This window comes from Emys orbicularis, chromosome 1 (genome assembly GCF_028017835.1).
Source record: "Emys orbicularis isolate rEmyOrb1 chromosome 1, rEmyOrb1.hap1, whole genome shotgun sequence".
In the NCBI taxonomy this organism is placed as follows: Eukaryota; Metazoa; Chordata; order Testudines; family Emydidae; genus Emys; species Emys orbicularis.
Genome location: NC_088683.1, coordinates 303,224,206 through 303,368,384, shown reverse-complemented (window position 1 = coordinate 303,368,384; position 144,179 = coordinate 303,224,206).

Genomic DNA, 144,179 nt, shown 5'->3' with positions numbered 1-144,179 from the left:
CAGATGACAGAACAAGGAGCAATGGTCTCAAGTTGCAGTGGGGGAGGTCTAGGTTGGATATTAGGAAACACTATTTCACTAGGAGGGTGGTAAAGCACTGGAATGCGTTACCTAGGGAGGTGGTGGAATCTCCTTCCTTGGAGGTTTTTAAGGCCCGGCTTGACAAAGCCCTGGCTGGGATGATTTAGTTGGGAATTGGTCCTGCTTTGAGCAGGGCGTTGGACTTGATGACCTCTTGAGGTCCCTTCCAACCCTGATATTCTATGATTCTATGATTCAGTTTCCCCTTATTCTTATTTCCTCTCTTCCATCATCTATTTTTGTTTTCATATATCCAAATTTCCAGCCCTCTAATATTCAGGAAGTACAAAGCAGTTGGAAATCTGCCATAAGAGACCTGCTGTCTCACATAGTGGAATACAGAGGTGATGGAAAGCTACTGTTGGCAGCTCTATCCAATTCACTCACATCACCCCCGTCCCCTCACAGCATGGCAGGCATGCCGGGAGTGGGCCAGGAGTTGGACGAGTCTTTGTTAGAAAGATATGCTCTCTGGTGATCCCCAGCTTGCATAACTGTCCTTCAAGGGATAATTCCTACTGATGTAACTTAAAACAGCCATCAAACCCCAGGGTCCATCCTCCAGTTTTGAGAGAGTGGAAAGGTGACTCAAAGGACATTCCTCAAGCCATCCTTGGGGATCTGCACTGATATCAACTCAGTGAGACCCAGGGATCTGGTCAATAACCTCTTAAGAACATAAGACTATAAGAGCAGCCATACTGGGTCAGACCAAAGGTCCATCTAGCCCAGTATCTTGTTTTCCGACAGTGGCCAATGCCAGGTGCCCTAGAGGGAATGAACGGAACAGGAAATCATCAAGTGATCCATCCCGTCACCCATTCCCAGCTTCTGGCAAACAGGTTAGGGACACCATCCCGGCCCATCCTAGCCAATAGCCATTGATGGACCTCCTCCATGAATTTATCTAGTTATTTTTTAAACCGTTTTATAGTCTCGGCCTTCACAACATCCTCTGGCAAAGAGTTCCACAGGTTGTCTGTGCTCTGTGTGGAAAAAAAAACAAAAAACTTATTTTTGTTTGTTTTAAGCCTGCTGCCTATTAATTTCATTTGGTGACCCCTAGTTCTTGTGTTATGAGAAGGAGTAAATAACACTTCCTTATTTACTTTCTCCACACCAGTCATGATTTCTTTTCCTATTTTTTCCTCCTTCTCTCTCACTCTCTGATCTCACAAGTCATCTCATCTGTACTCTTCCTTCATCTCTCTGAGGCTGCTGACATCACTCCTAATCTAGGCCTTCGGTTTATCCCCCAAACTATCCCTAGTGTCCCTTCTTCCCTTCCTCCTCCATTCTCTCTACCCCTGTACCCACAGCCTCTCTCCTCCATCTGAAATGCCCTCGTTTTACTAAAAAAGAAAACAACAGAACATCAGGATATGCATAAAATCAGCCACAGTAACCATATAATTATTTTCACTCTACACTGCTGCTTGTTGCTCTCACTTACTTTGTCATTTTTCATATTAGACTGTAAGCTCCTCGGGGAGGGTGCCATGTAAGTGATTTGTTCTGTGAAGTACCTTCAACACCTTAATAAGTAACAAATAATAATAACCATTAGTGAGGTAGTGGGATCAGTAGAAACTACCGATTATCAGCAATTAAAACTGTAGCCACAATAAGGTTAATTTAGAGAACCCTTTCCTTTAGTTCCTTTCTAATTAACAAGGCAGGACTCTTTATTCAACATAAAATACAGTACAGTAGCCTTTAATATTCCACACCCCTCTTCCCACCCAGAAAGCACTGATTAGAGAGATCTACAGCCCCTCCATCTAAGTGGCCCAGAGCTAACAGACATGGATCTGGATTCTGATCATGCCTAAGGTCAAGGGTGTTTGGATTTGAGATTTTGGATCAGTCCACTGTAGATTGACATAGATGGAAGTAGGAGCCAGAGGGTTGGATTTTCAAAGGAGCCTAAGGGAGTTTAGTCACCTAACTCCTATTGAAATTCAATAGGAGTTAAGTGCCCAACTCCCTTAACCCCCTTTGAGATTCCCAGCCAAGTTTAAAATCCAGATCCAGAATTTCATCTCAGACAATGTTCAGAGGTTTTTGAATGTAGGGTTATGTTTGGGGCTCATCTGTACAATTTAGAAATAGTCTGAAGAAGTTCAGGAAGACTCAGTCACAAATGTGAAGACAGTGGAGTATTTCATAATGGGTATCAAGGTGGCCATCTGGTATTAAGGAGTTATTTTCCCCAGTAATGACTAGGTATATAATGTATTTCCACTCATTATCCATTAACATTTTACTCTATTTACATCCTTATCCAAAGCTATGATATAATTATTCTTTAAAACTTTAATTATAATGAGTATGACACCATAATGTTGATGAAAGGCCTTTAAATTCAGTTTTAAGACATGGAGTTTTCAGAGTTAATAGTAGAAAGATGTTCTATTTATTACAACAAATAAAGTGTCTTAATTGAAAATATTGATAGAGACACGTTAGGCACAGATCATTATATAATTCTAATGCACACATCAATTTAATCTTCGAACACTTCCCATTTCCCTTAGATTTTTTTTTCTCTCCTCCTCCATCCAAACCTTCCTGCATTCTACTATAACATTTGCCTCTAAAGGTTAGTCTTCAGACTTTCCCCCGATGACCTTATATTGTGTCCCATTTATAAAGTGAAGTAAATTATGGGCTCAATCACTTGCATGCCTCTGTGGCATGCACTTGCCCCTTCACCCATTAACCTGCACACTAAGTAGCTAAACTAGGACATTATTTCAAAACAAGCCTGCTTTATTTCAATGGAACAAATGCTGTTTTTAGTTGTTATGCTGTTTGAACATGATGCATTATAGAGTTTCAATAGCATTTGATTTACAGCATTATATCAAGGACATTCCTACACTGTTAACATTAAATTATGCTTGTGCAGCCACACAGGTTGGTTTCACATATGTTGCATTACAACACTGTGTGGTTTTGCTGATAGAGTTTTGTGTTATGCCACCATGTGATCAGACACGTACTGAGCAAGATCACTGAGCCAGATTTTACAACACAAAGTTGATGATCGCATTTACCCATGCTGCACCATTTCCCAGTGTCTCACTCCTTTCAATTCTCCGTCTGCAGCCAGCATGTGGCTCTGATAATTGGCTTTTGTTTGGCATCCTCCCTGAAGTTAATATTGAGTGGGAGTGTAGCGCTGGCTGCTGTTGTGCTTTTATGTTGGGAAGAGGTAGGGTGGCTTCGGCCACAACCCCAGCAGTCAGCTTCTGGGCAAGTCTTAATACTCACGTCTTCCTGTTGTCTTTATACAGGGATTGTGTTCTGTGTTTCTGACTGGCAAGCACTCTCCCAGCAGCTACATAGACATACCATTGCATTGTGTGTTTGCCATGTTTGTTCGCAGTGCTGAGCAGAGAAATGACCACTGGGGTCAAAGTTTTTGGCAGAGGGACCTTGGCAGTTGTCTATTCCCAGGCTGGCTAACTTGTGACTGGAAAAGCATCGCAATGCTGCCAATCCTCTGAAGAAGATGGATTCCCATGAATGGGTGTGACACCCTGTACCCCAGGTTCACCAGTTTTACAGGGTTATGTTATATTTTGTACAAAGTATGCCTTGTGAAATATCATTTGAAAACTCATAATCTGCTGAATATTATTATCCAGTTGAAATGTGTGTAACAACACTGCATGTAAAATTATGAGATTTTGCTTTATGGTTGTTACTGCAACATATTGTAGTTCTAGGTAATGCCCCCAAACCAATTTCTCAGAGACAAAGACACCCTAGCAGATCAGCAGAGTACTAAAGAGCCGTTGCCAGCTTAATTGGAAATTCTTCAGCAGGGGAGAGGAGTTGCAAACAAGAAATTTACAATTCATCTGAAGGACAGTTTAGAGCTCACATACGCAAAGGCACTGCCTGCCCCCATGACCCAGCAAGGATTTTTCCAGCACACCGGATTGGGGTATAAGAAGGGGAGAATGTCCCTAGCTACCCCTCTCCTCCTTTCATCTGTCTGTTCATGACAACAGCGATTATCAAAGCACTGAACAAAGGGTGGGGAGGAGAGTGGTCCCAGGGTGGAAAGGGATGCAGCCTGTGAAATGTATTGCAGCTCATACTGAGCCCAGCCTTTTGCTTTTAAGCCTAACAGCCTTGGTAAAGTTTAGGAATAAGCTTGCATATTTATCCTTTTATTTATTTGTAACCAATCCTTACTTATATGCATCTATACTCGTAATCACTTAAAATCTATCTTTCTCTAGTTAATAAACTTGTTTTATTGTTTCATCTGAACCGATGTGTTTTGATTGAAGTGCTTGGGAATCTCTATTGAGGTCAACAAGCCTGGTGCATAGTCATTACCCATGGTTGGAATGATGGATTATCTATGAGTTTATATTGTCCAGGACGGTTCTGAACAGTGTTAGATGAACATTTCTGGGGAGCAAGGCTGGGGCTGAGGGATATACGGGTGTTGCCCTGTATGTAATTCATGGGTGGCTGGGCATAGCTAGCAATCATGTACTCACCTGCAAGTAATTTTACATGCTAGTGGCTGTGTGTGAGCAGAGCCTGGAGGGGTTGCTGGTGACCAGCAAAGCAGTGTAAAAGGCATCACAGGCTGGATAGCTAAGGGGACACAGCAGTCCAGCAGATCAGATTGCACTCTGGGGAACGTCACACCTCTGACCACATGTTTTTGACTGATTCTGTGTTGCAGTATTGTCTTCAAGGATGGGGCTTTGGCATGGGCCTAAGGAATCCTGACTCATACCAGTGACTCCATCATATCTTGTGCATCAGTGTAATTTGGTGGCACTTGTCCTGCCGTTTGTGCTACCATCATTGTAAGATCCAACTGACTATTTCTGCTGCATGGTTATCTGTGAGTGGCTGTCTCCAATATGCATTTGACAGAGCATATTTGCAGCCAAATGCCCAGCAATTCAGTGTCTCTCAGCAATCTTTAGTGCACACACTGCTATGGTCATGTTGTGTGTGGGGAGGGTTTAGACTGGCTCTCTTTCTCTGCAATTCATACCTACTCCTGAGCAGCATTCCTTCCCTTTCGTCCCTATGCTTGTCTGATATGGCATCCTTCAGAGATAAACTGCTAGGTAAAGCACTGGTTGATGATGGACGTGGGAATGGTGGGTACAACCATGGATAAGTGGCACATCTACACTGACAAAGCTTGGGGTCTTTTGCACCTGTTCCTCTCTATTCTGTCAATTGTCATGAGAGCCTGGCTATAGATTTGTGACATCTTAGTATTGCTATGGTTTATTTGAACTCTCAGCTATTACCAGTTTGATGCTGCACTGCACTCTGTACTGTGTGTTTCATCCTTCTTACTCCTCTTTAGAGAGCCTTTAGCTATCATTAATGCTCACACTGTTGCTTAATGGCCCTACTCTGCTGTTGACCATCACTGTGTATTTTTTCCCACTAATTGTCTGCCAGATTATTGCCATATATTAGCTTGGAAAGTTTTGCTACTGACTTCAGAGTGCTCAGGATCAGGCCCTACCTGAGGTTCTGCTGTAGGATTGGTAGGTTCAACAACACAACATTCCTTCTTTCTCCTGCACTATCATGTGCAATTGGGCTGCAGCATACAGGAAGGGTGCAGACTGCATTTTACCACATACTGGATAAGCCTGTACTTCACTAGGGATGAGATTCTGCACCACTCTTCCAATAGGTGCAGCATAGAACTTGCAGCTCAGGAGGAGCGAGGCTAGGTGGCTTTAAGCCACCTTTACCACCTCCTGATTATGGGCTTTTTCCGGGGCTGAAGTGACCTCTAGCATAAATGCCGACAGCCTGGGTAAAAGCCTGCCCCTCACCGGCAACACTCCCACTGAGTTCAGTTGACCCATAATTGAACAGCATTGGAGAGCTCTCTAAGTTACAGCAGTTTTCGGCTGCCTATGGGCAGAAGCACTTGCCAGCCTCTGCTTCAGCCCTGTCCCAGCCTGCTTCTCCCAGCCCCAGTCTAACCCTTGGCACACCGTCTACACCAAGGCATGTGATGGGGTCCTCCTCAGAGGACAGCCATCCAATTCCTGTGCTGCAGGAACTCTCCCAGACCTTTATGCTGCTCTTGTCCTTTTATCTGACATAAAGGGGCCAGAACATGGGGGAGAATCTTACTCTATGGATTAAATCCTGGCCCTATTAAGATCAGTAGGAGCTTTGCTATTGGTTTCAGTAGGGCCAGAATTTCACCCTATATGTAGACTTCTATCATTCAAAGTACCGATTACTCAAATGCACAGTGTGATGTTTCTATGCAGGATCACACCCTTAATTATCTGTCTTTTGAGCCATGATGATTCTGTCCTGTCTGTATTTACACTAAGTCTTTGTTACTTCTAAATTTTCCTTTTACATATGAGGCTACACTCCCCCTTTCTGTTTTATCCCGATCTTTATTAAACAGCCTACAGTACAATTTCCCCTGTGCTTCAGTCTCCCCCGTATATTTTAAATTGACATTTTTTCCTTGTATTCAAATAAGAGAAGCATAAGAGATCATTCAGGAACTTCCCTTAATTTATTCATAGCGTTTAATTTCTACAGTAATCAATACATTGTTCTGAGATTTGTGTAGACATCTCTCAGCATATATACTCACACAAGGTCGATATAGCTATTAATAGACATATACACACATGCATTTTGTCCCATTACAACTATTTGTAAACACACACAAACACACACCTACCTCTAGACTTTATGTCTATCATTGATTTTTAAAAAGGAATAGTACCATTTATTTATTAATTAGTATTTTTTTAATTCTTTAACTAGGAAAGTTACTTATGAAAATACTGCTTGAGTATACCTCATGAAAACAAATGATATTATAAACATGAAGCATGCCACCAAATGTGTAATACTTCACCCTTCCTAAAAATCCATCAGTCTGATGAAACATCCTGCACTTGTTGATTCAAACATTCATGAGAGCTCAGATACTTTTCACTCTTAATTTAAAATAATATAAACTTCCATGAGATGTGAACTTTTAAAAAAAGTCTAGAGAAGAGTTGTCCTCTTTATATTCTTTTTTGACAAGGGTGCGCAGCCACATCTTGCAATGTTTAAATCATATGTCTGTGCAGTAGTCCAAAACTGCTAGTAATGTGTTTCTACTAAGCCTATCTTTGTAAAGAGATGAAAGACAGTTTCCTTTGCCATCAAGTCTTCTAACTGTATGATTTAATAGTAACCTTGCAAATTACAATATATTAATGTGTTCTACAAAATTACTTCCTTCAACTATATGCCATTAGATAACTTATATACAGTATATTTCTGCACTATATTATTAGCCACCCCTAAATGATAATAGGAATAATCAGAAGGAGTGAATTTGATTCACCAGCGTCTAATGGATTTCTAATTTAAACACTATGTGACTCTTATATAAATTGTCCAACATATTAAGTACTTTTTCCATCATAAAATCAACATGATATTCTAAAATTGCATTTTGCTTTTTCACAGGCCAGGTCACTTTAATGTTTTAGCATTATCTAGCAATCAACTATTTAGTAGTTTAGCTATAAATCAATCATTAAGGATGCTTTACCTTCATTTTCCTTGTGTTTTCACTAACACCCTGTCATCTTCAAACTATTTTTGTAACCTATTAGGTCTGTTGCTGAGGTCTGAGTATATCTATTGTTAGACTCAGATGTACCATCAAGGTAACAACGTAGACAGCTCAAATGAATCACTGATTAAAAATTAGGTGAACAGCAAAGTCCCAAATACTAAGTTAGTTCTCGCCTTTGTCTGTAACTAGGAGTAAGTGGTCAGAGCTTCTTCACTTAACTGAGGCAAAATATTGCTTTGAAGGATAATTGCTAAATCCATCCATAACATTTGTTAGTAAGTAGATCTGGGTAAATACCATTAAACCTTTTCAGCACGTTTTTTCAGCACATTTTCTATGGTTGTATTAGGACCATCTGTTTGTTCTGTGTTTGTACAGCACCTACCACAGTAGGTTCCTGGGTGCTTCCACAATACAAATAATAAAGAAGAAAGAATAATTCTAGTCCATATGTTTACTGGCAGGAGTGTTCACCCAAACAGCACATTTTAAGCACACATTCCAGGGTGCAGGGGCAGGTCACCAGTGCACAACGGCTTAATTTTAGATCTGCTTCTCCCTCACCTGCAGTGGTGCTCAACAGAAAAGATAACCATTGGCTGCATGGCAGAGGGGAAGTAGGGTTCCACACTTGGGGGTCATTTCATCAGATTGAATTCCAAACTGATCACACTTCTATTTCCTTTAAAGCTCATGTGTTGCCTGACCTATTGATTGTGCATTAGTTATATTGACCAATTAAAATGCCAATTAACCTCATGACCAGACCCAGAAGTATGAGTTATTACAATGGCCTTGGTGTGCAAAGGAGAGACAATCACACTTAGGAAAGGCATTCTGTCCTTGCAATATTTTTATTAGCACAATTAGCAAAAGCACAAACACTCCAACCCAGCAAAGGAGGCAGAGATAATACAGAATGATAAAAAAAAAACAGAGTCTGAGCATCTATATACTCACCATCCCTTGTGGAAAAACCCAAAGTGTCACTTACATCCTCACCAGCATCCTCACCACGAGTAGTCATGCTGCCATCTCCCCAGGCACTGATGCCCACTATGCTTAATGCATATTCAGTAGGGAATTTCAGCTGCTTTTCCTTATCTGTATTTCCTCACCATACTAATGTTGGGGTGCCCTTCTCCCATAGGTTACTAGGCCTTTTACTTCAAGCTTATTAGCATATACATCAATTATTTAGTATGGTATATTTGTGGTTGAACATCTGCTGATATTCCTAACTTAAAATATCTAAAGCTGTTATAAACTGGCACCTTGTGGTTACCTGTCAGCAGTTTAGCAACACTTACCTACAACATCAGTCTATCTTGTAACATATTATGATATAGAGTCATTTATGGGTTAGTTACTTACGACAAGTCTTTAGATCTTGGGCTTTAGTTGGTTTGGCTAAGCTATTATCTTAACAGGCTTTAGACCTGTAGGCTTTTGCATTACTGCCTTAATACACACCTGTGTCTTGTCCACCTATACCTATAGGCTACACAAAGTAACTTGTTTTGCTCTCATGTCAAAAACATCCCTTGAGAAAAGCACCTTGGTTACTGCAACTGTTTTTTTTTCTGCTCAGTGTAATTAAGTCAATCAAACAAACAAAAAATGCTCCCTTAAATTCTACCAGAACAACAAGCTTTAGGGTAGCCCTGGAATGTCCATGGAAGTTTTGCTATTGACCAGAATTTCACCCATGGTGTATTACGATATTTGCTTATTACACTATTCATAACTCTCCCCCTGTGACCTGGCTCCCCCTGCCTGTTTGTTGTTCCCTCTTGCTTCTTATCTTACATTTTTGTCTTATGAACCTATGTCCTTGTGAACCCTTTGTCTTACAATGCCTGGCATATTGGGCCCCTATACATATTGTTGCAGTACAAATAAGCTTTTTTTAAATTTTAAAACTCTTTATATGGAGGAGCTAGCCCAGGGGTCGGCAACGTTTGGCACGCGGCTCGCCAGGGTAAGCACCCTGGCGGGCCGGGCCAGTTTATTTTACCTGCTGACGCAGCAGGTTCGGCCGATCACGGCCCCCACTCACCGCGGTTCGCCATCCGGGCCAATGGGGGCGTCAGGAAGCGGCACGGGCGAGGGATGTGCTGGCCGTGGCTTCCCGCCGTCCCCATTGGCCCGGGACGGCAAACCGCAGCCAGTGGGGGCCGTGATCGGCCGAACCTGCCACGTCAGCGGGTAAATAAACTGGCCCGGCCCGCTAGGGTGCTTACCCTGGCGAGCCGCGTGCCAAACGTTGCCGACCCCTGGGCTAGACAGACTTAATCTCCAGTTCAGGCAGAATGGAGGACAGTTATCTCCCAAAAAGAAGCTCTATCTGTGCACGAGTAAGGAACCAAGTACTGCTTCAGAATTTTCATTTTAAAACAACAAAACACCATATATAATTTCTCATGTTTTGTACCCGCCCTGAAAGTTTCTCATAGTGTGTATCGGGGATAGCATGGGGATGGCATATACAGTGAGGGTTGTGGCATAAAGACTGGTCGCAATTTTTAAAAAAGCTTAAAAACTTTCAAAGGGGCTTTTCTAAACAAAAAGTGATCACAAGCATTTTGAGAATTGAAACAAAGAGCTAGATGGTGGTTTTTGAGCCACAGCCCTGCACAGGGAGTGTTACAGAGCTGCACCACGGCAAAGGAAGGGCAGCAAAGGCATAGTCTTCTGATATTGCCCTGTGCGCATGATGGGTGAGAAATCTGTTCCAATCCAGGTTGAAAGGAGCTACCACATTGGTGAGCAAAGAACCAGTGTGGGGGTGGAGACACGGCCCTGCCTCTCTAATCCACCTTTAGAGTTTTGCTCCATGCTGGATGAGCGGGAACAAAAAACTAGAGCTGGGCAAAACAATTCTGACTGAAACATTTTTCAGCAAAAAATGAAGGTTCAGTGACACCGAAACATTATGCAAATTCAGTTTTGCTGAACAGTTTCAATTAAAAAATCCTTAAAAAATCCCCCCCCCCAAAAAAGTATCTCATTGATGTTTTCAAACAAAAATATTTGAATTTTCAAAACGACTTCTTGTTTTGAAACTTACTTTAATTTTATATTTTTTTTAAATGTAAGCATGTTTCAACCAACCTGAAACTATTTGTTTTTAATTTATCTTTGTTTGGAATTACCAGCAAATCAAAAAAATCAATTCTTCACGCAGCTCTAATGAAATGCCCTACACTGGCCAAAGGGTAAGGACTGTTGTTGTGTGAGACCCTTGCACAGCCACACATCCTTCCAGCTCATCCCTCCGCAGCCAAATCTGGGCTACATATAATCTAACCCTAGATTTACAGGGCCAAATCCTGCATTCCTTACTCAGAATTTTGCCTTTGGATCTGACTCAAAGCTTTGAAAATGACAGCATGGATTCCAAAGTGATGTTTGTGAGTTAAGAGCTCATTCTCTAAACAGAGTTCTCAAACTGTGGGTCAGGACCCCAAAGTGGTCACAAACACATTTTAATGGGGTTGCCAAGGCTGGCGTTAGACTTGTTGGGGCCCGGGGCGGAGTGGCTCAGGTTTTGGCTTCAGCCTTTGGCAGTGGGGCTCAGGTTACAGGCCCTCCCGCCCAGAGCTGAAGCCCTTGGTCTTTGACTTTGGCCACCCAACCCTGGGATGGTGGGGCTTTGGCCACCCAGGCCAGGGCGGTGGGACTTTGCCCCCCAGCCTGGAGCGGTGGGGCTCAGGCTTTGCTTTGAGCCCCCCTCCTGAGTTTGTGTAATATTTTTTGTTGTCAGAAGGGGGTCACAGTGAAATGAAGTTTGAAAACCACTGTGAAACAATGCAAAAACATACAGCTTTTGCAATATGTCCACCCCATGTTTAATAGCTATAATATACCAGCTGGATATGCTTTGGTGTTGTAATAGCAAATAGTTCTCTTCCTCATGACTCCTTGTCCCTGCATAATAAGAGACTTGTTTTTCTCATCCTTACGTAATTGTCACTCTTTTTCTTCTCATCTGTTCACTAAATTAAAAAAAAAAAAAAGAGAGAGAGAGGGGATTATTGATAGATTTGCCTACAAGTCTGTAATGGCTCATCTTCCTAATGGTTTGTGCTTTGAACTTCTCTTTCACTGGCTGCACTATTGAACACTCATGAGTGGGACCATTAGCCCTAACCACCGGTTCTCACTTAACAATAAGAAAAATTGACAACCAGGCCTTGTTTTCAGAATTAATTCTTAGTAGTGGGTCTGAGGGTCCCCTCCCACTACAGTATTTTTGTTGTGACTCTTTAATGCTCACATTACAGAGTACAAAAATATCTCATTTATTGGGAAACCAGGTCCATTCACGTACAGTACTATCAAAATAATAGAGAGCTTCCATTGACAATGAAGATTTGAAAATTGCACTGTGCGAAAAGGGAGAAAGAGTTGAAGCAAAATTCCTGAAATTCTAAAGATAGAAAAACCTTTCAAGGATCATGTTGTCATTTATGCAATGCATTTGGAAGTGTCAGGCTGACTGGTTCCATCTCTGTCACCCCATGTCCACTAGGCCATGATGCCTCCAATTCCCATAGGCTTTTTTCTCATTTCCTTTCCCCTACCACAATAGATCACTTGGAGGATTTTTTTCACAAGATCTGTCTATGGAGCATCCCCATGTGCTTGTGGATTTCCTCTTTCTGCATAGAGGGGTGGGGGTAGGGTTTTAATTACCTCTGCTTTACTGCTCCCCAGCCTTAAGCCATGAGGAACATTATGGTGTTGGCTGTTTGGTGTGTACTTTAAAGCTGAAAAGCACCACATCATATTATGCTATATGTCAAATCACCAGGTGGAATGAGCAGAGGCACTGTGGGCTGGAATCATTTGCACCTGTGTAAACTGAGAGCACAGCAGGTTTATAATGCTAATATATATTTTTGTCTGGTATCTATTAAAAAGGGGCTTACACTGGATGTTTCAGAGGAACACGAACCCCACTGCAGCTGCATAACACAATGCAATTAGCTTATTCACGGCTGTGAACTAGTCCCTTTATCTAAAATAATAGTTCAGACAGACATAGGGGTGGAATTTTCAAAAGTGCTTAGCAATGATCTTACTCTGCTCCCGTTGAAGTCAATGGGAACAGAGCTAGGGCAAAGCTGGGTTGCTCCTGAACATCACTGTATCTCTGCATCAGGAGTAAAATGAGTATTTTTATACATGTTTTTTTGCTTATAGATCACCTGTTTCCCTGGCTGTCTTTTATTAGTAGAGATCCAGTAGGCCATTCAGTTGCTTGCAATATTTATTTAAATAAATAAAGATATCCTATCTCTGAGAACTGGAAGGGACCTTGCAAGGTCATTGAGTCCAGCCCCCTGCTTTCACTAGCAGGACCAAGTACTGGTTTTGCCCCAGATCCCTAAGTGGCCCCCTCAAGGATTGAGCTCACAACCCTGGGTTTAGTAGGCCAATGCTCAAACCACTGAGCTATCCCTTCCCCCCATTTATTTCTCTTTCATTTTGTCTTGGTGGCTCTGTTCTGACCCCTCCACACATGTCAGTATGAAAGGGCTCTATAATCCAGTACCATATGATGCAAATTACAGGAAACTTCCACATTTTGGGGAGGAAGGACTTTGGACCGAATGTCCTGCCACCCTCACTTTTCTGGGTGTCTCCTTGTTCAGACCAGCTTTGTCACTGCTCCCCTGCTTCTTCCTGGAACCTTTGTTGTACTACAGCCCAGTATTTGGATACCCATTCTGGCATGCTGTGCCATCCATTTTTTGTTATTATTTCTGTACTGAAATGAGTATACAGGCAGTATATTCTATCATGCATTAGGCTGGGATTCTTTTTCCTTAACCCAGTCATGCACGAGTCACTGACAGAATGATTAACAACGGGCCACGATGTGCGGTTTGATTCTCATTTTACACCCGCATAGAAGTTCAATAGGAGACATCACTGTTGTTATATGTGCCTAGCGTTGTCATTTTGAAGAAACTCAGTGATAAAGGTCTTCCCCAGCTTATTTGCTCTTTTGCAGCAGTCTGTATGTAATTTTTAGGACCCTTCAAATCTTTCAGCTTCCCCATAGGAAGCAAATGGTTTACCAAGACATGCGTATTTTTTAAAATCTTTCACAACAGAACAACCAAATAAATACATAAATAAAATCATTACATGTAAATTGCCATCCATTATCATAAATAATCTGCTATGGATTTCCTTTGTGGCTAATAATGGAAGCCAAATATGTAATAATACTATTTGTAGTCAACCATAATGAGAAACAAGGCTACCATTTACTGTAATAATCAACTACCAGCATGGTATAGAGAGAAACTTTAAAAGGTAATTGAACAGTACTAATAGAAAGATTAGGCTAAAGTTCATAAGCCAGTTGTATTGACTGAAGAAGAAAAACCAGGCCCTTGGCAATGTTGTCATTTAATTGACCACCCCTTGTCATTTTATAATGGATTCAGCTAAGGCGATTTTTTTTTTGATTTTTTTTTTAGGTAACCCATGTACAGGACATTACAGTTTCTGCTGCAGACTCTGCTTTGATGGTTTTCATTATAGTTACTTTCTTAGATTAGGCTTAAATACTGTGATGCTTTGTTCCTAATGCACATTAATATTCCATCGGTACCTCTTTTTCATAGAAAAAATGTGGGACTATTTCATTAGCCTGCTGGATCGGTGATCCTGTTTGGAATGCATATTTCTGTGTCAGCTGTAGAGAATGTATAAGACAGAATGTAGCTGACAAGTGACAGGGCGATAGTAATTAAGTACAGATAATGTGAGCCACCCATTCAGTCTATGCATCTCAAAAGTACCAGCAACTGTATCAAGAGACAAGGGCAAGATAAATGGCACAAAGAACATTTTAAAATAAATATCTCTGAAGGGGTGGGGATAGGTATCATACTCATTTGTAGTTCCCAAATCTTGCCTTTCTTATTTATTTGAATTACAGTAGCACGCCAAAGTCCCAATCAAGGATTAGGGCTCAGGAGTGCTGGGTGTTGTACAAATATATACTGCAAAAGGACAATACATGCCCTAGAGAAGTAAGGGTGAAATCCTGACCCTATTGAAGTCAGCTGGAGGAGTTTTACCATTGACTTCATAGGGCCTAAGATTTCACTCCTAGTGTGTAAGAAGAGGCAACATGTCCATGGAACAGACAAATGAACAGGGGAGAGGAGGCTGAGGGAACATTAAAACGAGCCCATTTTGCATAATACATGGCAATCTCATTTTGCCACAGGCTTAACCATTTTTAGACAGCTCCATACTGCAGGCAGTGCAATTAAGTTAAGTCCCGAGGAGAATATGGTGAGGACTTTACAGATCTTTTTCAGGGCACTTTTTCCCCTACTCAGAGAGAGGTACAGGGAAAAAGGAAATAAAAAAGGTGCTTATGGGTGAAGCGAGCAAGCAAGTATTCAAGCTGGCTCTGCCTAACTTATAAGGGAGTTGAGGGGCTTACAACAGCTGCTTAATGGTATCTGATAGGACCTGTCACAAATGTCATATGAACTACATTCTTCACAGATAACCAAGTGGAAAAATGACACCCACCTGTGTCACAACAGGTGGCTGCTGGGCGACAAAATACATTGGACTACCCAACTATCAGCTGAAAGATGCCACGGAACTTCTGACTATCCATGATGGGAAACAGATATTTGCAAAACGGGAGGGACCATAAAAGCAGACATGAGGGCACATCAGGATTTCTCTTTCAAAAAGAAATTGCTTTCCCTAGGAATGGGCCAACAAAATTGAATCTCCCATAGTTTTCCTAGCAGCTTGGGTTGTGGATGAAATGTCAATGAAAACAGAACTGGCAATAAGCCCAAAACATGCACATTTTGCTTTGAATGCAAATATTTTCCCCAAAGATATCCTGAATGAGCACATAGGTGAAATGTTTTCTATGCTCTGAACAGGATCATTAATTGATTCTACCGTTACTGTCACATTTCAGAGACCCTGAAATCTGCAACTGAAGGGCAAACATCAGATTAATACTTGGTAAACAGTTTTTGGCTTTGCAAATAAAGAAATGAAGCAAAGAACTGCATCACCATGTATAGTATGGACCTCAAGACAGCCTTCAAGCAAATCTTCTCTGGAAAAGGTTATGTCAGACCTCAGGTAATGTCAAATGGAAATCACTTTCTACTTCTGGTTAAGAGTTTTTGGTCATATAAACATTGAAGATCCTATGTTCCACAACAGAGCCAAGAGCATGACTTGCAGCATTACAGAATGACATACAGTTCTTCAGGCTGGTATTTCATTTGAAATAACTTGACTATGAGAAATACTATACAAAAGTAACAAGCAACTGTATTTCAGTTAAGATGAAGATGCAAACAGAGCAGCCTCTATACCTTCTACCATGCCTCTAAAATATTGGGCATTGTAGGAAACACTAGATTATCCCCATCTTTCCTTGTATAAGAATTTAGTACTCATGAAGATGCCAAACTCTTTATTGCAAAGTAAAAGACTCAATTTACCATGGAACACTCTTAATACAGGCAACAACATTGCAAGTTTTGTTGCTAAAATACCTCCATTTTTTGTTTGCTTCTTTTCCTGCAGGGACCATTTCTCTGGGTGAAAAATTTGCTAGAAGAGCTGGATAAAATATTCTGGATATAGTTTCATGAAAATTTTGAATTTAAAAAAGCACCTGAGAAAGAACTCTCATCTATGTGTCCTGTAGCTGAATAACCCAATGCATTTAAAGGTCAGGATCTCTTGTCCTATGTCTACCACTCAGGACCTTTCATCCTACCTCTACCACTCATTAGCCTGAATAGTACTTTTGCAAATATATTATATTTGATCAACAATGTTTAGCTGTGAAGTAGGGAAATATAATTATTAGAGCTGGGTAGGAAAGGGATTTCCCATCCCGGGAGAATTGTCAAGATTTTGACATCTTTTACAGTCCCAAAATGGGACAAAAATTCGATGTCTCAAAAATGTTTGCAAAATGATAATCCGGGGAAAAAAATGGATCAGGTCAATTGAAAACTTTAATTTAGATCATTTCAAAATTTTTCATGTCAATTTTGACCTTTTTTTATTTTTAGCTTTTTTAAAGCACAAAATAACTAACCTTTAAAAAAAAACAACGTCATTTTGAATCAAAAACATTTGTTTTGAAAATGGTAGAAAAAAGGTATTTTAACCATTTCACACTTTTTCCAAATGCTTTTTTCAAATTGGGAGATTCATCAAAACCATCTTTCCCAGGAATGGTTTCAGTTGCAATGAGTTGACAATTTCTGACCAAATAAACTTTCAGTCACAAAATTCCCCACCAGCTCTAATAATTATGTCTGTGTGACAGATATGGCAGTATAGGTGAGTGAGAATAATTAGACCTCAGGTCTTCTTTATTACTAATATTTATTATTTCTATAGTGTCCTCTGAGTACAAGATCCTAAGTCTACTCTACTGTAGTCCAGTGATTAGGTGAAGGACTGAATAAGGAAGCCTGGTTTCTAACCTGGGCTCTGAAACTGGTTCGCTGAGCAACCTTGGTCAAGTCTCTGAACCTGTGTTTCCCTATATTTGAAATGGGAATAATGATACTTACACCTACTTCCTGCTTCATAACTTAATCATGTTTTTAAAATGAATAGTATGTGCTAAGCAAGATTAAGGCCAGTGAGAGGAAGAAATAGAACCCAGGAGAACCTTGTGCTTCACCTTCTGATTAACTACGAGGTGGTTTAGGTGAAAGAGGCAAGGGGAGGAAAGGCTCTTCTTCCGGCTTCTTTGAAATCCTCTATTGAAAGGATTTTGCATAACTGGTTTTTCTCAGTATTTTCATTCTTCATTACAGTCTTCTGAAATCTCATTGTTAAAAAAATCTAAATTATGGGAGCGTGAAATCATGCAAAATAAGTTGGCACAAAATATTTCATGAATTTCACCCAACCTACCCACAACCTCGTAGGCCAGAGGTAACAACTCATTGGTATGCTTGTATTACAAGGTATTCTACATTTTGGAGCTTTGGCATCAAGGAAATATAGTACAGTGTGTTTTAAGAACATAATTCAGGTTGCAGAGTCCCTAGGATTTTTTTGCCCACTAATGCAATGTAGCAAGTGTCTAATTTGCCCACATTCCTTACATTTTGCTCTTTCTTCAGAATACACCAAAGCCTTTGCTAAGTGGGTAATTGAACTACAATCAAAACATGAATGTGACCTTCCTTTCTGTCTTGCAGCGTGAAAGATCTAAGTAGTAGGGAAGAAAAAAAAAACCCTTATGCTTATGATGTTTGGTTTCTGATTTCTGAATCTATCTTATGAGAGCCACTTCAATGGGCAGGGTATATCCCTCACCAAGCATCTCTGCATTATTAATAGCTGCCACACTCTGGCATGCTTGAAAAATTGCTTTTTGCAATGAAAAAATAGGTTCATGTAACAATCTTTCATGAATTTGTATATGTCTTCCACTAATTAGTCTCTTAAGTAGTTCATCTGTGTCATCACTAAATCTTATACCAAGTAGAAAATGGATAACTGCAGTATACAGGCCTGTAATTCCTTCAGACGTTTCTTCATGCTATTGGAATCTATGACATTCAGAAACTATATTAACCTTTGGAGTAAAGTGAATTTCCAAAGCAGTAATAGCAGAAGCATATGTATCACCTCGATCTGGCCAGGTATGGAAAATACACTCTCCTTCTTTGCCCAAGCAATGATGCAAAACGCTTCAGTTATGTGTATCAGGCCATGCTTGCCCTGCAACATCAATCACAAATAGGTAATTTTTAAGCATTTTCATCCACATTCAAAACAAAATTGATGGATCTCTTGGGCAAGGAAGAAATCTACCAAGTACTAGAACAGCAGCAAAAAGAGATTGTCTCATCACTAACTTGTTGTGTGGGTTAAAGTAATAATGACAGATGGCAATAGATTTACTCCAACATTTACTGCAATGCAGCTATTTCTGCCTTCTTTGCTATTAAACTGGTTGCAACCACGTTGTCTTTCAAAATGGTGTCTTTTCACCTATTTAGCTGGCAAATATGATATTTTACATTAAACGTGCACAGTAGCAAAAAAAAAAAAAAAAAAAACGTTTCTCACAGTGTAAATGGAAAATGCCTTCCTCAACCGGACAGAAAACCATGGATTGGCCTAGGTCATTGTTAAAATATAAGCTCTGATCTTGCAAACACCTATGCATGACTGAATACCCATTGGCTTCAGTGAGGCTACTCACATATCTACAAATAATTTAAGCATTTATGTGTTTGCAGCATCAAGATCGTAAGTGCATTCAGACCATTGGACTACCAATACCCTTCTCACCTTAGATCGTTGGATCCCTTTAAGCAAATAAATTAATTAATTAATAAATAAAATAATATAATAAAAATCTTCTGAGGCAATAATGGACTGGTAACCTGGCATACAATAGAGCAGGGGTGGCCAAAATTACTGGCCCTCTGAGCCACGTACAACAATGTTCAGAAGTTCGAGAGCTGGGGCACATCCACTGGGCACCGGGGCTCGGGGCTTCAGTCCTGCTCCTGCTGAAGCCCCAAGCCTTGGCAGGTGCCCCCCACAGGCCTGAAGCCCCAAGACCCTCCTTCCTGCTGGGCAGGAGCCCCTACCACCCCACCCCACTGCAAGGTAGAGGTCCCGACCCCCCTCCCAGTCTGGTAGTGGAGAATGGGAGGGGGGGGGAACCAGTCTGGTAGTGGAGAATGGGAGGGGGGGGGGAAGGGGCTCCACGAGTTGCACTTTAATGGTAAAAGAGCCGCAAGTGGCTCATGAGCCACAGTTTGGCCACCTCTACAATAGAGGCTTCTTCAATGAATAGTAATGTCTTGCTCTTATACAGCACTTTTCATCAGCAGATCTGAAAGCACTTTACAAAGATGTAAAGAATCATTACCCCCATTTTACACTCTGTGAAACTGAAGCAAAGAGAGGCAAAGTGACTTGCCCAGGATCATCCAACAGGCCAGTGGGGAACCAAGATTATAACTCAGGTTCCCCAGCTCCCATTCTAGTGCTCTATCCACTAGACCACACTGATTCACCTCCAGCACTTCTTCAGAAAAGGGAAGGTGAATAGCTACTCTCTACAGTCTGTTACAGAGCTATATTTGGATTAAATATTTTTCTGTGGCACTGTCTATGTCCAGATGTTTTACTAATTACGATAAGAAAGAAAGAAAGAAAGAAAGAAAGAAAGAAAGAAAGAAAGAAAGAAAGAAAGAAAGAAAGAAAGAAAGAAAGAAAATGTCACCTCAAATTCCTGGCTTTCATCTCTTCTTTTTGAGAATATCTTGACTCCTGGAAAGATGAGTGGGTATTCCATTGAATCTTTTCAGCTGGTAGTTTTAGTTCTACCTGCAACCACAGTAAACTTTCCTTAAACAGCTGGAAAGTATGCTATGCTATGCTAGCACTGAGTGAAGAAAGACAAAATTTATGGAAAAATGCATAGAACTGACTTGATGAATATGTTTGAGATTATTTACTCGGTTCTATAATATGGGTAATGAAAAAGAATGTTTACCAAATAATTCAAAGGAATATTGCAAAGCTGTTCAAATAAATAATTCAATGACAATAATTTGACCACCTCTAGTAATGGGCATTATCAGTTTAGGCTAGATTATGCCATTTAGGACCAGCCCTGCATTGCCACAGGGGAAGCATAAGAAGTTATTCTACTCCCAGAAATGCAGGTGTGATATGCAACATACTCAACATATGTAACCAGTCAGCTCCACTAACCAGTGTGTGCAAGAGGTAGAACCATTGTATTAAACCTCTCCTCATCCTTCCCCACCCCTTTTCATGCATCACATGGATTCAAAAAAGAACTAGAGGGTTAAAAAATAACCAGATAAGTTCATGAAGGATAGGTCCATCAATGGCTATTAACCAGGATGGGCAGGGATTCATAGATTCATAGATTCTAGGACTGGAAGGGACCTCGAGAGGTCATCGAGTCCAGTCCCCTGCCCGCATGGCAGGACCAAATACTGTCTAGACCATCCCTGATAGACATTTATCTAACCTACTCTTAAATATCTCCAGAGATGGAGATTCCACAACCTCCCTAGGCAATTTATTCCAGTGTTTAACCACCCTGACAGTTAGGAACTTTTTCCTAATGTCCAAGCTAGACCTCCCTTGCTGCAGTTTAAGCCCATTGCTTCTTGTTCTATCCTTAGAGGCTAAGGTGAACAAGTTTTCTCCCTCCTCCTTATGACACCCTTTTAGATACCTGAAAACTGCTATCATGTCCCCTCTCAGTCTTCTCTTTTCCAAACTAAACAAACCCAATTCTTTCAGCCTTCCTTCATAGGTCATGTTCTCAAGACCTTTAATCATTCTTGTTGCTCTTCTCTGGACCCTTTCCAATTTCTCCACATCTTTCTTGAAATGCCGTGCCCAGAACTGGACACAATACTCCAGCTGAGGCCTAACCAGAGCAGAGTAGAGCGGATGATGTCCATAGCCTCTGTTTGCCAGAAACTGGCAATGGGAAACAGGATGGATCACTTGATGATTATCTGTTCTGTTCATTCCCTCTGGGGCACCTGGCATTGGTTACTGTCAGAAGACAGGATACTGGGCTAGGTGGACCTTTGGTCTGACCCAGTATGGCCATTCTTATGTTCTTACACATCTCCATGAGAACAGGGGCTGAGCCACATAAGGGAGGGAGCTCCCCTCATTGGGGCAGTGCCTACATGTAAAACAGGGCACTGATTAGTGCTTAGCCTTCTGCTCTGGCCATATGATTTAAAGAGGAAGGGGAACTAAAAGTCCTATAGAACTCTCCAGGACCGATACTTGTCCCCTCCGCCCCAACCCATAGCCCTTCAACTCTGCAAAGGAGCTATAAAGCCAGCTCAGCTGGTTCCTGTGCTGGTGTAGTGTTCCTACAGCATCCACTCATGGTCTGCAGCATATGGGGATTTCCTGGGGAAAAGAGGATGCACATGGGCACAATTTAAAGCAACACTGAGGCTCCTGGCCAACCCCAAGATCAGGAGTCGCAAAGATGACATAAAGCCACCTTTGTCCCTTTCTGTTCAGTCTTGGCCTGAGTGAACTTGGCCAGAGGGCCCTCCAGTTTCAGTCTGGAGTTTTGGTTGGTCTCCCCAAGTGCATCATCCTCATAACTACTTATCAAGTGAACATGCTGTCCAGGAGGAGTGATTTATTGGGCTACAAAATAGAGTCAAAGATCTTAGCATGAACAAAACTGTCAGACTCCATCTGAGCTCTTCCACAGATTCCACTATCTGCTATCTATGCCATTGTTTTACAACTTACTTTTATTTAAGCCTGATTCACACTTCTGTAACTAAAATATCCTTAAGCAATTTTCAGCTATGCACAGACCCATAATGCTAATACTTAATGACATTTGTATTTGATATTATAAGTTCTAAAATTAAGTGCAATGTAGTCCTAAGGACAGTCTAATCACTTATACTTTAACAAGTGAATTGTAGGGCAAAACTTTCACATTTAAAAACTGGTGAGAGGACAGAGGCTTGGGCTTCCTGATAGTGACATGCAAAATTTTTAGGCAGTCTTAAAGGAAAACAAAACAAAACAAAACACAGTATTATACAAAAGGAATTTTTCTCTCATTGAATCCACAGCACAACAGCGATGCAGTCTGCTATTAGTGCAGAAGAGATGGCAACTTAGTGAAGGAGGTAATCACAAAGGGACATTAATTCTAAAAGCCTACTAAAAAAAATTGTGTAGTAGGAACATCTGCACAATTTGCATCTGAAGCAGTTCTAGACCACCAGCAATAGAGAAGGAAGACAGAGAAAGGAGGAAGGGAGGGACATCAGAAGGATGACTCAGGAAGGAATTAGGAAGAAAAGATGTCAAAGGGGGCCAGCACTTCTTATAAGATGTAATACTAGAGGCTCAACATCAAGCTATTCCGACACAGAGGAAAGATAAGAAGAGCCATAGGAGGACAATGTGGCTGCACAGGGAGCTTTTTAGCTATCTAAAACCCAAAAGGGATACATACAGGAAATGGAAGAAGGGGCATGTCACCAAGGATATATACATGGGAATTGCGTGAGCGAGTGGGGACAAAAATCAGGAAAGCCAAGGCAAAGACTGAGTTACAGCCAGTAAGTAATGTTAGAGACAACAAGAAGTGGTTCTTCAAATATGTCAGACAAAAAAGAAAGATCAAGGACAGTGTGAGACTGCTGCTCAATGGAGAAGGTGAACTGGTAACGGAAGGTGATAGGAAGGCAGAGATGCTCAATACCTACTTTACTTCAGTCCTCTCATAAAATAATGTCATGTGAGCAGACAACAAGCAAAGTTGCCATAGACAATAAAGGGGAAGGGCGGCAGATCAGGATAAGTAAAGAACACGTCAAAGATCTTCTGACCAGTTTGAACGAATTCAAATCAGTGGGGCCTGATGCTATTCACCTGAGGGTACTGAAGTAATTAGCTTAAGATATTTCAGGGCCACTGGCAATAATATTTACAAATTCATGGATGACAAGAGAGGTCCTGGAAGGCTGGAGAAGGACTAACATAATGCTCATTCGTTAAAAGAGGTAAAAAAGAAAAGCCAGGGACCTATAGACCAGTCAGCTTGACTTCAGTAGCTGGGAACCTATTAGAGCAATGTATAAAACATTCAATTTGTGAATACCCAGAGGATGAAGGGATAATCACTAGCAGGCAGCATGAATTTACCAAGAACAAATCATGCCAAACCAGCTTGATTTCCTTCTTTGACAGGGTAATTGATTTGGTGGATAGGGGGAATGTGGTGGACATACTATACCTGGACTTTAGCAAGGCTTTTGACACAATCCCACATAACATTCTGATAGATTAGCTGGAGAAATGTGGCAGAACTACCATTAAGTGGATACATAATTGGTTAAACTATCACAAACAAGTTTGTAACTATTAATGGAATGATGTCAGATTGGAGGGATGTCTTAAGTGGGGTTCCATAGGGATCTGTTCTGGGTTTCGTGTTTGTTTAATATCTTTATTAGTGATCAGGGTGTTGGAATAGAGAGCATACTGATCAAATTTGCAGATGACACAAACCTTGTGGGGGGTTGCCAATACTTTGGACGATAGAGCTAAAACTCAGAGGGATCTTGATAAATTGGAGAACTGGGATATAGACAACACAATGAAATTCAACAAAGACAAGTGTAAGGTGCTAAACATAGAGAAGAAAAAACAAATAGTATAGACACGGCAAATTCTGCATCTTGGCAGAGGGTTAGACTAGATGACCCTCACAGTCCCTCCTAGCCCTGTAGTCCTATGATTCTAGGATATGTCTACACTGCACAGTCCTTTTGGCAGCTTGTAAAGTAGATACACTGCACACACTCCCAGCACAGGTAAAAATAGTAGTGTAGATGGTGAGGCACTGCTTAGGCGAGTAAAGACATGTCTACACTACATGATTCTTAGGGGGCGTGGATAACCCCCTAGCATGGATATAAATAGTAGGGTAATTGGTGATCACCAGATCAGCGGTCGGGGTCACCAGTGTTGTTAGACGCTACCGGTGTGGTGCTCTGCTTTCTCCTTTGTTGATATTACTCGGCTGCATGCGTGTGTTCCCTCTATGTGCTGTCCCAGCTCTGCAGATAGCTGACACAGCAAACCCAACGAGAACCCCCAATAACCACAGAGTCTAGTAAGATGCAAAGTCACGTCGACTAGGTTTATTGCGACCTCGGACATGTCTTCCGGGCATACTACTAATAGATGCCTCTTGGCAATGGACCCGGCTCAGTCAGTGGCGGGACTTTCCACTGCCCCCTCGGCCGGACAAAGACACCACCCCAGGGATATATTCTTATACACAGGTACATACAAGTTACACATCACTCCTGACGTATTGAGGTGCAACCCCTCTACGCAACAAGGTACAACCCCGCTACGTAGTAAGGTGCTGCCTCTCACCTTGTACATGTTGATTCGATCAAAACAACTCTATTCATCATTTTACCCTTTTGCCCCTGTCATTGGGATGGGTCGGCCTGTTCCATGTTATCTGTGGAATGTTCCAGTATAGTGTGTTCTGTACTTTAACTTTGCTAAGTGAATATATATTTATGTAAAAAGCAACAGAGGGTCCTGTGGCACCTTTAAGACTAACAGAAGTATTGGGAGCATAAGCTTTCGTGGGTAAGAACCTCACTTCTTCAGATGCAAGTAATGGAAATCTCCAGAGGCAGGTATAAATCAGTGTGGAGATAACGAGGTTAGTTCAATCAGGGAGGGTGAGGTGCTCTGCTAGCAATAGAGGTGTGAACACCAAGGGAGGAGAAACTGCTTCTGTAGTTGGATAGCCATTCACAGTCTTTGTTTAATCCTGATCTGATGGTATCAAATTTGCAAATGAACTGGAGCTCAGCAGTTTCTCTTTGGAGTCTGGTCCTGAAGTTTTTTTGCTGTAAGATGGCTACCTTAACATCTGCTATTGTGTGGCCAGGGAGGTTAAAGTGTTCGCCTACAGGTTTTTGTATATTGCCATTCCTGATATCTGACTTGTGTCCATTTCTCCTCTTGCGTAGTGACTGTCCAGTTTGGCCAATGTACATAGCAGAGGGGCATTGCTGGCACATGATGGCATATATAACATTGGTGGACGTGCAGGTGAATGAGCCGGTGATGTTGTAGCTGATCTGGTTAGGTCCTGTGATAGTGCTGCTGGTGTAGATATGTGGGCAGAGTTGGCATCGAGGTTTGTTGCATGGGTTGGTTCCTAAGTTAGAGTTGTTATGGTGCGGTGCGTGGTTGCTGGTGAGAATATGCTTAAGGTTGGCGGGTTGTCTGTGGGCGAGGACTGGCCTGCCTCCCAAGGTCTGTGAAAGTGAGGGGTCATTGTCCAGGATGGGTTGTAGATCACTGATGATGCGTTGGAGAGGTTTAAGATTACTTGCATCTGAAGAAGTGAGGTTCTTACCCACGAAAGCTTATGCTCCCAATACTTCTGTTAGTCTTAAAGGTGCCACAGGACCCTCTGTTGCTTTTTACAGATTCAGACTAACATGGCTACCCCTCTGATACTTGACACCATGCAAGGCACTGCATTTAGCCGTATGGAATGGAAATCTATCAACCTCATGAAGAAACTTGCACAAATACAGACAGATATCATCTTCCTTTCCAAATGCAAACGGATGGACATCATACCAAATGGACTGAAGGTGAAAAATCCATTGCTATCTACATACTGCACAGACCACAGTGAGAGATTATGCCATACACTATCAAAGAAACTGAGGAACCACCTGATCAGCATCCTATACAGCAAACAGATAAACATCAAGAAAGAGCTCTCCAACCTGGAGACTTTCATAAATAACCAACCCTCCACACAAATGGACTTTACTAAAATAAGACAGGAGATCTACATTACACACTTCACCTCTCTACAAAGGAAAAAGGACCGTAAGCTGTCTAAAATCCTACCTGGCACATGGGGCCACAACAGGGGTACCCCTAACTCACCCAGCAATATCGTCAATTTATCCAGCTACACACTCAACCCAGCAGAAGAGTCTGTCCTATCTCGGGGACTCTCTTTTTGCCCCAGCACCCCCACGAACATGATACAGTTCTGCGGTGATCTGGAAGCCTACTTTCGCCACCTCCGACTCAAAGAATACTTTCAAGGTAACACTGAACAGTGCACTGATACACAGATACCCTCCCACCAACAACACAGGAAGAAGAACTCCACATGGACTCCTCCTGAGGGTCGAAATGACAGTCTGGACCTATACATAGAATGCTTCCGCCGACGTGCACAGGCAGAAATTGTGGAAAAACAACATCGCTTGCCTCATAACCTAAGTCGTGCAGAACGCAATGCCATCCACAGCCTCAGAAACCACCCTGACATTATCATCAAAGAGGCTGATAAAGGAGGTGCTGTTGTCATCATGAACAGGTCTGACTACCAGAAGGAGGCCACCAGACAACTCTCCAATACCAAATTCTACAGGCCACTTTCCTCAGATCCCACTGAGGAATACACTAAGAAACTGCACCATCTACTCAGGACACTCCCTACACTAACACAGGAACAAATCAACATACCCTTAGAGCCCCGACCGGGGTTATTCTATCTACTACCCAAGATCCACAAACCTGGAAATCCTGGACGCCCCATCATCTCGGGCATTGGCACTCTCACTGAAGGACTGTCTGGATATGTGGACTCCCTACTCAGACCCTACACCACCAGCACTCCCAGCTATCTCCGTGACACCACAGATTTCCTGAGAAAACTACAATGCATTGGTGACCTCCCAGAAAACACCATCCTAGCCACCATGGATGTAGAGGCTCTCTACACAAACATCCCACACACAGATGGAATACAAGCTGTCAGGAACAGTATCCCTGATGATGACACAGCACAACTTATTGCTGAGCTCTGTGACTTTATCCTCACGCACAATTATTTCAAATTTGGTGACAATATATACCTCCAGACCAGTGGCACTGCTATGGGCACCCGCATGGCCCCACAATATGCCAACATCTTTATGGCTGACCTGGAACAACGCTTCCTCAGCTCTCGTCCACTTACGCCCCTTCTCTACCTACGCTACATTGATGACATCTTCATCATCTGGACCCATGGGAAGGAGACCCTGGAAGAATTCCACCGTGATTTCAACAGCTTCCACCCCACCATCAACCTCAGCCTGGACCAATCTACACGGGAGGTCCACTTCCTGGACACCACAGTACAAATAAGCAATGGCCACGTTAACACCACCCTATACCGAAAACCCACCGACCACTATGCCTACCTTCATGCCTCCAGCTTCCACCCCGGACACACCACACGATCCATCGTCTACAGCCAAGCACTGAGGTACAACCGCATCTGCTCCAACCCCTCAGACAGAGACCAACACCTACAAGATCTTCACCAAGCATTCTCAAAACTACGATACCCACACAAGGAAATAAAGGAACAAATCAACAGAGCCAGACGTGTACCCAGAAGCCTCCTGCTACAAGACAGGCCCAAAAAAGAAACCAACAGAACTCCACTGGCCATCACCTACAGTCCTCAGCTTAAACCTCTCCAAGGCATCATCAGTGATCTACAACCCATCCTGGACAATGACCCCTCACTTTCACAGACCTTGGGAGGCAGGCCAGTCCTCGCCCACAGACAACCCGCCAACCTTAAGCATATTCTCACCAGCAACCACGCACCGCACCATAACAACTCTAACTCAGGAACCAACCCATGCAACAAACCTCGATGCCAACTCTGCCCACATATCTACACCAGCAGCACTATCACAGGACCTAACCAGATCAGCTACAACATCACCGGCTCATTCACCTGCACGTCCACCAATGTTATATATGCCATCATGTGCCAGCAATGCCCCTCTGCTATGTACATTGGCCAAACTGGACAGTCACTACGCAAGAGGAGAAATGGACACAAGTCAGATATCAGGAATGGCAATATACAAAAACCTGTAGGAGAACACTTTAACCTCCCTGGCCACACAATAGCAGATGTTAAGGTAGCCATCTTACAGCAAAAAAACTTCAGGACCAGACTCCAAAGAGAAACTGCTGAGCTCCAGTTCATTTGCAAATTTGACACCATCAGATCAGGATTAAACAAAGACTGTGAATGGCTATCCAACTACAGAAGCAGTTTCTCCTCCCTTGGTGTTCACACCTCTACTGCTAGCAGAGCACCTCACCCTCCCTGATTGAACTAACTTCTTTATCTCCACACTGATTTATACCTGCCTCTGGAGATTTCCATTACTTGCATCTGAAGAAGTGAGGTTCTTACCCACGAAAGCTTATGCTCCCAATACTTCTGTTAGTCTTAAAGGTGCCACAGGACCCTCTGTTGCTTTTTACAGATTCAGACTAACACGGCTACCCCTCTGATACTATATATTTATGCAACATCAGCCCTTTTCCTGCCAGCTTCTGTGAGCTTCTGTGAGCAGGGCCTGCCTCTGGCTCACAGCTTAACTTTGCTTTATGTTAGCAAAATCTTGATCATTACTTTAGTTCAGGCCTTAGGCCTCATACCAAGCCTTTGATACCAAGGTTTATATCTCAGAGCCTCCTCTTACTACATAAACCAAATGTTTCTTTCTTTCATTGGCTTTAAATTAAATGGCCTTTTTATTTAACTGGATGTTTTTGTTCTTTGATGGTGTAAATTTTTTGCCAGGTAGAAAATTGACAAAAAGGCAACTTTTCCATGAAACAATTTTTTTTACTGAAATAGTAAAAATGTTAAGCTATTAAACAAATTTTACTTTATTAGAACAGCATTGGAAAAGCTGTTTTCCTTATGGCATATAATATATGCTCTGGAAAGGAGCTGAATACAGTTCCCAGACAGGCAATCAGCAGGTCTTCTAAACAAGATCCATCTCCACTCAGAATTATAAGGATGGGTTTTGACAGTGTTTGGGGTTACTTTGCAGAAGGCTACTGTATGTCTGTGAAGTCTCTCTTTTTTGATATGCCAGATAGGTGACTCTACTAGGAGACCGCTGTTTTCTAGTTTCATGTTTAGATTTGAATTTTATTCAGTTTTAAAAACAAATTTGAAGAGGGGAGTTTTCTTCCCCCAAAAGGTGGCAAAATGACATTTTGATGTGAATTCACAAACAAATATAAACCACATCCCTAATGTTTGCTTTCAAGGTTATATTTAAGGGGTTTTTTTTAGAAGAAATCACTGAACTGTGCTTCATCAATAAGTTTGGTACTATTTGAATGGCTGCCTGATTAAATTTTAACTGACTTGTTATTAGGCAAATGATGCTGCAATGTGAAAGTCCATAACCCTGGTGATTTGCAGTTGGCAAGTCTTTCTACAGCCAGAAATAGATGTCTCTTAAAGGTTAGTTGCTTATAGGAGAGCCTTTAGGTAGTGAACCTAGCCATTCATTGGGTTATTTTGTATGGTATTTGCATTCCTGTGTTTCAGTTCTGTAGCAAAATACAGCACCATTTTAATGTCACTGAGCATTATGGAAACTGCCATTCCATGCATTGAAACCATAACCATAAAAATATTTTAACGTGTGTGACAATATTATTTCCTATTACAGTTTTAAAACAAAGTGGTTTACAACTTGCATATTATATGATTCCTATGTGTACATCAATCATTCACAAACATGCGTAATGCATGTTATTTTCATTCTCACTAGCTAATCATTTGGATCAGTAATTCAAACTCATTTCACTTGTGTGTTTAATTAAATGACTGAAATCTCCATGCATGTAGTCATATGACTGAATATGAGGACAGCAGGGGATCAAATGCCTAACATGGATAATTGCACTAAGCAATTAATTAAAAAAAAAAAAACATTTGTGAATTTTTAGGCTGCAACTATAACCATAGCTCTTCCATGCCAGTTAGCACAGGGTTCCCACTATAGGAGCACTACATCTTCTTGTAGGGCTGGCCTCAGTCACTGTGGTTTATATTTATATAGACCAGACAGGAGTGCAAGAAGAACATGGAATATACAGACAACATTATACGGTTATATAGTTCAGGCACGCACGTCTCTGATTGATTTAAATGTTGGAGATCTTTGTTTTGTTTTTATTTGCAGTCACACTTTTTTTTTTAAGGTGATGCTGCAGGAGTGAGTTTTTAAGGAGCAATTTTAATGAGGATTAAAGCTGGTAAAGAACTTGTCAACTGAATGTCTTTTCATTGGAAATGGCCAATTTGTCAAAACTGGATCTATTCACGGAAAAGTATCAGTCTTGACAAAACTTTTATTCGGAAGATTTCTTAGGTCCACAATGGAATTTCTGACCCAAAACCAGAGAGTCGGACCCAGTCATATCATCCCAGATTAACCAATAGCCCAGTGGTTAGGGCACTAACTGGTCTATGGGGGACTCTGCTTTGCCTGATTCAGACCAGGGACTTGAACCTTAATTTCCCCACATAGTAGGTGAGTGCCTGAACCACTGGGCTTTTCTGGGGTAGACGTGGATGTCTCTCACTTTTTTGTGAACAATTTTAAAAGGTCTCATATTTGCTTGAAAGCAAATGAGTAGTATCTTATTCTTTAATCATCCTGAGTAAGGGTATCAGAAGATGATCCATGATGACTAGCAGAGTGTCAAAGACTTAGCTATATTGAACCATTCCAAGACAACTCATAGGCTAGAAATAGATTCATTTAGAAAAATCAAATCTGTTTGCAGATAATCCATTAACAGAAAAAAAAGACTAAATTCATCAAATATATTAATCCCTATTAATATTGTACCCAGCTATGCAATCAGTTTTCCGTCGTTTCTGTGTACATTTTCTATATATAGTTTACACACACACACAATTTTTTTTTCAAAAATGAAAGTCATAACAATGCTCATTACCTGCTTTGAATGTTATTTAATCTAAAATGAGAGCAACAGCTAAATCTCATTGCTTTGTCAGTGCGGTTTACAGATGCTAATGAGTTCTCATTCTGGCATAAATGTGGTTAGAAATGCACCAGGTAAAGGAGATTGATCTCCACAATAGTTAATGAAACTGAAATGAAGAATAGATGAGCTAGTGTTTCAGATCCAGGTTTGGAATCATACTCACTCTTGGCAGAGCACCTTATTAACTGGGGCTCATTATGACTGATACAGCATTGTACACCTCCTTTATCTAGAAATAAAGGTTATCAAAGATCAGAACACAACGAGTCTATGAGGTGTTTTCACAACACTTCAACATGTTTTTATTACAGACTATAATGCAGCAATCTACGCTGTGTAAGTATTAACATTACAATTATATTACCTGCATCTTACCTGTAGTTTTACTGTCAAAAGAAATTATACTAAGTCAAGCTTGGCTAATGGCACAACTAAAAGCAGTATTGAAAAATCAAAATGCAATACATGGAAAAAACAAATGTGAGATCGCATAGGGCAACAATATCATTCATCTTTACTAATGCAACCTGCAGTATGTGCGCCAAAGATACCAACTGGAAAGAAACAAACAAGGAAAAGAGACGTACCAGGGAGAAAAAAAAACATGTCTCACCACAATTTATTTGGTAATCAATAAAGAGCATAGACCTTACCCTATTTTAACAACTAATGAAACATTAGTTTAAAGTGCCCAGAGACAAAGAAATTTCAAATGCCACAAAAGGTTGCCAAGAAGTAAAGGTTTCTGCATTTATAAGATCACTCTCTGAAATACAGAGGTAATTCATTCAGGGGGTTCGGCTGACACCATAACTCTCAAAAGTTTAGAAATGTCAGGCGCCTACAAGATGAATTACTGCCTTGCAGGGATCTCTAATTATATGTTATAGATAAGTTAAATGAAAGAACGCCTCAATTAAGAATAAAAAGGCATGATTAGTGCAGATTCTGAACTGTTTATATGTCTATATACTGTACCAAACCTACACACACACTTTTGAAGTATAAGAAAAATATTGTGTTAAAGTGCATTAGCATTGTTACATTTTAAATGGAAACTATTTTTGCAACTCTGCTTTTCAATTAATTGTTTCATTCTAGGGTCTTTTCTTATGCTTGGTATATTATTGCAATTATGGCCTGATGCTCAGCTACACTAAGGACACTTTACATCACTCTGGCTGTGTAAAAGGGCAGTACATTTATTTACATCCACTTTAAGGATTTCTTTTATGCTACAAGAATGGTGGAAGCCTGCCTTAGTGTAAATGAGAATCAGGCCCCAGCTGCCAACCTTTGTGACATACAGCAAGCTGTCAACATCAAGACCAACAGATCAGGTTGTGACTGCATAATATTTAAGAACAAACAACAATTTGTAAAAGCAGTTTGGTTTCCAAGAGAAGCACAAAGTGATCTGAAATACTCAGGAAACTCCACGCTCCCTAGAGCAGGTGTTCAGCCTATTAAATTACCAGCCGAGGTCTGGGGGCACAAGTCAGGGCCTTAAGTGGTAAAATCTACTGGAAGGATCCTGAGAGAGAGAAACTCTGAGAGGTTCTGCATACAAAGGTTCCTCCGAATTCTCCCATTGGGGGCTGGATGTGGATTTGCCTGAGAGAATTTTCAAGAAGCCTGGAAATCTGCACATTCTCTGAGATCTGAGTAGATGTTTTGGAATCAGCCATTGGCTTGGGCCAATCATGTGAAGGTTTTATGTCTCACTACTGGCCCCTATCCAGCAGTCCATTCCTCCCTGGCACTTCAACTGCCCTGCAATCCCCTCCTGGAAAGGGGATTCCACAGTGTGGAGCAGGAGCTGCTGACAGGACAATACAGCTTGAGGCTGTATTTCCTTCTCTATAAAGTTTGCGTACTGGGGGTGGGTTGGGGACAATACATATTCCGCCCTGGACCACCTACAGCCCTTTCCCTTCACTGATCACTGGCTATCCAGGGTCAAAGGGAATATTGCGATGCGGTGGCTGATATCACTCTCTGAGGTATGAAAGATGGAGATGCAAGCACCGAGTCCCCTGTGGACATGGGGGGCAATGTTCTCCTGTCTCACCAACTTTGTGAAATGGCACTGTCCTTCCACATTCAATTCCCACAAATTGGAAATTGTTTTTTCCAGGCTCCCCAAATTCCCCACCCCCAAAGAAAACAGACCTTGTTGCTGGTACAGTTTATGCTAGAAGTGAAAGGCAGTTCTCACAGCCAAGACTTCCTTCACTTGTGAAAGGCAAATTCCAGTTACCAGGTATGTTTTTATAGTAATTTCACTGATCACCATAAAAATTTCCATAAAAAACAAACAGTTCTCTAACATTGGTAACTGACTTACTATAGTTTTCTTCTATACTTAGAACAGGAAGTAACTGTGGATAACTGCATAGAGACTGATTACAAAAGAGGATTTATTTTTAATAGTAACCAATCCAGATGACTGACTGTAAGCATGGAGTGCTCCAGTATGAGGCAACCCTAGTAAAAGAGGCTATTGTAAAAGTTGCAAACCCCAGCCATTTATACCATTCTTATTTTACAGCACCTAAACATCTGCTAAATTTCTCCCAGAAACTAGTAAAGTTTGCCCTGCACTGCAAACTTTTTATAAGCTATGATCCTGTTACTGTAATTGATGTAGGGTTGCCAACTTTCTATTTGCAGAAAACTGAACACCCTTGCCCTGCCCCCTGCTCCGCCCCTTCTCTGAGGCACCATCACTGCCCCACCCCTTCTCCTAGGCACTGCCCCCTCTCTCTCCATCCCCCCTTCCTCTGTCACTCACTCTCCCCCACCCTCGCTCACTTGCTCATTTTCACCGGGCTGGGGCAGGGGATTGCGGTGTGAGGGGGGTGAGGCCTCTGGCTGGGTGTGCAGGCTCTGGGGTGGGGCAGAAGTGAGAGGTTCAGGATGCAGAAGGGGGCTCTGGGCTGAGACAGGGAGTTGGGTTGTGGGAGGGGGTTCTGGGTTGGGGCCAAGGGGTTCAGCGGTAGAAGGGAGCTTCAGACTGGGGCAGAGGGTTGAGTTGTCGGAGAGGGTACAGCTCTGGGATGGGGGTGCGAGCTCTGCAGTGGGGCCAGAAATGAGAGGTTCAGTGTGCAGGAGGGGGCTCTGGGCTGGGACAAGGGGTTGGGTTGTGGGAGGGGGTGAGGGCTCCATCTGGGAGTGCAGGCTCTGGGGTGGGGCTGGGGATGAGGGGTTTGGTGTGCAGGAGGAGGCTCCGGACTGGGGCACGGAGTTGGGGCGTGGGCTCCAGGCGGTGCTTACCTCAGGCAGCTCCCAGGAAGCTGCCGGCATTTCCCTCTGTCTCCTGGGCAGAGGCGTGGCCTGGCAGCTCGGTGCACTGTCCCTGCCTGCAGGCACTGTCCTGCAGCTACCATTGGCCATGGTTCCTGACCAATGGGAGCTGCGGAGCCGGTGCTGGGATAGGGAGCAGCATGTGGAGCCCCCGTGGCCACCCCTAAGCCTAGGAGCCAGAGGGAGATGCCGGCAGCTTTCTGGGAGCCGTGCGTAGCCGGGAAGGCACCTTCCCTGCCCCACTGTGGGTGGCCAACTGGACTTTTAACAGCCCGGTGAGCACTGCTTATTGGATCCGCCAGGGTCCCTTTTCAACCAGGCATTCCCTAAATTGATGTCTGGCAACCCTAAATTGACAACAGGTGGGCATATTGCAGGATCAGGGCCTTAGCGCTATCTTATCTGAAGTCATGCAGTGTGTTTGAGGACTGGGGCCTAAACTCTATTATCTAAAATCAATGGGGCTTCATAGTGGTTCATTAGTCCCCAGTGGGCCATCAATTTGATGACTGGTGCTTTTAACTCGTACTTATTTACATGCTAAACAGTAACTATAGCTATTATTTTCTTTGTTATTTATTTTATGTTGTTTGAGAGTGAGAAGATAAAGATAGAGGGTCTGAGGACAATAATGTAATAAAAAAGAGTAAAAGAGAGCTGACTTTTTTTTTAATAGACCTGTCTCTGCCACATACTTTTCCACCCTCTCCTCCCACTTCCGAATCCTTCATTTTTAAAGAGGCAGAGCAAAATATTTCCAAAACAGCTACAAACAGTAGACGCACAGGTTGAAATTCAAGCAACAGCAGCTGCTTTTCCTCGCACTATCCAGATCCACCAACTCAAACTAATTTTCTTAACTCGAGAAGATTCAGCTTCTCACATTTGAGTAATCCACCAACATTCTGCTCAACCGTATTCAAAACACTTATTAAAGTAATTTCCATGAGAGGGCTTCCGCTTATTTAGCCACGTATCATCCATCAACTGTTGTCTGTCTGAGTCAGCCTCAGCCACTGTGCTGACTCATGTTACTAATACTAGATGTATTGCTACCATTACAAGCACAGATTGGGTAAGTCAAGGGGCAAAGTTGCAGAAGGAAAACATTCCTACTGTGACATTGAAAATGACCTGAGTCATGTTGATAATTTGATGATAACATATTGTGTGTTGTAGAAGATCCTTCAGAATTCAGACCTTAGACACGAACAGATGGGAAATTATAATGGCAACAGACAATTTTTATTTGTTCTTGTTGTTAAATTTCTTTAAAGCTAGTTAATCTTTTTTTTATTTTCAATGATTAATAGTAATGGACATTGGCCAAAATTTCCAAACTATACTTAATAAAGTTAGGCACCTAAATCCCTACTTAGGAAGATCTCATTTTCAGAGGTGGTATACATGTGCAGCTCATACTGAATTCAGTGAGAATTATGAGTGTTCAGGCCTCTGAAAATAAGGTCACCTTTATTTTGATGCCTAAACACAGATTTAATCTTGCTTCTCTTTAAACACCCAAGTGTTAAAACATCAGGTGTAACATATTAAAACTCCTGAACGATAGTCTACTAAATAAAGCTAAACAGAATTAAAAAGTGAGTTTTTTGGGGCTCTCAATGCTGATATTGAAAACAGAAAATATGGCATTTCATAGTTTTTTGTTTGATTTCTGATGGGAGTGGCTCAGCTGTTTATGTTCATTTTAAAACTCATTTATTTTATTTTATTTTTGTAATATTGTCTTTCATCAGATGACGGTAAAAGGAGATGGTCTCGTCTCTGTTCATTTTTTTCAAATGTATTTGAAGTTGAATTTACTGTTTAATAAAAGAGTTGGGCTGATAACACAGGAAATTCAAATTTGTTTTCTAGGTGTATGGGCAGTGGCTATTCCCCTAATGTTCTTAAGAAGTTAATTCCATCTCTATCTCCATTCACTGCTGAGTCTCTCTGCTGAATGCTGGTGCCAATTAGTAATAGTTTGGGGTCTTGTTATGTTTGTTATTTTTATCAGCCTTTGGGTGGATTTTCTTTTGGTCCTTTGCATGTCAGTTTTCTACAAAAAAAATAATGAGTAATTAATATCAAGCAAGTGAAATTGCCACCTTCCCAGGTAGCAGCTGTCCCTCACACACTCCTGAGCCATTATTTGAGTTTTGGAGGATATTAACACTTAATGTCTTCCTCCCACGCTTTGAGTATGACTCTTACTCCAGCCTACATACTCTCCCACTTCCCTGCCAAATATGAAAAATCTTATATCCTTCCAAAAAATGCTAAAACAGAACAAAAATACCTTACAAGCAATTTCTAATAATCTGTTACTGGTAAAGGCATTCATGAAAAGATACAGAGTTTGCAAAATAAACTGAAACTGGTCATCATTCTGCAGTCTACCACTATAGATATTATTTCATAGGAGAAATCTGTATGTGAGTGGCATAGGTAGAAAATACAAGAGCAGCAAAAATATGCATTCTGAATGTTGCTCTAACTTCACTATCCATTTTAACTCCCTAGATGCACACATTTTATACATTATGGCCTAGATTCTCAGTTGCACTGAATTTTTGTTTCAGAGTAGCAGCCGTGTTAGTCTGTATCCGCAAAAAGAACAGGAGTACTTGTGGCATCTTAGAGACTAACAAATTTATTTGAGCATAAGCTTTTGTGGGCTACATCTGAATTTTTGTTCTAGCTCATTGATTTCTCAGCTCAACCCCAAAGATGGAGCAGGTTAGCACAGCCTACGGGCTTTTCTAGCCTATGCCAAGCAGTAGCAATCCCCCGGGGACAGACAACCATCTATGAGTAGAAAGGAATGCAACATGCTCCGGTCATGCCTCTTCCCCAACATGAGGAGCTGCTATCATAGATGTAGTGGGATAAATCTCATGAATGCAATATTGGTGTAGAGGGTTATAGCTGGTTCAGATAGGACAGGCAGGGAAAAAAACAGAGGTGGTCTTGCATTAAGTATCAAGAATGTACACATTTGTTCAGAGGTGCAGGAAGAGGTGAAAGGCAGACCAGTTGAAAGTCTCTGGATGAAGCTAAAAGGGGGAAAATAGGGGCAACATCATGGTAGAGGGTCTACGATACACCACCAAATCAGGAAAAAGAGATGGATGAGGCATTTCTAGAACAAATAACATACATATACAAAACACAGTACCTGGTAGCAATGGGGGATTTTAATTGTCCTGACATCCACTGGAAAACTAATACTAAATGGCAAAGCACAAAATGTCCAGTAAGTTCTTGGACAAGTGTTTTGGAAAACTTTTTGTTTCAGAAGGTGGAGGAAGTAACCAGGGGAATCACCATTTTAGACTTGATTCTGATGAATAGGAAGAAATTGGTAGCAAATTTGAAAGTGGGGTGCAATTTGGATAAAAGTCATCATGAAATGATAGATATCATGATTTTAAAGAAAGGAAGGAGTTAGTGCAGTGGAATTAGGACAATTGACTTCAAAAAATCAGACTTCAACAAACTCAGGGAACTGAAAGGTAAAATGTCATGGGAAGAAAAGCTAAGGAAAGAGTTCAGGAAAGCTGACTGTTTGTCAAAGAGACAATATTAAAGGCACAAAAGCAAACTATCCAAATACAAATGAAAGAAAAGAAGAAAACTAAAAGGCCAATGTGGCGCCATCAGGAACGTTTTAACAACCGAAACATGGACAAACTATTAAGGATGAATACAAAAGAATAGCACAAGCATGTAGGGGCAAAATCAGAAAGGATTGGCACTAAATGAGTTACTTCTCACAAGAGACATAAAAGGCAACAATAAGTTCTATACATGCATTAGGAGCAAGGGAAATATGAAGGAAAGAGAGCTAATAACTGATGTCATCAAGACAGCTGAAGTGTTTAATGCCTATTTTGATTTAGTCTTCATTATAAAGGTTAATGGTGACCACACACTCAACACAATTAATATTAACAACAAGGGGGAAGGAATGCATGCTAAAAATAGGAAAAAACAAGTGAAAGAATATTTAGATAAGATAGATGTATTCCAGTCGGCAGGTCCTGATAAAATTCATCATAGGGTGCTTAAGTAGCTACTTTAAGGAATTCCAGAACCATTAGCAATTATCTTTGAGAAATTCATGAAGAATGGGTGAGGTAGACATATCTTAATTTTAGTAAGGCTTTTGACAGCTCCACAAGACATTCTCATAAGCAAACTAGGAAAATGTGGTCTAGATTAAATTACTGGTGCAAAACTCAGAGTAGTCATCAATGGTTCACTTTCAAATTGGAAGAACGTATCTGGTGGGATCTCACTGGGGTCTGTCTTGGGTCCAGTAATATTCAATATTTTCATTAATTACTTGGATAGTGGTGTGAAGAGTGCGCTTATAAAATTTGTGGACAACACCAAGCTGTGAGGGGTTGCAAGCACTTTGGAGAACAGGATTAGAATTCAAAACAACTTTGGCAAATTAGAGAACTGGTCTGAAATCAACAAGATGAAATTCAGTAGAGACATTTAAAATACTACATGTAGGAAGGAAGAGTCAAATGCACAACTACAAAATTGGGAACAACTGGTTAAGTTGTAGTACTGCTGAAAAGCATATGGGAGTTACAATAGATGACAAATTAAATATGAGTCAACAATGTGATGCAGTTGCAAAACAGACTAAAATATTTCTGGGATGTATTAACAAGAGTGTCATATGTAAGACATGGAAGGTAATTGTCCCAGATGAGGCCACAGCTGGAGTACTATGTCCAGTTCCGGTTGCTACACTTTAAGAAAGATGCGGACAAACTGGAGAGAATCCAGAGGAGAACAACAACAATAAACAAAAAATTTAAAAACTGGGCACATTTGGTCTTGATAAAAGACTGCTATTAGGGGGCCTTTTTAACAGTTTTCAAAATGTTAAGGACTGTTATTAAGAGTACTGTGATCAGTTGCTCTCCATGTCCACTGAAAATAGGGCAAGAAGTAATGGGCTTAATCTTCAGCAAGGGAGATTTGGGTTAGATACTTGGAAAAACTTTCTAACTATAAGGATAGTTAAACACTGGAATAGGCTTCCGTGATGCTTTGGGGTTCAACTCAGACCATAAGTGGTTGTGTATCCTCCTGGTATGTAACCCTGGGTGTGTCTGTGCTGCCTTGGTTCAGATCCCTGTAGCAGCAGCATACTCACAGCACAATAGCCTCACACTGGCTTCCATAAGCCTGGGTTCCTTCTTGTAGGGTGACCTCCAACAACCTGCCAGTCCCACACTTCCTCCAAACCATCTATCCTGTAGTGTCCAGCCCTGTCACTGGACACTTACAGAAATGATTACATTCACTGCTCCCTTAAAGCAGCTCATTACCTTAACATATACTCTATTTTAATCAAGCACTGAATTGGTGTATAGTAAAAGTAAATGAAAAGTCATAGGTTTAAGTGAGTCCAAGTATAAGAAATAAAAGATAGCAAGGGCTACCAACAAACAAAGGTAAAAATACGTTTCTGAGACTAAAACTTGATTTAAACTAGAGTTTCTCGTTCAAAGAAGTGTTTCTCTCCAAGTCTCTTTTCCAGCATGGGTGAGCAGATGCTTTGGCCAGAATCCTTCACAAAGCTCAAAGTGTTTGGCTTCTTTGTCTCTTTAGGTGAAGGATACTAAAATGGCAAGTTCAAGCAGGCAGAACCACATTTCTTTGCCTTGAACAGGTCTGGCTTAGGTACTGCTTGCCAAGTCCATTTTAAGAACATATTTCTGGCACATATCTATTAAGTCCTTTGTGGGCCTACCTTACATACATCACACAAAGATATTAATGATCAATGAGTTATTAATTTTTCAGTGATATATTACATGCCACCTTTTGGTATATATCATGATAACTGTGTGCCCACTGGCACTGGGGTTCATTTAGGGTCACAGCTTCCAAAGAAGGTTGCAGAATCCCAATCACTGGAGGTTTTTAAGAATGGGCTAGACAAACTCCTGTCAGGGATGGTCTAGGTTTACTGGGTGCTGCCTCAATGCAGGGGGCTGGACTAGACCATTCAAACTCCCATCTAGCCATACATTTCTATTATTCTATTTCCATCTCCTATGCGTTACCAGATCAGTGTCAGGGACATTAATCTGATTTTATATTTAAGTATAGCATTTGTGATTGTAGTTGTAGAGCTATTTAATAAGCTAGGCATCATTCCCTAAAAAAGAAAAAAAGAAAAGAAAAAACCCACACAGAGAAGGCCAATTTAATTAAAGATTATGAGGGAATAAACCAAGGGTGGTGAGTGCTGCTGAATTTTAGAGGAACTGGATTAGGAACTCTGGCAAATTTCTAAAGCATCTCTCTCTCTCTCTCTCTCTCTCCTGTGTTCATACCAATGAGACATTCTGAGGCCCAAATTTCAAACATGTGTATTGAACCTACAGCTGGGCTCATAAATCCATATTTAGGCACCTCAGACAGCTCTTACATATCTGTATATAGATTTTGAAGCCTAAATGTAGGCACTTATGTTTCAAAATTTAGCTCTGTGCGGTGATAAAGTAACTCACATTAATCGATTACTTCAGCTATTTCATTAGTTCCACCATATATCAGGTAAGTTTTTATTTTAGATCTTGCCTATTTTTGCTCATAAAATGTTGCCTCAATCCTTTCTCCTCATATATAAAGCTGGATTTTTAATTATTTAAATTATTGTTCTTAAGGAGTTTTATTTCATTTGGGCTATTTATAATTTAAATGTATTAAGACAAATACTTTCCTATTAACTACAAAACAGCAATTTTTAGATTCCATAATTAGCAGCTTAGCAGTTATTCCTGACAGCAATTGTACTGTATGCACACAGTAGCCAATTAGCAAGACACTTAAAACTTGCCAAGTAAAGATACTCAAGCAGCAATAGTTAGCAGTGGATACAGTAGGTTAACCTGCATCCATGAAATATACTTCCTGATTATTTAGCATTTCAGAAAGAAATGAACAAGAAACAAGATTATGAAACCTCTATGTGAAAAATGTGTTTGTGAAGGACACAGTTTATCACCTCCGCTAGACAGGATAAGGGCCTGATTCTAATCTCACACCAATGTAAATTAGGAGTAATTTAACTTCAGTGGACTGGATTATTTTCTCATGTATTTCTCATGCTTAATTTATACCAATGTTGCAGAGAGATCATAATCATAATGCCCTTGGTTTGAGCAAGAATGAATTTAGCTAAGAATTTGCCCCCTGTGATCTCCTAATCTGTCTGCCGGGTCTCTGTATATCTAACCTCTCTCATCACAACATCCATCTCTCTACCCACAAAGTGATATCTCTTGTCTAGCTTTTTCACTTTGTTCCCTCTCTCTTTCCCTTCAGAAAATTGTTAATAGCACATAAGTATCAAAAAATGTGGGTAAGTGACAAGGACACATCAGAATGCCAATTGACTATTGTGCTCTCTCCAACTAACTAACAACACTTTGCATTAGTAGTATGGGACCTTGTTTGAAAGAAGAGATCAGTTAAATAAAAGCTCACACTGATCCCGCTGCTTCTGCATGTGGAGAAGGTGTGTGTATTTTATGTATAACATTACTTATCACACCACAAATGTGCATAGCACTTTATGGTACAGATAAAGGTGGATTTCCTGCCACAATCTAAATTGAAATGGGATCAGATAAAATGTAACACAGGGAAGTGTGGCAGAGGATATGTCATGTGATTATGTGCTCACTTGGAATGCTAGTGCCTGTGTGCGTATTTGTATGTAAACACATGCACTTTATGTACATGTAATATAAAACACGCATTGTACCACAAACATTTAGTTTTACACAATACTAATAAGTAACAATGCATGACAAATTGAAATATATTAAAATAAGTTCAGGACTTTAGCTCATACCACTTTTGCATATTGTTGCATGTCCTAGTTATAACTGGAAGTGTCAAAATACTGCAAAACAGCCTCACTTCCTGTATGTCCGACCCCATCAGAAAGGTGGAGTACCAAAAATTTCACAAGACAGCTTATTTCAGGGAGAGTTCCAGGCCAATTTTGAAGACCTGGGAAATATGGATGATTTGGCTGCTTTGGGGGTCATTTTATGTTCCAAAGTGAGCATCACAACCTTGTAAAGTTCACAGCATAATTCAGGTGATAAAAAACATGAAGTCAGAGACAATCCTGCCATCTTCTCTGAAACCACTTGACGTACAATACCACTGGGAAAACAGTAAATTCAAATATACGGACTATAAAAGACCTATTGTGGACTCATCACAACTCAAGCCAACTAGATCAGGCCAGGCCTACAAAGAGTATGGAACTGCAGGATGTGATATTGGTCATTTATTAGGTGACAATACTTCTTCTGAGTCAGGACTGACCCATGCCTCAATTTAGTGTTAAGGCTCTTAACTTTCAGATTAAACTGAAGTAAGACAAAGGTATGTCAAATCCAGCAAATTTTATCTCACATTCTTCATATCTAGCTTCCTTGTGCAATTTCAGTTGCATGTTGCATATGGTATTATTCTTTACCTCCTCTCATAATGTCTGCTGTTAAGTATCTGCTGTGTTTCACCCTAGAGGTGGGTGAAGTGGCTCCTTTAAGTCTTATGCCTACCTCTTAAAGGTATTGTGAGGATTACTTGTTGCTTTGAAGAGTCGGATTTTTAAGGTTCTTATACAGATATAAATAAAGTGCCATGGAGAATTGCAAAGTCTTATTATACAGTCATATACTTGTCTATAGAAGCACCTGAGAATATTTTTGTGATGCTGGCAGACCAGATGCCAGCTCTTCCCCAGACTGCAGGCATTAGCTACGAGCTAACAAACTCAGAGCTGGAGAACAGGCCAATTCACCTGTATGTTAGTTTTCCTCAAAAGAGGTATTTGTTTTATAAGCATGTATTTAGTGTTTAGACTCTGTGAAATACTTGTATGTTGCTGCGTGCATTAATCTCACTTGCAATGCCTGTAGTTTATACTGTAAAAAAAAAAAATGTAAGTTTTGCTTTTAACTTTGAAACTGCTTGCTCTGAACTTGTGAACCCAGGCACGGGAATTGTACTCTCTGCCGATCCAGAAGGACTTTCAAAATCACATGGGCCAACCAGGAATATCACAATACAAAGGATTGGTTAATGGTCCTATCCCACTTGGGAAATGCTACATGCAAGGAAGCTCCTCCTGTGGACTTGGAAGCTGAATGAAGGAAATAAAACAAAGTGACAGGAAAAATTTCTATCTTTCTGGCTATTTGAACTCTTACAGGGCCAGAGACTAAACTGAAGCCAGAGATCCCCAGGGGCTGCCTCCTGGGTCTTCTCTGAAAGACACTTTGAATTGACAGATCACCACAAATCTGTCACTCTTAGGAGTTAGATGGTAACTCATTTGTGTGTATATGTTTGCTTGCTTTACTTGTAAATAACCCTCTTATTCCTTTTTCCTAGTTAATAAACCTTTAGATAATTTATTACAGATTGGATACAGGCTTTGTCTTTGATGTAAGATGTTGGGTACCAATTGATCTGGAGTAAATGATTGGTCTTCTGGGACAGGAAGCAAACTGAATATTGTATGATTTTTGATGCAAGTGACCATTTATCATGAAGTCCAGTTTGTTTGGGTGGCTAGATAGACTGGAGTGCCCAAGGGGATTGTCTGTGACTTTATGGTAAGACTGTTACAGTGATCTAGTTTGTTCATATTTGTTACTGGCTTGGTGGAATCTAATTATAGAACACACCACCAGTCTGGGGTGTCTGCCCTGTTTTTGACAGTCTGCTCTGAGGTAGGCACTCACGGTCATGAGCCACTGTAGACAGTGTGAATCTGGACAACTTCTCTGATAACCTCTGTGAATTGATGAGTCTGTATTGACAGAATAACTGACCCTTTCAACACTGTGGATGTCATTAAGCTGGAATGCATTATTGTCCCAGCACTATTCTGACTTTCCTTTGCAGCAATTTAAATGAAGCAACTCACGACCTAAATTAAAGAGATACTATTAGATTTTTCAGGCAAACACTTCAATCTACCTTATTTGTGTGCATCAACAAAGGTATCAGAATACCTGGTTAGAGAACAATTGAGGATGACTGTATGCTTTTAGCCTACTCAGAGCAAGACCTGCAGATAATGACATTTCATTTTTTAGTTGCATCTGTAATCTTTGGCTAGCTAGTTCACATTCCAAAGATTGAGATTATGTATCAATCAGCGCTAAACAAACAGTATGTGGAAACAAACACTGATATCAATGCTGAAGCAGGGAAAACGGGGGGTGGTGTGTGTGTGTGGGGGAGAACTTAGCTACCTTGCAAGTGTTCTCACTAACAGTTGTCTAATAGAGGAGGCTGCAGTCTTGTAACCAGCAAGTTAAATCTGCATTTAATCATTACCTGAGTGTCTGGAAGCAAATCTCTCGTTGCTTTTGAACAAAGATCAAACTGTATGGTGCAGTATTGCTTTCTACCCTATAGCATGGTGTTGACACTTGGGCTTGCCATCAATGTTAAATTAAAGTGTTAGAAAGTATCCCTACTGCTTGAGTTCTGCAGTCAGTCAGAATGAGATAAAACATCCAACAACATTCTACTGGAGTCTGCTGGTTTTTTATTTTTGTTTTTGTTTTTCTGACTGAGGCAATGCCATTGACGATGCAGCTCAGAGGAAACAATCATATTGCATGACTAGATTAGCATACTCCAAAGCAGCTGATCCAGGTAATGAAAAATGACAACATTCAGATGAACAAAGAATACATCTTAAAGATCCTCTGAGAAAGAATGTATAGCTATTTGACAAAGGATTGACAGCTATAGATTTCAGTCCGTCCTGTTAGTAACCGATGGCTGTATGGGAAATAATTGGTTTGACCAACAAAGTAACAACTACATCTGCAAAAGCAGTGATGTCCAATATGTTGGTGGCAGCAGCCTATCTGCCCAATTTGTGACAGAAAGTGTAAGTCATAAATTGGATTCTACAGACATGAATATGAGGGTAAATATCCACATTCTATAGCTACAAAGTGGCAAATACCCGTGATTTCTGTAACTATGTTTATGTAGTTTGTAGCCAGGTGGTAAAGTTTGAGATCTTTGTATGAAAGCTGATATATAATCCATGGTTGTTGATATTATTAAGCTCTAGCTCTAAAGATAGCTGAAAAAATTATCTCAAAACTTTTTTGGTGGAAATGCCTTTTTGAACAAAATTATTATTTGTTAAAAATCATTTTGACCAACATTTTGTTCAAAAAATTGTAATTTGGGGGATTTTTTTAAAGTATTTTATTTAGGGAAAATCATTTTTAACACTTTCTCCCACCCTTTTTCAGGTAGAAAATAAAAAAGTGAGTGGGTTTTTTTTACCTCCATTAAAAAGAACATTTATTGAAAAAAAAAATTCAGAATTTTAAAAAATGGAAAATTTGCCAGCAGCACCCAATCCACTAGGTGTGTTCAGAGTTTGTCTACTAGATTGGGCCCCTGTGGGTGAGCTCACACAAAATGGCTGAGGGGATGGGAAAGAGGAAGAACTCCCTTATATCTTTCAGCCCAATGGTTAGCTTACTTACCTGGGATTTGGGAGACTCGTGGTTCAAATGCCCCCTCTGTCTAAGGCTGGGATTTGAACAGGGCTCTAGCTCTCAAGTGAGTACCCTAGCCACTGGGATATGGGATATTCCGATATGGGGTTCTCTCACAGTCTCTCTTGTTGAAGAAGTTCCACTGCATATGAACAATTAAAAAAAATCACTGGGCCACAGTGAGAAAGAGAGGGGGAGGGAGCAGAGACATGAGAATGACTCTGTAGCCTAGCAGTTAGACCACTCAATTACACCTCTACCCCGATATAACGCTGTCCTCGGGAGCCAAAAAATCTTACCACGTTATAGGTGAAACCGCGTTATATTGGACTTGCTTTGATCCGCCGGAGTGCGCAGCCCCCCCTCCCTCCCCCCCCCGGAGCGCTGCTTTACCGCATTATATCCGAATTCATGTTATATCGGGTCACGTTATATCGGGGTAGAGGTGTACTAGCTGTGAGATCAAGGATCCAGTATCATTGTTCCAATCCCGTCACCCTTGAGGGAGGATTGAAGTGGAAGGTTTCCCACATCCCAGTTGAGTACACTAACAACTGGGCTAAAAGTTATGAGGTGGTCCTCCTTCCTATCTCCTGGGGCTTCGTGCAAAAATGGCATAGGGACCAAAACACCAGGAAAGGATTTGTAGCTGAGAATCCCAAATAGAGGGAAAAGCCTCCCCACAGCCTGGATTTAGGTGCCTATCTCTCAGAAGGGGGCAGACCTTAGGACACACCCCTCATTTTAGCACCTCATTAGCTTGCTCAGGCAAAGGAGCTGCCTAGCATGCTGTTTTTTGTGAACCTCATTCAGAGGTGCCTTTCTTTCCACATTCATTATCTAGGGAGGCTGAACACCCAACTCAGGCTTTGTGAATCCCAGTGATTTTCTAGGCCTCTAAAAGCTTCGGTATGACCACACGGATGTTTCCATTTGAATCTAGCCCAAAAATGTTAAAAAACCCCACACACCTTCAGGTTACCTCCCACCTTGAGGTACAATTCCATTATGAGACAGTCGGAGGTTTTACTATCCACTGTCAATAACTTACTATCAGCTAATTATTCATCTCCTGAATGTAAGAAAGTGGAAGATTGCAAACGCTCTTAATTGGTTCAGAAATCAGTTTGCTAGTCACATGATCACGTTAACATTTCACAAATTCCAAGGCTAGAAGGGACCACTATGACCATCTACTCCAGGGGTGGCAACCTCTGGCACGCGGCTCGCCAGGGTAAGCACCCTGGCGGGCTAAGCCACTTTGTTTACCTGCCACGTCGGCAGGATCGGCCGATCATGGCTCCCACTGGCCACGGTTCGCCATCTCAGGCCAATGGGGGCGGTAGGAACCTGTGGATGCAGCAAGTAAACAAATTGGCCTGGCCCGCCAGGGTGCTTACCCTGGCGAGCCGCGTGCCAGAGGTTGCCGACCCCTGATCTAGTCTGACTTCCTGTATTACACAGGGCATATAACTTCACCAAATTAACTCCTACAATATATCTTTTAGAAAAAAAACATCCAATCTTCATTTAAACACTGTAAGTAATGGAGAAATCACCATGACCTCTGGTGAATTGTTCCCCTGGTTAATTACTCTCAAAGTTAAAAAATTCTGTTTATTTCCAGTCTGAATTCATCTAGCCTCAACTTCCAGCCATTGGATCATGTTATATCTTTTTCTGCTTGATTGAAGGGTCCATTATTAAACATTCATTCCTCATGTAGATACTTATAAACTGTAATTAAGTCACCTCTTAGCTTTCTCAACACTGCTGGTAGTCATTTCAGTATGTGTCTCACTATAGTACAGTTAACAATACACATGCTAACTAGCAGATAAAACAGAGTAAAAACTACAATACCTTCAGAAAACTATTCATTTTATGTCTCTATGAGGATTTTATGACAGTTGTGGGGTTCCCCCCTTTTTTTTCAGTTATCAAATTTCCAAAACTCTTCAGATAAGATGGGGGATGTAGAAAGTGGAAACAATAATTGAGAGGGAAAAAAGAAAATATTCAGTCCAATATGTTAAAAAAATGGCATAATAGTAGAGCTTTCCCAATGTTGGGTGGTTTGGGGGCTGTTTTGGCTACGTCTATGCCACATACTGTAGGTTATTTTATAAAATAGCAAATATCATGGTTCAGGCATGACATCAAAGGATGAGCAGGGTACTGGGAAGCAGTCCATTTCCTTCATGTTATACTAAGCAGACTTTAAAACTGGTTGCCATCAGAGACCAGCTTCATAACAATTTGAAGAAGAAACAGAAACAATTCAGTTCTGGAAGATACTGGCAGTTAATGTAGTGCCTAATGAGGAAGACTTCCCCTGAGGAGAGGATGAGAACAAATGAACCGTACATGACAGTCATAAAGCTTACTGCACTATTGGAAGGTGCTCGGGTACCAATGCAGATGAAGGTGGAATAAAAACTAGAGCTGGTCAAAAAATTTTCATCTGAACAGTTTTCTACAAGAAAATGCCATTTAGATGAAATAGAACATTTTTGAGAAATGGTATAGATTTCAACAAAATTTCAATCCCCCCCCCCCATTTTTAAATGAAAATGTTGAAACAGCCCATTGTGACATTTTCAGAACAGAAAATTTCAATGTTTCATTTTGAAATTTACATTATTTTATATATATATACGCATTTTAAATGGTCAAAATAAAATGAAACATTTTGATTAATCCAAAATGATTTTTTGTCCAGAATTTTGTTTAGCAACATATTTTAATATTTTGGCTTTTCATCCCAATTTGGGGAGAAAAAAATGAAATCTAATTTTTTTTTCATGGGATGGAAAATCCATTTTCTGATCGGTTCTAGTAAGAACCTATATGGAATATAATAGCTAGTCCATTAAATCTGAGCAGCTGTAAACAGTGGATGCTTCTGTTGCTTTAGGGGGGATAAAAAGGTGTCATTACCAGGTTATTTCTTTTTTGTATTTTAGGAGTTATCTGAGGATAGAGGGAATTGACCAAAGGCTGAGATGACAGGGCCATAAAAGAGAAGGAAAGGCAAACTGGAGATGAAAAAGGAGGAGTAGAGAAAAGGAAGAAGAATGGAGGGAAAGTGCTAGCTGAGAGAGAAAGGGAGATGAGGAGATAATGAGAAGAGTATGAGAACTGGTAAGTGTTTGGATCCTTCGTGGCCATTGCTTCCATCGAAAGTTGTATACCAATCTTGCTACTGAATTCCTATTGAAAACTACGCTTCACAGAGTCCAGCCTTTACATGAGGACAAGACCCACATTTCCTTTCTCTCCAAAAATATAAGGTTAGCCACTAGAAAGAATCAGTGGTGTTTTATTTTTGAAAGATTTAGTTCTTCCACAATGAGTTCCTACGTTTGACTATAGTCTACACAACTTCAGTGTACTGTACATATATACCTGGTAAAATACAGTGAAACCCATGCATAAGGACACAGGAACTGCCTAACTGGATCAAATCACTAAATATGTTTTCCTGGAAGGTGGAAGGTGCAAGAAAAGCTGGAGAAGGTAGTTATGGAGTAACTGGCCCATAAGGAAAGTTCATTCCATAACCTCATATTAGTGAGAAATTGGTTCATAAACTGAAGTAGTGAGGTTTGTATCCCTTCCAAAGCTTTTTAAAAGTCTTTATTATAATACTGTAACTTCACAGTGTACTTGGATACAGCAAAACACGGTTTACAGTAAAGCAGAATTTGCTGTTCTATTCAGAGTGATCTTCTATTCTATGAGGCTATTCTGTCAAAATGACTTCACGATAAGCTGATTCCACTGCAGAACTACTTTAAAAACTACTCCTAATTCAGCAACCAGCACACAGCTCACATCCCCTGACCATCCTCCGCTTAGTAAATCTGTTCTGAAACAATCAGGAATTTCACTCTAAGTTTTGGAAAACGTGCAGGAAGCCACAGCATTTTTAATCTCCACAGTATATCACGCCAGAAATATCAGAGAGATCAAGAAGCATGAGCTGTAAACAGATGTCTCACTTATACAGTTCCATAATGCAGAGAATCAGTGGGGTTTTCATTGTAAACTCTGAGGCATCCTGCTTCAGTTTCAAGAAGAATAGATATGCCTCATTAATGTATAGGAAGGAACTTAAATCAGTGCAGCTGTGACCCAGGTCAGGATTATTCCTAATATTCACAATTAATGTCTGGAGAGCAGTTTGTCTACATCACCACCAGCTGTTCCTTTAACCAATGGTGCATGTTTTGGCAAGCAAATGCAACTCAAGCTTCAGTGACTGATTACTGCATTACATTTGACTTAAGTTATAGCAGAAACCCAGTAGTTAAATTTCAGTCCTAATCAGCAGCTTTTTCTCCACTTGTTCTTTTGCTTTAATTTACGGCTTCCTCTTTTCTCTTGACACCTTTCATTGTTTGATCAGGAATTTGGGCCCAGTCCTGCTCCCAGGTCAGTGGGAGTTTTCTCTTGATTTCAGTGGGAGCAGTATCAAGTACTTAGAGGCAAATTAAGAATGAAGAAACAGGTGACCAAGGTAAATCCACTGCATTTACTGGAAGTGGTGATGCCCAATGAATGGGTCCAGTTTATTCATATTAGGCCAAATCTTGAAAACCATACTCAATCCTTAATCAGGCAAACTCCCATTGATTTCAATGGTAGCTGAATTTGAGTGTTTCTAAGGGCTTATCCTCACTAGAAAATTATAATCTTGTGTATAAATATAGATAGGAAATGGACACACTTCCATGGCCACCTTCAACCCCAAAAATATCACTTGTATAAAGCTGACATGTCACATAAATCTAGGGTGACCAGATGTCCCGTTTTTATAGGGACAGTCCCGTTTTTTGGGACGTTTTCTTATATAGGCGCCTATTACCCCCCACCCCCATCCCATTTTTTCACAGTTGCTATCTGGTCACCCTACATGAGCCTGTCTGATAGCATATGGTTTATTACTCTATCACCCCCCACCACTCACAAATCTCTTAGTAAATCCTCTTCTGTCGTGCGCAGGGAGTCTATAAGGCTTTTACCACAGTAAGCTCAGACAATATCACACAGTGTTTGCTGAGTTGCAGTAAAGTCCCTAGTCCTGAAGACATTTTACTCCCTCTTTAATAGGTGTTTTTTTTTGTTGATTCTGCTAAACTATCAGGAAAATTTCTCTTACTTAATTGGCCTCTCAGAGTTGGTAAGACAACTCCCACCTGTTCATGCTCTCAGTATGGGTGTATATATATCTCCTCAATATATGTTTCACTCTATATGCATCCGAAGAAGTGGGTTGTAGCCCACGAAAGCTTATGCTCTAATAAATTTGTTAGTCTCTAAGGTGCCACAAGTACTCCTGTTCTTTTTGCGGATACAGACTAACACGGCTGCTACTCTGAAACAGGAAAAATGTGTTTAACATCTCTTGAACAGAAAAAAAGGTGGGTTCTCTTTTGCTACTCAGAATGTCGTTACTAAATCTCTCACATACAAACATTGTTGGCGGTGATCACACTGGCACCATGCCTAATACGGACAGATCAGAAAACATTTGTGCAGTAATCACAGAAGCATGTGTACAATTGCTAATTATCTTTGCCCTCGGTTTATTTACTGAGGTAGGAACACATGTTCCAGTGCTGAAATCACTGTGACTCATGTTCTATTCTTCATCTTTTGATGTATAAATACAAAGTTCCTCATCCTGCAATTGTTTCCATACCTTTACACATTTCTGTTACTACCGAGATCCATCATTTCAGGTGGCTTTAGAGATGGCAGTAAACAATATCACTGATACCCCTCTGCTGAAGTATAGCAAATTTGGGCACTTTACAGTGGGTGAATTTCCCACAGGGAGAGAAACTGGTAACAGGGAAATTTCTGTAATATACATAGGCCTTTACTGTTCAAGTAGTCCTTTTGATTTCAGTGGAATAATTTGCCCATTAAGCAACTATCAAATGAGTGAGGGTGGTAGAATCATCCTCTAACATATTAGTTTGGGAGGCAGTTCACTTGTGCTCTTGTCATGGTCCAAAACTGATTTTGTATAACTTTAGATTTACCATTAAGGGCCAAACTCTGCCTGACTCTTATGTTGGTGCATGCTGGGAGGATTGGGGGAAGGAGGGTAGAGGCTACAAGAAGCCATATTAAGACCCAGTGCTGACCCTCAGTTTCCCAGTCAGCAAAATGCTAGTAATAATACATACTGGCTACCAGAGCTGGCACTAGGCATAAGAAGAAGCTATTCACCTTGTGCAGTAACGATGGTTCTTTGAAATGTATATCCCCATGGGTTCTCCACTGTAGGTGTGTCTGTGTCCCTGCACTGCTGATCGGAGAATTTTGGTAGCAGTTCAACCCGCTCATGCACGCGCTGCTCCTTGTTTGCCATGAGGCTAGCCAGCGTACGCGGATAAACACTCAGTTCCTCCTCTACCGCAGAGTGAATTACTAGAACTCTGAAGTAGAGGGGAGGAGGGTGGGTTGTGGAGCACCCATAGGGCACACATATCTCAAATAACTATTGTTACTGCACAAGGGGAGTAACTACTTCTTTTTCTTCGAGTAGTGTAGGTGACTCCTGAGCAGTGCCCACTACTGTAGGCTAGGACTTTGGAGTCAAGTCTGATTTGGCGTCTGCAGCTGAATCCCCCAGGATGGCATAGTGTTCTGCAGAGGTGTGTGCAGATAATCAAGGTAGCTGCTCTTCAGATTTCTGATATAGGAATACCCTTGGAGGAGGCAGTGGAAGAGGAGATCAATCTCGTAGAGTGTGTGCATATTGAAGGTAGAGGTGTTACATTATGCATCTGATAACAGAGCTTGATACAGTTTGAGACCCATTTAGAAAGTATTTTAGCTGATATCGCTGCACCATTTGATCTATCTGCAACAGAGAAAAAAGAGTCTTGGAGATTTTCTTGTTCTGTCCAAATAGAAGGCCAAGGCACTCCTTATACTAAGCGTATGGAGGATGGCTACCCTATTATCCTGATGAGGTTTAAGATGAAAGGTTGGAAGCTGAATAAGCTGGTTTATATGGAAAGCAGAAGTCACCTTGGGCATGAACTCTGGATGTGGCCAAAAACTGACCTTGTCAAGGAAGAACACAGTGAAGGGGGGATACAACATCAGGGCCACTATCTCTCCTATCCTTCTTGCTGAGGTAATGGCAATCAGGAACACCATCTTCATTGAAAGAAGAGTCAATGAACAAGTGGCCATGGGTTCAAATGGCAGTCTAGTCAACCATTTTAACACACGATTGAGATCCCACTGAGGAGTGGGAAGTCTAGGTTTGGGAAAGAAATTTCTTCTGCCTTTGAGGACTCTCTTAATGGTTGGATGAGAAAAGATAGTGTCCTTCTACCTGTTGGTGGAAGTTTGCAATTGCTGCTAGGTGAACCTTCAGTAAGCTGATAGAGAGACCCGATTTTCTGAGAGTCAACAGGTAATCCAGGACTATCGGTAGGGTGGCTGCATTCGGTGTGATGCTTGTGGGCTTACACCAGCTTTGAAATCTCTTCCATTTCTGCAGGCAGGTACGATGTGTAGCTCCTTTCCTACTGTGTAACGACACCTCCTGTACGTACTCAGAGCAAGATGTCTCTATGCACTGAAACCATGAAGGAGCCAGGCTTTGAGTCACAGAATCTGCAGATTGGGATGGAGGGTGCAACCTTCATTCTCTGATAGCAGATATGGAGTGATTGGAAGAGTTATTGGTGGAAATAGTACCAGCTGTGGCAGGTAGGGGTACACATCTGCCTGGGCCAGGTGGGAGCAATCAGCATGATGTTTGCTTTCTCTTTTCACTTTCAACAGGACTTTCAGAATTAGAGGGAATGGGGGAAAGGTGTAAAGAAGACCCTTGTCCCGTGAGAGGAGGAGTTCCGTCCAATCCCAGCTCTGAAGCAGTACAGTGGGCATTTCTTGTTCTGGTAAGTAGCAAACAGATCTACTGTTGGTGCCCGCCATTGTTGGAATACATCAGTTAGGACCCTCAAATCTACTTCCCATTTATGGTTGAGTGGGAACTTGCGACTGAGATTGTCCACTGCCGTGTTGAGTATTCCCGGCAGGTAAGCCTCCGATATTAAAACCTTGTGGGAAATGCACCATTCCATAACTTCCACTGACGGTTTATGTAATATATAACCGTTCTGCCAGGTGTAGCCAGCTTCAATATCTAGGGGTTCCTTTTCAACAACACAACACAGAACCGGCTCGAGCCGCCACCCAGTAACCTGGAAACACCACCCCATAGTGCCTCTGAGAGGCAATACTTCCCCACTAGCAAGCACAGCGTCTGATTGTAAAAAAGAAAATTTTAATGAAAGGAGGGAAGTCACCTGACATTAATTAAGGAAAATGCCACAAACAGGATTCATAGTCATAAAACTGAGAGCAGGACACCCACCCCAGAGTGCATAGGGGCAGTATCTTCCGCTTCATGTTCTTGAGTTCCACAACCAAAAATTCCTTTTCTGTGCCTCTCTCTGCTCCCTCACCGTACCCCACTCACAGTGGTTGTCCTTGGTCAGTGAGGATCAAGGGTTCAGAGGTGCATCTGTGTGAGTTCACACAGAGGAAGAAGGTACCTTGCTTGTTCCGCCATCTGAGTGCTTGCTCTTGCTGGCTGCCCCGCCAGCCATGGTTCCTCTGCGCTGGCCGCCTCCTGCCAGCTGACTGCTTGCCACTCCCGCCGGCCAACTGTCAGTTACCTTCTGCTGCCCCCTGCTTCTCTGCTGTGACCTTTGCAGGTCAGTCTCTTAGTGATTTTCAGCTTTTAGCTGGGCTGACAGAGATGCTATCCCACCACAAGAGATTTCAGCTCAAATTTAAGCACTTAAAATAACAAAGGTTCCTAATGGAGCCTATTTAGCTCTATCTTTTAACAGAGGGGATGAACAGGTTAAACCAGACTGGGGACCCTTAGAGAGAGAGAGTCCACACCTCCTGGCTGGAACACATGGACCCACTCCTGGCTCTGGCATTTGAGCCCTGGGCTTAACAAGTTGCTTTCAGCTGAGGATGACTTCCTCATTTGGGACAGGCAAAGCACAGTTTTGCTCCCCTTTATTTATGCAATAAAGACAACAACATTGATAACAACATTTCACTACCCCTGTATTCAGTACTGAAGTGATTTGCAAGCCAACACCAGCCAAAGTTGATCACTTTGAGCAACACACTGCTCTATCTGCTGGATATCTTGGCAAAGTAGGTGTGTTCATGTAAATACAGTTTGCTCCTGAAGTCTCTCCCCCTCCCAGCTAGCTGTCAGGGGAGAACTTATTCAGACCCTGCTTACAAATACATGCAGGCCACATTGTCCATCATGACTTTTGTGTGCATGTCTTTGATCAGCAGGAGGAAATGAACATATGCATTTCTGACCTCTCTGAGTTCGAGCAGTTTGATGTGAAGGTGCATCTCGAATGAAGACCATTTGCCCTGCACCATGAGATCATTGAGATGTGCACCCCATCCTATGAGGATGTACTGATAGTCAGGATCAATGAAGGGGGAAGCTGAACAAATGGGACCCTGCACATATGTTCACTGGGTCTTTCCACCAGCCAAATTATTATTGATGACCTTGATGGGCATCAATAATAATTTGTCTATACTGTCTCGGTTTGGCCAGTAATCTGAACTGAACCAGGCTTAAAGGAATCTCATGCGTAGTCTGTCATGAGCTATGACCAATGTGCCCACGGCCACATGCCCTAGAAGGTGAAGGCAATGTCTGGCCGAAATCTGGGGACTGGATTGTATTGTCTTTACCAGTGTAGAGAAACTGAGGAAACTGAAGTGAGAGGAGCACCTTTGCCTAAATGGAGTCACGGTTGGCTCCTATGAATTCCAGTCTTTGCATCAATGTTAATGTTGACTTTTGTATGTTGATTTGTAGGTCCAGATTCTGGAACAGATTCAGTGTAGTCTGGGTGACTCGCTGAGCTTCGATGAAAGAATGTGCCCAGGTAAGGATAAATCATGATGCCCTGAGAGGGTAGGTGGGCCACCACTACCGAGAGCACATTGGAGAATACCATGGGGGTCAACGAGAGGATGAAATGAAGCACTCTATACTGGTAGTGGTCCTGGCCTACCATGAATCTGAAGTAATGACTGTGACTCGATATGATGGAAATGTGTAAATATGCATACTGAAGGTCAAGGGCTGAGAACCAATTTCCTTTCTCTAATGCTGGAATAATTATTGATAGGGAGACCATCTTGAACTTCTGCACCTTAGCACTGCTGTTAAGCACTCTGAGCTCCAGTATGGGTCTCCAACCTCCCCTTTTCTTTGGAATTAGGAAGTAGTGAGAGTAGAAGCCTCTGCCGGCTTCTTCCTCTATGGCTCGTAAGATCTCTGTGATGAATACTGAGGTGTATATTGTGATGATTGGGGCTTGAATGGTGGCTGAGGGCTGTACTTTTTTTTGTAAACTGGTGTATAGATCCTTATGGATCAAAGAGTTGTCCTAGAATCCTTCAATGTGTGAAAAGAAGTGTCGGTCTACTTGGCAAATAACTTCGTCCCTTGAAAAGGAGGGTCCTCCGCTGTAGTTTGGACATCTTTAGGGAAGCTGGACAAATGTAGCCACAAAGCCCGTCTCATAATAATGGCCATGGAAATCGAGCATTCCGCTGTGTCAGCCACATCTAGCATGGACTGGAGGGACATTTTAGCTACCAGTTGCTCCTCATTGACTATGGTCTTGAATTGGTACTTATGAGAGTCAAGAAGTTCTTCAATAAAGGAACTGAGTTTTGTGTAGTTCTGGTATTTGTATTTTGCCAGCAAGGCTTGGTAATTTGCTACATGGAACTGGAGGGTGACTAATGAATATGCCTTCCTGCCAAACAGATCCAAACATGTCCAGTCCTCATCATAAGGGGTGGATTTAAACTGGTGCTGGCAGCCCCTCGAGTTAACTGTGTCCACAATGATGGAATTGAGAGTTTGGGAGGAAAAGAGAAGTTTGTCCTTTGCTGGCCCATAATACTTTTTGTCCTTCTACTTGCACATTGGCAGTACTGACACAGGGGTCTGCCATGTGTCTTTGGCGAGGTTCAGGAGTGCCTTATTAATTGGGAGGGCCACGCTAGAAGAGGTAGAGAAATGTAAAATGTCTACTAGTTTGTGGTGAGACTCAGTCACTTCCTGCAATGGTATTTGCAGGTCTTCTGACACCGTCTGTGCTAGGTCCTGTAATGATTTGAAATCAACCATTGATAGCGGAGGGGGCATCACCACCTCATCTGGTGAGAACAATGAGAAATGGTCTTGAGGAGTGACTTCCTCCTCTATCTCTGTCTCAACTTCCTCTCCTGGCTACTCAGGGGATTCCAAAGCCCTTGAAGCCGCAGCTGAAGGAGGGCGTCTCCTTGTCTGCTGGTATGCCATGCTAGGGGCCTGGGAGGCTTGCTGTCTCTGAGCCTGCCAAGGGCCCCATTATGGTCATTGTTGGTATGGGGCCAGTGGTGGTACTACGGTTGGCCAAACCAGGGAAGCTGAGGGTTGGGTAGACAATATACCTGGTGTCCATAATGAAATTGGGCCCCATATGGCAAGTGAGAAAATGTTGGGAACCCATGTCCTCTCCCTCACTTTCCAACTCTGATGATATGAAAGGCAGTGTGAGCCAGGGAGTTGTTGGCGAGTCCAGTGCTTTGGGTGAACTTGGTATTGGGCCCCTGTACTGAGTAGGGTCAAGTCTGGTGTGTCAGACATCAAAAGATCCGTCGCACCCCGGAAATCCACTGGTGTGGATGGCATCAATACTGGTGCTGGTTGTTGGTGTTGATAGGCTTGTACCGATGGATTCGGAGATGCAGACTTGGGTGTACCAGGGTCTGTGCCAGTGTCCGTACTGAGAGAGCCTTCCATGGGGTGGATCTTCTATGCCTTTCATACTCCCGTTGTACCGGTACTTCTTTGTCCACGCTCATCAGGTCTTTGGACAGTCCAACTTGCTCTGTTGTTTCGCTACAGCACATGCCCTGGGTACCAGTTTTAGGTGGCTTCAGTGTTGTCGGCACCAATGATACTGATGGAGCCAGAGATCACTTTCGGATTGATTAGAGTTTGCTACAGGGGCTCACAGACATTTTCTTAGTGGTCTTGAGTGAATGGCTAGACTCCCTGGGCTCAACTCCATTCAAAGTAGAAGGTTGTGGTGAGAGTTCCCGACAGGACTCTGGGGGTTGACGAGCTGACTCCAGGAGCAGGATTTTGAGTCTTAACTCTCTGTCTTTCCTAGACTTGAGTTTCAGTAGCTGGCACCAGCCATACTTTGTGGATTGGGCTTTTCTCCCAGACAGTGAATGCACTGAGAGTGTCCGTTAGTCACTGGAATAGAATCCTGGCAACTCAAGCACTTTTTGAAGCATAGGGAACCGGGCATACCTTTGTCCAACATAGTAGGTGAGAGGCAAATCCTTTCTTTCTTTCTTTCTTTCGGCAAGGCCAACAAAATACAAAGGTGGTAACAAAATAAAAAAGCTTCAAGGGAAGCTAAAAATTAACTCATCTAAAGGGAGCTAATGATCCGTGAACGGACAGCTCTAGCTCTGTCTCTAGCAAGGGGTGGTTGAGAAGGAACTGAGGATGGATTGTCTGTGCAGGCTGGCTAGCTTTGTAGCAGGTGAGGAGCAGCGCATGCACAGGTGGGAGGACTTCTACAAAAATTCTGTGATTAACGGTCCAGGGACGCAGACACACCTACAGTGGAGCACCCATAGGGACACTACTCGAAGAAGAAGCAGACTAAACAACTGCTTAGGGCCCCGGGAAGCTCAAGTATGTGTTGTGTGTGTGTGTGTGTGTGGGGATATTCCTGCTTAGGGCCCACAATGGGCAAGCACCGCCTCTGCTGCTAACTAATATTTGTGAAGTTCTGTCTACACAAGTGTAAAATGTTAAAGTCAATGTTGGCAGCGATGGAAATAGAATTTGTGATCTCCTGGCTCTCTGGCTTATGCTCAACTCAACAGACCATGGCTTAGATGCTATGCTGCTGTACTGCCCCAGGAGCAGTCAAGAAAAGAAACTGACTGAAAAATCACAGCTCTTTCACTGTCCCCACCTTGAACTGGGGAGGGAGTAAGTGGCTTCACACCTTTTTTGTGGAGTATCTTACATTCTCCCCAGGCCCACCATGTGCCCAGCCAGCTAAACTGTTGTGCAAGGAAGGGGGTGGATTTAAGTCTCCCACTACTGCCACCACTTGCTCAGAGGGGGAAGTAAGTCTCTGCATTCTCCCCATGCACTGGGGCCAAAGTCTCAACCTGCATGGGGTTGAATAGAGAAGTGGAGGGTGAGCTTTTCTCCCCACTTCTCCGCTCTGCAGCTGACCAACAGCGGTGGCAATCCAGTTCCATACGATTTTGAGAAAGCTCCTTCTTCAGTAGCTACTTTTCCAAATGTTTGTTAATGTTATTTCCCTATCGTGGATTTCTGAATATTCAGAAGTATCCAGAACAGGGGGAAATATTTCACACAAAATTGTCAAAACTAATAAAATAAATTAAATTGCTCCAATTTCTCAGAAGTTTCACTAAATCAAAAACCATGCTGATTTCACTTATATAACAAGGTAGTTTGCAATGAATAATTCATCCTGTTCTACCAAAAAAAAATTACACTTTTAGTTTAAGAAAATGGTTAACTTGTTATCTAGTTACCCTACTTGACCCCAATTTCTTCCCAACTTCTGTTGGAAGCATCAACAAATAATAAAGACTGCACTAAAATTTTAGCTTATCAGATTATTTGGGATAGATGTGACATAGGAATGGGAACTGCCAGTAACTTGCTAAATGCAAGTGAAACAAGCCAAATTAAAAAAAAAAAAAAAAAAAAAAAAAAAAAGCTTCCCAACTATAGATGGACAGAGAGAGAAAAAATCTGTAAGCATTCCAAATATCTTCCATTTTCACAACAAATACTCCTTCCAAACCATGACTGACAGCACCACTTAATCATTGCCTCTAAACTCTTATCTATTTAACTGCCCAATCATTGTTTCAGGGTTTACTTGCTGTTAGCTCCTGCCCCACTGCAGTAAGTAAGGGTATGTCTACACTACGGGATTAATCCGAATTTATATAATTCGAATTTGGGAAACAGATTGTATAAAGTCGAATGTATGCGGCCACACTAAGCACATTAATTCGGCGGTGTGCGTCCATGTACCGGGGCTAGCGTCGATTTCTGGAGCGTTGCACTGTGGGTAGCTATCCCATAGCTATCCCATAGTTCCCGCAGTCTCCCCCGCCCATTGGAATTCTGGGTTGAGATCCCAGTGCCTGAAGGAGCAAAAAACATTGTCGCAGGTGGTTCTGGGTACAGCCTCACCCCTCCCTCCCTCCATGAAAGCAACGGACGGCAGACAACCATTTCGCGCCTTTTTTCCTGGGTGAACACTGCAGACTCCATACCACGGCAAGCATAGAGCCCGCTCAGCTCAAGACAGCAGTCATGAACATTGTAAACACCTCGCGCGTTCTCGTGCAGTTTATGCTGAGCCAGGACCAGAAAAACGAGGCGAGGAGGCGGCAGCGACGGCAGCGCAGCGACAAGCGTGATGAGGAGATGGACATGGACATGGACACAGAATTCCCTCAAACCGCGGGCCCCGGTGCTTTGGAGATCATGTTGTTAATTGGGCAGGTTCTATCCATGGAACGCCGATTCTGGGCCCGGGAAACAAGCACAGACTGGTGGGACCGCATAGTGTTGCAGGTGTGGGACGATTCCCAGTGGCTGCGAAACTTTCGCATGCATAAGGGCACTTTCATGGAATTTTGTGACTTGCTGTCCCCTGCCCTGAAACACCAGAATACCAAGATGAGAGCAACCCTCACAGTTGAGAAGCGAGTGGCGATAGCCCTGTGGAAGCTTGCAACGCCAGACAGCTACCGGTCAGTCGGGAATCAATTTGGAGTGGGCAAATCTACTGTGGGGGCTGCTGTGATGCAAGTAGCCAAAGCAATCACTCAGGTGCTGCTACGAAAGGTAGTGACTCTGGGAAATGTGCAGGTCATAGTGGATGGCTTTGCTGCAATGGGATTCCCTAACTGTGGTGGGGCGATAGATGGAACCCATATCCCTGTCTCGGCACCGGAGCACCAGGGTACCCAGTACATAAACTGCAAGGGGTATTTTTCAATGGTGCTGCAAGCACTTGTGGATCACAAGGGACGTTTCACCAACATCAACGTGGGCTGGCTGGGAAGGGTTCATGATGCTCACGTCTTCAGGAACACTACTCTGTTTAAACGGCTGCAGCAAGGGACTTACTTCCCGGACCAGAAAATAACCGTTGGGGATGTTGAAGTGCCAATAGTTATTCTTGGGGACCCAGCCTACCCCTTAATGCCATGGCTCATGAAGCCATACACAGGCAGCCTGGACAGGAGTCAGGAGCTGTTCAACTACAGGCTGAGCAAGTGCAGAATGGTGGTAGAATGTGCATTTGGCCATTTAAAAGGTCGCTGGTGATCGTTACTGACTCGCTCAGACCTCAGCCAAACCAATATCCCCATTGTTATTTCTGCTTGCTGTGTGCTCCACAATCTCTGTGAAAGTAAGGGGGAGACCTTTATGGTGGGGTGGGAGGCTGAGGCAAATTGCCTGGCTGCTGATTATGCACAGCCAGACACCAGGGCGATTAGAAGAGCACACCAGGAAGCGCTGTGCATCAGAGAAGCTTTGAAAACCAGTTTCATGACTGGCCAGGCTACAGTGTGAAATTTCTGTTTGTTTCTCCTTCATGAAAACCCGCCCCCTTTATTGACTCATTCTCTGTAAGGAACCCACTCTCCCCCTTCCCCCAGCTTGCTTTCAAACTAAATAAAGTCACTATCATTTAAAAATCATTTATTCTTTATTAATTGATTATAAAAAGAGGGAGGGAACCCGGGTGGGGTTTGGGAGGAGGATAGGCGGGAAGGAAAAGGCCACTAAAAAAAGGTTAAAAAAAATGACAGCCTTTTGCTTGGGCTGTCCACTGGGGTGGAATGGGAAGGTGTACGGAGCCTCCCCCCCGCGTTCTTACACATCTGGGTGAGGAGGCTATGGAACATGGTGAGGGGGGAGGCGGGTTATACAGGGGCTGTAGCGGCACTCTGTTATCCTGCTGCCATTCCTGAAGCTCCACCAGACGCCGGAGCATGTCTGTTTGCTCACACAGAAGCCCCAGCGTTGCATCCTGCCTCCTCTGATCTTCCTGCCGCCACCTCTCATCTCGAGCATCTCTCCTCTCCTCACGTTGGTCCCTCCTGTCCTCACGTTGGTCCCTCCTGTCCTCACGTTCACTGGCTTCTTTCCTATACTTTGAAACCGTGTCCTTCCACTCAATCAGATGAGCTCTTTCACTGCGGGTGGATTCCATGATTTCTGCTAACATATAGTCTCACGTCTTCTTTTTCCGACGCCTTATCTGAGATAGCCTTTGGGACGGAGGAGGGAGGCTTGAAGAATTTGCAGCTGCTGGAGGGAGGGAAAAAAGGAGAGAATTTTTTAAAAAGATACATTTTGCAGAACAATGCTTATACTCTTTCACGGTGACCAACACTATTCACATTACATAGCACATGTGATTTCTATGCAAGGTCGCATTTTGCCTCTTAATAGTGAGTGCCTGTGGCTTTGCTGCTAGAGATCACAGACGCAGGTCCGGGCAACAGAATTCGGCTTGCATGCGGCCATGGTAAGCCATTGTCTTTCGGCTTCTGCGCCCTCCTTTCCCACATACCAAGCAAAGCCCGTTGAGTGCTGCGGTTTTCCTGTTAACCTTCAGCAGCAGAAAACAAACTAACCCCCCCCATCCAATTCTCTGGATGATCGCTTTATCCCTCCCCCCACCGTGTGGCTGGTATCAGGGAAGATCCCTGCAGGAACCAAACTAACACTCCCCACCCTGCCATGAATTCTCTGGGATGATCGCTTTACCCCTCCCCCCACCGCATGGCTGGTATCAGGGAAGATCCCTGCTAGCCAAATGCGAAAAGCTCTGGGCCAATTCCCCCCCCCCTCCCCCCACGCGCTTGGCTAACTGCAGGGAAGGATTTCTTTTCAGCCACAGGCAAACAGCCCAGTAGGAACAGCCACCTCTGTCCCCTTAATTAAATTCCCGTATTTCAACCAGGTTACCATGAGCGATATCACTCTCCTGAGGATTACACAGCGAGATAAAGAACGGATGTTGCTTGAATGCCAGCAAACACCGGGACCATACGCTGCCAGGCTTTGTCATGCAATGATACCAGATTACTTGCTGCAAGCATGGCGCGGTCAAGTGTCCTACCATGGAGGACGGAATAAGGCTGCACTGCCCAGAAACCTTGTGGCAAGGCTTTTGGAGTACCTCCAGGAGAGCTTCATGGAGATGTCCCTGGAGGATTTCCGCTCCATCCCCAGACACGTTAACAGACTTTTCCAGTAGCTGTACTGGCCGCGAATGCATCCCAAGTCCTCAGGGCAAAGTAATCACTAAAAAACGCTTGCTTTTAAAACAAGTTTTATATTTTAAAAGGTAAACTCACCTGAGGTCCCTTCCGTGGGGTCGTGGTCTTGGATACTGGGTTGGGAGGGTACTTCAGTCAGGCTGAGAAAAAGATCCTGGCTGTTGGGGAGAACGGAGTGCTGGGTGCTCTCCGCAAGCTCATCCTCCTCCTCATCCTCCTCTTCCCCATCCGCAGAATCCTCAGGTGTAGCTGATGAGATTATCCCCGCCTCGGAATCCACGGTCAGAGGTGGGGTAGGGGTGGCAGCCCCCCCTAGAACTGCATGCAGCTCGGCGTAGAAGCGGCATGTCCACGGCATGAGCGACCGTTTGCCTCCTTTGTTTTTTGATAGGCTTGTCTGAGCTCCTTGACTTTCACGCAGCACTGATCTGAGTCCCTATTGTGGCCTCTCTCCATCATGCCCTTGGAGGTTTTTTCAAAAGTTTTGGCATTTCGTCTTTTCGAACGAAGTTCTGCTAGCACTGAATCCTCTCCCCATATAGCGATCAGATCCAGTACCTCCCGTACGGTCCATGCTGGTGCTCTTTTTCGATTATCGGCCTGCATGGTTAACTGTGCTGATGAGCTATCTGTGGTCACCTGTGCTCTCCACGCTGGGCAAACAGGAAATGAAATTCAAATGTTCGCGGGGCTTTTCCTGTCTACCTGGCCAGTGCATCAGAGTTCAGATTGCTGTCCAGAGCGGTCACAATGGTGCACTGTGGGATAGCTCCCGGAGGCCAATACCATCAAATTGCGGGCACACTAACCCTAATTCGAAATGACAAAATCGATTTTGGAGCTACTCCGCTCGGAGTACAGAAATCGATTTTAAGAGCCCTTTATTTAGAAATAAATGGCTTCGTTGTGTGGACGGGTGCAGGGTTAATTCGATTTAACACTGCTAAATCCGAATTAAAGTCATAGTGTAGACCAGGCCTAACATATGCCCCTACCTGCCTGAATTACAGGTATAGTGGCAAAGCAGGTCAGTGGCAAAACCAGGACTAGAACCCAAGTCTCCTGAGTCCCAGATCAGCGCTCGCTAAGCCACACTGCCTCCTGTGTTCTCAAGTAAAACATAACAACTTATCTTCAATAATATATAAGGTGGTGATTTTAAAAAAAATTATAATTCTAATAACCAAATATATTCAACCTAAGCTCTATTAAATTGAATGCAAGCCTCCTTTCCATTCCACTCCAGGGAAGCAGTATGAACTACTGGATTCTGTTCCCGGCCCCACCTGTGGCCTGCTGGGTGATCTTGGACAAAGCACTCTACCACTCTGTACCTCAGTTTTCCCCCTCGTGAAATGGGGATAATGATTCCTACCTCCTTTGTAAAGTGTTTTGAGTTCTGTAGATGAAAAGTACTACAGAAGAGCCAGGTATTATGTTTTCCATAGTATCTCTTGTAACTTTATTACTGATCATTCCCTTTTCAGTCGTAACTTTTTATCCTGTTCTGCGGACATGAGTTCATGAATTTAAGAGAAATCAACTTTCAAGTCTGCATCCCTAGACTCATTAACACTCAATAAACAATGCTCAAAGAATTAAAGTGGGAGACAAGTAGGGATGAAAACATTTTCTTTCCAAGAGATTCACTATCTAATTTAAATGAGTCATTCAGCCATTATTTTTATCTCTTAATCACGCTCTCTTGGCATTTTTCAATTTGAACATACCTATATCTTTTTTTTTTTTTTTTTTTTTTGCCTAATGAACCTTAGAGATGAACCACTATGCAATTTTTAACAGACACATATTTTCTAAATCATCTGGTTGGGTTTGGGTAACAGGAGTCAATTTAATTTGTATAAAGCAGATCTTTACTATTGGGATTTTCCTCTGCAGTCTTAATTTCCCTGCAGGGCTTTTAAACCCTTGATGATTTTTTTTAAATTAAGAATTATGTACCTAAAGCCAAAAGATTTACTAGTCAGAGAGAGCTGCTGCCCAAAGAATTGACAGACTTTTAAGAACCACTGTAGGAAAGAGGAAATATCAGTCCTGCATAAGACTGGGAGGCTGAAAATGGAACAGGAAAGCTGCATAAAATAGGTTTACTGCATTGATATACAGTGGCCTTCATTAAAATGTCAAAATTTGCCATTTTGCCAAAATTTGCCAACAGTGCACCGCGGTACCGATGAAACTAAAATTATTTCCTCTGCTAAATACAGGAAAACTCTGCCGTATAACAGAAACCACAATATAATATGGTAATTGTTGGTATATGCTGTGACTACTATACTAATGTGTTTATAAGTGGACTTTCTTCTTGTCCTAGGAAGAAAGGCGGTCAACAAACAATGAAAAAGTAATGCAGGGAGAAGAGAAATCAGAAGCCACAGACCCTGAGGTGTGTGTAATAGAATAGTAAGAAAAGGAAGCTAGAAGAAATGTAATGATAAATATAATAAAAAAGAAGCTTTAGCGGAATGTTCTTCACAGAAATATGGATAAGTATTGCTCTTTGTATAACATAAGAAGTGACCAGCAAACTAGGTCAGGGTCTGACAAATGTTACTTTAGTGGAGAACAACTGGAGGAAAATAGCACTCGATGCCTCTAAACCAAAAGCAAACAGCTGATGAAGCCATTCAAGCAACCTCATCATCATCTCTCTGTGGACTTGACCTTGGAAACAAATCTGCTGGCCCCATGTGCCCTAATCTTCTTGTTTATCTTCTGTGACAGTCTGGAAATCAAAAATGAGCCTTTTCCTTGACTGGCTTTACTAAATGCTTCTTTATCCAATAGTGTCAGAATGCTGTATTCCATTCTTTTTTCCTCATTATAAGTTCCACTGTGTCCAATCAGTGCTTATCAAGATGAAGATTCATTCTGGGCACAGAGAAACAGTATTTGAAGAAATAACTAAGCACATAACTTCAAAAAATATACATACTACATATTCTGCACACAGTTCAGAAGACTGGAATGTCAGACAGAAAATATTTTTAGAAGGGATATTTTGAAACTGTTCAATTCACAGAGCTCCCATTGATGTTAGCAGAGTTTTAAGGAAGGAATTAGTAGAGAGTATGTTCCTCACAATATTAAAATGATCTCTAGTCCAGTGAACTAAAATAAATACTAGGGCTCCACCATAAATCCTAGTGATTTTGTCAACCCAGGGCCTGTTTTTTGTGGGAATAATTAATTTAATGTTTTTCTGTACAACTATGCACTTTCATTTTTAATGTGCAATACAGCATTTTCTGGAAGACTGAATTCATCCATAAGTATGAGACATTTCTGAGTTTAATGACTGTAATGGGGGGGAGGGATAGCTCAGTGGTTTGAGCACTGACCTGCTACACTCAGGGCAGTAAGTTCAATTCCTCAGGGGGCCACTTACGGATCTGGGGCAAAAATCAGTACTTGGTCCTGCCTAGTGAAGGCAGGGTGCTGGATTCAATGACCTTTCAGGGTCCCTTCCAGCTCTATGAGATAGGTATAGCTCCATATGTATATATTCAGTGGTTTGACTCTCTACCTGTCACTATTAATTAAAAGTTATTTCTAAAAGCTTTAGAGGCAGTTTGAGACATTGTTATTGGTGTATCACCAAAGGTATAGGTATATCTCCATATATTATAATGAGCCTCAAGACAATAAACACGAGTGAGCAATTGTACATTCTGTTAGTTGATCTCTTTTTTGGGATTCCCCACCCCCTTTTCTCTTCCCTGCAGAAGAAACTTAGTCTTTTGGATAGAGTAGATACCACTGCATAGGTCAGAGACCGAGGTCACAAAGACACTGTCTTCAGATGAATGTCTCTACAGTTGTAAATAAGCAGGTATCAGTGTTACAGATCTTATCTCCTGTCCAATAGCTCACATGCTGAAGAAACCAGCCTAATGGGTTAATCTACATTTGGCAGCATAATACCACCTTCAAAACCGTATGTCCTTCTCCTTCTCTTTAGATTGCAAGCACACAGGATAATCTTTGCCCTCATACATTGCTGCAAAACAATTAACTGACTCAGCATTGTATAACATTATGGGAAATGTGTATTTTCTTTTGTTCCCCTTGTAAACCAACAGCTCTTTGTTGGAATGCAAGAGCTTTTGTGATGAAGAAACAATACCTTGATCTTCCAAAGCTCCCACTGGACTTGCTGAAAGTTTTCCTACAACTATAAAATCTTTGAAAGAGTTAAGTGGGATCTCTTCAAAGTACACAAGTGTACATAGTTCTTCTGTTTTATGTGAAAGCTGTTCATTGTTTGCTTATTGTTTGAAGTTTTTGGATTGAATAAGGTCGTTCACAGTGCCATGCAGGTAAAGAATTATATACTTTCTACAAAGCCATCCAGTATCCTTCACAGCACAACACATCAGTGTCTCTTAAGAAACACAGTTGTCACCAGAAGTGAGGGTCAAATGATGGGTCAAAGTTGATGTTTATGTTTTGTGAAGCATGTCTTGTTGGCATATAACCACCACATCTAGGGGCCAATTCTGCAAAATTGCACTCCCGTAACTTCCCTTATGTGAGTAACCTCATGGAAAGCATGTGGGAATGCTTCCAAGATCAGGCCCTTAAACTAGAGATGAAACCAAGCTGCCCAGTTCAGGTCCATGTGGCTCTAAACTGTCACTAAGATTGAGGCTGTGTGAAGAGTTTCGGCCAGTCTCTAGTAGAAGCCAAACGATTAATAAAAAGGGATGATACACAGTCTACTTTCTCTCTCCTCCTTTTCTTCTGCTTTTCTAATTCTTCCTGTCTTTTGTTTTATTGTCTTGTCTTCTCAGTCTATCTAGTCTTAAATTTGGTTAGCTAACTTCACTAGTATTTTTTCCATAGAAAGTGCTTTACTTAATCTGTTAACAAAACCTAATCAAAGCAGTTTCTCTCTTTTGATTCTTCATTGTTTATTACTGAAAACATTGGCACGAAACCAGGATCTTTGCTTGGTAGAAGGAATGTAGCCAGTACTCATTGGAACATTTGTCATGTTGTCTATGGCATCAACAGGAGGTTTCTGCTGCTTTTTAACGCAGAACATACATTTTTCTTTCATCCCACTTCCATCTACCCTTGCCATGCACCCTACTAATCTGTTTTCCCTCCATTGACTTCCCTATAATTTCTAATAATTCATTGCTGACCTTTTCATTGGAGGTAGAAAATCTTGATACACTATTTCAGAAAGCTAACCAGTTTCCACAATTTGTGCCATTATTAACACTAAACTGGTTGTCTTCTTTGCTGCCCACATATACCACAGTCATCTTTTCCTAAAACATTTTAGTAACCCTTTATGGTGGGCCTTCTAGAAATTTCACTAGCAAATGCAAGATGTTGAGAGAACACAATTTTTGGCATCATTGCTAGAATTCCTTCAGTAAATGGCCAGCAAAAGACTTGCAATTAGTTCTAAAGTGATGGAAGAAACCAAGCCAGACTTCTCGTGTGTCATTAGTTTTCACAGGAGGACTTCAATCTACCAATACCGCTTATGTTGACTTCTTTCCAGAAAAAAAAAAATACAGAAGCAACAATTAAATGACAATACTGAGGTCTTATTGAGAGACACTGAAAATAATTTAAAAAACCATGTATGTTGGGATCTGAAAAACAGTCTTGTCTAGTACTCCTGAAGTTTTTTTTTTAAATAACAAAAACAAAAAACCTTGTATCACTGAAACCTATTGTGTTTGGACAGGTAATAGATTGTCTTCCCCTAAGTATTCTGACTCCTGTGGCTAATAAAAAGAACCTGGCTTCTCCTCTGCTGAGGTCCCAAATTAATTCTTCATTGGTTCAAAAATTTATTCCAGCATCTTCATCCACCATCTAAGCTCAAGCTGTTCAAGTGTCAATTTTATCTTGCTTGTAAGATGTGTGCTGTGAGAAATTGATATTTAGTTGTATACCTAGGAAGGTACAATACTGAGAATATAACCAATTGTACTGATGAAATATAACTGGACAAGGCTGTTCAGCATTGCCAAATTGTTGCAGTCTCCTATTTTGAATACCAGTTAATGGTTTTCTTTATTATCTGATTTGCAAACATTTAGGGAAATGAATGGTCTCATATATTTTGAGGGAGCTTTCCAAAGGCACAAAAGAGGATTTAGGTTCCCAACAGCTACTGGAAAATCAGTGAGAGTTCAGTGTCTAATTCAGGGATCGGCAACCTTTGGCACACGGCCCACCAGGGTAAGCACCCTGGCGGGCCGGGCCGGTTTGTTTACCTGCCACGTCCGCAGGTTCGGCTGATCGCGGCTCCCACTGGCCGTGGTTCAGCACCCCAGGCCAATGTGGGCAGCGGGAAGTGGCAGCCAGCACATCCCTCGCCCCGCGCCGCTTCCCGCAGCCCCCATTGGCCTGGGGTGGTGAACCACGGCCAGTGGGAGCCGCGATCGGCCGAACCTGCGGACGTGGCAGGTAACAAAATGGCCCGGCCCGCTAGGGTGCTTACCCTGGCAAGCTGCGTGACAGAGATTGCCAACCCCTGCTCTAATGTTTTACATTGTTTTGTTTTTGAGTGAAGTTATGTAACAAAAAACCCCCTACATTTGTAAGTTGCACTTTCACAATAAAGAGATTGCACTAAAGTACTTGAAAGAGGTGAATTGAAAAATACTATTTCTTTTGTTTATCATTTTTACAGTGTAAATATTTGTAATAAAATAATATAAAGTGAGCACTGTATATTTTGTATTCTATATTGTAACTGAAATCTATATCTTTGAAAATGTAGAAAAACATCCAACATATTTAATACATTTCAATTGGTATTCTATTGTTTAACAGTGTGATTAAAACTGGGATTAATTTTTAAAATCACAATTAATTTTTGTGAGTTAATCACTTGAGTTAACTGCAATTAATCGACAGCCCTAATATATGAAGCTTTTTTGAAAAATTATAAAACAAAAGAAAACATCAATATTCTTTTCTCTCCCTTTGAAGATCACCTTTAAATATTGTATGTCCTCTCATGATCTCAAATTTTAACTCCTGAGCCGTTTTGGTTGTGTAGTCTTACAACAGAAGACTGGAAGATTGCGTACACATCTGTCACATTCTCCTAAAAGGCAGGTTTAAAGTCTATGCTGTATTCGTTATGCAAATTCACATTGAAATCTAGGGTGATGGTGCCTTGCAAAATGAGTTTGCACAGTAACTTTAGCAAGGGTCATCACGGCCCACAAACATTATCCCTGGAGTGGATTTAACAGTTGGTAGTATACATATTGGAAAATATACATACAGTGAGAAAAGCAAGTTCAGTGACTTTTCTACTACCCATTTTTAGGTGAGCTGCTGATATTTTTGAAAATAATTTGTTCAATTGTTTTGATTATGATTTCAAATAGTGGGGGGGAAAAAACTCAGGATATATCTATATTGCAATCAAACACCTGCAGCTGGCCCATGCCATCTGATTCAAGCTTGCTAGACTCAGGTTAAGGGGGTGTTTAATTGTGGTGTAGATGTTCCGGCTTGAGCTAGAGCCCAGGCTCTGATACCCTGTGAGGTGGGAGGGTCCAAGAGCTCGGGCTTCAGCTCAAGCCCATAATGTCTATACTACAATGAAAAGCCGCTTCCCCTGATCACTGCAAGCTGGAATCAGCTGGCACAGGCCAGCTGCAGGTTTTTAATTGTAGTGTAGACATACCCTCAGATAACTAGCTGCTAAAATGGCCTGCCTGCAAAGTAACTAACTTTTGTCAGAATTAACCCTTTCCAAACTAGAGCATAAACTACCATCTGAAACTACCAAACATGCTATTTTTCTGCATCTATATAAAAAACCAAAACAAAACAAAAAACAGTATTGGAGCATGAGCTTTTGTGGGTGAATACCCACTTCGTCGGATGCATGTGATGAAGTGGGTATTCACCCGTGAAAGCTAATGCTCCAATACGTCTGTTAGTCTATAAGGTGCCACAGGACTCTTTGCTGCTTTTACAGATCCAGACTAACACAGCTACCCCTCTGATATCAGAGGAGTAAACACCAGGAACAGAAGGGAGTTATTTAAGTTAAGGCCCTATGTTGGCACAAGAACAAATGGATGTAAACTGGCCATCACTAAATGTAGGATTGAAATTAAATGAGGGTTTGTAATGATCAGAAGACTGAAGTTCTGGAACAGTTTTCCAAAGGGCATAATGCGGGCAAAAAAATCTAACTTGCTTCAAGACTGAGCTTGATAAATTTATGGAGGGGTATGATGAGATTTGGGTCAGATATCATTGTAGGCACTGTGATTGCTAGTAGCAAATACCTCCATCAGCCAGAGATGGATGATATCAAGCTGGGAGTAGTTGCAAGTGCTTTGGAGGATAGGATTAAAATTCAAAATGATCTGGACAAACTGGAGAAATGGTCTGAAGTAAATAGGATGAAATTCAGTAAGGACAAATGCAAAGTACTCCACTTAGGAAGGAACAATCAGTTGCACACATATAAAATGGGAAATGACTGCCTGGGAAGGAGTACTGTGGAAAGGGATCTGAGGGTCATAGTGGATCATAAGCAAAATATGAGTCAACAGTGTAACGCTGCTGCAAAAAAAGCAAACATCATTCTGGGATGTCTAATGATTAAAGGTCTATAAAACATGGCCTATCAGGGAAAATTTAAAAAGGTGGATTTGTTTAGTCTAGAGAAGAGAAGACTGAGGGGGGACATGATAACAGTTTTCAAGTACATAAAAGGTTGTTATAAGGGGGAGGGAGAAAAATTGTTCTTCTTAACCTCTAAGGATAGGACAAGAAGCAATGAGCTTAAATTGCAACAAGGGCGGTTTAGGTTGGACATTAGGAAAAACTTCCTAACAGACAAAGTGGTTAAGCACTGGAATAAATTGCCTAGGGAGGTTGTGGAATCTCTATCATTGGGGATTTTTAAGAGCAGGTTGGACAAACACCTGTCAGGGATGGCCTAGATAATACTTAGTCCTGCTTTGAGAGCAGGGGACTGGACTAGATGACCTCTCGAGGTCCCTTCCAGTTCTATGATTCTAATAGATGGGGAGGGCTCTGAATTATTGCAGAGAATTCTTTTCCAAGTGTCTGGCTGGTGGCTCTTGCGCCCATGCTCAGAGTCTAATTATCCCCACGTGTGGTGCTGGGAAAGGATTTTCTTCCAGGTCAGATTGGCAGAGACCCTGGGCGTTCAGGTGGTTGCCTTTCTCTGGAGTGTGGGACATAGGTCACTTGCTGGTTTGAACTAGAGTAAATGGTGGGTTCTCTGTAATTTGAAGCCTTTAAAACGGGATTTGAGGACTTCAGTAGCTCGGCCAGAGGTTATGGATCTACTACAGGAGAGAGTGGGTGATGTTCTGAGGCTTGCGATATGCAAGAAGTCAGACTAGATGATCATGATGGTCCCTTCTGTTCTTAAAGTCCATGAGTTTGAGACTATGTCGGAATTATCCCCAAAACAAGTATTAAAAATTCAGAGTTAAGGTTAAACTTAAAAGAAATCCAAACACGTCTTCAAATACACACAGTTAGGGCACCCAAGCAATCTTAACTCTGAGCGCTAGGGACACTAACCATACAATTATGATTAGTGCATAATAGTGTTTGTGGTCCCAGGTTAGATTAAATTGATTTTAAAGACATTTGATTTTCTCATGTTTTTTCACTGCGTCATTATACAAAGAAGTTAAGGTTGTTTGGGTGGCCTAACTGCATTTCCATACCCCGTGCATGCATACACCAGAGGTAACAAATCCACCCAAGCTGCCCTGATGTATGTTTTTTCATTGAATCATTTCCTTGCTTTCCGCTAGATGTTTTCTACATGTTTTTATGGGATGCTTTGTATTAATGAACTCTAAAACATTTTTTGTGGTCCCAGAGTTCTATCCATTTCCCGCTCCTGTTTTGTATCCTAAAAAGCAGGTTGACAACAGATATTATGAAACAATTAAAGAGTAATAAAAAAGACATTTCCTTAACAGGAATTCATTGTTAAATCAGAGTGTACTTTTTGTGGTTTCTAGATAAAAAATTCCCATTACTCTCCCAATCTTCTTTATGATTCTCGTAGAACACCAGAGTATCATGACTCTTGACCTAATTATTTGATAATGAAAAATTAAGAGCATTTCTTATTTATTTCTGCAGAACAAACTTCCAGAAGAAATAGGCAACAATACTAACCAAGACTTGTTTTGCCTGGAGGGGGAAAAAGCCAGTAGGTACAGTAGAAGCAAATAATGAAAACTTGAAAAATTAAAAGACATCCCTTCCACCTCCAGTACTAAGCTGAAAAATAATATCAACTATCAGTTAGTGTTACATCTTGGATGTGTAATGAGATACTTTTTTTCAGGTCACTGTACATACGTGACTTCTAGTAACATTTATGGACATTCCATGTGCTTATAAACATAAGCAACCTTTAAACACAGACAGAAAATATCTGACTCAAGTCAAGGAAAATGGTTCAGTGAAAAACAGATATCAGACTAGTCTGGGAGGATCTGTGAACTCTGAAGAGTGCAGAATGTCCAGAAGACACACCCAGAGTATCCCCTTTGGATTCTTTATTGTCACACACAAAAAAGCTCCACCACCACTGAATAGAAAGACTACTTTGTTCTGTTCCTATACCTTAACTTTTTTATGAGGCTAAGTTGTTGGCGTATTGCTCAACGCCTAAGCTGGAGGAGCAGTGGACTGCTCTTCATCTGGTCCCTACCCTTTTACTTCTCCAGCTAAAGTGGCCCTATCTGGATTTAAAGGTTCCACCTGTAGAACTCTCAGGGTCATTGAACACAAACCTTCCCAGCATGTCAAGGTGCAGTCCACATATATAATATTGCAATGAGCATATGAAATAAATAATAGTAACATTTGCTTAATTAACCTGTCTACAGACACAAAGCTAGCTTCAAAAATCATTCTGCATGCCAAATTCATGTAGACTTAAATGGAAGTTTTGCATGAAGGATTGGGACTTCAGTTTCTATTTTCATTTAAAGCTTTCATTAATGAGGAAGTTGAGCAGAACAAATCTTACATCATGTATCACTGATATATTTCAGATATCACAATATGTTAATTAAAATATAGTGGAAAATTTCCAGAGTATTTAACTTTGATGTTATTAATATATTGGGCTTTTTACTTCAAAATTCTAATAAAGACATAGGATCAGTGAAAACATTTAGGAAAATTATGTCAAATTTTATACCCAAATTCTGTACAACATTCCATTTTGCCAGTTTCTGTCAGAAGATATATATATATATATATATATATATATATATATATATATATATATATATATATGTATGTATGTATATATGTATATATGGGAAAAAATAACAAAACTTCTTTATTCCTTCATTTTAAAATAACCATAAAAGTATACGTTGGTAAATATTCATAATCCAAAGTTCTTCTCTTTAAATAACAATCAATTGCTGAAAAAAATAATTAAAGTTTTCCATAAACATTATTTACATCAAGTGGTAGCAGAGTATATGGTATTGATTCCATCAAAATACAATGAAGTGAGTCATGAACAATCTTTATGCTGTAAAATATATATCGTTTCTGTATGTATTACAACTTATAATAAAGCATTTAAATTCTCAGATTATATGTAATATTTTCGGGTATAAACTCACTTTAAAAAGTCTGAAAAGTTTAAGGCACATATACATATAAAAATAAACAGGAGTGAAGGCCTTGATTTAGGGAAGCATTTAAGCACATGCTTAAATTAAAATACATGTATAAGTCCCATGAACTAGTGCTGTGCAAAGAAGTAATTTTTTTTGTTTTGTAGGCAAACTGAAAAAAATCAGAAAAAATGTTTTGGGTCAAGCTGAAAACACTTTTAAAAATTTTTTTTGGCAAACCAAAAAAGTAATTAGAATTTCATTTTGGGTTGAACAAAACATTTCATTCAACCAAAATGGAATATTTCATCAAATTTGATGGTGGGGGTTATATTTTAAAAAATCTGTAGTAACAGTCAAAACAAAAACTAATTTTTTAAATCAAAATTCAAAATGTTAACGTCCAAAATGTCAAAATGAAATGTTTCGACTTCTGTGATATGTTTCATCAAAACAATTCTGCAAGTTGGATACAAATTTGTGAATGTTTCACAGTTGACCCAAATCTGCATTTTTCTGAAAAAAGATCTCACAATTTTTGCCCAGCTCTAAATGGCACTTGAGCATATGTTTTATTTCTTTGCTGAATAGTGATGCTTTCCTGAGTAATCAATACATTGCCTTCAATATCTATTTTTAAAAAAAATTATTCTCTTAGTAAACAATTTTCATGAGGTTTAATATTATCCTATATGCTGTGTTAGACCAGCTGTACACAGAGTCCTTACTTATTTCATGTTCCCAAAGGAAAGAACAACATATATCAGGATGGGGTTGTATGGATATGAACATGATCATCAGTTGTAATTTTTGCCCACATCTCACTGTGCCCCTGTGCAATACCAGTGATGAAGGAACTGCAGACTGTCTCTAACTTTCTGGGGAGAAAATGGATTGGGGGAATTACCATCTTCCAAAATGTGCTCATTTTAATGCCTACAAATTTTCTGATGAAGATATATGTACTGAAAGAGTGGCCTGATTTTCAGAAGTATTCACAACTCCCATTTGCTTCAGGACAATTTGCCATTTTCAGCAGCACCTCGGAAAATCATGCAATTTTATTCAGGTGCCTAAATACGTATATAGGAACATAATTTTAGACACATAATTTTGACACTGTGGGCCTATATTTATAGTTTTATCTGCCGTGCTCTATTCAGCCAAACACAAACAGCTGACTGATCTAGGGGTGATCCCGGCAATTACAGACCGGTAAGTCTAACGTCGGTACCGGGCAAATTAGTTGAAACAATAGTAAAGAACAAAATTGTCAGACACATAGAAAAACAAAAACTCTTGAGCAATAGTCAACATGGTTTCTGTAAAGGGAAATCGTGTCTTACTAATCGATTAGAGTTCTTTGAAGGGGTCAACAAACATGTGGACAAGGGGGATCCGGTGGACATAGTGTACTTAGATTTCCAGAAAGCCTTTGACAAGGTCCCTCACCAAAGGCTCTTACGTAAATTAAGCTGTCATGGGATAAAAGGGAAGGTCCTTTCATGGATTGAGAACTGGTTAAAAGACAGGGAACAAAGGGTAGGAATTAATGGTAAATTCTCAGAATGGAGAGGGGTAACTAGTGGTGTTCCCCAAGGGTCAGTCCTAGGACCAATCCTATTCAATTTATTCATAAATGATCTGGAGAAAGGGGTAAACAGTGAGGTGGCAAAGTTTGCAGAGGATACTAAACTACTCAAGAGAGTTAAGACCAAAGCAGATTGTGAAGAACTTCAAAAGGATCTCACAAAACTAAGTGATTGGGCAGCAAAATGGCAAATGAAATTTAATGTGGATAAATGTAAAGTAATGCACATTGGAAAAAATAACCCCAACTATACATACAACATGATGGGGGCTAATTTAGCTACAACGAGTCAGGAAAAAGATCTTGGCGTCATCGTGGATAGTTCTCTAAAGATGTCCACGCAGTGTGCAGAGGCGGTCAAAAAAGCAAACAGGATGTTAGGAATCATTAAAAAGGGGATAGAGAATAAGACTGAGAATATATTATTGCCCTTATATAAATCCATGGTACGCCCACATCTCGAATACTGTGTACAGATGTGGTCTCCTCACCTCAAAAAAGATATTCTGGCACTAGAAAAGGTTCAGAAAAGAGCAACTAAAATGATTAAGGGTTTAGAGAGGGTCCCATATGAGGAAAGATTAAAGAGGCTAGGACTCTTCAGTTTGGAAAAGAGAAGACTAAGGGGGGACATGATAGAGGTATATAAAATCATGAGTGATGTTGAGAAAGTGGATAAGGAAAAGTTATTTACTTATTCCCATAATACAAGAACTAGGGGTCACCAAATGAAATTAATAGGCAGCAGGTTTAAAACAAATAAAAGGAAGTTCTTCTTCACGCAGCGCACAGTCAACTTGTGGAACTCCTTACCTGAGGAGGTTGTGAAGGCTAGGACTATACCAATGTTTAAAAGGGGACTGGATAAATTCATGGTGGCTAAGTCCATAAATGGCTATTAGCCAGGATGGGTAAGAATGGTGTCCCTAGCCTCTGTTCGTCAGAGGATGGAGATGGATGGCAGGAGAGAGATCACTTGATCATTGCCTGTTAGGTTCACTCCCTCTGGGGCACCTGGCATTGGCCACTGTCGGTAGACAGATACTGGGCTAGATGGACCTTTGGTCTGACCCAGTACGGCCTTTCTTATGTTCTTATGACTGATGGCACTTTCTATACATGAACCTAATATAAATTGAAGTTTCATCCCACTTAATATTCATCTTATAGAGGATATAAGTGAAAATACTGCTTCACATAACAGCGAACTCTTGTGCTCAGTTGAAGGAAGCCTGTATTATGGCTGATCATAAAATATATCTGATCACAGCGTGTGGAATAGGAAATAACAGTGGAAACTATGTGGACCTCAAATTCTCTACATATGGTGCCAAGTGAGAGGATTTCCTAAAAATACATGAATCCAAGATATTAATTAGAAATAAACTAGCAATATCTTTCCTGGAGTTGAAATGTTGGAGCTCAGGAGCAACAGAGAAGGGAAAGTTGTACTGAAGACAATGCAGTGAAAAACAACAACTTTCTGTATGCTCGGACAGCTTAAAACCTAGGAAATTAAATAATCATTTGGAGACAGTAAATCTTATAAACTGGTTTATGAATTCTGCCAAGGAAATAGTGGCATTTTTGTTTTCCTGGGAGGGTTGTATTTTGTATTAACCATACAACAACCAAGGAAAATATTGAGAGGAATTTTACTTTAAATAATGGGCTTTTTGGAAATAACTGACTCTTGAATGTGTTTTTTCTCTCTCTCATAAGAGACAAATTTAACATAGCACAGGACTATTCTGAATAGAAATCCTTTAAAAACTGCATTTTCTAGCAAGTGTGTTTCCCCCACTGGATATCTAAAAAAAAATCGGTATAAAAATGTGATGGTAGTAGCCCTGCTTCTACAATGATAAAATATGAATGTAGAACCAGAGTGGTTTTCACTAGACCACAAGTTAATATGCCCTGGTAATAGATTTTTGCCTATGAAATATATTTTTATATACTTGGAAATTGTTCATTGATTTTTGCAATCCATAGGCCAAATATTAATAAACACCCTCTAATTTTGCATCCAACGTTTTTGGGTGCAAAATAAGAGACTATGTTGAGTAGTTTTCAACATCTGACTTTTTGTATAGTTTCAACACAGCATGTTCATGTTCTCTTTTCATATAAAGTACTCCCCTAAGTCTTTTTCTGCATTCCTCTCTACCCTCATCTTCTCCTATTTGGTGGTATCACCCTACCTACCAACACACCATTTCTGTCTGATCCACTGGATGTTTCATTATTGCCACCTAAAATGCCTGCATGAGATTCCCAATCAGTGTTTGCCAAGTTCCATATCCCTCCTTCAAAGGTCTTATTAAAACGTCTGTTGAAGGATTCTAGCTCTATGAAGGACTTTGTATTATGGTTTTCTTCCATGCTGTCCTGTTTTGATCCCACTTTGCCTTAAAACTCCTTGGTACAAAGACCTGTCCATCACAATACCTCTTCAGTGTTGTGCATAAAAGTGGCACTCTATGAATATAGTTAGTAGTCCTGTGACAGGTGCTATAATATTGGGGTCAAGTCAGGATTTCTCCTTCCCCCAGCATCCCTGGGCTCAAAACTTTGCAGGGGTCATCCCCCTTCTCCTATAGGGGAACTAGAACCCACTTGGCACCCTGTTTCCCTGAACTATGTGGGTTTTAGAGAAGAAAGAAATTCGAAGGGAGGAGTCAGTCCAGGGGCTCCTGAAGGCCATAGGAGCAAAAACTCAGCAGGTTCTGCATTAGGGACTGGAAGACACAGGTGGTATCCTAAGCGCATCTTCTACAGTTCTGACTCTGAACAATCTCTCCCCTTTGCTGGTTAGATGTTTGCTCCAACCATCCCTCCCTCACAAACTTCATTTCAGCCTCACTCAGCCTGTCCTCAATGCCACCTCCTTTAGTTTAGCACTTTGTTGATGAATGGCTGATTTTTTTAAAAAAAAGTATTTACTACTATTAATTTCGTGAAAAGTTTTAAGAACACATTTCAGTCTCTGCTAAACTGTTCACTTCAGCCATTTTGTAGTATTTATTTGTGGTGTTTAATTGGTCATCTAAGTCACATGGTACAAGTTTTGCTTCTCTGATAGAAAGGCTGAACCTATTTAAACAGGAAAATGTGGATACTCTTCTGTGTGAAGGAATACTCATGCTCAAAGTGAATATGTATATTTGTATGAAGAACACCCTTTCCCCAAACATTTGTTCAAACAATAACCTACCTAAGCAACTGTCACAAACAGGGTGAAATTCATCTTTGTTTAAAGGGCCAACACAAGATGTATGCAGCACTTTAAGTTGCAATTAAGCAATATTTCCAGATTTTTTGTGCCAGCCCTGTGCACAGGGGTGAATTTCACCAACAGCAAGTAAAACAGAGTGTAGACATGATTAAACTAAACAGCCATTTGGAATTGGACCAAAGTGTCCAAACATTGGTTTTGTGACCAGCTCTACAAATCCTATATTAAACCCCTGCAAGAGACTGCAGTATGTGGAAGAAAAAGCCACTAGACGGAGCTACTATAGCTGGTAAGAGGCATGCACTGAACTAAATAAGTGCACAATTGTCTGGAAAATTCAAAAATTGTAACTAAATATGAGCCAGAGATCTCTTAGAGAGACGAAGACTGACAAATTCCTGGACTCTGTTTCAATCTCACCTATAGATTTAGAGATGATCCTGGACTCACATAGGCACGTGCATACCTTTACTCATGCCAATGATCCTACTAAAATCATAAATATTTGCTGGCAGTATGTGAAGAATAACTTTAGGCAGAATCATAGAACTATAGGGTTAGAAGGGACCGCAAGGGTCATCTAGTCTAATCCCCTGGCAAGATGCAGGATTTGTTGTGTCTAAACCATTCAAGATAGATGACTGTCCAGCCTCTCTCTGAAAATATCCAGTTAAAGAACTTCCACAGCTCCCTAGGCAATCTGTTCCATTGTCCTACTGTTCTTACAGTTAGGAAGTTTTTCCTGAGATTTTATCTAAATTTGCTATTCTGTAGTTTGAACCCATTGCCTCTTGTCCTGCTCTCTGTGGCAAAAGAGACATTTTTTTCTCCATCTTTCCTACAGCCAGGGCTGGCTCCAGGCACCAGTGCAGCAAGCAGGTGCCTGGGGCGGCCAACGTAAAGGGGCGGCATGTTCGGGTCTTCACCGGCGGCAATTCGGCGGCGGGTCCCTCAGTCCCTCTCGGAGGGAAGGACCGGCCACCGAATTGTCGCCGAAGAATGAAGCGGTGGCGGAAGAGCTAAGTGCCGCTGATTGCAGATTTTTTTTTTTTTTTTTGCGCCGCTTGGGGCGGCAAAAACACGGGAGCCGGCCCTTCCTATAGCATCCTTGTAAGTATTTGAAGTCTGCTATCATGTCCCCCCTTAATCACATCTTTTCCAAACTAAACATACTCAGATCCTTCAGCCTTTGCTCATATGGCTTGCATTCCATCCCTCTGATCATCTTTGTCCCTTGCCTCTGGATCCTTTACAGTTTCTCTACATCCTTTCTATACATTGGTGATCAAAATTGGACACAATACTCCAGATGAGGCCTAACTAGCGCAGAGTAGAGGAGTACTATCACTTCCCGTGACTTGCATGCTATGCGCTTCACTTTTTCTGTCTTAGTTTCCCAGTCAAACAGGGATATTAATGCTCACCTACCTTTTTAACAACATAAAGTTGCTAAGAGATACAACAGATATGGATCTTAGCCAATAATCACAAAGGAATGAATGCTGGACCCTGCTTACCCAGTAGTGCTGCCCTCTGATCAGGATATGTAGGAGCAATATTTTCCCTGATGGGCCTGTAGTAAATATCCCTTTGAGAGCTGTCAGATCAAAATTTACTCCTTGGCTGTGAACCCATCATCTCATTTAACTGGGGAGAAATGCACCAACCCCCAGCCCAGTTTGGCCATCAGGGTTGCACCACCTCCTCTGTTCTCAACCTCCAGTGCTTTAATGACTATGTATTAGTATGCATAACAAGTCAGACAGTGGTAAGTGGTGGACTGAGGAACTCCGCCCAGCAGACGGAGGAAGGATTTGGCAGATGCATAAGTGCTAGGCAGCCACTACTGATTAAGTCCACTCCAAAGATACAAATAGGGTTCTATGACCTCAGAGCAGGGTGGATCAGAAGTTGACTCATAGGCTGGATTCTTGATTCTTAGTAATCTGGTCAGATCTTTCTCTCAATCCCTATTTTAAAAAATGGCCTATATGCATGAGCAAGGGGAAAGGGGACAGGACACAAAGAAGAGGTAGAATTGGGGAAAGAAAAATGGAGGAGGCATATATTGCCAGTTTCTAACTTCACAAGATTTGTATAGAATCTAATATATTTCACAGTAATCTCTATAGACTCCATAGATATCCATAAAGGGTTTTTTCCCCCCCCCCACAGATCTCTATAGAGAGTTTCTGTAATCCTTTAAAATGAATGCCCATAAAGGGAGACTGTGTAACAATGTACTTCATTTTTTCTGTCTCCCAGTGTCTCAAAGGAGAACTAAATTAATCTTTTTTACCTATTCACAGTGATGTTCTGTGAATAGATTGCAGTGGTATTGCCCCAGTGCTGTTGTATAAATAAATTACCATAAAGCCTGAAGGTACAATTGGGAAAAGCAGATGTTATAGGTGGGAAAAAAACTAAACCACACTAAAATAGAGCTCAGGATGACGAAGCTTTATCCAAGTTTTCCCCTTTTTGTTATGCAGAAGAGATTCCAAGGTTGCACTAAAACCTCTCTGTGTCCATAAAGTCAAACCTGTTAAACTCGCATTCATTATAAAATTAATACATTGCTAGTTTAATAATAATTTCCCCAGCCATATGATAAAATATATAATTTACTTTAAAGTTTTGGTTCACTATATATTATGAAACATTTCAACTGGAATCCAGCACCAAGGTAAGCCCCAGTTAGTCATTCTTTCAGAGTCTGGGTGTAGACCTTTCAGTGCACTTATGAAGGCCAGTCAAATTAGGGTTATGGCAGCCATACAGTGAGTGGTTAGTACAAAGGAAAATTACCTTTTAGTCTAGCTTTTTATTTAATATATATATATATATATATATATATATATATATATATATATATATATATATATATATATATATATATATATATATATATCCTGTGGCCAGATGGCAGAGCAGGGAACCTTAGTCTAGTCAAGTTTTGTTGTTCTTTTCAAAGTTCTAACAGTAATAATTTTCTTTGTTACGTTAGGTGCATAACTTAACCTATGTGTGCCTTAGTTTATCCATCTGTAAAATCTGTTTAAAGCTACTTGTTTACTTTATGTTTGTAGAGCACTTTGGTGATACTCAGATGAAAGCTGTTATGAACAGCTGTGCCTGATTCACTAGAGTTACTCTAGTTTTGTGCAGCTGTAATTTCATTTAAGTCAGTGCTCTTACATCAGCAAAAACTGGAGTAATTCAGTGTCGAATCAAGCCCAGTAAATACACATTATAATTAGCCATAAAAATACTGCTGGAATAGTATTGACTGTAAAAGGAATACAAACACAAAAGAGTGCATAAGAAAGATGACATATGTTTCTGCAATTTTTTCACTTTCTAAACATCAAAAAGCGCATCTTTTTAGGCCTAATTGGTCTGTAAATTAGCAGTTCAAACAAAGCACAAAGTAAGATTGTTTTCCTAATCCAACATTTAAGTATGCTAGTAACATTTTTCTGTCTTAGAGCAGACAGAAGTTGGCCTGACCCTGGATAAATATTGACCTAATAAGTCTAGCATTGCATTAAAGCATGGACACAATGAAGGAAGGCCCACAAATGGTGAAAATAGCACAACAATTTAGTCAGTGTTATAGATCTGCTGTTGGGACAATAAAGATCAGTACAGTATTTCACAGAGCTTAAGATGGTCATAGGGGAAAAAAAAGCCCTCCAGCTCATGGTCACGTGATAGCAAAGATGGAGATAAAGTATGTGGGTCCCTTGGTGTCTCTAGCTCCACCATCTCTCACGGTACCATGAATATCCACCATGTTCTCCATGTCTACAATGTTCAGCCTGCCCAGATTACAATAGTGTGAGTATAGTACTGTACATAATTATTTCCCCCAAGTGAACTCAGACGAGAACATCTCAACTAGGACAGCTTCATTCATTTTCCTTTTTTTAAATAATAGTGTCCTCAGAATAATATTTATTAGAGTTTCATTCCAGTAGTCCCAACAGATTTCCTTACTTTTTTCCTTAGAGAAAAGCAATGATATAAGACGATACATGACTATGAATATGATACTGACAATAAGAAGCATTAATTAACAAATTAATTAAACACATTTTGTTCCTTTCCCCCATTGGGGAAGAAACCAGATTCCAGTTTTGCTAGAAAGTAGGCTGTGTAAAGAGACACATGCATACATCTGCCCTCTAAATATTGCAGCCTCAATAAACTATATCTAGGGCTTCTTTCTTCAGGGTGGATTCAGATTGTTTTCTCAAACTGGTTCACCCATCCCTAATCCACAGTTTGCCAACATAATTTACTTCTGCTTTTGGTGATGTCCTAGCAGCTTCAGAAATAATATAACCCCTTCTGGCCTTCACTCACATCTAAAACAAAACAGCTTTGACGTAATGGAATAATTTATATTTAGCTACATTTCCTCAGGGCAGTTATATAGTACAGCATTTTGGATAATCTTCACTGAAATTTTTTTTTTTTTTTACTTTGAAAATAAATGTAGGAACTTCCTAATTCTTTCCTATTTTGACCCGTGCACATCCTTAAGGTTGAGTGCATGTATATGTTATGTAAGGTCCAAGAGGACGGGGGAGATCAGTGAATAACAAAAACACGCATTTGAGCATATAACACATTTTCCCATATGGTCGATGGTCTTTGATAGCAACAAGCATATTCTTTTATTGTAACAGAAGCAAAGTTGAGGTATTTCATAAAGTCACTTTCATTAAGTATTACCTAACAGCAAGCACATGTGCAAAACGCTGAACCTTTCTCCCTCATATTCATAAGAAAATTACTATGTATTGTAAAAAATGACAAAGGGGTTGTTTTCTCTTCACAGCATGCAGCCCTTCCCTTTATCTTCTCTTTTTCTTGCATTAAACTTGTCAATATTTTACAGTGCCATCAGAAGAACTGTCTCCAAATACAATTAATAAATGGTTCTCTAGGCAACTATGGGCTTGGCTGGAGCTGTGTAGTTCACTATGACCTGTTGAACCTGAGATGTCAACTCTTCCCCTTTAGTGCAGGAGTGAAACAACAGACTATGTCCCATGAGCTCAGGAATAAAACATGAAGGACACAGTGCACATAGGCAAGATCTAGTCAAGACCTGGTAAACGTTACAGTTTTCCCCATGGCTGACAAGCCACAAGGGAGAAGTCAAAGTGGGATCAGCGTGACCCATTTTTTCCCCCCAGCAACGCCTATCCTTTCCACACAATAAGTGCTCTTCCCAGGTTCTTGGAAGCAAACTGACCCTCAGATTTCAGGAGCAGAAGCTCCCTGCATGGGGAGGGAGAGAAGGATTCAAGGATCCAAAGAAACAAACTGGGGGTTAATGAGAAGTGCCAGAATCAAAAGAATTCAAAGGTGAGCTTTAAGCTACTTTGCACACACATTCCTGACTTAACTCTGTGGGGAAGACTCATACCCATTTTAATGGTATATTTTAGCACTTTAAAAATGTGGCAGCACACTCTAATATCTATAAATGCTCATCACATTTCTCACTATAAAAGGCATTAATCATCCTATAGGAAATGGAACGGAGACCCTCTTAATTACCTACAGACTCTGTTTTAAAAAAGTAAATAGACCTCTGATTCTAAGCATAACAATTTTAAAAAACGTGAGGAGTGTGACTAATGTTTTGAAGTTTTATAAAATGCAAACATCTCAAAACACTAACAGATGACAAAGGACAAACCTCATTTGCTCTAAGATAAAGAGGTTGATTTGATATTACTTGCAGAATGTGCCATGTCCTCAGGATTAATAAGGGAAAACGTATAAGAAATTAAAAATTCTTACCAGAGAGAAGTGAAGGAGATACAGCACACAGTAGACGGTTGCAAAATGGCTGCTTTAGGGCTGCAGCACCTTCATTCTGCCATATTTAAAAAGCTTGACACCTAAAAAGGCATGATGGGGAAAAGTGCCCCCTCTCCTGCAGCCAAGTGATTATGTGAGACTCTTTATGTATTTTATCTAAGTTGTAGCCCTCTTGATTGAAGAGGGAAGCTTGAAAATGTCATTCCTAAAAACTAAAAACCAGAAGGTAAAAAAATATAATAAAAACAAAATTATTACTTTGAAAAATTATCATATTTTTCTCCCAAATGATAATTTTTAAACACATGGAGTTACAGTTCTGGGCAAACTTCTTTGAGAAGAATTAGTAAGGATGAGGCAAATACAAAAGAATCTGCTCTTGGGGTAGGTTCTTTGAGTAGTGTTCCACAACCATAATATTGCTCTTAATCTGGCAGTGATAATAAAAGTACTGTTGTTTATAGTGGGAAGACTTCAGTGTGTGCTCAATCCAGGTGATTCCTAACCTATTTACACCTGCTATAAAGTAACACCTACACACACAGATAATAGCCTCATGGCAAATTCTAATAAAAATGTAAAAGCTTATTGGTTGTCAGTTTTTCTTTTAAATAAAGGGCCACATCCTGCTCCATTTCCTCACTGGGAGCTGGAGAGGGTCTAACTGTCCATGCTTAGTAGTGTTTTATATCCACACAGGTGTAAAGATTAGGGGCGGCTCCAGGCACCAGCGCAACAAGCGCGTGCCTGGGGTGGCAAGCCGCAGGGGGCGCACCTGCGGGAGGTCCACCGGTCCCGTGGTTTCGGCGACAATTCAGTGGCGGGGACGCCGAAGCCGCGGGATCGGCGGACTGCCCACAGGCGCGCTGCTGAAAGCTGCCTGCCTGCCATGCTTGGGGCGGCAAAAAACAGAGCCGCCCCTGGTAAAGATGAAGGGCAATAGAGAATCTGTCCATTGCCTCTATTTTTCTCTCAGATCAATACACCCAGATAATCTGTGAAACAAGTGTTTCTTTTTTAAAATAGTACAAGATAATATTAATCATACTGTTGTCTTGGCTTATTTTAGGGCCTGGTGTTCAACAGCCTAGAACAAAGGGGCACTGATCCTGTTTGAGGCTTCTGGAAATAATTACTACAGAATTCCCTTTACTTATACCAACATTGACTGTTATACTCATGTGAGCATCCCATTGACGTTGACAGGACTATTCCCGAGACTAATGCAAGCAGTGTTTGATCAAAAATTATGTAATATGGGTCTCATGCTTTTTACCTCATTTCATTGCCTTGTCAGAACTACTTGTGCCATTAATGAACAGTTGAAACAAGGAAGAAATATATGCAAGTTTAAGATCAAGCAGTTAATTAATGGCACAAGTAGTTCTGACAAGGCAGGAAATTGAGGGAAAAAGCACAAGACCCATTGTCACGCTGTCTGGAGTGTCTTACAGCTCTGAGTGCCTACCTCTGGGCAAACTATCAGAAAACAGGGCAGACACCCCTGGTGGTATGATCTATGATTATAGTTCACCAAGCCAGTAACAAATCTGAACCCATGGATCACTGTAACAGTCTTACCATGGAGTAACAGACAGTCCCCTCAGACTCTCCCATCTATCTTGCCACCCAGACAAACTGGACTTTCTGATAAAAGGTCACTTCAACCAAAAATCACACCACATCAGGTTGCGCCCAGTCCCAAGAGACAAGTCACTTTCCCCAGATCACTTAGTACTCCAGATCTTACTCCAAAGTCAACGCTGGTAGCCAATTCTATAGTAAACTAACTAAAGGTTTATTAGCTAAGAAAAAGAATGAGAGTTATTGAGAGGTTAAAGCAGGTAAAATATGTGTATAGCTGAGCCACAGTTTATAATTCCAAATGGTAACAGAGATTTAGTAATCTGCCAGTTTCCCAAAAGCCTCTCAGGGCGATTGAGAGAAACTCTAGGGATCTCAGTCTTCTCGTTCTGTTATTCTGCTCTGTTAGAATCCAAACAGTCCAGAGATCCAGGATCTTTCCTTGAATCCATACTTATAGCTTCTTCTCACAGAAAACAAGCTGACAGGGTCACTACCCATGTGAGTTTTTCCTTTGATGACAGAGTGAGGAATGCATTTAGAATCTTTAATCTTTCATCATTACACACAATGACCATCTTTTTTGAAGTTAGCTCTTTACTGTTAAAGTTCTTAATTTGCATTCCACCAGGCTTCTTCCTTGCTTGGTGGGTTATTTATTCACAGGGGTACACACAATGTAAATGTTTGCTATTACATTATAACAGGACACTGATAAGTGAAAACAATTCATGTAACATCCCATTAGTTTTCATGAAGTTTAAACACCAAATATATTTTATACATTTAACATGACTTTGATCTATACTAATTATGACAAAGTTCCTCCTCTATCTTGGTGGGTCCTGCACTTATTGGCAGATTTTCTTGCCTCAGAGATTCACCATGTGGGTTGGGGAACAGCCCAGAGACCTTCCCCTCTGGAAGAACCCACAGTCCAGGTCAATTGGGAGGTTTGGTGGGAACCCGGGCCCGCCCTCTACTCCGGGTTCCAGCCCAGGGCCCTGTGGACTGCAGCTGTCTATAGTGCCTCCTGTAACAGCAGCATGACAGCTACAACTCCCTGGGCTACTTCCCCATGGCCTCCTCCAAACACCTTCCTTATTCTCACCACAGGACCTTCCTCCTGGTGTCTGATAACACTTGTGCTCCTCAGTCCTCCAGCAGCACACCCTCTCACTCTCAGCTCCTTGTGCCTCTTGTTCCCAGCTCCTCACACTCACACCACAAACTGAAGTGAGCTCCTTTTTAAAACCCAAGTGCCCTGATTAGCCTGCCTTAATTGATTCTAGCAGCTTCTTAATTGGCTCCAGGTGTCCTAATTAGCCTGCCTGCCTTAACTGGTTCTAGCAGGTTCCTGATTACTCTAGTGCAGCCCCTGCTCTGGTCACTCAGGGAACAGAAAACTACTCATCCAGTGACCAGTATATTTGCCCTCTACCAGACTCCTGTACCCCACTAGTCTGGGTCTGTCACATAATACACAAAGTGAATTGACCTGGGGCTTTGACATGAGATGGGACCTGGTCTGCGAGCATCACACCCATATTACAACATTTTTTGATCAGCCTTTGCTTGCTTTAGTCTCATGAGTCTCTCTTAGATTTTTATATAAAATTCAAAAAAAATGTTTGTCAAAATATTTCTTTTTCAGTACCTGGAGCTAATATATCCTGACCAGCACACTTTGCTCTCTTACAGAAGGAATTATTATATTTATAATATTTGTAATGTAATTATAATATTATAATAATTATTTTCAGTGAGTGCCTAATGAAGGCCCCTCTCTTCAAAATTCACAAATCTTTGATAAATCCTCAGTACAGGAAATATTATTATACTAACTTGAACAATTTGCAATCATCATTTGTAAAGATTGTAATGAAAACCACTATATTTATCACATTGGAGGGAATTTCTCCACATGATTTTACAAGATATCTCTAGGGAGATGATTAGAGAGATATGGGCCACATCCACCTCAGCTTACTAATGTTGAGTAGTAGCACAGAGCTCAATGCAACTAATTCATGTAAGTAAGGTGAGCAAAATGCTGCCTATTATTAAGAGCCAATTTCTGCTAGCTTACTCACAGTTGTAGTCCTATCAAAGTTAATGGAACTTCTCACATGAGTAAATCAAACAGGATTTAACTCTGTCCCTCATCATCATGTTCCAAATAATAGCTATTCTTGAAAAAGTGTGAACTTCTAATTTTGATCTGTGAAATGAATTAATCTCAAGTCCAAAAGGGAGTGAGTTTGTTACAGTGATCTTAAAGAATTGTGATAGAAAATGCTCAGGGCCTACAGCTTTTCCTTTGGCAAGTACTTTATAGTTTCTGAGGATTTCTGTTTTGAGAATTTCTTGATTGAGAAATTCTCTTTGTTCATAAAATTTGGATAGATTTATCAGATAGCAATTGACTTAAGCCTCTCAGCTCTGGGGACACTGAAGAATAAAAATGTATATTAATATCTGCTTTTTGATTTTGTTATGAAATGTGACACATTTGCCATGTGTCAGTTTAATATTAGTGATGGGATTTTCTTGCTCTTTTATTTTTAAGCAATTAGATTTTAAGCAATTTTAAGCGGCTAGTCTATTGTCCAATTTACTTATTTTTTCCCCTTATTTTGTTTCTGTCTTACAGTGGTCACCATACAAATAATTTCAGTTTCACCTCTAGCCTAATTAACTTCATTGCAATGTTCCTTATACTGACTCATTTTGGAACTTCTGAGTCAAAATGATAAACACGAGACCATTTCTGAGGCACTATGGAAACAATTATTTGGTACTTGAAGTTATTACTGTTACCTCAACTCAAATTCTGAGTTAAAAATTAGTTGCTTTGGGGGCCAAATACAGAGTTGATCCAGAACACCTAATGCCTAATGCCCATCCCCAGCCTCAGAGTTGGCTTGGACCAGCAGGTGAAAGAAAAACCCACATTTCATTTAATATTGCAGCACTCCTCACCCTTCATGGGACTGAAGGAAGAGATGTCTTTGTGGCTGGCTGACTGGACAGAAAAGTGAAACAGAATACTATTGGCTGCAATGCACCCAAGGAGAGGGCTTATAACACCTTCCTTCCATATCCAAGGGTGCCATTCTGCACTGGGAAGAAAAGCTCCTCCCTTACCCTTGGGATTAGAGTAGGACAGGGTTTGGGGGCCTTGCTGTGGGTTCATGATAGTCACCTTTTTGGGGACTGGGAAAAAATGTCCCCCTCCCTGCCAGATTGATCTGGAAAAGGTGGGTATTTTCCTCTCAGCAGCCCAGGGACGGAGTGGGTTGGTTAGTTTGTCCAATTAATTTTATCTCAGCTTGTAAGGTGCGCAGCGCAAATCATTGATCAAGAAGGCATCTGGCTCCCTGATCAGCTGGAATTGGAAGTGGATTAGCAGAAGACCTCTCATAAAGAAGGCTGGGCATGGGACTGGGACTCTTAATGTCAGATACAGTGAGAAGATACCATTTCTTCCTCATCCATTTACCCTTTGTATGAAGGGAGGGCGATGGAGTCCAAGAAACGGTGCTGGGACCTGGTTAACGGGATGGTGGGAGGGTTGATGGCAGCCCTCCACCAGGTGGTACAAATTACAATGGAAAGTTATCCTGCACTGAATGAGTTATTGACAGATTGTTCCCAGATATGTTACTTAATAAATTTTTGGCCTAGCTAAACCACATTCCTGATGTTTTGTCTTATTTCCTGTAGTGTCCCAGGCAAACTGCTGTTACCTACAACTTCTGCCTCCACCAAGAATATGTTACACTAACTTTACACTTTCTCTAGATTCCTGTTGCCTGCTTGGTAAGACTCATAACACAACTTGCACAGTGGTGCAAATGGTGCAGCCAGTTGCACCAGGGACCTTGAGGTTATGGATACCCAACCAGAGTGAAGGATACTCGGATTTAGCAGCACACATGTTTTCCTGTTCATGTCATCACCAGCCTAGGAGAAGTTGAGCTGTGTTGTGCTGCAGTAGAAAGAGGCTGCCTAGGAAACCATGACTCGCTCGCTACCCCAGGGTCAGGATAGTGGCTGGGGTTGGGGGACCCGCTGGCCAGGGCGACCAATTGCCCTGGGTGTGAGCAGCTGAAAAGGGCACATGGAAAAGGTGTGTGTGTGTGTCGGGGGGGGGAGGGGGAGATCCATGGAGGCATGGCGAGGGGACCCAGAGATGGGAGACAAACCCCCCATCTAGAGATGGAGCACACCATAAAATCATTGGATGTTTTGTATGGGGCAGGGGAGTGGGAGGCTGAGGTGGGAGGGCTAAATCAGATCTGGGGATGGGGGAAGGAGGTTGGAATACAAGTGGGTGGAGCTGGGGGTCTGGATCAGAGCTGGGGGCATGGAAGGAGTGGGGGCGGTTGGAGCAGAGCTGGAGGGGATTGAGGGGGAACTGGGGTAGGATGCGTGGGTGTTTGAAACAGGGCTAGGTGGGTAGATCAGGGAACTAAAAGAGCTGGGGAAGATGAGGGCTGGACTGAAGGAGGCTGGACTGTGGTTGAAGGAGATCTGGGGGAGGGGGGCTAGATCAGAACTGGAGAGGAGTGAAAGGGACCTTGGGAGGAGCTGGGGGTGTGTAGGGGGATAATGAAAGAGTTGGATGGAAGCTAGGCAAGAGCTGGGGGATGGGGGCTAGATTGGGATTGTGGGGGATCTAGGGGGGGCAGATTTCAGAATCAGGAAGTTGGGCCCTAACCAATTCTTGCACTAGAACCTTCTGGAACCTTGCTATGTACAAACGTATACCCTGTCCCGCCCCTTACACATCACCTTTGAATTTCTCTTCACTGGTTCTGAATACAGGGAAAGGTAAGGGTGTTGGAATATTTTACACAATGCAGCTCCAGAAGTGGAAAGGTGTAGGAAGAAATCAGCTAGCAGGGAGAAGTAAGAAGCTGCAAATTAAAGTAGGCCAGTACATACTTTAGTTTACACCTTAAAGAAAATAGTGATATCTCCCTTTGAAGAAGACCCATGTAATTAACCTCACCAAAAGAGAATAAAAAAATGTGGTCCTACCTGGATGACACTGAGCCTTTTTAATTATTGTATGTGCCAACTAGATACTCACTAGAGAAAAAAAGGGAAAGCAGATCAGGCCAGGAAGTGCAAAGACATGCTAACATATTCATAACATAACTGAGATTGGAACATTCTGAAAAGTTGGGCTAGGGTTGGTGAAATGATGTAAGTTTTTTTATCCAACATGCTTAATCAAACTCTAATAGAGACACAGAACATGTATGTTGATGATATTTATATATCATAAGGCTAAGATCCTTATGAACCAACAACAAACACCCCCACCACACGCACACACATACAACTGAACCTTTCACTTTAGAACATTCACCCCCTGTCTGTAACACCAGCCGTTGGTATCAGTGGAGTTTGAGCCTTATCACATGACAAGTATTAACTTTTGTACAGGGCAGTCATTAGGGGATAGCTAGCAGCACAATTGCCTAGGGTCCCATGCAACAGGGGGCCCTGCGAAACTAAGTTACGGGCAGCCGGTGATTCAACTTCAGCCCCACGTGCAGGACTCAGGGTTCAGCTTTGGCGGGGTTGGGGCCCACTCCTTAGTTTCTGCACGGGGCCCCAGCGAATCTAATGCCAGCCCTGCTTTTGTAACTCTGACCTGTGTCAGGTGACTGAGGCCAGGATATAAAGTTCACTTTCCTAACTACATTCCTGTGTGTCATACCAGTGCCAGCTGTGTCAGGACCATGCCACTGCTGTATTCCTGTAACAGAAAGTTATTAAGGGTATTAAATGGCTCATCTAGTAACCTCCCATTTGGCTACATGATAGGTGGCAGCTAGACAGGCTGAATGAGCGTGTGCTCAATTAAGTAGCATACCCTTAATGCCTTCTATCATCAAATATATAACTTTCAAGATCACTTGTTTAGTGAGATTTATTTTGTAAAAAACCTGAATTTTCTTTATCTCTCTGTCCTTAGCTGGTTTCTTCTTATGCTGAATGCAGCAAAATGTCACTGCACTGGTCGTCAAAATGTTCAGGTTCAAGTGATCTTCAGATGGGTCAAAGACCTAATTATGCCCTGAACATGAAAGTTGGGCTTCTTTTTACAAGCAACATATTGATTCACTGAGTTCCATAGCACTGAGCCTGCACCCATGTAATATAATTTAATGGGTAAAACACAAGAACTGATCAACTGTTCCCTAAAACACAGATTAAAACTGAAATTATATCTTCCAACAACTCACTTCATTTCAAAGGGAAAAGTATTTTCAACATTTACTTTAATTTTGAAATCTGCATTGGCTAAATTGTTCTACTAAGATCTTGATTTATTGTCAGCTCAGAGAGAGATTTTTTCTTAAAGAAAGTCTGACTCAATTATACATTTTTGAATGGTGAATATGTGTATGTTTAAGGTGTGTTACTATTTCTAATTGAATGCATTTTAAAGTAGCCTTTAAAAATTGCTAACAATCTAAAGAAGGCTTTCAGTATTAGAAAGTACGGCTATGATTCAGTAAAACAATTAAGAACATGCCTGACTTAAAACAGACGAGTTGTCCCATTGACTTCAATTTACTTTAATGGATACAGTTTTACTTTACTTTAATGGATACAGGCCCATATAATTAGAAAGAAATGTAAACACTGTGTGTGTGTGTGGGGGGGAGACATTTGGGATACTAATGTTACAAAGAAATTAACAAGATAAGACTCGAGATGGCTCCTATGCATGATGCTGACACTTATCTCTGTCTTTATAGATTTCTCAGCACTGTTGCCCTTCCCTACTGTATCCTCAGAACACTGCTGCAGTTCAGCATCTCTTAAGGAAACTCTAGCCTTGCTGCAATTAAAATGTACTTTGATCATTGAAATGTTGAGTATCTGCTTTAAAATAACTATGTTAACATGTTTTACACATTTGGTAGGGGAGGAATGTCCCATATGGGAACTGTTAAGAACAAATTTACAAAAACTGTTTCATAGTGACAGCAGCATTCTTGAACTAAAGCTGTAGATTGCTTCTGCTCTTCTCTTCAATGCCCAATTGCTCTCGCCCTGTGCCCTCTTTGCCCTCACTTATCTACTGGGATGGGAGGTTGATCAGGGCCTTTGCGTAGGGTAATATTAGCCCTTCCTGCAAGTTCTCTAACCTAATGGGGATCTCTCTGTTGGAGGATCCACTGCTTCTCTCTCTCACTTTCTTTTCTTTTTAAGAAACTGTTTATTTTATTCCACATAGTGGTTCATTAGAACCATTAGCGGTTGTTTTTCATTAGTGAGCACACTCCCTTTAGTGACAATCTTTGCATTTTAATTTGAACTTTTGTTGCTGTCCACTAAAATTAAAGAGTTATGAAGGAGTCTTAATAACTATTTAAGCATCTACACTAGCCTGTGGGGAATCTATTTTAATCTGTACCAAAGCTTTTCTCTTTACTCCTACATTTTCTGCCTGGCTTTAACGCTTCTGCTTTTTTAAAAATTGGGCTGAAGAGCAGCTCAGGCAATTCAGTCATCCCCAAACTCTATCAGGCCTCCAAAGCAAGTCAGCTAATTTAATTTAGGAAATTTCCTATCCAAGACTCCACTCCTGCAATATGATCTGTTGTGGGTATGTGGAGACCCGCCAAAGTCATTGAGGCTCTTTGCCTGATGAGGCAGCCACAACACTGGGTATAATTTGAACAGATCAGCTTCCTAGGCACAACAAAGGGAAGGACAAGCTCTCTTGGACTATGATAAGAAGTAGTTTTAATGTAAGAAGAACAGGATCTGGGTTTAAGAGAAAAGTGGTTCTTGAGACTGTGAAGTGAAGGAAATCGTAGTTTAATAGATTCCAAGCCAGAGGGGTCCATTGTGATTATCTAGTCTGACTCCTGTACAGTAAAGGCCAGAGAAATTCCCCAAAATAATTCCTAGACCATATATTTTAGAAAAAAGATCCAATCTTGGTTTCGAAATTGTCAGTGATGGAGAATCCACAATTACCTTTGGTGAATTGTTCCACTGTCAAAAATGTACATCTTATTTCCCATCTAAATTTGTCTAGCTTCAACTTCCACCCACTGGATAGTGTTATAACTTTCCCTGCTAGATTGAGGAGCCCATTACTAAACAGTGTTCCCTGTGTAGGTACTTATTGACTATAGTCAAATCACCCTTTAACCTTCTCTTTGTTAAGCTTAATAGATAGAGCTCTTGGAGTCTATTGTTATAATACATGTTTTCTAATCCTTTAATCATTTTCAGGGCTCTTCTCTGAACCCTCTCCAATTTACCAACATCCCTCATGAACTGTAGACACCAGAATGGGACATAGTATTCCAGCAGCAAACACACCAGTGCAACCAATTTACTAAGAAAGCCAGATGGCTCTGAAACAGATATCTGTCCTCTTCATTATTGAGTACTCCCCTGATTTTTGGATATGCAAACTGTATCAGTGAGGATTTTATGTTTTGTTCCAGATGACTGATAAAAATGTTAAATAGCAAAGGGCAAAAGCCAATCCCTGTGGGATCCCACTGGAAACTGACCCTCTGGAAACTATTCCCCATTTACAGTTACATTTTGAGACCCATCGGCTAGCCAGTTTTTATTCACTTTAGAGTGTGCCATGTTAATTTTATATAGTACTAGTTTTAAATTGTTATACAGTATCAAGTCAAATGCCTTATTGAAATCTAAGTATATTACATCACCACAATTACCTTTATCAACCAAACTTGTAATCTCATCAAAAATGGAATCAACTTAGTTTAATAGTATCTATTTTCCATGGACACATGCTGATTTGCATTAATTATATTACCCACCTTTAATTCTTTATTAATTGAGTCCTGTGTCAGCCTCTCCATTATCTTGCCTGGGGTTGATATCAGGCTGATAGGCCTATAATTACCTGGGTCATCCCATGAAAACTTGGCATAACATTAGCTTTCTTCCAATCTTCTGGAATTTCTCAGTGCTCCAAGGCTTACGGAAAAACAAGCTCCTCAGACAGCTCTTTTGAAACTCTTGGATGTACGTATGACGCTGTATGATTGAAGTATGACCATTTGTATCAATGATATTGCCACTGTCAGACAATTGCAACAAATCTTGAACAAAGCATGTAATGTAAGGTGTCAATGGAAAAGTTATGTTTTGCTAAGTATGATTATCCTGTTTATATGCAGTATCATTTTGTATCTGAAGTTATGAAAATTGGCTATATACCTGCTTCACCATTGTGTTTGTTCCTGGGGTAATACCCATGAAGTAGTTTAACCCAGTCTAGCCAGCACATTGTGAATGGACCTTTCAAGCTTGATTGCCCATTAAGGGCACTTCAATCTCACAATTAGCCATAGAAGAAACTCATTCCACCCAGATATCTCTTCCTGCTGACGCCTAAGCCTCTCAGGGGCCAATGGCTGCCTCCTGTGAGTCATCAAGCCATGTAATGATATGTGATATGCTCGTGTGACCCTGGACTCCATTTTGTGCCAGTAACTTTCCACAGAATGGGCTGTGAGCTTTGTTTGAAACAGAAAAGTTTCCAGGCATATGGCAAAGGGTAAACAGCCCCCTGGAATAACACCATTTTGCCTCTTTCCTCCTCTTATACTCTGGATTGTGGATTTACAACTAAAATCAACATATTCAGCTATGAACTGAGGACTTTCCCATCTTCTGGAAATACCAAAGACTTTACAAGCCAGCAGTCCATAACATCACTGCTATTACCCTGATATAAGAACATTGTCATTATTGTATGTATAGGACCTATTAACCATGTTAACTCTCTTCTCCTTTTCGTTATTAATAAACCTTTAGTTTTTAGTTACTAAAGCGTTGGCAGCAGCTTGATTATTGGGTAAGATCTGAGTGATATATTGACCAGGAGCTGTGGCTGATCTCTTGAGATCAGAAGAACCCTTTGTTTGATTAAACTGGTTTTCAGTAACCACTCATCACAAAGTCTGGTGTCTGGGTGGTGAGATAAGGGCTGGAATGCCCAAGCAGACTGCATTTTTGACTTCTTTTTAATCAATGTGGAGAGACAGAAGTTTACTTTTGTTACTGTCTGGCGTAATCTAATGATAGAATAACCACCGGTGTGGGGTGAGTCTGCCCTATTTCTCAGCAGTTTGTCCCGAATCTGGCACTCTCAGCTGTGACCCACTGGGGCACGGTGACAGTAAGATATCTACCCTTGCTGATTCAAAAATGTCTAACATTAGTAGCTTCTGTTTAACATCCTCCCACAATATTAGTGGAGTGGAGAGCTTTATCATCATCATATGATGAGACTATAGTGTCTGGTTTATTCCCCAAACACATAATAGAAAAAAAATATTGAACACATCTGCCTTTTCTGCATTATTAATGATAGTTCTACCATTTACACCTAGTAATGGGCCAATATCATTGTTAGGATTGTTTTTTCTTCCATAATATATTTAAAGAGCTTCTGATTGTCTTTCTGTCCCCTTGCTTTCCTTATCAATTTTCTATATTTCCTAAATAATGATTTATATGCATTACTATCAACTTCCCCTTTCTTCCATTTGTTATATATTTACTTTATTTTATCTTTTTATAGCTGTCTTCACTGCCCCACTAAACCAGGTTGTTTTTTTAACCAGCAGAGCCTTCTTCCTCAGTTGTGGGATTGTGGCTTTTGAGGCCTCTAGTAAGGCATTCTTAAATTATTCCCAATTATCATTCACATTTTTCTGATTACTTTTTTCCCTCCAACTGTTTTGACCCATAATCGTTTTTTAGTTGTGTACAACTGGCCCTATTAAAGCACCAAGTATATATATTACCGGTATGGATTTCATTCTGCTTGCATATTAAGTCAAATCAAGTCATGATTACCTACCATTAAGTTTAGTTCTGTGTTCAGTTTCTCTTTATCTGTTAAGACAAGTTCTAATAAAGAATTCTGCTGGCTGGAACACTTTTTGAGTTAGGAAATTGGCAACTATAATGTTTAGAAATTGCAAGGATGTTTTAGTACTGGCAACTAGAGACCTCCAGCATCTGTCACTCAAATTGGAGTCCCCCATGATCAAACAGCTTTCTTTTCCTGTGTAAGGAGGTGGTCATCCTGTTCTCTAGTGGTAGGCTTGTCTGTAGCAGACATCAACTAATACCCCATCCTGAGCTTTATCTGTTACCAATCTGTTACCAATCTGTTACATTGATCCATAAGAGTTCAAGATCATTTTCTTTCAAGTTGTCAGTGACTTGTAAACCAGTTATGCCATTTTTGACATAGAGTTCCACTCCTTCCCTTCCCCCCCTTTTCCCACTCAATGCTTCCTAAATGGTTTATAACAATTGATTTTGACATTCCAATTTGAGAATAGGCCCACTAAGATTCTTGTTCTTCTTGTTTGTTACCCAGGCTCATAGAATTAGTGTACAGGCAATTCAAGAATTTCTTCTTTTCATGTCCTTTTGTTTCTTGATTAATTTCATTCTCACTATCTTGTTTCTTGAATTCAGCGTTCATATCTTTCTTCTTTTTTTCCTCCCCTTTTGCTGTTAGTTTAACACCTGCTTCATTACTCTAGCCAGCCTGTCTTCAAGGAGGTTGTTCCCCCTTCTACTGAGGTGAAGGCTATCAAAATTATATAGCCCCCTCTCCCTATAGAATGTCCCACAATACCAAAACACTCTAGTATAGACCATTTACCTAGCCAGGGGTTCACTTCCAGAATATTCTGTCTTCCTTCTCTTGTGTGAGTAATTCTCCAGTTGACGATTCTCTTGATTTCACATTTTAGGCCCATCTAGTTAGCGAGCAGAGACAATACCATGTGAGGAACTGTCCCAGATTGAGGTATCATTAGAGGAGGTTTTGGAACAAATTGATAAATTAAACAGCAATAAGTCACCAGGACCAGATGTTATTCACCCAAGAGTTCTGAAGGAACTCAAATGTGAAATTGCAGAACTACTAACGGCAGTCTGTAACCTATCATTTAAATCAGCTTCTGTACCAGATGAATGGAGGATAGCTAATGTGACGCCAATTTTTTAAAAGGGCTCCAGAGGTGATCCTGGCAATTACAGGCCTGTAAACCTGACTTCCGTACCGGGCAAACTGGTTGAAACTATAATTAAAGACAATATTGTCAGACATATGGATGAACATAATTTCTTGAGGAAGAGTCAACATGGTTTTAATAAAGGGAAATCATGCCTCACCAATCTACTAGAATTCTTTGAGGGCATCAACAAGCACGCGGACCAAGGGGATCCAGTGGATATAGTATACTTAGATTTTCAGGAAGCCTTTGACAAAGTCCCTCACCAAAGGCTCTTATGCAAACTAAGCTGCCACGGGATAAGAGGGAAGGTGCTCTCCTGGATTGGTAACTGGTTAAAAGAGAGGAAACAAAGGGTAGGTATAAATGGTCAGTTTTCAGAATGGAGAGAGATAAATAGTAGTGTCCCGCAGGGGTCTGTTCTGGGACCAGTCCTATTCAACATATTCATAAATGATCTGGAAAAAGGGATAAAGAGTGAGGTGGCAAAATTTGCAGATGATACAAAATTACTAAAGATAGTTAAGACCCAGGCAGACTGTGAAGCGCTACAAAAGAATCTCTCAAAACTGGGTGACTGGGCAACAAAATGTCAGATGAAATTTAATGTTGATAAATGCAAAGTAATGCACATTGGAAAGCATAATCCCAACTATATATATATAAAATGATGGTGTTGAAATTAGCTGTTACCACTCAAGAAAGAGATTTTGGAGTCACTGTGGATAGTTCTCTGAAAACATCCACTCAAAGTGCAGTGGCAGTCAAAAAAGCGAAGAGAATGCTTGGAATAATTAAGAAAGGGATAGATAATAGGACAGAAAATATCATGTTGCCTCTATATAAATGCATGGTACGCCCACATCTTGAATACTGTGTGCAGATGTGGTCGCCCCATCTCAATAAAGATCTATTGGAATTGGAAAAGCTTCAGAAAAAGGCAACAAAAATGATTAGGGGTATGGAACGACTTCGTTACGGGGAGAGATTAATAAGACTAAGACTTTGCAGCTTGGAAAAGACATGACTTGGGGGGATATGACAGCTCTATAAAATCATGACTGGTGTAGAAAAAGTAGATAAGGAAGTGTTGTTTACTACTTCTCATAACACAAGAACTAGAGGTCACCAAACGAAATTAATAGGCAGCAGGTTTAAAACAAATAAAAGGAAGTATTTCTTCACACAATGCACAGTCAAACTGTGGAACTCCTTGCCAGAGGATGTTGTGAAGGCCAAGACCATAACAGGGTTCAAAAAAACAAAACAAAAACAAAAAACTAGATACATTCATGGAGGATAGGTCCATCTATGCCTATTAGCCAGGATGGGCAGGAATGGTGTCCCTAGCCTCTCTTTGCCAGAAGATGGGAATGAGCGACACGGAATGGATCACTTGATGATTACCTGTTCTGTTCATTCCCTCTGGGGCACCTGGCACTGATCACTGTCAGAAGACAGGATACTGGGCTAGATGGACTTTTGGTCTGACCCAGTAGGCCATTCTTATATTCTTATGATTTAAGTGACAAATATCACACTATGTATAATGAATAACAAATAATGGAAGCAAACAGTTCATATACAATTCATACTCTGACATTTGTTTGCATAAGCAACTCAGTGATGACCCCTCAATAGCAAATACCTTCATAGACATAAGACACAAATTCCTGGCACTTTTGCATCAATGGCAAAGATCCTGCTGACTTCAGTGGGGCCAGGATGTCAGCCCAGGATCAGTTTGCAAAGATTTATGGATAGAACAAAAAACAGCTACATTGACAATTGATACTAGAAATAATGAATAATTCAACCAGCTTCATTTAGGAGAATAGTCCAAGAAAGAGTTACACCACTTATTTTAAAACGAGAAAAAGAAAACTGCAATAAATGTGATAGTGACTTTATTGAGCAATAGTTGTTTACAAATATTTTTCCCAGGATAGAGTTGTGACTTTACTTGTGAAATAATGTCTTCAGTCTTGGTCTTCAGACATTTTATCATAAGCTCAGTAAATACTTACCTTTGGGACACTATTTTATCATGATTGCCCTTACAACTAGTTACTATTTATAATACTGAGTATTTGTAGTTGTTGTATGCAGAGTTATAGCCATGCTGGTCCCAGGATATTAAAGAGATGAGGTGAATGAGGAAATATCTTTTATTGGACCAACTTGTCTCTCTCATCAACAAAAGTTGGTCCAATAAATTTTTTTACCTCACCCACCTTGTCTATTTGTAGTTGTGACAATTTCGCTCATTGGATATAGCCATGCTATTGAACAGCCAGTGACAACAACGGAAACTCGGTCCATCTCCTTCTTCCATCAAACAAACTGCAAGAAGAAGAAGCTGTTAGAGCAGGGGTCAGCAACCTCTGGTACGCGGCTCACCAGGGTAAGCACCCTGACGGGCTGGGCCAGTTTGTTTACTTGCTGCGTCGGCAGGTTCGGCCGATTACGGCTCCCACTGGCTGCGGTTCGCCGTCCCAGGCCAATGGGGGCTGCGGGAAGCGGCGCAGGCGAGGGATGGTAAACAACCTGGCCCAGCCCGCCAGGGTGCTTACCTCTGAACTATGTCTATGCTGTGCACTATCCTAATGATGAAGGCAACACGCCCAGAAAAACTCATTTTGTGCCCATCTCACCTCCAAAAGGAAACATTTCAATAAATGGACTGTGGAATTATTCTGTCCATCATCCAAAAGCAGCTCAAATTAAGTACAATGCATAAGTCTTTGCAGGCTAGATTGGAGCCACAGTTTGGATACAAAGAGCAATATTTGTAGATTCAATCAGCCCAAGGAAACTGTTATTTAGGAGATATTTGAAAGCATAAAAATTGAAACAGTACTAATTGAAATGGTTTGCTGCATTGTCCTAACATCTAAATTGCCTTTCTTACTTTTATATACATATGGGGCAAGTCCCCTTGCAGAGTCCCCTAAATGCACTCTCTTTCAGTAGACTTAGCATCCAAATGCCTGTGCAACCACCTCAGTAGAAAAAACAACTTCCTCCTTTGTAAAAGAAAAATCATAGTTGGATTCAACACAGATGTTACGTTGTGACTTTTGCTGGGGCCAGAAGCAGGTTCCCAACTACCCTGCACATGCTCAAAGAACTATATAAAGCAAAAGCTTCCAAAACTAACCCTACTTTCAAATGGAAAGCATATGGGAGGCAGTGGTAATCCAAAGGCTACTGAAGTCAATGGGGAAAAAAATCCCATTAGCATCTTTGGATCAAACCCATGGTGTACATTGAAAAATTATCCATGTGTTGTTTGGTTTCCCCTCAGTTGGACCTGAGAAGATAAGAAAAGTTGTGTCTAGGAAGGGGTCAGCAACTTCTGGCACGTGGCTCATCAGGGTAAGCACCCTGGCGGGCCGGGCCAGTTTGTTTACCTGCCGCGTCTGCAGGTTCGGCCAATCGTGGCTCCCACTGGCCGCGGTTCGCCGTCCCAGGTCAATGGGGGCTGCGGGAAGCGGCGCGGGCGAAGGATGTGCTGGCCACGGCTTCCCGCCGCCCCCGTTGACCTGGGACGGCAAACCGTGGCCAGTGGGAGCCGCGATCAGCCGAACCTGCCGATGTGGCAGGTAAACAAACTGGCCCGGCCCGCCAAGGTGCTTACCCTGGCGAGCTGCATGTCAGAGGTTGCCGACCCCTGTGTTAGAGGCATAAGAGTTCAGATGTTTGCAATGCATGTTATGCCTATTGCAGCAGCTGTTCTTTGAATCCCCAGAATATACCATGTTCATCTAAACTCTAAATCTGAACAGCAGATACTGGGGAAAAAAACAATACATGTCTGAACCCCCCAAAGGGTAGAAAAAAAGTAGAAAATATTACTAGAGAATAAAACAAAAGTGAAGTGTGGGACTGATCAATCTGCAGGACCACTTGTGTCTCTTATTAGGAAATCCTCTCAAAAACAAAAATCAACCCCTCATATGAAAAACTGTGAAAAAGTCCTGAAAAGTTACTTCAAAGGATATTTTTCATCTTTGAAACAAAAAAGGGATGTGGGGCAAACCTGAAACCCATTTTGCCACACCAAGAATTATGTGCCATCCACAAGAAATGCATCCATGACAATGTGCTACTGATGGATTTTCTGATACCATCAAACTACATCTAGATTTAGAGCTGTGCAAAATTATTAATGTCCACTTGATCTTGATCCTAAGCCCATTCAGATGAGTGGGACTTTTGCCATTGACTTCAATATGCTTTAGATCAGGGCCTTAGAGTATTCTTATACAACAACAGTAGTTCCTGAAATTTGTGTTTTTTTCACAGATCTATGAAGATATGATCCTTTTACTTTCTTTTGCTATGGTGAGAATTTATACACACAACTCTAATGAACATTATGCTCTCCCTTTTTCTCCCAGTATTCAGTTGTGTTTGAAAAAATTATGTTTGGAAAATAAAATAAAATCAAGAGCAAAAAGGTTAGATAGAAAAAATTGATTGATTTTGTTAAGAGACTCATTCAACTAAACTGAATTGAACAGGATCTATTTTTCATAAACCCATGTTGATTTGCATTAATTACATTACCCGCCCTTAATTCTTTATTAATTAAGTCCTAGATCAGCCTCTCCAATATCTTGCATGGGATCAATAATTGAAACTGCACAATCAAGTGGGAGGCGGAGAATTTAAATTGATTCCCAGTTCCATAGAAATTCTATCTACATCACAGATTTTTAATCAGGATATATATCAAATTTCACACATTATGTAATCAGAGAATACTTCCACTGCTTGATTACATGCTGCAGTGGTGATAATGGTGGAATAAGTAGCCATATACACAACTTGACCCTTTTTTAGAGGGTGGGTGCACATTTTGAAAATCAGGCTACTTTAAGTTGTCTCAAATTCAGCACTTATAAACAAGCCACCCCAAATCACTAGCCACTTGTGAAAAATTAGACCAAGAGCTTTCATACAGTAAACAAAAGTTCAATAATTTGTAGCAGGTGGAATCACTTTGTTTTGTTTTGTAATTTAATTGCAAATAACATGCTACACAGTTTGGAGGAGGAAACAAAATCTAATAACGAGACAGAGCTGGGATAGAAGAGAAGCAACAGTAAGTCTAAAAGCACTTATCTTATTATGAAGGAAGACTGACATTAGGAATTACAACAAATAATCTTTCAATGAACCGTTCTGGAAGATATCCCAAAACGTCAAGTGCTATATGGGTAAAACAACACCTCCATGATAGCAGTATATTGGTTAGCACGCCTCTATTCATGCAACCTGCTATTTCTACTTTGGCACATTAATTCATTTGCTTATCATAAAGGAGTAGAAAAAGATAGGAAGAGCAGAGATCCACCAATGACTTCTGCAGTTGGAAAGAGTAAATAATGTGGTAAATGCCCTTCTGGCCCTAATGGTTGATCCATGGACTTATATTTTCCGACTGGTCCTTCATGGAACTCATAAAATCCTGTCTCATATTCATAACAAAATTCTTACCTTTTTTAATTGGCTCTGAGAGTGCCCTGTTAATCCCATCTCAAGTACTGTATATGGTTTCAGAAACTTTTTTTCTGACCAGTGAGAAAAGATTGTGGATCTAGTTGCTTTAAAGCAGTGGTTCTCAACCAAGGTACACGTACCCCTGGGGGTATGCAGAGGTCTTCCAGGGGGTATATGAGCTCATCTAGATATTTGCCTAGTTTTACAACCATCTACAGAAAAAATACTAGCGAAGTCAGTACAAACTAAAATTTCACAGACACAATGACTTGTTTGTACTGCCCTATATACTATACACTGAAATGTAAGTACAATATTTATATTCCAACTGATTTATTTTATAATTATATTGTAAAAATAAGAAAGTAAGCAATTTTTCAGTAATAGTGTGCTGTGATACTTTTGTATTTTTATGTCTGATTTTGTAAGCAAATTGTTTTTAAGTGAGGTGAAAGTTGGTGGTACGCATGACAAATCATCTCTTGAAAGGGGTACAGTTGTCTGGAATGGTTCAGAGCCATTGCTTTAAAGGACTTGAAGTACATGGCACTCATTTCCAGGCCTTTAAAAAGGAATCTAGTTAAATAAAAATATGTTTGACAATTGCTGTGGTAATACTCAAGACAGACACTGTATAACACTTTTCATTCTAAATACTAAACTGAAACTAAACTGGGAGGAGTGGTAGATACGCTGGAGGGTAGGGATAGGATACAGAGGAACCTAGAAAAATTAGAGGATTGTGACAAAAGAAATCTCATGCGGTTCAACAAGGACAAGTGCAGAGTCCTGTACTTAGGACTGAAAAATCCCATGCACTGCTACAGACTAGGGACCGAATGGCTAGGCAGCAGTTCTGCAGAAAAGGACCTAGGGGTTACAGTGGACGAGAAGCTGGATATGAGTCAACAGTGTGCCCTTGCTGCCAAGAAGGCTAACGGCATTTTGGACTGTATAAGTAGGGGCATTGCCAGCAGATCGAGGGACATGATCATTCCCCTATATTCGACATTGGTGAGGCTTCATCTGGAGTACTGTGTCCAGTTTTGGGTCCCACACTACAAGAAGGATGTGGAAAAACTGGAAAGAGTCCAGCGGAGGGCAACAAAAATGATTAGGGGGCTGGAGCACATGACTTATGAGGAGAGGCTGAGGGAACTGGGATTGTTTTGTCTGCAGAAGAGAAGAATGAGGGGGGATTTGATAGCTGCTTTCAACTACCTGAAAGGGGATTCCAAAGAGGATGGATCTAGACTGTTCTCAGTGGTAGCAAATGACAGAACAAGGAGTAATGGTCTCAAGTTACAGTGGGGGAGGTTTAGGTTGCATATTAGGAAAAACTTTTTCACTAGGAGGGTGGTAAAGCACTGGAATGGGTTACGTAGGGAGGTGGTGAAATCTCCTTCCTTAGAGGTTTTTAAGATCAGGCTTGACAAAGCCCTGGCTGGGATGATTTAGTTGGGGATTGGTCCTGCTTTGAGCAGGGGGTTGGACTAGATCACCTCCCGAGGCCCCTTCCAAACCTGATATTCTATGATTCTATGATTCACACCCCTGTGAGGTACTGTCATTAAGTTAGTAGTATTGATGCCATTTTACAGAGGGTTTAAATGAGTTGCCCAGGATTATCAATGGAAGCAGAGTTAGAGCTGGAATTGAGGTTTGGTAGTACAACTGGAAACTATTGGATTGCCTACTTTCATGGTGTGTTGTGTGTGTGTGTGCAAACATTTCCTTTCGTCCCAATCCACATCCCCTGATTTTTTAAATTGAGTTCTAGGTTCCAACAGCTCCAAAAACTCTAAGCAAACTTCAGTAGAAATCATTGACATTCACCCAATGTTTTGTTAAACCCATCAGGCAATACAAATGTTACATGATTTTGATGCAGGACAATAAATTGGTCCAGATTCACACAGGCCCAAGTGCATGTGAAAGGCACATGAATCTTTCAACAAATCTTGTCTGAGTTTCAAGTTTGTAATGAGACACAACGCCAGGTGACTTCGACTTTGTTCAGGGTTTTGCTGTGAATATTTGCATAAGCATTTCTCAAGAGTTCCTGACTTCCAGTCCTGTGCTAAGACAGCTCTCATCTATCTCTCTTTATAAAAAGTTATCCTTGTCCTGAAAAGATTGAAAATCAAATGCTACTTGATGTCCCTACATCTCAAAAATTCCTTGCTTGTTATTACCACTGTATGGCGCATGAAATGTAAAGACAAGTTCTGCCCCAAAGACTTATAATGTAAAAGACAGACACAAGAAATGCAGAGGATTGATAGGGATTTTTAAAAATCATTAGAATTCAGTCCTAAAAAGTCAGCTGTAATATCCAGGAGTTTCACAAGAGCTAGATTGTGGGCATAGGCAAAATAAATTGGTATCATGGAGGGAGTTGAATGAGGAGGGCGTACGTTCTTGCTGCGCTGGGACTGGAAGGTTGTTCCATGCTTAGTACTACCATGGAAGAAGGCACAGAAATGGAAATGGAAGACGGAAATGAGCAGGGCATTGAGGCTGGCATCACTGGACTGGAATTCAGGATGTAGGGGATGCAATTAAAAATGAGATCTGAGATGTAGGTCAGGGAATAGTTGTGGAGGGCCTTGAAGGCAAGGACTAAGTGTTTAATCTTGAAGCCATGGGCAAAAGGGAGCCAGTGGAAATGCCTCTCAACTTTGTCTCATCACAAAGAACATCACTCATGCTAAAGCCAAATGTACCTCTGTCTCACATAAATCTTGTTTCCTCACAGCTGGTTGCTTTGAATTAATAACACTATTTGTCACCCATTGTAAAGTCCAATGTCACACAACTGGGCTTTGGCAAGATGAAAGTTTTGCTTGCAGAGCAAGCAACAGGGCATAATAGCTATATGAATTCTAAACCAGACATGCTCATATGGTAGGGTGACCAGATGTCCTGATTTTATAGGAACAGTCCCGATATTCGGGGCTTGGTCTTCTATATGCATCTATTATCCCCCACCTCTGCCCTGATTTTTCACACTTGCTATCTGGTCACCCTATCATATGCTACCAAAAAAAGCTTTACAATTCATGTACATTTGTTTTGGTAGAGGTGGATATTTGAAAGCACAAGGAGCAAATTGAATGAAATATTCAGCCATTTTGTTTTTAATATCTCTGTGTGAGTGTGTGTATATATGTATATTTGTATCACTGCTGTTATAGCAGCCATTAAGATTAAACATTACAGAAGAGGGAAGAAAACCATGACTTCTTTTAAAGAAAAATGTCAATTTGTTAGCCCAAGACACAATCAAATACTCTGTCTGCTATCTGGATTGGTGATGTGGTATGTGTGGCATTTTCCTGCCTTTCATTGCTTTGTCTAGATATAACAAACTTGGGGAGTGATTCTAATATAATTTGTGGTCTCTTATATATATGTAATATAATGTGTTCTTAAAACATTGTTTCCCAAATTTCTTTGTCCTGCAGATTGTCTAATCATGCTGACATAATTCCTACACATCATCCTATCACTTTGCTTGTAGGAAACATGGGAAGTTTCCCACCTAGATCACAAAATAGAGTTATATATTTTTATATATCAGACCATCATTGATATGTGGTAGTTATCCATCCATCTAAGTATTAATTATACAGTGACACTCCACAGAGCATTTGTGGTTTATATATCCTGGGGGACATGATCTAAAGAGAATATTAAACATACAGTTTATTTTAATAGAGAGATATTTTAATACAGCCTAAGATAGTAAAAGTAGGCCTAGTTTCATTTAGGAGCTACACTACTAAAAATAGTTGCTAGTACTATCATAATTCCATTGCTCTACTTGAAAATTAAAGGTCAGACTGGAGTAGAAAATATATATATATATTTGATATATAATTGTATTAGGGTTTTAGTTTGTTAATTGAAGTTCATGACACACACCTGTGTGCTCATTTCTTTTGGTGTGAACATACCCTAGAATACAACATGAATCCAGAAAAAGTAGGAGTGTGACTCTATCTGTATTTGCATAACAGGTATGGTCGAGAGCTCAGTCCTGCTTATATTAATTTCATTCATAAACACTATTACAGTAGCTGAGGAGAGACAAAAATGCTATGATACTTTTCTGCTAAACCCTGTTTTGTTACTTTCTCTTCCCACCCCACTGAAATTGTTTGTCTAGTGTCACCTGTCACCTGCAGCAAAAATTTGAAAAGTGCCTAAATGATTTAAATGGGACTTAGGCTCCTAAATCACTTATGTACTTTTTAAAGTGATTATAAGATCTCTTTGGAAGGGACTTTGTCCATGATATTCAAAGGTAGTTAGGTGCCTAGATCCCATTTATCCTCAAAGGTATTAGGATCCTAATTCCCATTAATTGATTTTGGTGCCTTTATGGATATGGGCCTTTGTTATTTGCTACATATCTGTACAGTCCCTAATTGAGTAGGATCCTGATCCCTGATTTGGGTTCTTAGATGGCATCGTACTATTACTAAAACTAAAATTATCATTATTATTGTCATCATCATGAATACTGGGAAAATATAATAGTATATTTTGTTCTTGAGTTTTTATAACTGTTTTTAAATTAGATTAATTGGGTTGTCTTTCTTAAACTAGATATTTCCATAAATGTTGTTATGAGTGCATTTTTCTGGAGCATTTCCTTTGTGGCGGTAGAGCTGTGTGAGGTTTATTACTCTAAGGATATCCTCTATGCACCCCTTGAAGTCCTTATGAACCCATTTTTCCTCTCATTTAACTTCTGCTGATAGGTTGAAGAGGACTAGATGATAGTCCTTTCACAGACTGTCAACTGTGCTCCTGGGGTCTGATCCAACTTGCACTGAAGTCAGCAGGAGACTTTCCCATGATTTCAACAGTAGTTGGATTGTACCCATAGGATCCAATCCAGCACATGAATAAATAAGTAGCTCCTTATAGCTTCAGTGGAATTACTCATGTAAGTTTGTTCACACATGTATTTGCAGAAGTGGGGATGTTCACTGGCTACACGTACTGTATAATGTGAAGCTCTGCTTAGGAGTTAAAAACATTGATCTGTACTAGTTCTCATTTGCTACTGCTTTAGTATTGGGAATAGAACCTAGTTTTCCCAAAGGCAGTACAGAGCATGCCATTTAGCCACAGGACTAGTCTGGACACTTAGCTTCTGAGTTTTAAGTTTTGGGTTTATTTTTTTAGTTTGTAAAGGTATATTAATTTTCCTAATAAGGACTGAAAGTTAAATGCAGGTGAAGCACAATGGAAAACTGTGGCTAGACCAGCAACTTTTATTTCAAAGACAACTTTTATTCTTTAATAGTTCTATGTAAGCAGGGAGTATTCATTACAGGTAGTGAGGTACAGAAGGAAGTTTCCATCCTGTGTGCAATCATAGTGTGTATACATATATATTTGAATATTTATTAAAAAACAGGCCATATTTGTACTTCATGGTGGCAAAGTTTAGTGCATGTCTTTCAGGATTCAGATGAACAAGACCAATATAAGACAGCAGTTGAGATTTGCCTACTCAATGGATTCAATACAGCAGGAAACCAGTTTAAGGGGAAAATGCATTTAAAAAAAAAAGCAATGAGGTTGGGGAGCTTGAGAATGAAATTTAGAAAACAATTTCTCATACAGTTCACCCTTGTGTCACTTCCTCCCGGGAGTGTCATGCAATGTTATAAAAAGTGTTGCTATAACAACACTAATTAATTTTAGTGGGATTTCATGGGTTACAGTAAAAGCCAAACCACAGTAGTCCCATTCTATGTCATAGCTGGTTGGGTAAAAGAGAACTATATGATATTGAAATAGAAAGTAGTGCAGTAATTACTGAAAAGGGCTGCCCAGGCCAGCCCTTGTCATGGCAACATATGCACACACCCCTCTTCATTATGAACATAAGGGTGACAATCAACAACAATGAAGCCTATACACATATTATTCAGTATATTACAGGATACATTGAAATAAAGGGTGAGGTTTATTCAACATAGTAAATCCCTTGTGGAGCTACATGACTTGAAAAATTATATCTGTCAATGTGCTCAGGCTTTTGCTTCACATAACTTGGAGGATTAGGGACCCCAGGAATTCTGAAATGAGGACTAAATCCACCCTCTGAAGAGTCTGAGAAAATACTATGAATAAGAAAGTGATAAATATCTGGAGAACTGTAAATAAACAAGTACTGCCAAATGCCCTAATCTTTCCCAGACATGTTAAAAGGTTTTCATCACTATGAAGATATTGCAGCAATTCTATATTCCATATATTATTGACTCTCCAATTCCATTATAATGACAGTACAAACTGTCACTCTAACTTCACCAAGGCATAACCAATCTTCCTCATAAACAGTGTTCATGGCCTTCTGCCATAATATGGTTTTCTCAGAATCTTGAGGCGAGCTAGACAATTTTCTAAAATAGCAGTTTTCTTTTGAAAAGTTTGCAAACACTATTTTGCCCCTTCATCATCAAATGCACAGCTTGGAAATAGTTTAAATTATAAACTCCAAAATTATTTTGTCATGCTGGTGTCACTGAGGATGAGGCTTTTGAGCAGTTATGGAGAGTAGGAATAATAGTAGAGTTATTAAAGATTGATAATGAGTACATTAGGGTATGTGCATGGCACATTTTACTGTATACTGTATATGTGGTCCAATGTAGATCTTAGTGAAGAGTCCAAACTTCATATGCAAAGGTTGTAGGCAAAGCCTCATGTCAGAGCTGCCATGCAAATTGTGTCTGAAGACATAGTCTGTGACCTTTGTGTACAATAAGTCAGCTCTGTGGTGCCATATAGACATCAAAAACACAGAGATGTTCTTCCAAAATCTTTTTTTAAAATTGAAGAAATTCTCATGCAAAAAGCTTTGTTAACCTGGAGTCATGTTCCAAAGGCTTTTCTAGCTGGATAACTTTTCTCACCAGCATTTCTGTATGGTTATAATTCTAAGGGCAGGGCTACACTACCACTTAAGTTGATCGAACTTACATCGCTCAGGGGTATGAAACACCCCCCCCACCCCCCAAAAGACACAAGTTTCACACTATCCACACCGGGGCTATGTCGGCAGCAGAGCGCCTCCCACAACATTGCTTACACCTCTCGCAGTGGTGGACGAATTATGCTGATGAGAGAGCAGAGTGTCGGCATAGCGTGTCTTCATCAGACATGCTACAGCAGCGCAGCTGCATGTAGTGCTCTAGTGTACACTTGCCCTAAATGTGCAGTAAGATCCAGGAAGAGCTAACCAAATGACGCCTAGTTGCAAGGCATGCTCAGAACAGGTGAAACACAGAAAGTCAGGATTCCAGGAGGATGTACACTTTTTCCAGATGTAGCATCCCATCTCATCACTGCCTTATTCTCCTCTCACACTAGTGTAGACGGGGAGAACCCCATCTAACTCATTATAGTGATTTAATGGTGTCAAACCAGTGTGAGTGTAGAATCAGGCCTGCAATCTTGATCCTTTCCCTCTGTTTTACTTTATTATGGCTTTGAGGGAACCCTAGGGACCAGGATGATCCACCTATCTATAATGTGTAGGAAAATAAACTTCATGAACATGTGGGGCTCCAATTTGAGTGTCATATTCTGGAGGTCTTATCCTGCCAGTTCTAAAGCATTCTTGCATTTTCTAAACATTGGAGATAAGATTATAGATAACAATTTCCTAATGCAAAGAGTGTTGCAGCCAACACAGGGGAATTCTTTATTAAAACTTGTCCTAACAGATAAAGAGAATATGATCAGAAAATTAATAGTAGATTAGGTACATATGATCATGAGTTGAAGAACCTTGCAATGTGCAAGCAGAATGAAGCCCAGGCCATTAATATAGATACTTGGTGCTTTAATAGGGCCAATTGCACAAAGCTGAAAACAATTATGAGCCAAAAAGTTGGAAGGAAAAATGTAATCAGAAAAATGTGAATGATAATTGAGAATCATTTAAAGACACCTTACCAGAAGCCCCAAAAGCCACTATCCCACAACAGAGGAAGAAGTCTGTGCTGGTTTAAAAACAAAACAAAACTATAAATCTATGGCCAGCAGAGTTATGGACAATAAGAAGTAGTTTAAAAAAAATAGGAACAAAAGGAATCCTAAGAATGGTATTGGTCCATTACTAAATAGAAATGGTAGAATCATCAATAATAATGCAGAAAATGAATACGTGGTCAATAAATATTTCTGTTTTGTATTTGGGAAAAACAGATGATGTGATATCATATGATGATGGTTGATTGATGATGATGAAAATAGATGGAAATAGTAGACTTATCAATAATCATAGAACCATATAAGGGACCTCAAGAGGTCAATCTAGTCCTGTCCCCTGCACTCATGGCAGGACTAATTATTATCTAGACCATCCTTGACAGCTGTTTGTCTAACCTGCTCTAAAAAATCTCAAATGACCAATACCTCTCTAGGCAACATTTTCCAATGTTTAACTACCCGAACAGCCAGGAAGTTTTTCCTAATGTCCAACCTAAACCTCCCTTACTGCAATTTAAGCCCATTGCTTCTTGTCCTGTCCTCAGAGGGTTAGGAGAACAATTTTTCTCCTTCCTCCTTGTAACAACCTTTTATGTACTTGAAAATTATTATGTCCCCTCTCAGTCTTCTCTTATCCAGATTAAACAAACCCAGTGTTTTCAATCTTCCCTCATAGGTCATATTTTCTAGACCTTTAATCATTTTAATTGCTCTTCACTGGACTTTCTCCAATTTGTCCACATCTTTCCTGAAATGTGGCACCCAGAACTTGGCACGCTACTCCAGTTGTGGCCTAATCAGCATGGAGTAGAGCAGAAGAATTACTTGTGTCTTACAACACTCCTCCTAATATATCCCAGAAACATGTTTGCTTTTCCCCCCACAGTATTACACTGCTGACTCACATTTAGCTTGTGCTCCACTATGACCCCCAGATCCCTTTCCGCAGTATGCTTTCCTAGGCAGTGATTTCCCATTTTGTATGTGTTCAGCAGATTGTTTCTTCCTAAGTTGAGTACTTTGTATTTGTTCTTATTGAATTTCATCTTGTTTACGTCAGACCATTTCTCCGGTTGGCTCAGATCATTTTGAATTTTAATCCTATCTTCCAAAGCATTTGAAACTCCTCCCAGCTTGGCATCCTCTGCAAACGTTATAAGTGTACTCTCTATGCTATTATGTAAATCACCGATGAAGATATTGAACAGAACCAGACCCAGAACTGATCCCTGCAGGACTCCACTTGATATGCCCTTCCAGCTTGACTGCGAACCACTGATAACTATTCTCTGGGAATAGTTTTCCAACGAGTTATGCACCCACCTTATAGTAACTCCGTCTAGGTTGTATTTCCCTAATTTGTTTATGAAGTTTCATAAGACTGGAAGAAAGATAACATTGTGACAATTTTTAAAAAGGGTAAATGGGAGACTCAGGTAATTATAGGGCAGTCAGCCAAACATCAAGCCCAGGCACTATAATTTAGAGATTGATACGGAATTCAGTTAATAAATAATTAAAGGATAACATAATTAATGCAAATTAACATGGTTTTATGGCAAATCAATCCTGTCAAACTAACTTGATACCTACTTTTGATGAGATTACAAATTTGGTTATTTAAGATGTTTGACTTGGTACTGAATCACTTTTTTATTACAAAACTCGAACAAAATAAAATTCACATGGCCCACATTAAATGCATTAAAACTGGCTAACTGATAGATCTCAACATGTGATTGTAAATGTGGAATCATCATTGAGCAGATGTGTTTCCAGTGGGGTTCAGCAGGGATCCGTTCTTAACCCTAATTCTATTCAACATTTTTATTAATTACCTCAAAAAATAAAACCCCATAAAATCATCACTAAAAATTTTTGCAGATGACCCAGAAATGGGGGAGTGCTGAATAACGATGAAGTGGGCTGTAACCCACAAAAGCTTATGCTCAAATAAATTTGTTAGTCTCTAAGGTGCCACAAGTACTCCTGTTCTTTTTAAAGACAGGTCACTGATTCAGAGCAATCTGTGTCACTTGGTTAACTGTTTGCAAGTCTACAATATGAATTTCAGTAGAGCTAAATGTAAATGTATACATTTAAGAAAAAAAATGTAGGCCATGCATACAGGATGGAGGACTATATCCTGGGAAACAGTGTCTCTGAAAAAGATTTGTGGGTTGTGGAGGATCATCAACTGAACATGAGCCCCCACTGTGATGCTGTGGCCAAAACAGCTAATTGCATTCCTGGGATGCATAAACAAAATAATCTTGAGTAGGAATTGAGAGGTTATTTTATCTCTGTATTTGGCACTAGTTTGATTGCTGCTCGAATACTGTGTCCATTTCTGGTGCTTACAAATCAAGAGGGATGTTGGTAAATTGGAGAAGAGCCCTGAGAATGATTAACGGATTAGAAAACATGCCTTTTAGAGGTAGACTCAAAGAGCTCAATCTTTATAGCTTTACAAAGAGAAGGTTAAGGGTGACAATTACAGTCTATAAATGTCAACATAGGGAACAAATATTTCAGCTCTTTAATTTATTAGAGAAGGTATAACATGATCCAATGGCTGGAAAGTGAAGCTAGACAAGTTCTCACTGGAAACAAGGTGTAAATTTTTGACAGCGGAAGTAATTAATCATTGGAACAATTTCCTAAGGGTTGTGGTGGATTCTCCATCACTCACAATTTTTAAATCAAGTTTGGATGTTTTGCTACAAGATATGGTCTAGGTATTATTTTTGGGAAGTGCTATGCTCTGTGTTATAGAGGATGTCAGACTAGATGATCACAGTGGTCCCTTCTGGTCTCTGTAATCTATGAATTTATGAATCAATGAGCAGGGTGATACAGTGAAAACATTTGGTCATTTTCACTAGTGTTAGCTGCGGATGTTTTTAAGAAATCACTAAAGTCAACCATGATAACAGAAACCTACTGAACATGGAAAGAGACCAATAGAAGGGATATATAAAACTTGTGTGGATTATTTGTAAAATCAAGGGGAAACAGTAAATAAAGCTATACAAGCTTGGGTTTTGGGGGGGGGGGGATTCTTTTTGCTTCTGTCATAATTTACTTTAATGTGCAGTATTTTTCTCTATCACTGGTTTATATTGGTCAGGCTATAATGTTTCTCTATTGACAATATTTTTCAACGTACAATACATTTAACAAAAACAGATTTGTTTGTCTGTTTAAAAATGATCAGTCTGAATTTCCTTCATTTCTCCTGTTTGAGGAGCTTACTTGTTTTCAGGCAGGTGCTTTTCTTGGCAAGGATTGATGAGACCTGCTACAGCCAAGCAAGAAGCCATAGGTGACCAGTTTACCCTTCCCCAGTAGAGTACCAGCTGGCAATTGCCCCCATTCTGGGATGGCTTGTCCTTCTTTTCACCTTGTCATCAGGCCAAGATTGTACACTGTAGGAGTACAGGTAAGCATCTGCCTCTATAGTCATTGCCAACAGCTCTCCATTATCAGCTGACAGAGGTGGTTCAAAGAATCGTGCATAACTTCCTCCAGATGCAGATCCTGAGTGTTTTATGTCTGCAACTAACCCTGCCTTTGCTGGGTGGGGACTCCCAAATGTAAAATAGTTTCCAGAGTTTCATCCCAGCTCACCATTAAACATAAAATGTGTTGGGGTATCTTTTTTTATTGGCAGGCATTCCAGGGTGGATTTTGTACAAATGCTTCATCTAAATAATAGAATATTTCCTCCAATGAGATAATCTCTTACAATGCAAAATTAAAGGGAAACTGTTAACTACATTGGCCATCCTTACAACTTGCCAGTTTTGCCTTTGATAAATCAATAAGGTTCCTGAACTCTCTGCACTGCCCCTTGTACTCACTCCACAATGTTCCTAAAATACAGAGGCAATTATTTAGTTATCCAAATTGTTCTGTGTGGCCATGATTTGGCAAGTAGATGAGCTAGTGCAGTCTCCCCTCTCATGGCTTCACACAGTCCCATTGACCCTGTGAGGGTCTGTACTTGTGCTTGGGGATGCCTTTGCAGGCTGGAGACTTTTGGCAAGATTTTAAAGGCAAATTTTAGGCAGCTACTGCTGTTTGAAAAAAAACCCAGAAGCTGCAATCAGACATTCTCAATTCTCCCTTGTGCTCCTTGTGTCCCTCCCAATTCTCCCTGCTGGCTTTATCCCTCTGATGACTTAGGGCCTGGTATTTCAAACCTTGCTTATGGGTATTCTCACATTAATAAGATTTTCAGGGTCAGCCTCATAGATAGAACCTCTCAGCAGAGGGGTGGGACTTCCAGGGAAAAGCCTAATAGTCAAATTAAAATAATAATCTAATTAACCCATACTTAATTTGTCTGCAGTGTGCCAGCCACTCCTGAAGGATAGAAGAGAGCCCTTTAGGAGGAAAGGGAGCTGGAGAAAACATTGATGCAGGAAAGGAGCTGTGTCTCTATCAATGGAAAACCTCCCACAGATAAAGAAACGAACTACATAACAGAGAATCTCCCTCACAATACAGCGTAAAATATCCTGATCAACAACCTCATGGGTCTCATGAAAAATGTCAAAGAAACACTTTCCCATCGGAATGTGGGTTTTCATCAAAATTGAAATTTTCTGTGGAAAAAGGTAGATTTTGGCAGATTTTTCCATTGATAACATTGAAACAAAAACATTTCAATTCAACTTGGGTTGACATTAATCTCTGCCTGCCTGATCCATCAGAGTGCCTCTTGGGAGCTATAGTCCTGGGTCCCTCATGCCCCCCTTCTCCCTTGTGGGATCTGCTCCCCTGACAGATTATACTCCCATGATACACTATGATCTCTCCCTGTGTTTGAGCCACTGGGGTACTCCCTGATGGCTAAAGTCTGTGAACTGAGTTTTTCAGTTTGCCAGTGTTCATTTCAACATTTCCAAACTGAAACTGGTTGTGATTTTGTGATTTCAACTTTCCATTCCACTGGGGGGAGGGGGGGGGAGAAATCCAAATGTCAAGATATTGGAATTTCCCAAGGGACGGAAATTCCATTTTTCTATTGGCTCTATCCAGCATGTGTTTAACTTGTGTTCTGATGTCAGCACTGAATGTTTGCTACTGTTCCTGCAGTGGTAGCTAAGGTTTGTGCTGTACAGGGAGATTACTTTCTTGTGCGTAGTGTTTCCTTATCTGTTGGAGGAGAAAAATCATGTCTTGTCATCTTTGGAAAGTTGTCACTGTAAGTAGAAATGACGTGTGGGCTTGAATATATGGTTAAGAGATGTCCCCAAACTTGGTACTGTTTTCTTGCTTCTCATATTATGGGGGGATGACTTATTTAACCAACTTCAATCTTTTAAACAACATTATTGGTTATAAAAGCAGTTTTGTCTGCAGCACAATTAGAATGGTACTGTGCTACTAGGTTATGCAATATCTATTTTTATTTCCCATTTGGTTAGATAGTGACGTTTGTCTTTTTTGTTAAAGCCTCACTAAGCTCTTATATATGCCAGATAATGAGCCTTTTTATTAGAGTGTCCCCAAACCCTTATCTCAACTTGTGTTTATTTCTTGTAAAAAATCATTTGTGTGGATTGGTAGCCAGGTGCAATGTCTCAGCTGGAAATATTGAGAGAAGCGTATATTGCTCCCAACTAGACATTTCAGTTTGTTCCCAGGAGGACAAAAATGGAGTTTGGAAACAGCTGGTCTGTCTTTGTTACTTCTGTATTCCCTAGATCAATTGTTAGAGTTCTAACCACCTTCCATTTTCTGAGCTCTGCATAAGCTTTAGTCAATTGGGGACATAAAGCATCTATTATATTGGCCTTCTTGAGAATCATCTTTTGTATATTAATCACATTAGGGATAAAGAGGCAGAGGGATTCACTGTCTCTATTTTGTCCACTGGACCAGAGTTAAAGTGTGGGCTGTCTAGCAGAGTTTTCTCTAACTACCCCGTAGGCAGTGGGAGGAAGTATTACCTACCAGCAATGGTAGCCCAATGATAATGTGTATCTCTGTGGTGACCTGGTCCCCTGCAAGAACATACTGTTCATTCCTACTTGGTTTGTGTAGAAAACAAGTCAAATGGCATCCTCTGATGTGTACATGTCACTCACAATGATGTAATTTGTCTCTAAAATGTTATTCCTAAAGGCTAGTAAATTATTCTTCTTTTAGCATCCTCTGAATAGAGTAGAAGATATCAGGTCTTGCTATACTATCTCTTCTTATTAAACAGAATGATAGGGAAATGATACAAGAGGCATTAACCAATATCATGTAACAGATGATTCTGATCTTTGTTACTCATACCCAGTTCTTGGCAGGCTGCTTAAAAGGAGATAAAGGAACATTACATTGGACAGTTTAGCCAGGCAACATTCCATGATATCAGCAGAGGTGGAGAGTTTGGCTAGTTACACTCCACAGGATGGATACCGGTGACTGGGGAGGAGAACAAATGTGTGTCACAAGAGCAGAAAGGCAGTGTTCAGACAAAGCTTGATGAAAGAAATTGCCATGGCAGGGAGGCACTGAATTACTTGAGTGAGGCACAGGATGAGTTGGGTTTTTTTGGCTTCTGTACAAGTTTCAGATACATGGTGCCCTTGTGAAGGAAAGTGAACAGGAGAGAGATCACGAATGCAAAACACAATGCATAATAGGAACGAAGTGAGAAATTTTGAGTTGGGAAATGCTGCTCCTCCGTCACACGATGTAGAGAGCATATTTTTCTCCATCTGTACCTCTGCTGGCCCTTTTTTTTTTTTTGGTGGGGGGAGGAGGACAGGAGAGAACTAGTGGGCTAAGAATAGCCTGTTTGTTTTGTTCCCTTAGTCTCTGAAGCGCCATCCCGATCCCTACGTATTTGCTTGTTTTCATTATTTGTTTACTTAGTCATTATTGATATTATCATAGCACCAAGCTCCTAATCAGACGGGGTCCCCTTTATGCTAGGTTCTATATAAAACAACATCCCCTGCCCTGAAGAACTTACAGGCTACAGATCAGACAGACAAAGGGTGGGGGAAGGAAATGGGACATATCTTAGCTCATCAATCAGTTAAAGGGGGGAAAAAGCACATTAAAAAGTGTTTCTTTCTGAAAAGATTCTTGCCATTGCTTGAGTGTGAATTATTAGTGGCCCGACTTTTTGGACGCCGTATAAAAACCTGTTCCAGTTCCCATAGGCTGCCTCATTCTGGATGGATACTACAAGGAGGAAATATGAGTGCAGTCAGTAGCACCTGGGACAGATAGTAGCTGGTCTATGTTACAAAACTCTCCCATGTCTTGCTGTAGATTTTCGAATAAGACCTCCTGCACAGTATCTTTTCCAATGTTCTACTCTGGTTTTACATTTGTTTTCCCTTTGTGGCAAGGCTATACAAATGTTTATGTATTGTCAATTTACATTTTGAAAAGGAAATAAACAGGTTTGCAATTGCTTTTTTAAAGAGTTTCTTTCATTACACAGATCATTAAAATAAAAATCTCCCCCCCCACTCCTACCCCGAAAAAAAACTCATTTCATTTTTCATAAGCAATTTTTAGCTGTTGATTGATATTAGGTTTTTGTATCTCCTAATAACTATGTCTGGAAAAGGAAATTGTTGCTAATCTCAGGCCTGAGGGTTGTGGCTTTAAATATAGATATAGATATGCAAGCATACTCATCACTGAAAATCTGAGCAAAGACATTGGGAACGGGCCCGAAAGAAATATAGAAATGTATTATGCAACAGGACCATGGATAATCATTATCCCTTCAAGAGAATATCAAAGGGAGTTAGTGGGCAGTTGGTGTATTGTGACTGCTGGATACCATATCAAACACAGTTGTTTCACTGTTATCTTGTTCTCCCCCATCTCCTTGTTTTTTAGTATTCACCTATCATGTCTTGCCATAAGCTAAGCCCCCAATCCTGCCACTTGTTATGCCTGAGAACACCACTGACCTCAGTGGGGTTCCAGACACACACAAGTTCCCATCCATAGTGGAGCAATTGAAGGACCAGGGCCTAGGTTTGTAAGCTCTTTGGCGATGGGGCTGGGGTTTTGTTTGTTTGTTTGTTTGTTTATTTTTGGTTTGTTTGTTTGTTTGTTTTGTTTTGTTATATTTGCCTTCAGTGCCTGGAACAACTTTTAAATTTTGAAAAGGAAATGTACAGAAATGATCAGACAGTATTGCTCTCTGACTGGGGGCTCCAATAATAAACAATAGAATAAATACATTCTCTCTAAAGGAGTAGAAAATTTGGTAAGAGGTGATGAGATACATGAGTTATGTCTATATGAAATACCTGAGTTATGTCTTCCTCAATAGTATACCAGATAAAAATAGAAGAATTGTGCCCTTCCACCTACTCAGAACCAACTCTCCACACAACACCTTGGTCAAAAAGCTCTTCTATAGGGTGACCAGATGACAAAGGTGAAATATTGGGACGCGGGGGGGAGGGGGAGCAAAAAGAAAAAAAAAGCCGCCGGAGGGCCCCCCCGCACCAGCTTGCCTCGTCTCCACCTCCCCCCCCGTAGGGGAAGGTGCCCAGCTGGTGTAATCCCGCCCACTCAGACAGCAGCATTTCAGGCAGGCGGCAGCACTGCCCTGCAGCACAGAGCACCCCGGGATTAGGAAGTGAGCGGCTGGGGCGTGCTCAGTCTGTAGCCGCTGTGACCCCACCAAGCTGCTCTGTGCGTGGGGCGAGTCTGGCCCCACGTACAAGAACGGCCTGTAGCGCCGACCCGCCCGCGGCCCATCCCTGCGCTGCGGCCCCGGAGGGTTCAGGGCAGGGCACGGCACGTGCAACAGCTGGGCAAAGGGGCCGGGGGACACGGGACCCCTCGAGGAACGGGAGCGACCAGCCGCCCCAGAGGAGGGGCCCGGCGGGCGCCAGCTCTATCCCTCAGGCGTGGGGTCTGGGTGCGGCACTGGCGACCCGGCCGGGCGCCCCGCAGCCTCTCCCACCTTCACGCGGCTCGAGACACTGGACAAACAAGCAATTTTGTCCTCCCCAAATCCCCGCCCTGGCCCTACCTTCTTCATGGCCACGCCACGCACACTGGTGTCACCCCCTCCCTCCAGCGCTTGCACCGCCATACATCTGATCAGCGCAAGCCTGGGAGGGAGGAGGAATGCGGCGTGCTTGGGGAAGAGGCGGGACCAGGGCGGGGATTTGGGGAGGCATACAATGGGGCAGTGAGGGGGCGGGGCTGAGGGCAGGGCCAGGGTGGGATTTGGGGAGGGATCCAATGGGAGGAGGAGGGGGCGGAGTCGGGGCGGGGAGGACGTGAGCCCCTCCGGGCTCCGCCTGTGCGCCGGAGTGGAGGGCAAAATTGCTTGTTTGTCCCGCGTCCCAACCGAACATCGGTCGGGACGCGGGACAAACAAGCAAATATCGGGACGGTCCCGATAAAATCGGGACATCTGGTCACCCTACTCTTCTACCAGAGAAAACCTGAGCAAATAAAACCTATTACTTATTCCTGAGTACTGTGGCAACAGATCTATGATGGAAAATTTAAGATTACAGGTGACCTGGGTATTGCTAACCATGGAACTTCTTCCCATAGGCTGCCTTATTCTGAAAGGATGCTGCCATGAGGAAAAAAGAGTGCAGTCCATAGCACCTGGGACAGATAGGAATGGGACCATGTGATAAAACTCTCCCATGTCTTGCTGTTAGTGATGATTTAGTATTGGTATTACAGTATACCAATGACTAACCCTTCCTGCCAATTGAATTCAGAATCTGCTACATGCAGACAGATTTCAAATGCTGTGGTTTTCACAGCTGGTTCTCTGACGGCTGGTCCACACTAACCCCCCACTTCGAACTAAGATACGCAACTTCAGCTACGTGAATAACGTAGCTGAAGTCAAAGTACCTCAGTTCGAACTTACCGCGGGTCCAGACGCGTCAGGCAGGCTCCCCCGTCGACTGCGCGTACTCCTCTCGCAGAGCAGGAGTACCGGCGTCGACGGCGAGCACTTCCGGGATCGATCCGGGATCGATTTATCACGTCTAGACAAGACGCGATAAATCGATCGCAGAAGATCGATTGCTTACCGGCGGACCCGGAGGTAAGTATAGACGTACCCTGACAGAAGCTGTTGTCAGAAACCTCCAGACTATAGTGACAGTAACCTCTACAGAAACGGCAGTTACTCGTGCTTTATGTATGTGTGACTCTCCACCTCACCAGGTTTCTCATAAAGCTATACTCTATATTCTATTTTAGGGATACAGTCAACTTGTGTACCAGTCACAGAGTCTATGCGCCTCCTCTCAGTGTGAGCTGAGTTGTTGCTACTGTGCCCATTGCTCCTGCCAGTTTGTCGCTGGCTGCTGTGTGTAAAATGGCTAACCCAATAAGGCAGAGGAGCTGGTGTTGGCTGTTCACTTTGCTAAGGCAGCTATGTCTCAAGTTTCTAGTGCAAATTATTTGAATCCCAAACACCACTTATGCCTAGATGTACTCCTTGGAAAATTCTATCACGGGTACATTTCACACTCCCCTCCTGTCAGGCTGCAAGTTTAGTAGGCCAAACTCCTTTGCTTCCTAGTTGAAACTTCTTTGAAATTGCAACTATTGTATTTGCTATTAAGTCTGCAAATATTTAATTTAGGGACTTCAAAGACTTTGAATAAAATATAACCCTAATTTGCTAGCCTTTTTCCTTTTCATTAAAATTGTTAGTGTCACATTTGTTTCGAAAGCTGTTTCTTCTAAGCTGCTAATGTGCCCCCTCACCATCCACTTCCATCTTCTTCCTGCAATCTCATCAAAGAACACTATGTTCTACTTTCTATTAAGCACCACAGTAGGTCACTTTGACAGATTATTCTTTTCAACTTCTCGTACAAAAAAGAAATTTTCTATATTCTTAACATTTTCAATCTTTGCTCTTCCTAAATTACAAAAATAACTTCAAGGAAAAAGTGAAATTGAATCTGGCATTCTTCAATTATTTCCACACTTCCTTGTCCTTGATGAGTGACTGAAAGAAGGATGGCATCAGGGATTGGTAGTGGGATATAAAGTCTTCAGCTTTAAGTTACCAATTCCAGTCTACCAGTTTGGTAGTGAATACAAATTGTTAATTATAACTGACTATTTCATTTCCTGTGTGAAGTTAGTTGACTGTCTGAGTCCTAATGGGCAAGTGGCCTCATCCATGGTATGCATACATGCACAACAAATAGGACCATGTTTCTCCTGTACAATAGTGTACAAACCTTTGAATAAAAATGACCATACTAGGTCAGACCAATGCTCCACCTAGCCCAGTATCTTGTCTTCTGACAGTGGCCAGTGCCAGATGTTTCAGACAAAATGAACAGAAAGGGAAATTCAAGTGATCCATCCTGTGTCATACCATCCCAGATTCTTATGGTTGGATGTTTAGAGACGCCACTCACCACTTTGGCTAATAGCAATTGACTTATTCTCCATGAATTTACCTAATTCTTTTTTGAACCCAGTTATACTTTTGGCCTTCACAACATCCCATGGAAACAAGTTTCATAATTGCATTGTGTGAAGAAGTACTTCCTTTTGTTTGTTTAAAACCTGATGCCTATTAATTTCATCGGGTGACCCCTAGTTCTTGAATTATGTGAAGAGATAAATAATGCTTTCCTATTCACTTACTCCACACCATTCATGATTTTATAGACCTCTATCATATCCCTTCTTAATCATCTCTTTTCTGAGCTGAACAGTCTCAGATTTTTAATCTCTCCTCATGTGGAAGCTGTTCCACACTCCCACTCATTTTTGTTGCCCTTCTGTTTACCCTTACCAATTCTTATATATCTTTTTTGTAATGGGGCAACCAGAACTGCACACAGTATTCAAGGTGTGAGAGTGGATTTATATAGTGGCTCTCTGATATTTCTGTTTTATTATCTATTCCTTTCCTAATGGCTCCTAATATTTTGTTAGTTTATTTGACTGCTGCTGTATGTTGAGTAAATATTTGCAGAGAACTATCCACTATGATTCATATATATATATATAAGGGAGAACAGTGAAGTGGCAAAAATTGCCGATGATACAAAATTACTAAAGATACTATAGTCCAAAGCTGACTGTGAAGATTTACAGAAGGATCTCACTAAACTGAGTTACTGGGCAACGAAATGGCAGATGACATTCATTGTTGATAATCGCAAAGTAATGCACATTGGAAAAAAATAATCCCAACTCTATACACAAAATGATGGTGCATTAATTATTTCTTACCACTAATATATATATAATTTTTGCAATTTTTGCCACTTCACTGTTCTCCCTTTTTTCCAGATCATGTATGAACATGTTGAACAACATTGATCCTTGTACAGATCCTTGGGGAACCCTGATATTTATCCCTCTCTCCACTGGGAAAACTGACCACTTATTCCTACCCTTTGTTTCCTATCTTTTACTGATCCATTAAAAGACCTTCCCTCTTATCCCATTACTTTTTAGTTTGCTTAAGAGACTTTGGAGAACCTGTCAAAGGCTTTCTGAAAATCTAAGTACATATCCACTGGATCACCCTTGTCCATATGCTTGTTGAGATCCTCAAGGAATTCTAATACAGCTTTTGTAAAGGGAAATCATGCCTCACCAATCTATTAACTAGCTTCCTCATTTTTGTGCAGAGGCACTTTTTGAAGTGAAATGCTACTATGGTGGACTTATTTGGTATTTTTCTCCACAGGGATGTTAAATTTAATTATACTAGGGTTGCTGTTACTGAGCGGTTCAGCTATCATCCCTCTTGGATCAGAACCAGGGCTTACAATGGCCAGTCTCTACCACATGGGATTTTTACTTAGAGATGATCAATTTTTTTCATACAAAATTTTGTTTTCAAACAAAAAATGGTTTTTGTTCAAGTCTAAAAACTAAAGTGCAAAAAAAATGGGTGTTTTTTGTTTGCTTTTTTGTTTCAGTTTTCCAGATTTTTGTTAAAGCCAAACATTTCAAAATTTGGAAAAAGCAAAAACGAAATGCTACCTCTGTAACTCTCCAACTTTTCAAAGGTTGGAGAAGTTTTGAAAAATTACAGAATTGCAAAATGAAAAATGAAAAAGTGAGAACAAAACAAAAAACTTTAACAGAAAACCCTCATGAATATCACATTCATCTTATTGCACTCAGAGGAAAAAAAGAGGAAAGGAGAAAATGCCAGACAAATTCAAACTTTTGAAATATTGATTTTTTTCAAAGAAAATCATTAAAAAAAACCATGTTTTTATTTCAAACCCCAAGAAACAGAAACCATATTAATTTTAACAGGATTTTTTTTTACCAGTTCTATTTTTACCCTTTAAAATTTTGGGGGGGGAAATGAAAGTGGGTACTGTAGTCAATGTAGGTATTAAAAGTATCCCATGATCTGCAGGAGAGCTGTGTAAAACATTCACTACAAATTAAATTCCCTTACAATTTTTCAATATTTAAGTTCATCCATCTTCCAAAGTCCCAGGGGAAAGTCCTGGCTCCAGTGAAACTAATGGGAATTTTGCTACTGATTTCAATGGAGCTTTGGATAAAATGTTTGTTTTCAGTGTTTTCCCCCCCAAAGATTGGCATTACATTTCAGCACTATCTGAGTGCTCACAACAACTTTGAGGCAGCTTTTTTATGGTGCATTTGAGTTTCAAACTGGGATTGGTTATATGGTGGAATTTGAATTGCTGAAGTCACATGGTATTTCTTCTAGTTACCCTTTTGGCTGATTAGCTGAGCCTTCCCATATGCTCAGTAGGATCAACAATTTTGACTTGTTTTTCTAGGGAAGTTGCATTTGGTATGCTCCTTCTGAGCCAATCAGAAAACCTGAGTTTCTCAGTTATTTTCCCAGGAGCCTGAGCTCTGGGATTTCCCAAATTGCCATTTGTAGGACCTGTCTGGGTACATTTATTCTGTACAGGTCTGAGAGCTTTCAGCTGCTTCAGAGAGTGGATCGTTGCTGTTCTCTGCTCTAATGGGAGCGGGGGGGGGGGGGCACAGACTATCATGGACTTGCCTGGCAGACCCTCAAATCACCAGAGGGTAAAACAAGCCTGCAGTCCACCAGAAAATCCAGGAAAAGGGAGATCAGGCCATTGTTACACTTCCTTGAATTTAAGGAAACACCACCAGGTTGAAGTGATGTGGGAGTCTGTCATAAGGTCACTGTGGGGGGAAGGATTGTGTAATGACAGAATTCAGTCCAAACTCCAAATTTCTGGATATTTCCCCATTATTTTGTTTTTTATGTGGTTTGCCATGTTGAGGCTGGTTTGTTGAATGATGTTATATGCAGTTGGTTGTGGTATGGTTGGTTTACTAGGTGTTCTTAACTATTCAAGCAGACCTTACTACAGTAGGTCAAACTGTTCATAACAAATTATTTATCCAAATAACTTAGCTTACTTTTCTATTTTCACAGTGTCCACAGAGAGGATTTACAAAGTTATTGGTTATTCATATCTAAGCAAATGCTTTGCTATGGAGTGTTTGCTAAATGATTCAGTCTGTGTGACTGGTTTCCTAAGTTACATAGTATTGTTTCTGTTCCCTTATTGGACAAACTGCATAAACATGCATGGTGCCATTGGGACTGAGAAGGCAGGTAGGAGAAGGGAGCATATTAGGAAGAGGGAGAGTGGGGTCAGGAGCTAAGCAGGTCTAACAAATTGTAGATGATTTTCAATGTTTTGGACATTAAAGAGTATTATATCAGAGTAGGTGCATGCATCCAAGACTTTAAAATATTTAGGTTTCTTCCTGACTGACGGAGAGTGAGAGAGACAAAGACCAGATTTATTGGCTGGTTAACAGATTTAACGTTCCAGTTTCTCTTGGAATTACATTTGCGTAGAAATGCGTAGTGTTATTTGTGAATACAGCAGCCAGATCCTTGACTGTCTCATTTAATTGCCTGAGTGTCAAGCCTCCAGCCAGGGAGTCATATACAACCACACACACTATTTCATATGTCTGGCAACAGCATGGATTGAAATTTACCAGTTTCCATTAATCATGCTATAATTCTCAAACTGTTCACCATGGTCATTAATCAGGTGTACATGTGCAGTGCACTTTGCAAAGGGTGCATTTGTGTACCTTCCTCTGTCTAATCTTATTAATTCTGATAATGCCAGATCTTTATCATTTCTTTCTCTATAGTCACTGTCAGTCACTTCCTTCAATACATATGTGTGTGAGCTGATAGCCAGAAGTTCCAGAGGTCAAGGAGATCTTTACTCTATTGATGAACAGGGAAAAGCACTGCCACAGAGAGCTTCATATGCATAGGTTTCCTCTGGTGACAAGTGGGGGGACTGGGGGAATCACCATAACTATAAATGGACTTGGATTTTCAGGCATATTGGGCTTATTGGAGAAAGCGCTCATAGCAGGGGTATGGGGCGGCTTCCATATGAGGAGAGATTAATAAGACTGGGACTTTTCAGCTTGGAAAAGAGATGACTAAGGGAGGATATGACAGAGCTCTATAAAATCATGACTGGTATGAAGAAAGTAAGTAAGGAAGTGTTATTTACTCCTTCTCATAACACAAGTATTAGGGGGTCACCAAATGAAATTAATAGGCAGCAGGTTTCAAACAAACAAAACGAAGCATTTCTTCACACAACACAGAGTCAACCTGTGGAACTTCTTGCCAGAGGATGTTGTGACGGCCAAAACTATAACATGGTTCAAAAAAGAACTAGATAAATTCATGGAGGATATGTCCATAAATAGCTATTAGCCAGGATGCGCAGGGATGGTGTCCCTAGCCTATGTTTGCCGGAAGCTGGGAATGGGCAACAGGGGATGGATCACTTGGTGATTACCTGTTCTTTTCATTCCCTTTGGGACACCTGGCATGGCCACTGTCCGAAGACAGGACGCTAGGCTAGATAGATCTTTGGTCTTACTCAGTATGGCCGTTTTTATGTTCTAAGGATCCTAAGTGCTCTTGGCTCCCCTCCTGTAGACTTTGAGAGAAGCACAGACTAAGACTTTGTGATGAGCGATGGTGCGGAGAGCTGCAGATCTGTGTGACTCTGGTGAGGCTCCATCTACCCAGTACCTTAGTAAAACAAAATCACTAAGCTTGGTTGGTTGGCGATACCTCCAGGCTCCACTGGGACCAGAGACAGAGCTGCATGGAGACACATGGGCTGCTGCTACTCCCTGATCTAAATCATGAGCAGGGTTGGTGGAAGGGTGAAATCGTGCAGCTGAAAGACTTTTACCCATGGAACATTCTCACTACCAGGAAGGAAGTTAGGCAGACTACTGCCAAAGTTAGTGGAAGGAGGAGGGTATTTTACTCTTTATTCTATTTTGGTTTTTTCCCAGTTTATGACTGCGTTCCCTTCCACTAATAAAGATGTCCCTGTTTGTACACAGTCTCAGAGTACTTACAAGTGGGGATGTTCTGCTTGTTAAGTGCACTCAGGGAATGTGTGTTTAGTTTTCCCAGGTTCCTGGGTGAGGGCTCAAACTGGTTTTGTTAAGAGGAACCCTAGATATATTGAACTGGTCCTTTTTTGCTGTCATGAACCACCTATGAAGGCGGTAGTCAAGTAGTCCTATTTGGTTAACTATTAGTGTGCAAGATGTTAGGCTTGTGGTTTGGGGGACTGCTCTACCACTGCTTATTTGTCCCATAATACTAAGGGCATTTCAGAATTCTCTCACACAAGCACACTTATTGGATATACCTGTTTATCACCAAAGTCATTTTATCACAGTAACCAGATGACAATTGTGGGCTAGGGGGGAGGGAGGGAATAGCCCTATTTGTGAGGGATGCAGTCATATACGCCACTCACTCTTGTTTGATTAGCTGGGATAGTGTGCCAAAGAGTTTTGATAACTGTAGCCCTCAACTTTCCATTATTACATTAACAGACTCTCTGCTTCTGCCAAATGGGTTTATTGAGAATTCATAAAACTTCTGCTACTCAGGAGCATTTTTGTGACTAAATGATCATGTATAGGTGAACAATAAGCTCCAGCAGAGGTGCTCTTAGGATTTGCAAAGCCCCTCAGAAGGAATACGTTTAAGACCCCAGGGAACTCCTATTAGGGTGCCAGCCCACCAGAAATGCTAAGTGGAAATCGGAGTTTGTTCATCTGGGGCAGGGTGGACACGCGAGAAGCAGTATATACTTCTGGATCTCCAAGAAGCAGTACATCTGTAATGGCCTTTGTCTGATGCTCCCTATGAACATAAAATCCTACACAATTCACTCCTTCAATAGCAGATTTAGGCCCCAGAAAGTAAGTATTTCTAACTATGAAGGTTCCTGAATCTTATCAGGAGACCCGAGAAAGTTAAATTGTAACATATTGAATCATACTAGATTACACTTAATCATCATAAATCCAACCACATCCTGGCTTCTTAAAAGGAATTTACTTGGATGGATCACATCAAAGTAACTATCCAAAATGAAGATTGATCGGTGTAACTGTGATCTCTGTACTTTTCTGCTTGTCATGCTTTAATCCTATAAGCTAAGAAGATTCAGGAAACAGATCAGCTGCCTAGTCACATTTTACCTCGTTGTATTTGTTCATATGATCCTCCTTTCAGCTTTCCAGAAGGTGGTCTCCAATTTTATTAAGAAGGAGAATATGTAACAAGTAACACCAGGAGATCAGAGTTATATATTTTAAAATAAAATGACCTCTTTATTTCTCATCATACATTTTTTTCCTATTCTGTTTAAAAAGCGTACTACTCTCCATGTTAGGAAATTAAGTAGTCAGCAGATAAATCATGCCGCTTGAGGTACTAGAAATAGATATATTTGAGATGTGAGGTTATTAGAATGTCTGCAAAGAGACTGAAACAATCATTTGACACACATAGGCTGGTTAATCAAAGCCTGGGTTAATTATTTTAAAGGACTAACCATGTACTGTTGGTATAAAAACCTTTACAAATTGCAAAGCCTATTTTTGCTCTTTCCCATGCTGTATTTCTTTCCCCAATAAAGCACCAGCAAACTCATCAGCACTATAGATCACATATGGGCTGACTTAAAGGTATTGAAATATGATGAGTATATACACTTGAGATGTCAGGTTATTAATAAATCCTGCAAAGTGATGGGCCTGATGCCATGACTACTACTATTCACTGGTGTCGGAGAATAACATTCCCTTCCTGTCAGTTCTTTCTCTGCCTCCACACTGGTTTGGGTTCATACCCCTTTCAACTCGCCTTCTCTCACTTGTGCATCTGCTACCCTTCTGATTTGTACATCTGCTTTTTACCCTCTGCAGGCAGATGCATTGATACTTATCATTTTCTCTCTCCAATCCCCTTTTTTCTTAGCTACTCCTTCCTTGTTCTTTATCTTTTTTCCCTACCGTTTGCACACTTTAATGTTGAAAAAACAATTCTTTTCCACAAATTCTTTCCACCTACCTTCTCTCCTACATCAATAACTGAACCAAAAAAGAAAAGGTGTTTTTTTTTTACAGCTAATTTGCTATGTCGCTGTGCACAGAAAAAAGTGAAACTTAAACTACAGCTAAGGATTCACAAATGACAGAAATGGGTTATTTTTATCAATTTTCTCCTTTACTCTTTAATGGATGCCCACACAGCCGCCTTCCATCTCTGAGATCTCTGCTTTGCGAGAGCCAGTGCAGTGCTTCTCATCTCTTAGTGATGAGTGATTTTCACAACGTTCTGCGATTCTAACAAATTCTAAAGATTCTATTATTATCTAAACAGAATCAGATCCTGCACTGGAAGAAAAATTGACTAGATAAACCAAATAGTATTTTCCCTCTTTTCTATACTTTATTTCATTTCAAAATCAACTACCTGTAATGTCAAAATTCATTTAAAGTAAAATTCACCCCTTTACAGAGGATAAGAGCAAGGTCAATGCATCACTTAGGTTCTACTTAAGCTCTCAGGTGCACAAGTCCTGGGCTGGCCCTCTGGCACAGGGGTGAATTTCACTCACAATGCAGGGATTTTTCCCTTTATGCTGCCACAATGTGGTTGCTCATTGTAAATACACTATTGTGTGATCTAATCTTCTCAGTATACATGAATGACTAAAGTTTTTGGAATGATCCCACTATAGCAACAGGTTGAATGGTGCTCTACTTTAGGTGAACACTAAATACACACACAGCCACCCCACAAACCAATGGCTTTTTCCAGACTTGCTCTTTTGTGGTATATCTCATATCAGTTAAAAAATGTTGGGAGTTGTGGGGGAGAGATGGTTGGTCTCAGTTCTTCTTGCTTCATCCTCAGGGCCGCCGAGAGCGGGTTCGGGCCCCGGTGAAAAAAAATTTTCAGGCCCCCCAGCAAGGGCGGACTGGCTAAACAGGGCCGACGAGGGGGGGGGGGGGGGAGCCAGGCCCCGGGCCCCCTTCTGGACCGCCGGGCCCCGTGGGCCCCACCCCACCCCCCTTGTCGGCCCCGTTCATCCTTGTAACAAAGGTGTGACATACAGGAGTGCTAGTAAGAAACTGAAGTTTGTTTCAGGCCTGAGTCATCTGATATGCTCACATAAGTATCCACTCACTCCAGTGGGCACTGCTATGATGCAAACCTCCAGCTCCAATCCCAGTATGCATATTTGAAAAAAACAAGTAGTTGAAAAGCCAAAGTGTATCATGATCAGTGAAAGTATCATCAGAAGGCCCATGTTTCCTAGAGGGACTGTTATTGAAGGAACACCAAGAAAACAGGGAAAATCAGGGAGTTAGACTGGAAGTAACTCAGCCACATGGACAGAGCCATCCAAGGGGTTTAATAAAGTTTTACTTATGCAACTAAACCTCCATTCAGCATCAATCTTTGCTAATGTAACACTGTGGCAGCATCTCAGCTGTGAGTTCTCTGCAGGGCAGCAGCTGGCAGTGTGAGCCTTGAAACTCAGTCTGAAGCCCCCCAAAACCCTGGATTTTGCAGACACAAACATAGCCTAGCAATGGACCCAGTGGAAGGAGGAGTTCAAGCTCTACACATACCTGGCAATGCAGGAGGACAATAACAGCAGCACCAATAGACATCAGTACAGCTTGGGTATGCAGCATGGTGGTGGTACAGAAGCCATAAGACAAATTACACATCTGCAAAGACCCAAAGCCACTGAACTGGGCATTGGAAAGATGTCACTATCCATTGCCCACAGTTGATGATATCTTGGCAGAACTTTCCAAAGCCAGAATCTTTATGGTCTGTGAAGTGAGGAACGGGTTTTGTTATATAAATCAAGATAAAGAGTCCAGCATGTGACAACCATTGTAACACCATTTGGTTGCTACAGATGACTGATCATGCTGATGAGCATAAACCCAGCACCACAAGTGTTCCAGAGAAGAGTTGGAAGGACTGCCTGGGTTCAAAACAATTGCAGATGGTATCCTCATTGTAGGTAAAGGGAGCAATGATACAGAAGCTGAACAAGACCATGACAAACTTTTCTACAGTGATGCAGGGACAGGAACATAAAACTTAGCTCAGAAAAAAATGTGTGTGGTGACATACATTGGACAACCTTAAAAACCAGAGAGACGGAAAGCAGATTCCAACAAGATCAAGGCAGTGAGAGACATGCCACCTCCAGTTCATATGAAAGGGAGATAGTGTTTCATAGGAATGATGCATTTTCTGTACAAGTTCTGTCCATCCCTGGCTGCAGCAGCAGAACTCATGTCAGCTCACAAGGCAGGAGGTTGAATGGGAATGAGCAGGTCCCACACAGCAAGCATTTGACTCATTGAAACAAATGATAATGGATGTCCTGAAGTACTAACAGCCTGGACATTGACTGACACTCCAGGGTGATGCATCAGAGAAAGGGTGGCGTGTAGCTCTTTTGCAGAAGCTACTGGGAACTTAAGTCAGCAGAGTTCTGCTAGACTGTGAAAAGGGAGATGCTCAAATAGAAAAAAAAAAGCATTGGACTGTTGTATTTGGAATGGAGCAATTCTATCATTACATCTATGGCCACTCAGCAATAGTGCAAACACATCACAAATCCCTAGAGACAATCGTGGCAAAGCCCCTCCTTAGTGGTCCAAAGATATGTCAGCACATGTTGATGCACCTCCAGCACTACCAAATAGAGATCAGACATTGTCCAGGATGACTATTGGTGTCAGCTGGCACCCTGAGCAGGGCATATATATCCAGCCTGGGGGAAAGGGATCAGAACATTTAATCCATTAACATGCTACACTGTTTCCTAGTTTCAACAGAGACCTGGATGTAAATCAAAGAGGCTATAGTAAAGGAAATCCAGCAATAGGCAATCAAGAGAGTGATATTAGCAGGGTGACTAGAAGACAAAAGACAAGTACCAATCGGAATAGGACAATATTTTCAAATGAAAGATGAACCGAGTGTTCAGGAGGGAATTATATTTTGAGGCCAGAGAGCTGTTATCCCTGCCTCAGCACATAAGAATGGTATGCAAAAAATACATGCCTTGCCCTTGATTTTGACAGCTTTGTTAGACAGGCTTGAGAATGTACTTTCTGTCTGGGGATGAAAACCCAGCTCAGCTCCTTGATAGAAGGGTGTCACACCGACTGGTCATGTGATAATTGCAAGCAGAAAGAGACTCTTACCATTTGAACTGCCCACCTGACTATGGGAAAAGGTGGGGACGGATTTATTTACTTTGCAGGAAAAGCAGTACTTGATTACAGTGGACTATTATTCAGATTTCTGGGAGGTCAATACCCTGCCTATTACAAGAAGCCAGTCAGTGGCTAGCAAACTGAAAGCCCACTTTCTGAGATATGATATTCCAGACACTGTATTCACTGACAATGGACCCCAATTTGTCTTGGAAGAATTCAAGAAATTGCATGCAAATGGGAGTTTGACCACCACACCTCCTCCCTAGCATACCCACAGCATAATGATAAGGTGGAATTAGATATGAAAATACGAAGAGACTGTTACACTGGCTATTTTTTCTGGTTCAGACCTCTTGTTAGCATTTTTGGTACTCAGGAAGACCCCATCACAGAAGTGCCAAAACAATCCAGTGCAGGCATTGGATGGTTTGATGGAGCAAAACCATGCTACCAATGGGGGGAGACCTTTTGCAGCCAGAAGGATGGAGCACCACTGAGAGCAGATGGCCAACAATCAGAGAAAGCAGAGTATGGCAGGCCAGTCAAGAACCCTACAAGCTCTGGAGACTCTTATTGTTACATCTGAAGAGCAGTGTCAAGAGACCTTGCAACTGTTCTAAATGTGCAGTCAAGAAGTTCCCTGGTGTAGAGGAACTCTAGTGTAAATCCGATATAGCTGTCCCCATGTCAGCCCTGCCTGGATTCACCACTATAACATTGTGTGTCAAAGGCCAGAGCTCACCCCATGCTGGTGAACTTCACAGGCTGAACAGCCTCTTGGGTCCACTACAAGCTAGCACAAGCTTTTAAGCTTCTCTGACTGGTTAAAATCCATTTCTTGTCCAACCCTAAGATCAAGATGTAAGTGCTAACAGGTATCTCAAAACCACCTTTGCATCTCCTAAATTCAGCTGAGTCAAGCTCTACTGTGCGGCAACACAGGTTATAAACCAGTGTGTGTGTGTGTTTGTGTGTATGTAGCCCAATTCTGCTTTCAGATGGGCATGTGTAGCATACGGCCAAGATGTAAGTGCTAACAGGTATCTCAAAACCACCTTTGCATCTCCTAAATTCAGCTGAGTCAAGCTCTACTGTGCGGCAACACAGGTTATAAACCAGTGTGTGTGTGTGTTTGTGTGTATGTAGCCCAATTCTGCTTTCAGATGGGCATGTGTAGCATACGGCCAAAGTGCATATTCACAATCCACTTTCATGGCTGGCCTGCTATTATTATTAGCTGATGGAGTTACTTTGTTAACTCAAGGGGTAGTGATCTGTGCTGTGGTGCCAAAAGTCCCAGGTTAACAGTCTGCAGATGGTTCATGAAGGGAATGTTTATACATGTACTTCTCCCACTGACTTCCATGGGAGTTTCACATGCACACCAGATGTACATTTGAGTACATAATATTTCCTATCAATTTACACACCAGTTTTGTACGTCAAAAATAGCAGTTGGTTTTTTTTTTGGGGGGGGGGGAGAGTTCCTACTTAAAATTTACCAAATATACAGTGAATGTTTAAGAAGGCTCAATGAAAACCAGGAGTAAGACAGACATATTGGTCTTTTGTTCCTCCTTTGTTAACTGCTCTGTAGTATTCTCAAGCAGTCAGCAAGGTGTCTGGCTGTCCGCAATATGAATGGCTGAGCCTTTCTTGCAAAGAATGGAATACACTATGTTGCTGGAATTGCATACAAAAAAATCTTTAGTGATATGGAAAAAGGCTTTGGGACCTTGGATGTCAGTTCTAGGAAAGATGAATTTATAGGTAGAACAATATCTCTCCTAGAACTGACATCCGAGGTCCCAGAGGCTTTCTCCATAACACTAAGGATTTTTTCATGCATTTCCAACAATGTGATATATGGTGCACATAGTATTTTGAACTATTTCACACTCAAAGTGACACCAGCAAACTTTGGATCAGAAAATCAGTTCCCGCTTGCCCCCGATATTATTTCAGAACTTTTGTTTCTAGCAATTATTTGCTTAGCAAAATGGAAAGTAGCATTTTGCAATGAAAGGGAAGGTCCAGAGCTCAAATTCAGCTTGCCTTGACACTTGCTTTTCATCTAAAACCTTTCTTTGTGTTCATTAGGGATACATGATCTACTCTGGGAAACTAAATGGCAAGGTGTCTATAGGTGCAAATTAAACCAAACCTCTTTCAAGTTATATACTTTGTATAAGCTTCTTTTGCAACCCACTCAATTGCAGCAATCCTTCTATCCGAATATTGCAAAGACTGCTCTCCAGGTCTGTCTCTCTTTCTTTTTTACAGCCGGCTGATCCCTTTCCTAAACACAGCTGAGCCAAACTCTGGCATCATTAGTGGAAGTTTTGCCATCGATTTCAATGGAGACCTGGCTTTGTCCCTACTGTTCTGAAATAACAACTTTCCCATCTCACAGATTCATAGATTCTAAGGCCAGAAGTGATCAGTGTGATCATCTGTCCTCCTGTAAAACACAGGCCAGTGAACTTCCCCAACTTAATTCCTAGAGCAGATCTTTTAGAAAAACATCCAATCTTGATTTACAAGTTGTCAGTGATAGAGAATCTGCCACGACCCTTGGTAAGGTGTTCCAATGATTAATTACTCTCACTGTTACAAATTTACGGCCTTATTTTCAGTGCAAATTTGTCTAGCTTCAACTTCCAGCCATTGGATTGTGCTATACTTTTCTCTGCTAGATTGAGAAGCCCATTATTAAATATCTATTCCCCATGTAAGTACTTATAGACTGCAATCAAATCACCCCTTAACCTTCTCTTTGCAAAGCTGAATAGGTTCAGCTCCTTGAATCTATCACTATAAGGAATGTTTTTCTAAGCTTTAATTATTCTCATGGCTCTTTTAGGAACCCTTTCTGATTTATCAAGATCCTTCTTGAATTGTGGGCATCAGACCTGGACACAATATTCCAGCAGTGGTTGCACCAGTGCCAACTACAGAGGTAAAATATCCCATCTACTCCTACTCGAGATTCCCCTGTTTATGCATCTCAAGATCACATTAGCTTTTTTGGCTACAGCATAACACTGGGTTTTCATATCAGCCTACCCTGTCCATATCACTTATACCAGGGATTGGCAACCTTTGGCATGCAGCCCGCCAGGGTAAGCACCCTGGTGGGCCGGGCCGATTTGTTTACCCACTGCATCTGCAGGTTCGGCCAATCACGGCTCCCAGTGGCCCCGGTTTGCCGCTCCAGGCCAATGGGAGCTGTGGGAAGCGGTGCGGGCCGAGGGATATGCTGGCCATGGCTTCCTGCCACCCCCATTGGCCTGGGACGGCGAACCGCGGCCAGTGGGAGCCGCGATCGGCTGAACCTGTGGACGCGTCAGGTAAACAAACCGGCACGGCCCACCCGGGTGCTTACCCTGGTGAGCCGCGTGCCAAAGGTTGCCGATCCCTGACTTATACCAAACATAATATCCTCAAAATGATCCCGCTCTATTACTTTAACTCCTCCTTAGATACAGGTGTTCTACCAATTATGATATATATGGTTTTATATACTTTTTTTCACATGTTCTCTGTCTCTATGTTTCACTGAAGAGGTACTCCCCTTAAATATGTGTAGGTTAGGTACGGATACAAACTGAGGAAAGACCCAGTACTTGCTTATAGAGCCCTTAACCAGTCAAAATCTCTGATTCTATAATGCCATTCTTGGAGAGTACAAATTTTGAAGGATGTAATTTTGGAAATTATAGCAGTGCAGTAAGATGAAAGTGTCCACCCACTATTTTGACAAAAACAAAACAAAGCAAATCGGGGAAAGGAAGAAAAAAATTTCACCTGCATTATTACAGTAATTTGTAAGAGTGTGGGGACTACTGTTAGAAAGAATAGAAATAAAACTCAACAGGTAAATATATCTGGTCCTGCAAAGATTTTTGGATTTTTTTAAAGTCTCTCCTAGCCCTGATTTTCCAGACAAACTGATAATATCTTAGTAGCAGTTTTGGGATAAACCCATCAGCACCTTGTTTTGTGTCTAGAAGCATATAGCAAGCAAGGTAGAGCTTGGACTAGAGATGTTATGTGTTTACCTTGCAAATAACCGTATTCTGCACTAACTGAAACATCAGATTGTCTGTTTGAGTAGCCCGCCAAAAGTGCATTAAAGTAGTTCAGTCTTTTCCTTTTTCTCACCGATTCCCCCTATGCCTCTCCCCTATCAACCTTATTTTTTCCCCTCAATCTCTATATTTCTTTCCTTCTTTTTTGAAACCTAAGGCCAGCTCATAACCCTCCTTCTGTGAGATGTTGTTCTTCCATGAAATCACATCAGCGGGTGATTGCATTGAATCACAATGACACAAAACCATCACATATGGACACATCACAATGTAATATCAGGCTCTTGTACCCATTATCACTCTGTGGCCCTCTGCAAATGTAATAAGTAACAAAGTGATTTTCTAGCTGTTGAAGTCTGACTGCCTCCATCCTCAGTAGAGGGTGCATGGGAATCAAACCTATTTTACTTATATGATAATGAGTGAATGCATTGTTTTAGATCAAATACCAAATCCATCCTTGGTGTAACTACTTCCAAGACACTTAAACCAATTTTTCCTGATTGGTATAAGAATTTGTTTTTCTTTGACCTCATAGCTTCACGTTGCTTAGCAGTTTGGACAGTTTTGTGTTCATATGCAAGTGCACATAACATAATAAACAAACAAACAAAGTCTTCTCTCTTATACTGATGCAACTCCATTCACTTCAATGGTATTGCACTAGTACAACTGAAAACAGAAACTAGACAAGGATTCAAAGCAGCAGGATAGAATAGGATGTAAATAGCCTTTTGTTTATCCTTACTGGTGTCTGTAAAACTCATAAAAATGTACAGCATGCCAGTGAGAGATATATAGTGTCATTTTAATGCAGTGCTTTTCACATTGTATTCCTTCCCCTTCTTCCTATTGAGGTGGTAATCACAAGACTTGGATTCAAGATAAGAAAGAGATTTTACTGGCAGCAATGCCCAGTTATTAGCAGATTCCATGAGTAATTGTGTGGGCAGCTTTCGAGCTGCTTGTGGGTCACTCCCATGATTGGACTGCTGAAGAGATGTCTGAGCTACCTTCTACTCCTGCCTGTCATCCCCTTTTAATTCATTTTTGATTCAGGGAAATGTATATTATTTTGTCTAGTTGGGAATAAAAATAAATGTACTCTCTCATTAAAATCATAAACAGACAGGCCTCATAAGACAATACAAGGAGAATATTTATGTATACTGCTGTGTATGTACTCAATGTATGAGTTTTGGTATGCCCCCCCTTTATCCCGCAACACCTTTGTTTTGTGCATCAGCAGTTGCTTTTTTTCTTTGCATTTCTGAAGGTATTTACATATTTTTGATGATTAGAATTAGAAGGCCTTCTCACTAAGAAAATAATTCTAATATGGTGTGGAAGTTGTAATTTGGAAAGGTCACAAACCTATATCTAGAAACACTAAATTTAAATGGTTGAAGCTCAGTTTTCATCTCCAAAGTTTTCATTTGCTGCTTTCAAAAATAATATTTGCATTTCCATTTTGGTGAAACAATCTTGTGTCTTCCAGTAAAACAGACAGAGATAGGAAGCCAGATAAATGGTACTTCTACCTAACAAAAGAAGGACAATAAAAATGTGATCTTTTGGACTGAAAACAAAATCATATCTAAGAAATAGTGTTGTCAGGAGGCGGCTGCAGGATGGTTTCTGTATTTGTGTTCTGACATTGTCACTTTTCAGGGCAGAACATGGTTCTATTTGAAAAAGCAGAGGTCTCTGCCTGGGGCGCACAGCGGTTTCAAGTGATCTTAGTAGTTCTTGATGTGTGATTTATAAATAGAAAACATCTTCAAAAGACTGGCCTGATGACAACACTGCATTCTGCGGTGCCCCATGCAAGGCCCAGGTACCGTAAAAGGAGGAGTCACACACAGTCCCCTGCTTTGAGGAGAACATATGCACATCAGGAAGTAATACCAGGGTGCTTATTCTCAGGGAAAGTATGGACATGTGGGTAAGGGGAGGCTAAGGATATTACTGTTTCTAATTAATTAAAAGGAAACCATACGTACATTCCACCCTCTGAGATCAATAATAGACAGGAGGGTGGGAGGAAAAGATGCGTAACCCTAGGGTCAAATATCATCCCACTGAAATTAATGGCAGTTTTACCATTGGCTACAATGTGAGTAGGATTTGGCCCCTAGTTTTCAAAGGCTACTTGTGACAAGGGAACTTTGGTAGAAGTCAGTGGTTCAATTTTCTCTCTTCCGGCTCCATCACTTCAGTCTCCCATTCTTGGATGGGCTGATTCCAGGGCTTCAAAATGGCTTAGCCCTCTAGCTAAATGATGAAGCTCCTTCCCTATCGCCTTCTGGGGTAATTAAAAAAGTGCTGAAACTACAAACAAAATCTTTTCAACTCGTCACCCTCAGCACAAGCTTCCCTATATACTTTTGATCCTCCTCTGTGTCATAAGGTCTCAGCTTACTCTCAATTTCACAGTTTCTCTAAGCAGAAAAACTCTGCCAGTCCCCCTCCTGACCCTGGGCTTCCCCATGTATCTCCTCAAATTGTTCAGTCTGTTTCCTAAGCCTTCTTCCTGGCCTACTGTAGACAGCCTTCTAGCACTTCCTGCCATTCATCTGGCTCTGCTATGAGGGGTGTTTCTACTCACTATAGATCTCTCCTCCCTCTGAGTGACTGAACAGGTTTTCTGTTGTAGGAAGCACTTCCTCTGGTTTACAGTCATGTGATGATTGGTCACCTGACCCAAACACCAGCCCAAACTCAAACTTATCACCAGAGAGGTGGATAATTAGGTACTTAGGCACTGGTGTGGCTGAGTCCAATTTCCGTAAAGGACCAGCCAACCCTGTAACACTATTTCTGTGCTGAATATACTTATAGAAAATGATATGCATGTGTGGTATCCTTGTATGGTATCCATTAATGACAGGTGAACTACAAAGTGTCCTTGGTTTCAGCTGTATTTGAATACCAACTGGATAAAATCAGACAAGCAGCACTTAAAATATGATAATCTTAGGTACCAATCTTGAAATAGTTTCGAAGGAGTGGTCTGCATACTTGCTATATGGAAGGAACATGGATATTCAATACCGTGGTTGTTTCCATATTTAAATATAATATTTTATTCATAGAAAATCTGCAATCTGTCAGTAGTGCAGGAAAGGATGAGCCATTGTTTTGTAAGTTTTTCTTTCGGCAGCTATTAACAAAGTTTCTGAGCATATATTTGAGAATCAGGGAGGGTGAACATGCACATCTAGGGATTCTGCACTGCAAAAAATACAATGAAAGAAGAGAGAGACTAGGGAGACAAGAATGAGAGAGAGGGTAAAAAAAAATAAAGAAAGAACCCCATGAATATTCACTCAGTAACTCTTGTCACTACCAATGAGAGGTGAGTGCTCCTGAATTCTGGGGTAGGCAAGGCAAAGAGAGACCATACCTTCACCCCTGGGATCTCCAGGCACAAGAAGAGTATATTAAAATTTAAAAAGACACTGTCAAATACATAACACATTGGCATCCACTCTTGCCTTCAATTTGTGTTGTGTACTGTAGGCATAATCTTACTGCAGATCTGAAAATACCATCAAATTGCACTCAATTCTTTTAAAGCTGGTTTTAATGCTGGCTCTAAATCTCATTAGCAGCTCCTGACAAGAGGGGCACTGAACCACATTAATTGTGCATCTAATGTGGATAGAAAAGGTCAGACAATATGTGGGAATGTCCACTGAATGGAATGAAGATGAAATAGTGGCAAGCCCACCTATCTGTGTCTTAGTCCCTCTATTGTGAACCTGCATTCAAAGTTAAGCAGAATTAATGGAGATTCCCCAAATCTTATTTTCCTTTGGAAAAATATTAAATCTCTACAGCACAGGGCTATGTTTACATTAAAAAAAAATCTTCTCTTGAAGTGTGTCTGTAAATTGTACTTTATGGATATTATATTATATACATTTTATCTAGCCCAGACAATTAACTTATTTTAAAAACATTGTATTTCATACATAAAATAGAGTTTTAGCTATTTAATGAACCATGTGAGAATGTGAAATTTCTGTTTCTCTAACAATTAGCCCTTCCAATTGCCTATCTGAAAGGCATGGAACAAAAACAGTCAAGAGAAAGGGTTAGTACTTTTGACTGAAATAGTCTTGAGAATGGATATTTCTATAGTTAACTGGTGGGAAAATAAACCAAATAGGAGATAGTAATCACACACAAGAATTGATTGTGAAATGACGTATCTGATTGCCTGACAATGCAAAGATTTCTATTACAAAACCACCACAGTAATGTAAATGCCAGTTTAGGAAGAGGGTAGGATCTCATTGCAGAATTATGATTCATTTTGAAAAAGCAGCTGTAAAAAAAAACATTTAATTCACTACAATATCTGATGACATTTCTCTCATCAGCAGTAGTCTCACTGGAGATGTACCATCTTGTTTCCACATGCAAACCTGGTGGGGGCACTAGGTCAGCATATATATGTTTCTGCATAATCTTTTCACTTAAAGCTGTATGCAATTACATTAACGTGACAAAATATACACAAATATATGGCTCCTACTGAAAATAAAGTAAAACTTACACCTTAACTTGCATTTTGGAAGGGAAAGGTCCATATTGTGATCTGAGATATACCAGTGAAAATATGTAATGACTCAATTTACATTCTGAATTATTTTGCTTGAATTACTGTGTAATTTCATGGTGCATCTCAGAATAGAATATGGCCCAAACACTTTTAAAAAAAATTAAATGACGTCAGCATATTCCAGTCCTCTGGAGCTACAAGTTCAAACTCTTTGGCAACACACTTTGTTATCATTTTCACAACAGTGCAAATACTTGAGACAGTAAATTTTAATATGTAACCATAGAATCATAGGTTTAGAAGGGACCACAAGAGTCATCTAGTCTGCCAAGATGCAGGATTTGTTGTGGCTAAACCATCCAAGACAGATGGCTATCCAGCCTCCTTTTGAAAACCTCTATTGAAGGAGCTTCCACAACCTCTCTAGGTAATCACAACCATACTTATTAAACATCACTTGATCTCAAATAAACAAATAATATATGACCACAGTAGGGTTTTTTCCATTATTTCCTATAGCTTAAGAAGGATGAATGAAATAATTTAGCACAGAAATACCTATTTGTTCTATAATCCAAAGCCATATCAAATGTATAAAATTGTAAAACAAATAATATGAGGAAACAAATCTGCATGCACTCACCAAAGTATAAAAATGTCAGATAACCTTGGAATTCTTTGGAGCAAATTACAAAATTAATGGGAACTAATATATGTGTGTGTGTGTGCACGCGCATGTTCATCTATCAGTTAAATAGCTGTACCTTCTATTAAAAAGATGCAAT